We start from the raw sequence: 124,714 nt of genomic DNA, 5'->3' as shown, positions 1-124,714 counted from the left end.
TCAGATGTTTACAGATCAAAAGTAGACATTTAGCATTAGTCAGTGAAATAATGTTTGTGCTTATATAGTAGTATTAAGGCTTCTCCCTTTAGTGGGCTGCAGCCATTCAATGGCAATGTGATCCCACAGGAGTAGACCTGATATCGATCCAGTACTGAGCAGTTGTTATATACACACCTTTTGGGAAGGCATGTACACACATGTAATATACCATGCTGTAGATGACCCAATAAAGTATGAATCAGCACAGGGATGAGCAAGGCTTTTGGCTAGGAGACAGGTAGAGTACAGGGCAATCTGAACTCACAGCCAGCCTGCTATCTCCCTGGGGGGTGAGTCTGCCATCTGTGTGATTTGTTAGCCCTGTCTTACAGTAATACAGTTACAAAGGCCATTAAAGTAGGACTCAAATCCAGGTCTCTTACTGGCCAGATTACTCCATTATCAGGTACATTACTGGGACTGGATAATGTATTGGCTAATGTGTATGAGAGCACCACTGTGCCCTCAGATGACAGAATGTCAGACCTCATCTGATTTGTGGTATCATGGTGGCCCCCTGTATTGTCAGGCCCACCAAAGCTGACATGGCTACTGCTAGATGTAAGAGTTTCTTCAGGTAGACACTCTTCATAAATATTTTTTCCCAGCATAGTTCTGTATATAGCTCCTACCGGGAATATGTGTCTGAGCTTTATTACACAAGGATTGCTTGAGCAAATCTCTGGATGAGGGGCTCTCTAGGATATAAATCTGTGTTTAGCAGCACACAGTAACTTTCAATTTCCCTTGACCTTACAAGAGAGAATTTAAAAATTCATGCTTGTTTGTCCCCTGCCACTAGGTCTAACCTGCAATATACAGCATGATACCTGCTCCTTCTGCTGTGCCATTGCTACCTCATTACTACTCAACCTATACTTTACTCCCTTACCTTGCAGTACAGGAATACTACATACAGTCTGACTTCACGCCGTACAGTACATACCATCCCCATTTATCTCAACAGGAAATGAAGCTTTTATGCCTGTAGCATAAAGCAAACCAGGTATCTGGTGTATGACTGGGTAGAAGTAGGTAGTGAATTATTAACCTTTTAGAAATATGGCTCTATCAAAATTGTATATAAAAATACTCCTATGCAGTCATTTTATTTGGCATCTTCAGGACATTTCCAGTGCTCAAAAAGCTAGTCAATGTTCTGGCCCATGTCAGCTAAATCCATGGTTTTCCTTTAGCATTTCTGACATCTGTGATGGAAAAAGCTCTAACATACATTTCAAAGTGTTATGCCAGGGGGCTAAATGGCTCAGAAGGCTGATAATAGGATAAGGAGCCTTTCACTTTTAGGTCACCAGTTTAAATCCCACCCTAGCAGGCAGTCACCAGCAGTTGCTACCATCTGGTGGCTGTTTGGTGATCTGTGTGACATGAGTTGGTGAATCATAATTGTTGTGTGAGAGGCGTTGGTGGACAGCTGTCGTCACTAAAGTCACCACTAGAATTGGCACCCTTTTAGGCAGTCTTAACAGAGACGCCAAAGACTGAATGAGCAATGAGAAAAGAGACTCCTCTTTTCCTCCCAGAGGTGGTCCCTTCAGAAAAGGCTTAGATATATGCTGGTTAGTGTGGGACATTACCATGTTCTGTGCTGTATCTGATAGATAGAAGACTTCAGCTTCCGGGTCTGTGAAATCAGCAGTTTTACATTCACACTCTACAAAGATTCTTCCTGATATGAAGAGCCAATCATTAACCTTAAAAGGACACATGCATAAGGAACAACATCTGGAGAGACTGTACCTACCTGAGTCACCGTTTGCTCTTGGTGCAACACTGAATAGAGTCGTCCTCAGTGCTTTAGCATAAAAGTCATGCTCTCAGGGAATCTCCAGAGTTTTTCATTAAGAATCTGTACAGCTATCAAGCAGCCAAGGCACTACATTTAATAGCCATCTGGTGATGACTGACACTTTCTTAGGTAGAGTCTTTCCCTAATTAATCTCTCAGTGCCCTGCAGGGAGTGGATGTCAGAAGGATAGATACTGCACTTGGATTTTAAAAAGATGGGGCTAATTTTATGATCTCAGGTGAGGCTATGGAGGCTGCTGTAATAAGATGTCATCAGGTTGATTAAACTTCATGCTTTGTGATGTGCGCTGAGTTGCTGACCACCTGTGGGAAAGGGTCACCCCTGTTCCTACTTCAGCAGAAGCATACAATAAGTCAGGTACATTGTTTTCTATTTCCCCCTTTTCTGTGAAACAGGAGGTGGTGGATGAAGATGGGATACCAGTCTTTAGACACAGTCTTGTTCCTAAAATCTGACCTACTCTGGTAACTCCTGGATTCCTATCTTCTGTACTTAGAATCCAAAGATGGTATCTTAATTTTCCTGACAGTGCTTTTCCTTTCTACTTCCCACCATTGTCTAGATCTCCCTTTTAAAAAAAATATTTTTTTTATTAAAGTGATTCCTCCTCACCTCCCATTCAGCCCTGTCCCCTTTGCCATATAAATAACATGACTCCAGTGACTGATAGCATGGTCTGAGCTACCATCTTGTCCTGAATTCTAATTAGTTCTGGAGATCCTTCTTCCTCACACAGAATATTTTAATTTTTTGTAACAGAATACTGTGGTGCACTTTCTGGAGTAACAAATAAATTTCACAGCAGATTGCAGTGTCACCTACAGGCAAAGTGAAAACATGTCATCCAAGACTTTTTGTTTTCCATTTAACTTTACTAATCCCAAAAAGAAGACATACTTCTGCTATTTTAAAAACTATTCTTCAGGTTCCCTCAGGAGTTTTCAGATTCATTGTCTTTCCTGAATTAATATTTTGATATATTTGATTTAATTGCGCATAAAACAAAGTATTATAGCGCTTATTTTATATATCTATAAGAGTAATTGTTTTCACTGAAAAATGTCTATTATTTTCATGCTATCCATTTGATCCATTAAATAACTTGGGGAATTCTTTTGGTTGGGGAGTTCAGTGTCTTGAATCTCATCTATAAACTTACTGGCAATCAGTGCAGATCCCAGAGCACTGGTGTAATGAAACTCACTTTAATAAGAGTATTGCTGTGTTCTGTATTAGCTTCAGTTTCCAAGTGGTCTCAGTATGCAAAGCATTACAGTCCTCTAGTCTCAAGATGACAAAGGGCCGTATTGGCCAGCGCTGTATCAGCTAAATTAGGTATGTTGGATTAGTAGCTTCATTAACCAATTTTCTTACAAACTAGATTCACACGAGCTGTAGCTCACGAAAACTCATGCTCAAATAAATTGGTTAGTCTCTAAGGTGCCACAAGTACTCCTTTTCTTTTTGCGAATACAGACTAACACTGTTGTTACTCTGAAACTTTGAACTTGGACCTGCTTAAGTTCTGTCCTTGTTTATATCAATCTTACAGTAAATGATTCAAGTATTTTCTGATGAAAGACATCAGTTTGGCAAAGCTGGAAATGGTTGTTCTCTAACGACAGAACAGGTACAGCCAAGCCATGAGCCTGTAAATTTCCCCACATTGCTTTGCCAAAGGGTCTTCCCTCTGCTGGCAAGTTCATTCTCTGAAGCCCATTCAGTGCATCATCCCTCTGTTGACCCTGTGAATAAGGGGGCCAATTAATGATGGTGATTTTGGGGATGATTTTAGGTCCTGGACTAGATTATATCCAACCCATTTTACGTTAGACTGTGAACAGCCTTTATTTTATTATTATTATTATTATTATTACTATTATTTATTTTATTGTTGTTTATTATGCTACCAGGCCATCCTTCAAGAAAGCCAAGTCCAGCAATTCCTTTTCAGCAACAATTAATATGAACGTTACTAAGAAAGATCAGGCTGATTTTGGAGTGTGTGTATTTTGGAGGAGATATAAAGGGTTTAGGAACACAAGTGCCCTCCAAGATCAAGATTCCTGAACACCCAGTTCTGTTGTAGTACAGGGTTAATGTAGGAAACTGTCATTCTGCAAACACAGGGATGGCGGCTTCCTGTGTTGCTCTCTAATTTTGCACCTTTTTGAATTATTATTTTTAGGCAAACAAAGGACATGTCTGACTCCAAGGAGATGTTATTATTCCAGTGCACACTTCTAATCTCAGGACGAGTCATTTCAGAGAAAGGGAAAGGAAATCCACCATGAAGATGAAGAGCCTAAGGCACTGCTGCAGAACATTGTACTGGCTTTGGACTAGTGGAACTGTGCCTGTGATGAATCTTGTCAAGCCCAAACTAGAGTGGCTAATAAGAAATCACACCACTTTACTCTTCCCATCTACCTCTCCTATTCCACATAGCCCAGCTGTAAAAGCCAGACTGGGCAGGAGGGTTGGGAAAGGAGGAGGTCAGCCTGTACATCTGCTGGGCTGTACTAGATTTTTAAAATGTATCCTGAAACTAAAGACAGAGATTTGATAATCCTCGTCTAAGGGTGAATTTTCCTTGGCTGGCCTGGGATTTTTGTGGGGAAGTCATTCCTCCCTTCACTGAAACTGTTCACTGCAAAGGAGAGAGACAAAGATCCCTACACAGGGTAACTTCTACAACATTTGCTAGGGGGAGGATGCATTTGCTCCCTGCTAATCGTAAAAGGATTAATTTGCAGGCCTCAATCCCTGCACACCATGCCGAACATTGCCCACAGTAAGTCCTCCCACGACAGCCTTCTGTGACACTGCAGCCCATATTCTTCAGTCATATTATTATGATATGATTATGACATAGTTATGATGTATTTTATGCAAGATAAGTCATGTGACATGTCACTGAAAAGGTTATGATTTACTGAATATGATTATCCTACTTGCATGCATGTATCATTTTTTTTGTATCTGAAGTTATTAATATTGACTATGTCTCTGCATTTCAAATGTAGTTACACCTCTGGAATACCCACTAGGCAAGTTGCTTTCATTCCAGACAGTGAGTGGGGAACGGGCCCTTAGGAGAAGCTTATCTCCTACCTGGGGAGCCTTCCTGAGAACATTACAGACAGCCTCCAGTAATGGGTGCTATGACTCTGCAAGGACATGTGACGAGACCACATGTCTCTAGACTCCATCTTGGGATGTCACTGTTTTTCCACAGACTGGTCTGGGAACCAAGCTTGGAAACAAAGGGGTCCTGCCATATGCAAAAGCTATATAAGGCAGTGACATCATCAGGTGTTCTTTGCTCCCCACACAAGAAGACGCCTGGAAGCACCTGAGGAACAAAGCCTGAACTGGGAGAATGGCTGGACCCAGGCTAAAGGGATTTTTAGCCTGTGACTGGAACACGTGGGGATTCCAAGCTGTAAGCAAGAGCAGCTTGCCCCTTAAGAAGCTTACATACATTACAGTACATTACATATCCCACTGTTATTGTGGTTCAAGCAATTCGCCCTTCTTCCCCTATCCCCAAAACACATTCCCCACAGGAGGGATTCCTTAGGGTTTGGCACCCAGGTCAAGGGGGGGCGGGGGAGCTGCAGTCCTTTTCTTTTTTCCCACTTCCAAGATGGCTACCTCGATAGCTTCAGGTCTATTATCTCAGAGCTTGCCTCCTACTTCCAAAATGGCCTCCATCATAGCTTCAGCCCTCGAGGTGAACAGCTTTCTGCCCATTGCAAAGATGGCGGACTGACCCACAGTCACGTGACCACAGCCACGGGGAGACGCCCCGCCCCTCGTATCTATGATTTCCCCAGGGGAGGGGGGGCTGGGAGGCGAGATTGCCTTTGATGTTGATTGGCCCTTTGCGCTCCCCGTCTCGGCCGTTGCCAACCCTCTGAGCGATCATGGCAACCGGCGCCGCCCGGAGGGACGCGGCGATGACAGCGGCTGGAGGGGCCCCGGGGCGTGGTGCCGCCTGGTAATGGGGCCGCCCGGGATCGAGCCCGAGAGTTGCTCCCCGGCCCAGGAGCCGCCAGCGTCCCCGGCCCCCCCCGCCGAGGAGCCGGAGCCGAGCGAGGCCGCCCCGGCGCCCCAGCAGGAGGCCGAAGGGGTCCCCCCGGTTGCTCAGGGCAGCCGGCCCGGCGGCCCGGGCTCGAAGGGTCAGGCCAAGCGGTGCGGTGCCGGGAAGGGGAGCCGGGGCAAGCGGGGCTCGACCCGCCGTGCCGGGGAGGAGGGGGGCCGGCCCGCTCGGCGGGCCCATGTCACCGTGGACAGCTCCAAGGCCAAGACCTCGCTGGAGGCGCTGAAGATCAGCTTGCGGCAGCTCCGCTGGAAAGAGGTAAGGGACCCGCTCCCACTCCCCGGGCCTTCCCCAGCGCCTCCTCCCCGCAGACCTGCCTGGCTGGCCCTTGGCGGGGCACCGCACCCCAGGGCCCGGGCTCCCTAGCGGCTCTTTCTCCCCGCGCCCCCGATCTCCAGTCGTGCTCCTTCCCCGAGCTCTGTGCTCCCCCATAGCCCTGGTGGGCCCCTCCGAGCCCCCGGGACTCCTCTCTGCGCGGCACCCTTCGCCCGGCCTCTTTCCTTCTCTCAAAACTCCACCTGCCCGCTCCCGCATTCCTCGGTCAGCCCCCGGATCTCTGCTAGGCCCGCAGTGCTCCCTAAGCCCTGCTCCAGAGTCTCTTGCTGTGCTCCAGTAGCTGTCTCGACCACCCCATTTCCCCCCAGTCGTTCTGTAATCCAGTCCAGGGATGGCGCTTGTGCAGCAGCGGGCTCAGTAGCAAAGGTTACCTTCCATTTGGACTCTTCTGGCTGCTGCCTTGACGTTTCTTGTATTGTACAATTATATGTCAGATCACGTGGCTGGATTTTAAAAGGACTTGGTAATTTTGTGACCGTTAATACCGTCTGTAGTTATGCATGCTAAAATAGGGTAATTGGATTTCGTGCTTCATGAGTTAAATTGATCATGGTAAGGGGCAAGAAGGAAACAATTGCCTGGAGCATTTTGTTTTCCTCCCCAAAGAAATGTTAAATATAGGTCACCACCACTGATAGAAAATGGGGCCTTGATGGACCAGAAATCTCATCTGATATGGCAAATCCTCTGTTATGTTGTAAAAGTAAATTCAGATACAGGTGAGCTTGAAATCAGGATAAAGAACATTTTGTACTAATAGCAAAATGACAATGTTAAACAGTTTAGCAAAATAACTGTCTTTGGCTTTTTAAAATAACTAAACCTGAAAAGGATAGGAAATTCCTTGAAAGGTTTGTATAGGGGACAGAATAAAGATAATATTTAAAACTTCACATGAGAAACACTGAAATATTTCAGAAATATTCCCCAATTGCAAAATGTTAAACAGTTCTCAGACTCTAAAGACTTCTCACCTGCAGTGGCTTCAAGGCTCCATGGAGCTGTGCTGTTAGGTCTCTTGTAGCTGGCCACTTCCCCAAGGATCTCTATAGTGTGGTTGGGGGCACAGAGTTGTAATAAGGTCTGGGAATGCATTATCTTTTCATCTGGAGTCCTACAGAGTTTGAGGGGGGAGGGAATGTTACATGGCACATCTTCCCCGCTTCATTGCTGTCTTTGATATGCCAGCTTCTCCCTGATGCCCTCCTCCCCTTCATCCCACAGATGATCCCATAGCTCCATGAAGGTAGCTGCCGCCTCTTCCATGTGGGAGGGAGAGAACTTTGCGTGGAGGAGGCCCTCCCGGTATAGATCTGAGGGATACAATCCAGTCCACTACACCAAACAGAACTGGACATTTGTAACCCCAAAAACTATTTTCTGGAGAATTGGTCCAGAGTAAATCTGACTCTCCTGTTCATTTATAATATTCAGAATGCCCTACAACACAAAGACAGACACATTCCCTGCCATGAAGAACTTGGATATTACTTACTCTAATAATGTGTGTATATAATATTAGAATCAGTTGTTTTCTGCAGTCTAACTTTTTTGCCTTGTGCTTGTGTATTGTATTGTTAGACAGTTGTAGGTAGCATTAATTATCAAGTAATGACATTGCGTAGTGTCCTATTAGGTAGAATAGGACTGAACACTTCTGATAACTTTACTTTTCCTCAGTTTTTTGTGTGAGTTACTTATAAATTGAAAACTGAGAAGTATTTCTTCATTAACTCTTATTCTGTGCATTTCTTTAAGGTAACATTGCATTGCATAGATTGGTTATGACTGCCAACAGTTTCAGTGTCTGCTTTTATATTTAGCAACACTGTAATATAATCATGGCTGTAGTTGTATTCTAATTAGTATGTATGATAACACTAATTAGAAAAACTTTTCAGTATTTGCAGATTCAGAATCTGATTTTTTGCAATGGGAAGTAGATGATGCACTCATCTTAAAGTATGAACAAAATCCTGTCGTGTTCATGTTGAACCACATGGACTTTCTGGCACTGCAGTGATGGGGTCTGTAGGTGAAATTGTAGCACTGCTGAAATCAGTGGGAGTTTTGGATTGACTGTCTGCAGAGCCAGGATTTCAGCCCATATATTATACGTGCAGTGATAGATTACAAACACCAATTCACAGATCCATCATGTGAAGTTGATTGGGGGAAAAAGAAAACTGTCTCCTCAGTGGATGCTGGAAACTTCTTTCATCATCATTAGGTTTGACTCATGGCACTGGACAACAGAGTTTGTAAACCAAGATGAATTTCATACAGTATTTTTAAATACATCCCTGCTCCTGTTTCCTATTATTTGATATGTATATACTTAAAACATTATGGAAACAGAATATATTGTATTTTAGCCTTTTATTTTTTAAATCTTGTAGCAGAAAGTCAATCTTCCCTTACATAAAAGCTCAAATCATCTTCTTATGTGCACACTACAAAATAGGAACAAAACCAATGGTGTGAAATTATAACCTGATAGAATTGCTCCTAGTTACACTGATATGTAGATGTACCTGTTGAGTGTCCACCTGCAGCTTCTCTCCAGTCTTTTTGTAGGTAAAGTGCAGAACAGCAGTGTTCTACCATTTAATTTGTCAGCTGTAGAGTTAAAGTTTATACAAGACTTATCCACATATTATTGTAATGAGTGCTTCTGAAAGTCTGATAAATATTAAAATTAACTGATAAACTTAGCTGATTGTAAATGTAATCCACAGGACTAAATTTATTTCTCATATGTTTGTCCTGTTTTGAGCATCTGATTCCCCAGATTGCTCAGTATTATGTATTCTGTTCCAGAAACGGAACTATGCGCACTCTATTGTTCTCCTCTTGAACAAGTACATTGTATTTTCAGCATTCTTCTTCCAGCCCTTTATCCCACAGTCGCAATCACTTTGGCTTTGCTTAATCTTTATTGATGGAGACAATAAACAAATATCCTTTCTCCTCCAACCATTAATTCAGTCAGTATTTTTCATTTAGTCTGCCTTGCTTCTCCCTCTGACCTCTTTTCCATTTTTCTTAGTAATGGCTTTTCAACCAAAATAGTGACTCATAAGGCATTTGGCTATACCACTTACAGTCAGTCATAATTCATTCTGCCCAAACAAGTCCTCATAATAAATTTGTATAGGTTTGCAACCCACTATAGTAAAGAGGGTTAGATATATTCAAGTGAGACCATGTCTTTTCTCTAGTTCATCAAAGATGATCTGTGCCTGTTTTGAATGGTATACTTATAAAATTTTGCTTTCTCTCTCAGATTCTGTTACCTCTGCATGAGTGACTGAAATTTATGAGCCTAAAGCTCAGATAGAAAGACAAAGATGTTAAACATTTCGTAGATTAGCTGGAGGTGTTTGTGATCTTAAGTTTCTGCTGTAGGAACTTTATCACAATAAAAGGATTGGTCCTCCCTTAAAGTGATAGAAACACTTCATTTCTTACCATGTATGCCCCAGAAATGTGAACAAATTTTAATGTGTGACAAACACAACATTTCAGGTAGAAGAGGGGGTTGAATGAGGAATAGTGGTGACACTTTAGGCTATGTCGGTATAAATTATGTTACTCAGAGGTGGGAATAAGACACTCCCTGAGTGACCTAAGTTACACTAACCTAAGCACCGGTGTGGATAGCGCTGTGTAGGCAGGAGAGCTTCTCCCACTGACAGCGCGACCGCCACTTGCAGGGGCTGGAGTAAAGCTGAGCATCTGCCCTAACAGCGCTCCAGCGACGCAGTGTAGTGTAGCCATAGCCTTAGAATGCCAACTATTGTGTGACTGAAGGGAGTGGTCCTTATCTGAGAACGATCAGGGACAGCATTTCATTAAAATATGCGTAATCCCCAAGTTAAAGACTGGATTGGAATAGATTTTGATTAACACGCCCATCCCCACCATCAACCTTATCCAGGACATACATGCCAAGTGTGCTATTTTAAAACAAGCCCTTCTAGTTTTTTTTGTTTATCTGAATACCAAAAATATTCAGTCATCGGCAGGGATCCTAGAAATCCATTTGCCGCAGAAGAACGTGGAAAAATGCAGAATTTGTGTTTTTACAGAGAATCTTTAGTTTTTACATTTTGTGAAAAAATAAAAACATCTACAGTGGAACCCCAGTTATCTGATCTAATTGGGACCGGGGCCAGGTCAGATAATCAAAAATTCAGAGAATGGGTGGGGCTTAGGGTGTCATCTTGAAAATTGTAAATATATCAATAAAATATATATATACTGTGGATAGGGAAACTAAAGTTCAGCATTTCATTTTAATTGTGGAAAAACTTGGATTTTTATGTTTTTTATTGGAGAATTTTGTTTTTTTATCATGGAAAACTAGGAACTCTGGTTATCAGGTAGTTTAAATGACATGATATACCATAAAGAGAGAGACAAGGTAGTTGAGGTAATATCTTTTATTGGACCAACTCTTGTAGGTGGAAGGGATAAGCTTTTGAGCTTCACAGATCTCTTCAGGTCTGGTGAAGGTGAACAAGGTGTCTGAGCAGGATAGTTATTCAAAATAGGAGGCAGTTTCATCTTGCTGTGGCATCTGACCAGGGGGTTATTTTTTTAAGCCTTTTGCTTCCTCTTAGGTCCCAGATTAAAGCACCTTTTTCCCTTTGGGCAGCGGCTGAATTTTATGTGGTCATAGGGACCATATACTCAGGCTGCGCTCTGGTCACTCATACCATACTATCGTTATTCTACACTGTCACTGAATAGACAGAATAGATCAGATTCCCTTGCCTGCTTGCAGAGGGAACACACAAATTGCCTTTCCCAACACCTAGTGGAGATTTAAAATTATGAAAATGCACTTGTATAAGTACAGTGTCTTCACTTGTCAGATATGGGATGGCAAAGAAACTTCAGGAAAATGCTGAAATAAGAAAAAAATTAAACTTGTGAAATTCATGTCTTGATTTCCACCAAATTTTCTCCTCCCCAAAATCTAACAACAAGATGCTGCCTGTGAAATTGCATGGAAGTTTCTTTAGTTTTAGGGAAGCTGAAAATGAGGTTTATGACAAGAAACTGCCTGCTACCTGAACTGGAGCAACTGGTAAGCAGCTGCTATAATAACAACTGGCTTAGCAAACCAGTTTTTTTGGGGGGGAGAGGGGCTTTTAAATAGCATATGTAGATTAGGTCTAACTGTTACCTCATTAAGGGTCAGATTCTATCCTCTAAATATGCAATGATGTTCACTGAATGTCTTTGAGGACTTGTTCTTTTTCAGGCAGTTGCTGGGCAGTTTAAAATCTGGTCCATAGCATAGTGAAAATCGTTCATTAACTCCTGAGTTACTTTTACTATACTGACATGAATATTAGTTCACTGACTTTAGTATTGATTGCACTATATTTAATGGAACTTTATAAAGTATACAGAATTAAGGGACATCTGTTAATAGCAGTGTTTGCTTTTACCTTAAGCATGAACTGTCAGTTTCTGTAAGAAATGGGTGTAGCATATGTGTTTCTGATTTCTTGTGTAATCAGCCATGAAGAAACTTTCTAGTGCTCTGTTCTTGGTCCATCTTGATGGTGACATTTCTCCTTAAAAAGAAATGGAGTGTAATACAAAGTAGTGGTCTAATGTCTCTGGTGTAATAGCAAGTGCATGTTAAAGAGACAAAAGTGTTTACAACTGCAAGATAGGAAACCTTATTTTTGCAACACTTACTTTGCATTAGTAGTAATCTTTTACTATCCAAAAGATTTGCCATTTTTGCTAATTAGTGGCAAATACCATTCACTGTGACCCATATATACCTTCTGCAGTATGACACTCTCCACTTACACTCAATTCCTGGCAGTTTTTTCTTCATTTATAAGCAATTTTTAGGTCTGCCACATTATGTGATATAGAGGACAAATGCTTGAAGTAGCAGAGCTTTTTTGACAGTAGTAGACTGTCACCAATGGAGAGAGGGAAAATTGTCCTCCAAAGAGTTTTGGTTCAAGGATATGTTGTTCACTGAGTGTTGCTGTAAGAGTTACTTACCCAAGAGCATTTCAGCCAAGCATTTAGAAGCGTTCGGAGAGGCTATAGTGAAACTAGGTGAGTTATCTGTCCATTTAGCTAAGCGCTAGCACTGTCTGTATAAAGGCAGGAGTAATGATAAAATAAACATGAGGATAAACAGACAAATATGAGCAAAGAAAACTAAAGTAACTTTGATCGAAAGCAGTTTATTAAATAGGGATGGCAATGCTGATTCACTGACTTGCATGGGTTCTAGAAGGATTCATAGTGCTTGGGGCAAGATGGGATTAGAGCTCCTTTCTGACCTGACCCCTTGTAGCCCCACCACATGGTTCTGGCCCTTCTCCCTCCCTGATGCCTTTCTTTGACCACTGCTCTCCTGTTTTCTTGCAACCTCCCTCTCTATGTTCCCTGTTTTTGTTACCCTGAACATTCTTCTGATCTTTTGAAGTCCTCCAAATTCCTTAGCAAATCCAGGCTCCTCATATTGTCTCTGTGATCTATTCACTGAACATCTTCCCTGCAGTGGCTCCTGCATCCCTTCTCTATGGCTGTATCAGGCATCAGTCAGACATGCCTCTCTTGCTGCTTTTATCAAGAGTGACTTGCTGTTGAACAGTTCATTTTATGGGACAGCCCAGGACGGTTGCCTTCTGGCTCCTGGGTGGTGGCCCTGACAAAGACACCAAAGTATTCATTGGCCATTGTACTACCACACTTTCCATTGGGCACATAGTTCTGTTATGAGTCCTTGCTAGTCTTCTGCACTGGGCTGAAGCTCCAGCTAGTACACTTGCTGTACTAGTTACAGCATGGTAGTTGCTGCATCCTTACATGTAAGTGCTCTGGAGACTTGAAAACTTGCTTTCTTAAGAGCTTCACAGCTTTTGGGCTTCACAGCTTTGTAGTACAAATCTCCTGATTATCAAAGCCCCCAGTTTTTTATGAAGGGTTTGGATGTCTCTGAGAACTTTGTAAAATTAGGTTTACCTGTATTGAACAGCATATATTGTGCTGTGTTTTCAGTAATCACTTACATAAACCATTGCAGTGCTTTCAGAGTCTCCTGTATTGATTTCCAGAGGGGGAAGGCAAAGGTGGGGTGGGGATGAGGGGGAGAGGGGATGCCGAAGGAGCAGGCATGTAGCCTTCAGACCTCCAAAACTCCTCTTTAAATTCCACTTTGAGTACTTTTTTCTGGCTCCTGCAGTTGCTGTTGGTTGCAGCATTCGTCACTTCTGGTCCTAAACTTTTCTGTACTGTTGCTTGTATGTGCCAGTTACCATGTTTCATCCTAGAGGTGGCTATAACTCAGTGAGTGAAGTGATAGCTTTTAAAGTGCTTTAGAATCCTTTGGGATCAAAGGAGCTACTTCAATATAAGATCATTATATTGAAAATAGCTGACATGTCTAACCTAACTTAATGGGCAGCTTTATTGTTGATGTCTGAAACGTCGGTGGTAAACAATAGGCCCAATTCTCTGTTACCCTGCACCATTTACACCAGAGCAAATTGGGTAGCAATTTATATCCACTTTACACTGATGTAAATAACTACACAGAGTACAGGACCATGGAGAATCAAGCACAATATCTTTCTGAAATATAAATATTAAAGGCTTCTAATGAGAATAGGAATCTAAAAGCAATACTTTGTATTTATAACTGGAAACAACAAATGTCATACAAAAACACTGAAGCACTGCATTTTACATTAATAAAACACCTGTAGAAAAATAGACTCTTCACTTATTGAAGCTCTGTTAATTTATACTTCCATATATAAATAAATGTTTTATGCAGGATTGTTACCTTTACCATCACAGATTAATTTTGAAAATGTAAAAAGTTTGATTTTCTGGGAGACTTTTTATTTCTGAATCTGTTTAAAAAAGAATCCCCCCATCCAGTCCCAAACAAACCTCGTTTTCTCCCCCTTCTTCTTCCAGCGGATTCACTTCTTTAGGAGGTATTTTCACTTCCTTTAAATAATGCTGCTACTAACATCTAAAAGCAATACAGAGAAATGTAGCAAAATGTTTTTTGGCCTGTTTTGACATCTGATGTTTGTGTTGTCATCAGTGTTTACAAGGGAGTGTTTAGAAAGTGGATTAAAGATGAATTGATTTTAAAAAAAAGTTTGCTTATGGAATTTGCCAATAGGAGGAGCCATTGGGCTGCTCCAGATGACAATTCTTCTGTTATTTCTTTCTTATCTTTTTGTGTCATTTGGTATCTGTCTGATTTCTGCATTTCTTTTAATTGCTTGGGGCTGCCCATAAAGGTCCCCACAGCATTTTACCCCTTCTAACTGCCTCAGCAATCCTCCAACATGGCTTCATTTCTCTGTCCTCTGCCAGAGGCAGGAGGAGGATGACTCTTCCTTCACAAGCTGTCGGCATCACTGGCTGTGCGGGGATTAGTCATGTAAGACTTTTCACATATCTTAACTAACATTACACCATGTCTACACTACCACTTATGTCAGCAAAAGTTATGTTGCTCAGGGGAGTGAAAAACCACAGCCTTGTGTGATATACATTTTTCCAGCCTAAGTGGTAGTGTGCACAATTCTATGTCAGCGGGAAAGCTCCTGCTGCTCATTGGGGATGGTTTAATTATGTTGACAGGAGACATGTTAATTATGTTGTTCTTCTGTCGGCATAGAGTGGCTACACAAGAGATCTTACATCGGTACAGCTCTTTCACTATAAGGTCTCTAGGTAGACATGGCCTTCGTATGAAACTCCACAACACTGCTAGCCTTCGGGAGCCAAGTGCAAGGGTGCCAAGCCTAATAAACATTTAGAGAACCTAAAGCTAGAGACTTCCACAAATGATATCATATTATTTTCTTTGAGAGCCACTAATTTTAGTACAATATTAAGACTAGAGAGAGTGGTGAAAGTTTTAGAGGCCAGGACCTTACAGAAAGTGTGCATAATTATTAATATATACTACTAGGTATAAAATACAATGCTTTAACACATGTTGAGGGATCCTGTTCGATGTATTCTGCTTCTGCTCAGTCTTTTGAAGCTTCAGAGTCTGTTTTTATTTTCAGCAACATTCACCTAATTCAGAAAGAATTGCTGTTTGCTGAATGCTTTGTCTTCCTTTGCTGGATAATTAATTAATCTACAGAATTCTAGACTGACGTCTTTGATTCAGTTTTGTTTATTTGTTTGCTGTAGGGCTTTTCAGATGCTGATTAGACAGTGGGCGGCCACCAGAGAAATGCATGTATCCAGTATGTGGTGTAGTCTATACTGTGATTTCTGTATTCAGAAAGACTATTTGTTGTAAATTAGTCACTCATTTTCCATCTTTCTCTTATATGACAATTTATTTTTCTTTACAAAGTTCCAACAACTTTTAAATAGTGCTGTTCTTCATGAGTAAGAAATTTCAAACTAAAAATACCATGATATTTCCTACATGTTTTAAAGGCTTCATTTTATGGTAGGGCCAGTTGTGGCTATTTGATAAATCCCCAAACACATGCTGCTTTTGGCTAGTTTGGGAGAGAGTCTCTCTCTCTCTTTTAATGCTCTCATGTAGCTTTGAAGCTCACTTTAACATTAGTGGGAGTTCATCACACACTGTCTCTAAGGCCAGGAAAATAGACACTTTAAAGGAAAATAAAATGGTAGTACTGATTACAAAAAAAATCCCATTTTAAATTCCATTACAAAGCACTTGGAGGTGTTTAATCACTTTGAACTGGCTTACCATTTGTATCCTGACTGAGTATAGGACACAAAGGACTAGTTTCTCCATAAGGATGTTGGGAAGGGAGTTCTGTACTGTAAATGCATACTCCAGGGACACATTTTCCTCCAATTATAGTAGTATTTCAGTTGAAGTACATTGAATGTATGCTACCATTGTTACAATGGAATTCTGGAATGATTTTATTTCGTTAGAATTGTTGTATATTGAATACTAAATGCTGAACATATATTTTCACCTTCAAAGTCTGGTGTCATACCATCAGATTTGAATTTGATTCCTCTTATGAAATAATAAGTATATATTATATAAAGAAGGAACAAGAAAAATGTAAATTAAGATTTTATACTAGTAAGAGCTGAATATTCTGTTTTGGTACAATGGAGGAGAGTGAAGAAAGTGAAATCTATTGTTTAGCTGATACATGTGTATGGGTTAGAAAAGACAAGAAATATGGAACAGAAAATAAAATGAGCAACACTAAACTCTAATGATCCAAGAAACAAATTACTTTTAAGCAAGGCTACACTATGCATATGAGATATTGACAATAGTACCGCCACCTTCTTCCTAAACTTGTATCACTGACGCAGGTACAGCTCTGGGAATAGTGTTCAACTTCTATTACAGACCCAGCAGAGGGACCACAAACTGTTTCTTGTGGGAGCCCTGCAGCCACCCACACCATAATTTAAAAAAACAACAACAAACCACCAGGAAAAAAAACCCAAAGAAAAAAAATGCAACTTCTTAAAACTTCTGGGCAATAAGAGTAAAAATTATATATTTAAAGCTAATGATTTGGAGGTTTTCCCCTTCTCCTGCTCCAGATTAAATACCTTTTTAGGTTTGTCAGATTTTGAGCTTTAACTTCTTATGTCCCCTTCTCTCCTGTCCCTACCTTTTTACTCCCTCCTTTATACATATTTTTTAATTAGCCTATTCCATCCTTTTATTTTGCTCCTATTTATAATATTTGATTCAGGTTGACTTGTGTTTGCTTACATGACTGGCAGGAGGCACTGCTAGACTCTGTTCTCATAAAGTAGGCATCCACTTACTGGTAATTTCCATTCCTAATAGTAAGCAATATTACAGTGTGACATGCTACTTCTGGTTGGATTCTTACATTCTGAACACTGGTTGCCATAGTTACAGCGGCATTTCTGAATGGCTTTGTTTCAGCAATATTGCTGCACCATGATACAAACAGCTAAAGTGCATCAGCCCAATGCTATGAAGTTTTCTATGAATTTTATTAGGAAACCCACATTATCCTGGATTTAACATGAGAGAAGGAATAGAAGCCTAAACAATAAGGGGTGCTTTTAAAACAGTGAGAATTAGAAAAAACATAGACAGTGTGCCCATACTGACCCCTAAGTTCACATCTTTGTAAGAGATTTTTCATTTGGAATTTTAGAAATTAATTTTCCACTTCTGCAAGGATATTTCAAGAAAGATTATTATCTCCTCTGGCTGAAATTATAAGGATTTCTTTCACAGACATCTCTGTCAATCATTCTCAGTCTTCTCCTAATATATTTTCTGTTAGATGTTTGATGTAGATTTAAAGGTGAGTTGAAATGCTTTTCTTAAAGGGAAGATAAAACTAAGTTTAAGATCTCAATAGCTGTATGTGTTAGAACAAATGAATATATTCTAAAGCAAATATATTCTAAAGTCAAATAACTCCTTTCTTATATCTACCAAAGCTAAAGTTGTATTTCGTGTGTTGCAGATGGTATTCTCCCTTGTGGCCCAAAGAACAGAATTTTCTTGCACTCCCATTTCTGTTATAGGCTTCTTTGTCAGTTCTTGTAGGAGGAACACAGTCTGAGCAGTAAATTACCTTTCTGATTATTTTGTAATAATAGTTTCTGAGGCACCGATAATGTTGCACCAGTTTAGCTAACCCACTGTAACTTTGTGTGCGAATGTAGCTTGCCTTTGTTGTTTAAAGTGTGTTAAGAGCATCTGCATACAAGGTTGCAATGATAGCTAAATCGGTGCAACATCGCACCTCTAGTATAAACCAGTGCAAATTGTGTGTGTAGACAAGCCCAGGTGGATCTTCAGCTGTGTAAGGTTCTGCTGCCTTGGGAGAGATGTGGGTGGAGGCCGAGGAAGGACAAAGGAAGAATGACAGGCTGTGTATGCCTGACTTTGGTTGGGGGTTTTACTCTACCTGTTAAAAACTTCTGTGTCTGAATAAGGGTTTATCTTCTAATAAGAGGGTGTATGGGTACTCTTTCCCCCCCCCCCCCCGTCTATCCCATTTTTGTAGGGAATTAGGTAACCAGGCTGTTATGTAACTCCCACTTTTGTTAACTTGGCTTAGAGTATTGTTGTGGCTTTTATCAATGTGACCATACACAGATGGAGATATCTGATTTTTTTGATTGTCCAGCAGCCCCAAGGCCCTTTCTTGTCTTCATTACTGTGAGCTGGGAAGAACTAGGATCTATCTGGGATGTCTGCTGCCTGTTAGGTTACCAGATAGGCATCCTAGAACTGGGTTTTCAGGAATAAAATGAAGACAAAACTTTCCTCTCCCCTAAATAGTGCTTGGTAAGTCTGGCAAATTGGATTAAATGCCATTGTGAAACAAATAAGTTCTGAGGAACTTGGGAAAGAAAAATAAAGTTCAAAGTACCAAGTATTACAGCCTGCATTGGAGAGGTGCATCGCAACAGCTCTGGTAGCATAGCACCTACCTGCTTCTCTAGAATGTTGAGGGCCAGTTGCAGACAGATGTGAATGTTGGGAAGAGCTCCTATACCATAAAGCACATCTGGATCTAACAAGGACAGTAATGGTATAACTGCCAAGAATATAGAGCAGTGACTAATGTAAGAACATCTAGAACTAGTGTACCATGTCCGTGGGGGTTATATTCAAAATAAGCTTAACTTTGTTTTTATTGTCTAAAAAAAAATAAAAAAGACACTTTCTGAAACTCTTGCATCCTGTGTTATAGCTTCACTATCCCTGCCCCTTATATGTATCCTACATATCACAAAAGATGACTAGGCTGATATTGCTGTTGGGCTAAATTCACCCCTTGTATAACCCATGGAGGTCCTTACATTAGAGACTAGTTCGTCCCTTTGTGTGTTCTCTTGCTGCTACATGTTGGAAGGCTGCACTGACTTCTTCCTGTTCTTATTTTAGAAAGAATTGTTTTGTAGCAGGGATAACTTGACTTGTCATGCTGAATGTCAGTATAGTCCCTGCTTTTCATCTCATATCTCAAATGCGGATATAAGGAACTAGCCCATTCCTGTGCTGCTGCTCCATAGTTAAGGTTGAAGTAAGCTTTTCATTATAAGCCTGTCTTTTAAACTCTAATCCTAACTTCTCTCCAAATACATCACCATATAATCAATTGCATTTCATAACACCAGATTGATATTCCGATTCTATTAATGAAATGTAATTCTCTACTCCAACATACTACATGATGAGAATTATCGAATATTGCTATAGTGTCCCCTGGGACTATATTTCTTTCAAAGTCTTAACTATACATGTAATAAACAACATATAACAGTAATCCGTATGCATTCAACATCATATTTCTGTTACAGAACAAATATGGTGACTGTTTAATTTGGGTGGGTGTTGGAAATTGGTTGGGGGTATTAGTGAATGATTGTATGGCAGTGTGGAACTAACTGGATCCTTTAACTGTTAATATTTTGTCATTTAATTTTTTTCCTCAAAGCTGTGTCGAGTTTTTATAAAGAAAGTATAACTTTTCGGGTGCCTGTCACAAGGCATCTCTTCACCTGCTGTGTGAGTACTGCTGCCTAGCCTTTTCTTGTGGTCTCCTAGCTACAAATCTGTGCAAGATGTTTTCTTTCACCATGTGTGCATTTAATCTTCAGTTTTAAAACATAAAGAACCACAGGTATATAGCAGGAGGTGATTGCCCCACAGCTTTCTCTCCTCTCTTCTCCCATGCTCATCCTGTAAGTCCCTTTTACTTCCTTTTCCTCCCAAATATATATCCTCCCAATTACAGTACTGAGCCAATTGCCTCATTAGTCCAATAACTGCCACCCAAGTGTCAGTACCGAAATGGGTTAATTGACTTTAATTACATCTGCAGTCTTCCCAGTACTGTAGCAACCTCAGAGACCAGGATGCTACTGTGTCTCAGTGCGGTATAGCAGAGGAAGGTTAGCTGGACTTCACTGAAACACTATCAACCTTCACATTATAACTTTTTTTTTTTACATAAACATTTTGTTTGGGAATAACTTTTACTCTTCAGTGCTTTCCAGAAGATCATTATGTTGGACAGAAACAAGATAGGTGAGGTAAGCTCTGCATAAGCTTGAAAGTTTGTCTCTTTCAGCAGCAGAAGTTGGTTCAATAAAATATATTCTCTCACCCACCTTGTCTCTCTAATATCCTGGGACATTCTGGTATATGAAGTAATAAAAAAGGGCAGAGGAATTATTTGAAATTCTGTAGTTAGGAAGATGACTGAAAACCAAGGGTGAAGTGCTTTGCTTTAACTTGCAGTGATGGGCAACGTTCCCTCTAATTTTTGACTGGCCGTGTGTGCAAAAAATGTCTTCTGTGCAAATTTTTGTGCTTCTGTGCAAATTTTTGTGTGTGCAGTGTTTTGCAATGTGTGCGGGGTTTAGGATCTGTGTGTGTGGGCACAGCTTAGAGGGAACAGTGGTGATGGGCCATGCAAATATGATCTGTGAGAGATAATGTGATTGCCTTGTTAGCTAGTAATCAAAGAGGGCCCTGTCTACCATTTTCAGCTGTGATTGACAATCAGCTTGGTCAAAGTTGGTTGAGTAAATGAAGCTAAATTGTTTAAATATACCATAGAGAACAATAACATTAAAGCTGAGTAGAGAATGCATATATATGCTAACATTGGTATATCAAGAAGATGGGAAAGATTCCGAGGAGGGTAATTGACAGGTTCAAATTCTGCTATCAAAAGCAACAAATAGGAAAACAATATAACTTTCAGGTGTGAGAATTTTGAATAAAATTACAACAGCAAGAGCTGTGTCTTGGCTGATGCACAGGTGTGGAGCTCACAACATGCACTGCAGAATTGTAATGTGCATACCACTGAAGCAAGTATTAATGCCTCTAGAGTGGACTATCTGACTTAGTGTGTCAGATTCTTGAAATGGACATGATGTCCCAAATAAAATAATGGGCATAAATTAAGCTTGCACCTTGAATTTATTCATCAGTAGATTAACCTTTCACTAGACACAAACAGGAAAATGGAAGAAGTATGTGGCTGAGACCTCAAATGTCCTAGCATTAAATGCTCCATTTATCTATCTATTCAGTAGAGGCACAGCAGCAGAGAAACAGTTTGAAATTCTATGGTAGTAAAAGCTGACAAGAAGCCAAGAGTCACTTAGCTTGTCCGTAACATGATGGAACAGACTGATGTGACCCGCGGGACACAGTTTAAATTAATGGCTTCCTATCAAGAGCTAGAAAAGCCTTGTCAGAGCAGTTTGACTGTGATTGATTGATTATTAATTGGGTCAGAGTTGTGAAAACAAATCTGTTCATTTTATGTTCTCTCTTCTGGTTTTGTTCAGACGAAGATCTTTTTTGTTCAGACTTGGAGGGCATTAAATAAATGGCTTGAAGAGTTAAGATTAATTGTTTACAGGCACAGCCTCAAAGTTGTTTTGTACTGAAAGCTCCAGGGACCAGATTCTCTTGTCATCTCAGCACAAGACTGCGAAGAAAGGGAGAAAGGTGGCTTTAGCTATTTTTATGGTCCCCAAATCCTGTGGCTGTTGTGCATCTGCCCAGTGCCTGGCATAAATTAGAGACCTGAGGCTGCTTATACCAGCTAACCATAGGTCTGGGTATTATTAGGGTACAAGGGATGCCATAATAATGTCCCCTTTTCCCTCTGCATCAGGTGGGCATGAAAAAAGAGCCATTAAAACATAGAGAGACTCCTCAAAGGGATGATTTAAAATGGGTTTAGCTGCCAGAGTAGGCCCAAGGTGCTGACCTGTTTGTTTATAAACTATATTCTGAAGTTTAAATCATGGTTTGGAGCCAGGGGTCAGCAAGCTTTCAGAAGTGGTGTGCCGAGTCTTCATTCATTCACTCTAATTTAAGGTTTCGCGTGCCAGTAACACATTTTAACATTTTTAGAAGGTCTCTTTCTATAAGTCTATAATATATAACTAAACTATTGTTGAATGTAAAGTAAATAAGGTTTTTAAATGTTTAAGAAGCTTTATTTAAAATTAAATTAAAATGCAGAGGCCCCTGGACCGGTGGCCTGGACCCGGGCAGTGTGAGTGCCACTGACAATCAGCGTGCATGCCGCCTTCGGCACACGTGCCATAGGTTGCCTACCCCTGGTTTAGACACTGAAGAACCCGGGGCATTTCAGAAGAGTCAGGGTGTTAGACCTGCTTTTGGGTAAATCCATCATTTTATTTGTGTAAATACTCACTTGATTTGCTCAGAGTGGGGAAGTCCCTTTCACCTTCAAACTGTTGAGTAACATTCTGGTGCAAAATGCAGCCATGTTCCAGCCCTGAGGTGCTTACACTTCATCCATTGTGAAATGGTTTCTGTGCAGTGTTTGTAAAGTTCTTCGATATCCTCTGTAGATGAAAGGTGCTATATAAATGCAAATTTTTTTCACTTCATTTCAATTTCATTTAATAAATAAATAAATTGTTCAAGTTTTTAGTGGGAAGGGCAGTCTGAGAACCAGCAAAGAATTTCTATTCTGAATATACCTGTGGAGAGAAGGTTTAAGGCCACTAATTGTCTTTCAGAGCCTAACGGAATTAATTTTCACACATGCAAAAACACATTTTTTTTTCTCTTTGCAGTCTGAATAATAATGAAATGAGACCAGAGCTTTCTAGCTCTGTTATGTTGTGCATGTTACTCCTATGAATTAGGAAGTGGAGAAAGGAATTAGTGTTTTGATTATTTTTTCAAAGTTATTTACTAAATAAACTGAAATTTTAACTAAAGTTGCAAATAAAGGAACAGATTCATGAAAAGTTTCTAACTTTTTTTTAAAATTTTCTTTCTTTTGTCTAAAATAAGTCAGGGCTAATAAGGATTTCTTTCATGGAGGGAAATTGAACTTAACCATAAACAGCCAGAGAAATTGCTGTAGTGTATATTGAGTTTAGTAAGGGCTCAATGTGCTGCTAGAGTTTGTTTTTAATAGTTAAATTGCTTAATTGAGGATGCTAAAATTTCACAGGATAGGATCCTAAAAGTGTTATGACTGGAAGCGGAAGTATAACTTGTTTGTCTTGAAGTGATTTAATCTCCTAGTACAATATCTTCTTGCAAATAATTCTCTATATGACACATTTAATTAATGCACCTACACAGATTCACAGGAGGAAAAGATGTTGATTTTGGATAGGTAGCAATGACTGTGTAATCCATTTTTCAAGAGAATAGCCCTAGAGGAGTGATTTAGAGAAAATTAGTGTATACATTTTGACCAAACAACATTTTGATTTATGGGTTACATATTGTGTATTTGGGAAACTGACCTCATGAATATAGCCTTTCCTGCTAGGGTTGACTGGTTGAGGTTGAGAGGCTTTACACTGTTTTAATTCACTGCTTAATTTTTTGAATGACCTATCTTTTGATAATAGGAAGCAAAAGTGCGGTATATGTAATTATGGCAGAATTACCTTTTCACATGTGTGAGTGGCTAATGCTGTAGGGATAATTTCTCTGCTCCAGTTGATAAATTCAAATAAACATTTCACCTATGATTGGTCTGTTTGCAAGCTTGCTTGTTTGTTTAACTTCCGTTATTATTTTTAGTTTCTTTAAAAAATAATACTAATATCCAGAAGAAAATGACAAATATGGATTTCTCATTCATTCTTTATGTACCTCCTATCACAGAGCTAAAAAGCTGTCCATTTGCTGCTAATAAAATGAACAAAATATTATAAATACAGTTCTACCAAATTTAGGTCCATTTTGGTCAATTTCATGGCCACTGGATTTGAAAATTAGTCAATTTCACATTTTCAGAGGTTTGCATTTGAAATTTCATGGTGTTGTAATGGTGGGGTTCCCAACCCAAAAGAGGGATCTGGAGAGGGCACAAAGCTGGTGTGTGTGTGTGTGTGTGGGGGGGGGGGTTGCAGGATTGCCACCCTCACTTCTGTGCTGCCTTCAGAGCCCAACTGCTGCCACAGAGATTCCTGCGGTGGGGGGAAGGTACCCACAAGTGGGTCTGGTCTCCCACTGAGAGTGGCTGTTCAGGGGAAGAGTAAATCCCGTCCCTGTCCAGCCCGGGGACTAGCAGCTGGAGCCTGGGGAACCGTAGGAGCCCCCAGATGGGGTGACCTCAGCCCTGCCCCTTCTTCTCCTCTCCAATAGCGAGATTTCATGGTGGAGGGCTTATTTCATGGTCCATGACATGTTTTTCACAGCCATGAATTTGGTAGGCCCCTAAGTATAAATTATAGTTGGCACCTGGTTGATACTGAAAAGTATAGTACATCTTTCTCACTTTGTACTTTAGAAATGTGTTATTTATTTAAAATCTGGTAACAGGGACGGCCTTAGGGAAAATGGCACCCTGGGCGAACTTGTATTTTGGCATCCCTGACCCCTGTGGGTGTGGTGCCCCCCCATTGTCACTGGCCTCTGTGGGATCCATAGGCTCCCCATCCTCCCCTTTGCCCCTAACCCCTGCCCTGTGCCCCCTTTGCCCCAACCCATGCACCCCCTCCTACACCCCTAATTTCTGCACTGTGCCCCCTTCACCCCTAATCCCTGCACCTCCCTCCTGTGTCCCTAATCCCTGCACTTTGCTCCTGCACCCCTAACTCTTGCACTCCCCTCCTGCGTCCATGTGGGGAAACAGACCTGGATGCATGGAGCAGCTGGCATTGCTGCTCGCTGCCCCCCTTGAACATTGCTCCTCCATGCACCTCTAGAGGGCTGTGGGGGGGTGAGGAGGGATGTCAGGGCTCCCTGCGTAAGGGCAGGGTAGGAGAGCAGCAGTTTCTGATGCTCGCCTCAAAGCCCAGGTTGGAAAAGTGATGCTCCTTGCTCCCCCTTCACAGCCCCCAGGGGGCGTGGAGGAATGTTACAGGAGACAAGACCTATCTGTGCATCACTGCTCCCCCAACCCCATGCTCCTATGCAGTTTGATTTTTTTTCCTGGTTTCCAATGAGGAGTTTTAAAACCATGTAAAGCGACTGTGTTTAAATTTAAACATCCTGTTCTGAGCACTCAGTTTTAAGTTTTGAGCCTGAGCTCAAACATATGATTCAGTTTGGTTGAAAAGCTGCAGTCAAATTTTGGAAAAAGTAATACTTTAAATACTGCTAATTTAAATTATTATTAATTTGTGTGTGTCCAGAGTTAAGTTAGTAAATTAAATTTTAACAATAATTATTTACAAAAGAGTAGTGGCAAAGAAGCCCACATCTTTCTCTCATATTTAATGAGAGAAAGAAAGTTGAATAATTTTTTTTAAAAATAGCTTTTAATTCACACACTAGCAGAGGCCTCAACTTTGATATCTTACAATAAGCTCTTCCCATTAAAGTTGGGCACTAGATATAAAGCGTGGACTTTACTGATGTCCAGAATGCTGTTCTTTGAAGGGCTTATATTTTATTTGAACTTTTACAGAGGTAAGAAACTTGTACGTGTAGCCAATCTCTTTCAAAATCTGTATTGTATCTTTTTTCCAGTTTCCATTTGGTCGACGCTTGCCCTGTGATATCTATTGGCATGGGGTATCATTTCATGATAATGACATATTCTCAGGTCAAGTCAACAAGTTTCCAGGTAATTAATCTTGTGCTTGAAGTTAAAGAAATGTTTTTAAACTGTTTTTCATGCTGTTTCTGAATCATTCACCCACCTTATTGGTAATATGCTGGGCAGTTACCACTTGTAACGCTCTGCAAAATAGGAAAGGTTTCATCTTATTTTGATCAAAAGTCTGGTGTTCTCATCCTGATGCAAGTAAATGGCTGATTATCTGTTTCACCATCAAGGAGAGTGTTTGCTGCTTGCGTAGTGATGATTACAGTTGGAATAACAAAGCCTTAAACAAATGGTGCCATCTTTTGTTATCTTGAATCTTCCTTGGACCTTTTGTCTAGATTGTGTTCAGTCTTTTGCACTCTCCTGTTGATAGCTTTCTGCAGTTATCAAATATCTAAATTCTTAGATGCAATCATGATAAGGGGTAGAAGTCGCATAAAGTACACTGGATTTGGATCCTGAGGCTTTGATCAAGTAAAAGGGATGCTAAAATTAACCAGTAATTAAGTAAAGTGAAAGAGCGTTTTGGATGCTTCTGAAAGCCTTCATTAACCAGAAGATAAATATGAAATGAAACCGGGCTTCATGGCTTCTTATGTTGGGAGTGGACCCCAGAGCTCAACTATTGCCCAGATAAAAATCTATCAGATCAAATCATGGTCCAATTGAAATTAATGGCAAATTTCCTATTGTGTTCATCAGTAGATACTTTGATTCACAGTATACCATATTCTTCATTTGTGAGTAGTTTTATATTGAAAAAAGATGTTCAAACTGGATCACTCTGACTCATGTTATTGGGCATGTTTTATGAATCAATAATAATTAGAGATTTAGTTAAGACATGGTATGAATACCAGAATGGGTAACTCAAGCTCTTTATGGATTGAGAGTATAATGGGACACTAAGGAACAGTACATATATAGAACATTAATTCAGAGAAACTTGATCTTTAGGTTGTAATTAAATTAAAATAATTTAAACAATTCTTGTGTGTCTTGTAACACCAGTAAAAATGCTATTTCCTAGAGGATTTGTTTCTACTAAAAAAAAAATCTATTTTGTATTGAGCTCTGGCTTGTTTCTGGGAAAATCTCAAAGCACAGTTCCTTAAATGGATTTTTTAATATTGAAGAGTTCATGTCAACTCTCATCTTATTCGCAAAAAGAAAAGGAGTACTTGTGGCACCTTAGAGACTAACCAATTTATTTGAGCATGAGCTTTCGTGAGCTACAGCTCACTTCATCAGATGTTGATGCAAAGCTCATGCTCAAATAAATTGGTTAGTCTCTAAGGTGCCACAAGTACTCCTTTTCTTTTTGCGAATACAGACTAACACGGCTGTTCCTCTGAAACCTCTCATCTTATTATGACTATTCTACTTTTTTAAGATCCATTATTTCTCATTCAATTCCAGCATAGATCCCACTGAATAAGAATTAAGAGCTTAGGTATTGACTTATATAAGTCCTTCACTTCAGATATATTGCTACTGTTAGTATGCTGTGTAAGTAAGAAACCCCATATATAGAACTTTTTGCTCCACTTACTGAGTTTTGTCTGATTGTGAACAAAAATATAGACAAAAGTGGACAATACACCTACACTGGTATAGCTCTGTAGTTTTCTGGTTGTTTAAATCTCATGCCATGTGTATGATATTTACCCTAGCTGTACCCTGCCTCCCATGTGGTGAGCGAGAAGGATGCAGAATTGACAAAAACAGGTTAGCGAGATCCTGAAGTCCCTTCACAAGGCACTTTTAACTCCCAGGAATGTTAATGGAGCCTGATCCCATGATCTGCTAAGCACCTCCTGTGAGGTATTCAACATTTCCAACTCCCATTTACTTCCATGAGATTTGAATTTGGCAGAATTGGGCCATTGAAAGACTAGACCTCACAGTTGTTTTATGTGAAACTGTAATTGTTTAAATAAGGGTTAATAGTTTAGGAAGGAACAATTCTAATTGTCTGAAGCAATTGATGTCTCCTGTTCCTTCTCTGCAACACTGGCAAAATAAGTTAAAAATTCCAGACTGGAGCAAAGAGTCAGTTAATGTTTCGACAAAAATTCTCCTTCCTTTATTCCCATTTTATATTTGAGCAACTACCTTAAAGCTTTCCCAAACCATGTGATATGGTGGTAAGTGCAGTATAAATAAATACCCAAGTAAAAAGCTACAAATCACTCAGTATCACTTGTAGCTTCAAATATTTAGTTATCTATTGGAAACAATGGCCAGAGCACATAAACATATGGTAAGTAACAACACACAGGCTTACTTTACTTTGCTGCTCAGAGCAAAGCCTAAGTGAATAATCTTGAACACTTCCAAATACTTCTTTATTTTCTCCAGGCATGACAGAAATGGTGCGTAAAATTACCCTGAGTCGGGCAGTGCGAACAATGCAGGATCTATTTCCTGAAGAGTACAACTTCTATCCCCAGTCATGGATTCTGCCAGAAGAGTTTCCCCTCTTTGTTGCTGAGGTAGATCAATTTTCTCCATACTCTCTGAATAATGCTGCCAGTAAGATATTTGCAAAAAGAAAAGGAGTACTTGTGGCACCTTAGAGACTAGCAAATTTATTTGAGCATAAGCTTTCGTGAGCTACATCATGCATGCATCCAATGAAGTGAGCTGTAGCTCACGAAAGCTTATGCTCAAATAAATTTGTTAGTCTCTAAGGTGCCACAAGTACTCCTTTTCTTTTTGTGAATACAGACTAACACGGCTGCTACTCTGAAACGAGTAAGATATTTGTGACCATGTCATTCTTCACTTACTTTACTTCCATATTGGTTAGACTGTTTAAAACTACATTTGTATTCCACGGAATCTATCCACCCTTTTCAGTTTGCCTCAGATCAGACATAGTTTAATTGAGCTGCTCTTACTTGTTATGCTCTAGAATTGATATCAAAACAACATTGCTTCCTCCTCACCACCAAAAAGGGTATTTGAATGTTAAACACAGCAGAAATTTAAACTCCTTTCCCCAGCATATTTTACTGAGTTTAGAAAGAGTGAGTAGCAGAATGTTCTGAGACTGGACTCTGTGGAATGTGACATCCCACCAGTGTCATTGTCACTGAAGTCTTTTTAATATATCCTGTGTGTTTTATATGAGTCCTTCCAAGCAGTCTCTCTTAATGTGTTTTGGTGTTTGTATATACTTGCATATTCCTCTGTGTTTAACTGGTGTTTGAAGGATTTGTTTAAATGTTCAAAATGTAATAAAACTGTTTTGGTTTTCATGAAACCCAGAAATTTTTTTTTTGCTTTTGTGTAACGATTTATTGTTTTGTTATTGCTAGTATTTTAAAATATTGTATGTTTTTATTTTAACCTTGTCTGACTCACCCAGTGCATTCTTGCATTCTACAGTATCCTCTGCTTGGAAAAGTGAGCAGGAAAAGGTATAGATTTTATTAGACCTCTATACTCTGTCACTTTTTAATATGATACTTTTTATCAGCAGTCCAGTTAAATTCATGATCATCTTCTAACGTGTACTCTTCCAATGTGCTGGGTCATCTTTCTGACACTTTACTAATGACAGTAAAAATGAGCAAGATTCATATAGTATCCTCAGCTGTCGATGTAAAGCAGATTTGTAAAAGGAGGTGTAAATTACAATCAGATTAGGTATTGCAAGCACTTGAGTGAAGACCATTTGGGAGCAAACTTTCCAAGTAGTACACTGGGTTGTAACTGATTCCTGAGAGCCATGCTGACTCCTAGTTATTATGCACTGATTATTTGGGCAGCGGTGCAAATGCATCATACCGTAGAGCAATTTAGAAGGACAATACATTTATGCTGTCAGCAGGTGGCACTGCAGATAAACAAATATTGCTCTCTGTGTAAGTGCTCATCAATGTGAAGACTATTTTTGGTTTCCATTCCAAGAAGAGCAGATGTCCAATAAAACATTGCTTGGAGTTTCTGTTGCATGTGTTCTTCCATCTGTGTTTGAGAAAAGTATCATTTTTGTTATCAAACAATATAGTTTATGCTGTAAGAGTTTGTTCTACTTAACAAAATGTTTGCAATGTAAAAAATAAATAAAACTCTGTATCATAAACCATAAATGACTGGGTGGAGCTTGGAGAACATGTCACTTGTAGCTTGGTGAGGCCATTCCCAACAGGAACTCTCCATGCTTTGCTTTTTCAGTTGTTTTAATTGTTGTGGGAATTTAGCGCTGGTGAGGAGTTGTTGGCAGCCCTTGGAGATTGAAGTCTTCTGTTTATCCAGACAAGTACTATACAGAATGGGCAACATCTGCACAACCTTCCCCACATTGTTCTCCCACTGTGCCTTAGCACTGATATGGCAAGATGACCTCCGAGGGTGAGAGGATAATTCAGTGTCATCCATGTTTGTGGCCTTGTGATGTGAGATATTGTCTCTTGGAGCTAGACTCAGACACCAAACAGCTATAAGATTTGTCTGTATTTGAACAGGCCACCTAAAGTTGCTATATCATTACCAATTCCCTGAGCTCTCAGAGTTCCCTGCTTCTTTCTGCTGCGTCCCCACAACGTGCCAAAATAAAATCTTCTGTTACATATTTTAACATTCCTCAGATTCTATGGACAAGACTCTGTGGTCATATTGTGGATGTGTATAAATAACTGGACCAGCCAAGTGGTGTCCATTTTTTCCCATTTCTGTCCTCCCCCAACCCTACTCCCAGTCAGAGAATACTGCAACCACTTCAGTAACATTTTCCCTGATTTAAAAAATAATAATTGGCAAGAGAACTGCCATCTTGACAATTTGGTGCATTTGGGAAATACCAGGAAAATGGCAATTCTCTGAGCATCATTCATATGAAATTGAAATAGTGATAGGTATTTCTAACAATAGTTTTAAAAGTTAACTTTTCAGTCAGTGTATATATAATTGTATATTATATACAGTATATTTAACAGTAAAATATTACACCTACCCTTTGTAATTTGTCAGATGCCCAACCACTTCAAAGAAGGAGTGATATCCTGTTTATTCTGTTACCAAAAGCTCTGCAAAATTTGTCTTGATGCAATAAAGAGTTTCAGAACTTCATCTTCCCACTAGCTTTAAATGGTATTGCTTTTACATAGGCCTCTTACAGTTGCCTGTCTTGGGCATGATGAATAGGCATTTTTTTTTTAATTTTTAATAAGAATCTAATTTTAGACAGTGTAATTTTCAGGCAGAGCATAATATAGGTTGTGTTAATCTGGTTTTCAGATGTTGGAGACCTCATAAGTATGGGCATTCAAGTCTCTGTACAGTCAAATCCAACAGCGTGTTTATTTAATGTTCTTGCCAAATCATCAACTAAAATATTTCCATCAAAGGGAAACCTAAAGAGAAAATGCATAGTTGTCCCAGATTTTCAACCAGGTCTATATCTGGCTTCTCAATTTGTACTCCAATTAATTTTGCCCATAGTTTTTTGTGTGTGTGTTTAGAAAACGTAGACATCTAGCTACCTGACCTGAAGGAGAATATCAAATATGTAGCTCTTCTGTGATCACTTAAAATAACGGATGTGAACTTAATCCCTTTTAGTATTCTAGACTTCACATTTTAGGCAGTGGCATAGTAGTGTTCATTTTCCAAAAATTACCTAATTTCTTTATCTCCAAACTGCATTGATGCTTCCATGAAAGGAATTTTTATTTCACTGAGATTTTGGTTACAAGTGGGACCTTCACTTTGGAGGGGTTTGAAATCTGTAAAGATGATTTCATTTGCTAAGATCCTTGGGTATCTTTAGAGTGTTATCCAAAGAAGTTAAATCAAAACTTATCTGGATTAAGCCAGGGGAACACCGCACACCTCCCCACCCCTGAATAAAATCTGGAATGAGACTCGGGTTTCCTTTGTTCAAAAACAAAAAAATACATTACACTAATCAGTTCGGTTTCTCTGACTCTCAGGTTAATAAACAAAGGTTGAGGTCTGGATTTGCTACATGTTCTATCTGATTCTGGAAAACTCCATGGTCCACTTCTTACGCATTGTCATGAAGTGTGAAATCTCTTGCACTTTCACTTAAGGGAACATGTCTGGTATTAAACTAGAGTAAATTAGTTCTTAGGGAGCAATATTACAGGATGAAAACAGTCAACCCTGATTGTATCAGCTTGCTTTGTTTCATACTTTTAACATTGCCAACAATACAGTATTTTAAGTCTACCCATTATAGGTACTCATTACAGTTTCTTTATATGGACTAGCTTCAGCCCAAAGATATTAACTAGTCTATGGTGTTGAACGGTGCATTTCTTGAGTAAGCCATTTTTCCACCTGGCTTATAAAAAAAACATTTTTTCATCACATCAGACATAGCCGTGGAAGAAAATTTGAAATTCAGCTTGCTTAGCAGATCTGGAAATATCTCAAGGGTATTCACTCTTAGCAGTTTGTCCTGTTAAATAAAATGAAGGATTCTTAGACTTATCTTGGTGTTTCCTTGTTAAGAATCTGTGTCAAACAGAATTGGAAGCTAGTGGGCAGATATCATGGTGGTGGTTTATTGCCTGCCAAGAAGACCTATTTTGTGTTCTAGATCTCGTCCTTTTCTGTAAAAATGTATGAACTTTGCTTGAAGTCCAAATTGGATGTCGTCATCCAAGGTTTATTCCTTTACTATACTCTCCACTCCCCTTGGGTTTGTATAAATGGGGAAAATAAGGCATGTCTGAAGATATTAAAATTATGTTTGTTAAAAACACAACTTTGCCCAAGGTGTAGATGAGGTCAGTCATGCTGAAAATGTATTATATGGTCATGGTCAGTCTTAGGCCCCTTCTCTCCTCCCAGTGTTGACCATGACCAGCTAACATGTTTCCAAATACAACATGCCTTAAGTGCAAAGTTGTGTTTAAAATTGTTAGTTAACTCATTTTCCAACATGACTTATTTTCCCAGTCTACACAAACCATGACTGGTCAAAGAAAGTATTTGAAGGCTTCTGCTGGTTATAAAGAAGACCTTCAAGACCAAGAATTCTACTTCCTTGAGGACAGTCAATCTGCTGGAAGATAGATTGATCTATTCCCAGATCATCATCCTCTCTTTACGTCTTGTTCTTGTTGATTGGTGTATGTAAGATATGATGGACTGGAAGGCTTAAGGAGAGCAGTGAGTAGTTTCCAGGACAGGAACAGAGGTTTCACCTCACCTGGAAATATAGGGAAATGCCTTCCTGCTTTATTACTAGTCTTGAAATACAAATGACTAAGAAAAGTATATAGATAAAATCCAGACATCTGTCAGTTTCAATGGATTTACCCAAATGTCTGTGAAAGTTGAAAAATGATGCCCTTTCCGGTGAAAATGGATGAATTGTGGAAGGAGTTCAGTAAAGGGAGGTTGATCTTCATTAATAACACAAATAGGGGCTTTGAATTAGCAACGTTGCTGTAACTAATAATTTTAGCCTTGGGTTCTGAATTTCCTTTGATGGGCTACCCTGACTGTGTGTGTGGGATTCCTTTCTCATTCTTGCATTTTTCATTCTCTCCCTGATATTTTCTGTAACCAGCTTTGTCTTAAATGTAACAAATCTTCTAATAAACCAACTCTGCCATTTTTTTATGAGGCTGAGTGTGCTGCATCTCTCCTGAGCCAGCATGGATTGAAGTGTGATTCATCTGTGTTTTGTCCAGACAGACTTTAGTCTGAGACACTGCTCGCTTTTTCTTTGGTCAGAGAAATGAGTTACTGTCATGTCTGATGTTGGAGCATACAGGATGGAAGCTCTTTGCTTGAGCCCTTTGAAGATAACAGTTTTGGAGCACTTGGTTTATTAGTGCTGATACAAAATATTGGCCTCTGTCTGAAGGAAACAGGTGTTTTGTTCTGAACTTGAATAGCGGTTGAAATGATGTTTAAAATACAATATTGCACAAGCAGGTTGCCACCGTATCCTCAATATAGTGGTTCCCAAAAGCACTTTCCTCTTTAATAGAGAGCCTGTGCAGCAGAACAGAAAAAGCCTGAGGCAGGAGCAGCCCGAAATGGGGAATGGGAGACAGACAGATTGTCTCTGTCCTTCTAATGGCACAAAAGTGTGTGTGTGTGTGTGTGTGTGTGTGTGTGTGTGTAAAAAATTATAGCAGGGAGTTTAATGTATAAGCCTAACCAAATACCCCTTTTGTGACATTAACTTTCTAATAGTGAATAAAAAACTGGAATATTATTATGGAAAGATCTATTCTGTAGTTTAACATAATTGAGAAGACAGTTATTCCCTTGTGGATAAAAGCATTAGAGGCCAAATTCTGCTTTCCTTATTCTCCCATCCCAACTAGTCCCATTGATCTAATTGGACTTGGCCTTATGTAGAAAACATGGGAAAATATCTGCTGTCCATTGCCTCCCTATCCCTTGAAGTGACCACCTATTCTGATAAAGGACCTTTCATTCCATTAAGATTAATTGTCCCTGAGAAAATCCCTAGTTTAAATAATTAGATTTGAATTCACACAATAGTGAAGAGGAAGAGTGGTGTGGTTCCCAATAAAGTAAATGAGTCACATGGGAAAAACTTCTGCACTATCCCCTGAAAATCTGAGGGCTGGTATAAGAGAACTAAGTAGTGTGGATGGATTAGCTAATGAAGCCACTAGAAAAAGACAGTCACTCCTGAAATTCCATGACTTTCCTAGTGATAGCCAGCCTTCTGCTATGTCCCAATTTTTCTTTCCCTCTGCAGTACCAGGACTGCTTGTGGAAATCGATCGACTTTGCTGGTGTCTCAGGATACCAGCTAAGGAAGAAAAATAATCTCAGAGCAGTGCCAGAGAGAGGGCAGGCTACTGCTGTGAACACATGTAAAACAACAGCACCAGCCACTTCCTACGTATTGCTAGATTAGTTTAGTTTGGCAATTTAATTCTGCCTCTTTCATTTTCTTTTTCTTTTTTTGTTTTTGTTTTTATTTGGTGATGTATGAATTCAAGAAAAGAACAGAATGTACTAAGACTATTCCTGGTATTCAAGAAACTAGTGTAGCTTCCACCTGCTTTGGAGAGAGAAGATTGTTTGTTTTTAAAAAGTCTCTTGAAGACTTGAACCACTGGATCTCCTGTGTAGTAGACAGCGTAGCCCGCCGCAATACATCCTGTGCTTACCTTGGCTGCCCCTGGTTGTTTGGGGCTCCTTTGTCTGCATTGTTCTGAATTTCATGGTCTCCTGCCTATCGTTCTCTTTCCATGGGATCTTGGATTTTGTAAGGTGGTGGTGGTTGTTTTTTAACTGGAAAACACAGAATGTGCCTTAACACTTTTAAAATGTAAAATATTTGTGAATTAAGGCTCATGAAAGTGGCTGGAAAACCAGCCCTGTGGACTGTAGCACTATCGTAGATCATATGTGGCATTGACAGAAGCAGTGCAAGCTTTCTCACATTGGCTCTGTCACTGAACCTTAACCCTAAACTTCAGGAACCACCTTTTAAAGGGTGAGAGAATAGTTCAGTCTCACTCAATCCTTGGCCTTTCTGCTGAGACTGTCAACAAGGTTGCCAATTAGAGCCAGCTCCTGGTAGTTTTATACCATTCTTGAGATGTACAGTAAGGATTGACTTATGAGGAGAGGCTGAGGGAGCTGGGATTGTTTAGCCTGCAGAAGAGAAGAATGAGGGGGGATTTGATAGCTGCTTTCAACTACCTGAAAGGGGGTTCCAAAGAGGATGGCTCTAGACTGTTCTCAATGGTAGCAGATGACAGAACGAGGAGTAATGGTCTCAAGTTGCAGTGGGGGAGGTTTAGATTGGATATTAGGAAAAACTTTTTCACTAAGAGGGTGGTGAAACACTGGAATGTGTTACCTAGGGAGGTGGTAGAATCTCCTTCCTTAGAGGTTTTTAAGGTCAGGCTTGACAAAGCCCTGGCTGGGATGATTTAACTGGGAATTGGTCCTGCTTCGAGTAGGGGGTTGGACTAGATGACCTTCAGGGGTCCCTTCCAACCCTGATATTCTATGATTCTATGATCCAACCGTTAAGTACATTTACAATCCCAAACAACCATAATAGTAACAGCCATTGGGCATCACTGACATTGGCTGGATTTGAATTCCTTATGTACATGAGAGAGATTCCCGAGTCCTCCAGTTCCCAAGTAGTTTGATTTATCCTTGGCATGCCCATGAATTCTGTAGCATGTCAACTTCACTAACTTAAAAATATATCTGTGCTCTTTCCTTTCCTTGTAACATGTTGTAAAGCATGCTATATTTTTGAATGCTTTTTATTTTAGATTGCTCTGAAGCTTTCCTGCCCCTCTATCACAATTTCTGTTGTCCTTCTTGAGACCTGACAGTCTCTCTAGTTTGATTTTATTGCGCTGTACGGTGAAAATAAAACTTAGGTAGTAGGAGTTATTGATGCATCATGAGGGATCTGTATATCCAGCTGTATTGTCAGGTCCTCCCAGTGACCTAGTTACTACTTTTCTGGTTTGTCCTCTTAAATAAAAAGTTGAAGTTCATGAGGTTTTATTTTTTCTTAGGAATGTAATAATGTAGGCAATTGTTGATGTCATGATTGTTCGAAGGTAAAAATAATTTAATTATATTGTCTTTGAAAGAATTGACAGAAGAGGTGCAGTTTACAAATAGGCAGATCTTAAGCCCAGCGATTAGTTATCAGTATCCTGTTAAATTCTGATTCTTTGCATCCAATTAGGAATGTTGTTAGCCTCCAAACACTACTTACTAAATGAATGTATCAACTAACATGTGGTGTTCAAAGGCCAACTAGAATTAAAAATAATTATATTTTGTCCTGCCAAAATACCGCAATCTCTTCTAAGAGGGATGGTCTGATTTTCTTATGGATGAGATCACTGGTTCTTTAGGAAAGAAAAACTGGCCAGGATGTTTTTTCGCTCCTGGGTGGAACTCATGCTGACATGTAAAAAGACATTTATTGATGCTGGTCCAAGAAGTTATTACAGTAGTTACCATAGAAGTCTGTGTTTACCATCTTCTGTTATTACCGCCAGCACTGTTAATGCAACCAAAGTTAAAAGCCTGCTGATACTGATGTCTGGAAATTTCAGAGGACCAGGCAAAAACTCCAAATCTATATGCCTTCGAACTTTGGGGGCATTTGGGTCCAGATCTGAACTTTGTAACTCCCATTCACAGTCATTACTGCTGTTCTACACTTGTGTGTAAATGGAAGCTTTCTGCTGCATAACTGACCTGCTCTTTCTACCTGCTTCATTTATGCTTTTGAGCATTATAGGTCACCTCTGGAGTTTGGTAGGGGGTTTTGGGTTCTGACAAGACCACAGCTAATGGTAGCAGAGATAGGATATCACAGGGTGACTGGACTTTTTAAAGGGAAAAGGGGCCTCAGCCCACCTGTGACAAGATCAGCTCACCTCCTCAGGTGGTTAAAAATAAATGAAGAGGCCAGGGCCGAGAATATAAGGGAGGAAGGGACAGCCTTCCTGGAGCGGTCCCTAGAGAGAGGCTCCCACTCAAGCTCCTAATTCTCCAGTTAGGAGGGCTGGGAGTGGCAGTATGCCAGAAGCATGGGGAACTGCAGCTGACTGAAGAAAAGTAGCTGTAGGTGAGTGCTGCAAGGAATAAAGGGACAGTTTGAACGAACTGAATCCAGTACAGGGAAGCAGGACTGGGGGCTCCTGTATCAAGGAGAGAGAACTATTGGACCTGTGGAACCTTGGATGAAGCTGGCATGAAGTATTAATATGTGTCTGAGGTAATTACATTGATCCCTCTCCAGAAGGGGAATGTTTTAGAATGCTGTGGACTGGGTGAGTTATTGCGAAGCCCCATGAGAGAGGGAAACTGAGACAGGGTGCTGCAGAGCCACCCAGCCATGAGGGGGCTTTTGGGAAGTGGCTGACCATATTACATAGGGATTTGGGGTTACCAAGAGTCTAGGATACAGATTCTGTATTACAGAGTTAAACATTTCCCTGGCATGATGGCTTGCATTACGTATCATGGAGGCCTAAGTATCAGTCAAACAAGTGTCAGAAGTAATCAAGACTCATATGCCTACTCTGTACCATAAGCAGAAAGGACATTGCTACACTGGAAGGAATCTGAAAAGAGGCCTCCTGTCTACGAGCAATGCTCTTATGCCATGTCTACAAAGGGACCCTCTGGAAGTCAATGTGCATAAATTAAAGCATGTTAATCCCCATGTGGATGGTCTCAATCAAGAGCAAAGTGGCCTTCGTTTGCTGTAACTTAATCCTCCTTGGATGAGAGCATCCACATGGGGAGTGGGAGTGACAGGGCAGTTAATGCTCTTTATATGCATTCTCATGTCACACCTTGATTCAGCTTAATTTTCCTGAGTGTCCCCATGTAGACATGGCCTTAGTAAGCACTACAAAGTCAATTTTCTTTCATCAACAGAGACCTCTTTTGTAGGAAGGTGCTGTGAGCCATGGTACCAAAATGAACGGAAAGTATGTGCTTTATAAGGTCCATCTTAGTCCTATTTTCCTACCCTTCGCTCTCTGCCTCAGTGACTAGCTGCTTTCCATTTGTGTGCACATTAGGGGATGAAATATGGTAGAATGGAGTATTTCTTACCCAGTAATTTCTCTTCTAGTAATGGCATCTCCCTCTACCCACCCCAGTCCAACCCACACTGGTTATCAAGTCAATAGCCAATATGCATTTCTGCAAAGAAAACGTTTTGGAATATACATTATCGCCCAGTAACAATAAAAAACACTTGACTCAATTCTTGAGAAATCCACAGTATGAAAATGCAAATTAAGAGGATTTATCTAGGCACATAAAGTTATCTGTAAAACAACTAACAATTATTTTGTGTGATGGTTTCCCTGAACAGATTTTTCACATTTATATCTGTTTGTTTAATGCATCCGATGAAGTGAGCTGTAGCTCACAAAAGCTTATGCTCTAATATATTGGTTAGTCTCTAAGGTGCCACAAGTACTCCTTTTCCTTTTACGGATACACGGCTGCTACTCTGAAACCTGTCTTTAATGTTTTCGTTTCAAATAACTAATTGTTGTTTACTCAGTTGTCCACTAGGGGGCAATACATGTCATGCAAAACTAATACAATAGAGGAGAACTAACACAGGCAAATTGAAAATCTCAGAAGTGTGCTAAATTGGAAAGGATACAAGACTAGGCGTGTCATGCATTTCAGATTCAACCAAAGGTTTAGCTACAATATTAAATACCATCAAACTCTCTTGGCTAACTTTTCTCACTTGCTTATTTCACACTGTGTGTGTAGACAAATTGTAATCCACTAGGAACAGATTTCTCTAATGTGACGTAAAACCACTTCTAGAAGTTGCTGTGATCATGGTGGACAGAAATTTTTGCTCCTTTTGATCAGAAAATTAGTAGTTGAGCTCCAGGCCTGAATATGGCATTGGTGTAATTTACAGGAAATATTCAGTTACAAACTGAAGAGCAGTGGCCACTAGAGGCATATGTAGAATATGCTATTCAATGGGGAAAAATATTTTTGTTGTGATACATTGTATTGTTAGTATGCCCTAGCTTCACTAACGCAACCTATCTCTTTGATGAAAACTACACATTGATGGAAAATGAACATTTCTCATTTCTTGACAGATCTGGTTCCATCAGAGTTGTGCTTGCCACACATCTAACGGGGTGTGTATGTCTGGAGGGGGTGCTGATTTCAAGGCCCAAGAGTTTGTGTGCAGTAATCCCATGGATTTGCCATAAACTGCATGTCAAACAACAGAAGAGATTTAGTCCTGCAGGACTAGAGGAGGAAGGGAGGATAGGGAAATAGGACCTGACCTGATGTATATTTGGGTTGCTTGGGTAGGGGTCCTGTAATTCATGAAGAAGAAAGAGAGAGATAGGGAGAGGCCTCCTGATGTAGATGTGTGTATTCCACTCTGCATGACCCTGGAGCATCCACAATAAACCTCACACTAACACAGTGATCTGTGTCTAGTGAGATGGGTCCCTCCTGAGCCAGTTTACATCCTTGCCAGCCAGTCTGAACTATCCCTGTTTCTTGATCTATATCCATTTCAGTTTAAAACTGAGTATAATTTTCAATATTTACCTCTTAAAGTTGAATTTCCCACACTTGAGGAATTTGCGTTTCAGGAAAACAAAACCAATTGCACATGCCTGCAACCCTGCCATGTTATTAAAGACCTGAACTAAGGTATGAGTTAGTGTCTCTGGAAATGAATGGGGCAATTTACACCTCAGAACTTTTGTTTCACTCTCTCTGCAAAATCAGGCTACTGTTTCTGCATCTCTTCCACTTGTTTCATGTTTTGAAGGTTTTCTTTGCACCCATGACAACTAGATACTTTTGACTGGAAGTTGAAATTGGAGAAAAATTCAGAGATCTGTTTGTCCCCCCAGTTAGCCTGGAAATGTTGCTTTAAGAAAACGTCTTAGACTGGTGGAAATGAGTGGACTTCCTTGTAATGCTTACAAGGGAAGATAATTGGAGTTAGCCTTTCTTACGGCACTGAATGTTCTTTCATTGTTCATTCCCTTTTTACGTGCTCACAAAGGTGCATCTACACTTACGGTGCTGTGTAGAGTACAGACCCAGCATGCCCAGCTAGTGTGGGGTTAAATAACGGTGCAGACAGTAAGGCCAGCTTAGGCAAATAGAGTCGAGTTCCTACATGCCTGAACCCCCAAGATACATACTCTACACAGTTCTCTGCATGGCCAAGCTATGCCTCCCACATCTACACAGCTGTTTTAACATTGTAGTGTCCTGCTGCCAGAGCCTTTCCTCGCTGCAGTTAAAGGCTCTGGGAGCTCCTTGATGATGGTCCTTTCCCCACTGCCTTCTCCCTGCTGGAACCTTTCCTCACCCCCCAGTGAAAGGCTCCGGCAGCTGGAGCCTGTCCCTGTGGCAGTAGCTACATGTGTAGTGGCTGTACTCTACACACCACCATAAGTGTAGACATAGCCTTACCGGGAGGGTGCAAGTACGTGGCAGAAACTTCAAGTGCATGTCTCTTGAATAAAACCTTAGTTTGCAAAAGCTTCATTAAGTAAAAGGCACCACAAACATTTGTGCTATTCATGTTGAAGTTAAGGTCTGGATTTGGTTAACTGGTGTAAAGAGCATCTTCTAAGGGCTTGTCTACATGTGGAGTAAGCTAGGATGTGAATTTCAAGTGCATTAGCTATTCCCTTTGTGCAGTTTAAGCTAGGCTGCACAAAGGCAGTCTTGATGCAGAGTAAGAGTGTTCACATCAGGAGTTAGTGCAGGGAAGCTAGTATGCACCAGCTACTTCAAGCTCTTTCCCCATATAGACAAGCCCTTAGTTTATTCCATACCGTTGTGACTGGGACATAGTGAAAAGTGAACTTCAGATTGGAAGATTTACTGTTGGGAAGATGCAGGCAGCTATTTTGTCATAGCTGGATAGTGGTAGATGCAGTGTCTTCAGGACAGGGCCGCCATCCTTTAAGGTTTAGGCTATTATTTCAAACCATTTTAGAGAGCATTAATCACAAATGAATAACAGGGTCATGTCAAGTTACTGCTCTATCTTCCCCCTCCTCGGTGGTGTTTGCCTAAATTTAAACTTGAAAAAATAAGGCTGCTTTTTTCCAGGTTTCATGATTTTTGTTAAGAAAGTGTTCAGAAGGCTTAGTCTCACAACTCCATTTACGTTAGTGAGTCGTTCTGCATCCTCACTGGCTGAGGACATCAAGAACAAGAAATGTTTCAGGCTGTATATTGTCACACTACATTAAAAGGAGGTTCCTGGGACCATTTACAGGTTGGGATGCTATATAAACTGCAACTCCTTCTCATTGGTAACTCCTCTCCCACTTTTTTTGAACTGATTTTTGTGTTCTTGTCAACACCACTGTGTATTTTCCACTCTTACTTGGATGATGTTTACTTCTGTAATGCTGTGTATTTTACCTATACATGGAATTTCCTTTCACCTGTTGTTGTAGCATTAAAGCTTTTCCTTCAGAAATAAGCAAGGTGTTTTCCTTGTATTCATGTCCTTCTTTGATCTAATCATCCTTCTTTCCTTCTAGGTTCGCATGATGAAAGAGAGCGATCCACCCTGGAAGCCCACTTTCATTGTGAAACCTGATGGCGGGTGTCAAGGGGATGGAATCTACCTCATTAAAGACCCCAGCGACATTAGACTGGCAGGAAACCTACAGAGCCGGCCAGTTGTAGTCCAGGAATATATCAGCAAACCGCTGCTGATTGACAAACTGAAATTTGATATTCGTCTATATGTCTTACTGAAATCTTTAGAACCATTAGAGATTTATATAGCTAAAGATGGACTCTCTAGATTTTGTACAGAGCCCTATCGAGAACCCACCCTGAAAAACTTGCACCAGGTATTTATGCACTTAACCAACTATTCACTGAATATTCACAGCGGGAACTTCATCCATTCGGACAATGTAAACACCGGCAGCAAAAGGACTTTTTCAAGCGTCCTCTACAGACTGTCTTCCAAAGGGGTTGACATCAAGAAACTGTGGTCGGATATAATTTCATTGGTGATTAAGACTGTTCTTGCACTGACTCCAGAGCTGAAAGTTTATTACCAATCTGATATACCAGCTGGAAAGCCTGGGCCAACTTGCTTCCAGGTAGGTGAGGAATTTTTATGTAAGGGGTGCACTCCCATGTAATATAACCTCATCATTGCTATAGCCATTCCTGTAACAATATTGGAGGGATGGTATTTTTTTATGCATAGATTAAGCTTGTATGTTTAATTCTTTTTCTACAAGTTTTCTCTCGAATTCTGTTTGTTGATCACTAGTGGGGATAGTAGTTGAAAATTGGGCAATGTCCTGTGCAAGTTCACAATTTATATTCTCTTCACCACATTTTTTGGCTTGCAGACCCTCATCAGTGTCCCTGAAGCCACCTTCCCACCGCCCTTAAAAACACCCTCATCGTTTCTGTGGGGTTTCAGTCACATTCAAACACTCCTCTTTGAAGCTTCCAGATGGCAATGTTGAAAACTCCAAATCATAATAATCATAGATGCTCAGATAGTGATGAATGTAGTATGAACAGCATGAGGAAGGTCACCACTGGCAGTACATAAGGGAAATGCTGAGCACTTAGCACATTTCCAAATCCCCTACCCTCCCTCTCATTCCCTTTTACCTCTGCCTTCCAAATGTTGACATCTGGATGGCCATCTGTATTCTCCACATAAAAGACCAGTTCAGATTATTGCCACTTTGATAAGTTAGGTGGTCTGTCACATTGTGATTTCTAACTGGCCCAGTCAGTTTAAATGGTTTATGTGTTCTATGAACCAACTCGCTAAACCAGGAAAAATTTCCTCCATCCATGTAGGATTTTTGCTGGCTTCTTTTTGTAAGAGAGGACTGGAAGAAAGATGAGTCTTGAAATGTCCAGCATCACAAATGACCTTTGCAGAACTGTAATTTGGGCAGGTCTCACCAGAAAACCATGACAGGCTATGATTATATTAACAAACTCTATCATTAAAGTGGAGATGACCTCTGAAGCAGCAATTTACCAATTAGTGTCTAATTCCACAATAAAATGCTCTACTGATAACTACACTTCAGACATTTTTTATTTCCCTCCCCACAACAAAGAGCCTGTAGGTATTGGCAAATCTGTATTCTGGTCACACAGAACAACTAGATGAGTCCACAGTAAATTTGTTTCCTCTGCAGGAGAGTGGCAGGTTTTCACCTACCTTAATGGTCTCTATAGTGTGCTAGCAGCCTCAGGAAGGGAGAAGTCCATGTTGCGGTGTGCTGTACAAACCACCAGATTATCTGAGGAAAAAACTGTCACAGTAAAAGAGCTTTTGTGAAATCAGACTTTGGTTTTTTGTCTAAGGAATGGCAGGTTGAGTGTAGAGCTAAGATACTGGAATGAATTGGAGAAATTGGAGGCAAGGATGGTCACTTTTCTTTAAACAAGATCGGAACAAATCTCACAATTGCATTAACAGGCTGAAGGCAAGCAGGTAGTGTCTTCAGCAGGACTTTTGCAAAGGCTGAGCAGACACTGTGTTTTGGTGTGCTACAGAGAAGACTCAGAGGGCTCAGCAAGGAAAGATGACCACACCAAGGAAATCCTGGTACAACTTAAGTCCCCATTGCACTAAATGCCATACAAACACATAGGAAGAGACAGTCCCTGTCCCAAAGAGTTTACAGTCTAAACAGACAAGACAGATAAAGTGCAGGAGAAGGGAAATATTAGCTTTGTTGTATAGGTGGGGAAGTGAGACATGAAGAACTTAAGTGATTTGCCTAAAGCCATGCAGGATGGCTGTGGCAGAACTAAGAACTTAACCCAGATCTCCTGAATCCCACTCAAATTCCTTAGCCAGTCCCATCATTCCACTTCTTATTACAGCATGATGTCATAACAGCCTGTTCATGAAGGAAGGGGTTTAAAAAGATCATTAATAAAATGTTCTGTGGGAATGGGATTCTGCGTGTCCCTACTCTGGGTAAGTGCTTCCCCAATGATGGGGGGAAAACAAAGAATTTAGATAATCATGTTGAGCTCTCCAGCTCCATGGATGGGAGAGAAGTTTCTTTAGTTAGATGGATAACTTGACTACATAATGTTATGTGCAATTCTCTAAAAGAAATCACAGCGAGTAAAAGTAATGTTGTGTTGCGTTATGCACAGATTTTAGGATTTGACATTCTCCTAATGAAAAATTTGAAGCCTGTGTTACTTGAAGTAAATGCAAACCCCAGCATGAGAATAGAACATGAGCAAGAGGTAAGACCTTCCAGCCTGACATGATATTAGAATGTAATTGTTTGGGGGTTGGTTTTTTTGGTCTTTTTGTGTTTTTGAAAGATGGAAGCTGTTGGCTAATATGAAACCTGTAAGGCTTTTTGTAATATTTGGCTTTGCAATCATTGCTAATCTGATACTCTTGAAACATGACTTATTGGAATTTTGAAAGCTCTCCATCATCTTTGTCAGAAATGTACTTATTCCACATCCTGGCAGTTGAGTTAATTATATTTGGGTGAATATTAACCATTTTTCATGTTTGTGTATATAAATGGTAACATTGACGGCAATGATCTTTTTTTCAATGTATTTAGGTGACTTGACTAAAATTTCCATAGTGTCATTTTGTATATGTTAACAGATAATTTTTATTCTTTACTGAAGACTTCTATGCTCTGTCATTGTATATTTATGATCTAAGGGATATGAATAAGACTTGAGCAGCTACGTAATAAATAGCAGCAGTTCTACACTGAACAATTGTATCCTTTGCAAATTAAAGCTTTCTCCAGGAGTGTTTGAAAATGTCCCGAGCCCCGTTGATGAAGAAATAAAAGTAGCTGTCATCAGAGATACCCTTCGCCTAATGGACCCGCACAAAAAGAAGAGAAAAGATAATCAGTAAGTTTACTGACTTGACTTCTGTTTGTCAGTAGTGCCTACCAATAATCCTAAAAGTAATGCTCAAAAGCTTTTGGGTTTTAAAACCTTGCTTTCAGAGTTGTTCATGCTTTTCTAAAGAACTATAGTGTGATCTAGTGAGATCAGATCTAACTACCTGTGCATAGCTCCTTATTGCATACTCATCCTAGTAGTTTTTGAGCACTTTTATTCTAATAAATTGATCCATCATTAGTGCCAGTGATCTACTAATCCATAAATTTTGGTTCCCAAGCATCATTTTTGACTCACAAAGTCAGGAAATGCAGATTTGTATATACATTTGCTTTGAAAGTCACACAATGCTCTGTTGAGGAATGACTTTTCCCCATCTGAGCTGAAATAGGTAGAAATTGCATGTAAAAATTGTTTCCTTATTCTGTGACAATAAACATAATCATTCTAAAGCACAATAGTCAGTCAGTAACTAGTAATACTTACTACTGTATTTTAAAGTTGGAGCTGATCTGGGAATGAGACTTACATTGGAGGAACAGTAAAACAGCCTGCACAGAAGTGGCAGTGGTGGGACAAGATTAAGAAGAGAAAGCAGAAATGCTTTCTGTTTTAATGAAACACCTTGTTTTTAAGCAATCTCTTGGAGCCAAGAAAGGGGAAAATGGTGTTTCACTAAGGAACCTTTGCCTATTGGTCTGTCTCTACTCTAAAATGTCTACCTTTCTCCTCTTGTCACTTAGCAGAAAGCTTAAATTGGTTATTCATATTCTATGATGAGTTCAAGGACAATTTTGCTATCCTTGTGCTGAAAGAAAGAGCAGGAAAAGTAGAATTGTGTATATGTGTGGGGGGAGGGGTTCATATACAGTTGGAAAGTTTTATCTTCTGCTTGCTAAGGAGCATGCAATCAAGGCATGATTTTTGACAAAATCAGCTATTTTTTTTCAAATGTAGTGTTTTTTACATTTATTTGTTGTAGCAGCCAGTATATATGCTGACTGATTACCTAGCAATCTTTCTCTGATCTTAACTATATTTAATTTTAACCCTTAGTAAGAGTACTTCAACACTGAGATCTGCAAAGTGGATCTTATTTTCTATTCCTGTAATTAAGCTATGCCTCCTTTATATTTATTCAGCCATTATCCCATGCATTCATTAACTATATTTAAGTATGGGATGCAAGGTGTAGCATATGGTTACAAATAAGGAAGTTAGTGAAGCACTCCAGTATGTGCTTGGAATACTCACCCATTGAGCATCTTTTATGGCACATTTTCACTGCAAAATAATTTATAATAGGATTATCCTGTGATGAGATAAACCACTGTCTCATCACAGCGTGAATTCATCAGTGACATAGCTTTTCTCAAGATAATCTGGTTACAGATGATCTTGTTACTGGGTATCTTGGTATCATCAGCACAAGACAGTCTTGTTCAGTGCTTCTCAGGGAGGTCTTTGCCATGTCTGAGCTGAGTTCTTAGTATGTGTTATATTTTTGTCTGAATGGATAGCAATTCAGGTGCAACAGCTCTCCTTGCATCAAGATACGATTTATCCCTCCTCTTTGTAAATACCGTCTCTTGTACTGACGATGGCATGCTCCTGCCAGAGTGCCTCTTCCAGGAGGATTCACTCAAGGGTTGACTGTCACTGAAAATGTGCAACAAGGGTTAATTTTGTTTAAAGTCTACAAAAGCTTTTGGAGTCATGTGCTAGTATGTCCGGAAAATAGTCAGTTGTCTAGTGGGGAATGGGTAGTCAATCAAAGGTGGAGCAGAATTGTACTCAAAACATTCAGGGGACTTTAAGGTGGTTGACTGGATGTAGATTCTGGTGGGGGCTGTGGGCCATAGTGCAAACTTCACTATATACAAAGGTCAAGGGCTTGATTCTGATACCCTTTACCAATTTTATACTAGTGTAACAATATTATATGATTCTGATACCCTTTACCAACAATTATACTAGTGTAACAATAAAGTGCAGAACTTTAGCGTGATAGGACTCAAGCACCAAATACCTCTGGGTTGTTTTCTTAGAAAATGTTTTATAGCGTTTTCATTTTGTGACTCTCCTCTCTCACCCATTTCAGCTGGATTTCAGTGAGTGCTAAAATGTGCCTGTTTCCCCTTTCCACACAAATTCCTTCTTTGTAAGGGTCCAGCTTAAAGATTATAGCTAAATAACCAGCTAAAGACACAGAGGACTAAGCAAAATATTATATGTATCGATTGCAATATTATTGTTATTCCAGTTCTTATTGGTTGCATGGTTAGAACTGAATCAGGCCCATTAAGACCAGTAAAATAACATAAAGAAGTCATGTTTTGAAAACCAACCATGCATCAAACATCCTCCAGTTTATTTTTAGTGATAAGTTGTTAATGGACATTGATTTAAATAAAATTTGGCAGTGTATGTAACACTCAGTTTGAACACATGGGAAAAAATTTAGAAAAAAATCGCAAGCTGCAAATGAATGTCATCTTAGACAGGTGACTATTCTGCTTTGGGGATGGATTTGATTTCCCTCTAATTATCTCCTAGATTAAAATAAATGAAGCATCAAAATGAAAGTGAGTTTTAGAAATCATCCAAAAATACTTCATTATCAGGCAAAATTAATAGGTCATATATATTCTGTAGTTTAATTTTTTCTTTAGTTTTTACTCTTTATGGAGCTTTGATTTTTTTTCCCCTGTGAAGTGATATATTACATTGAAAGTGCGAGTTAAGCAAAATCAAAGCAGTGCATTTATTATGCTGTACATCTGATTATCTCCAGCAACAGTCAGAGCCTTCAGGTCCACTAAGAGCCAATAATTATTTTGGCAATGCCAATAAGAAGTCATTGAAAATTTACAGTGATACAGATCAGCTCAATGAGGACCACTAAATGCATCTGTGGACTATATTTGCTATGTGTACTGAATTTGGCATTTGATTAGCATTATAGCCCTTTACAGTGTTTGCCCTGACCCTGCAAATACTTGTACATCTGCATAATTTTTATGTCTCAAAGTAGCCCAATTGATTTCAATGGGACCACTCGTACTTACAATTAAGTGTATGCATAAGTGTTTGTTTGCATGATCGGGAGCTCTGTAGCACACTGAATAATAGAGAAATAGAGTTCTTTTAGTGTAGTATTGAGAGTGGTCCTGTGCTGCCCAATGATGTGAGGTACACAGACGCAAAACAGAGTGGAAGGGAAGAGCAGAACCAACATGGCATTCTCCCTTTCTTCCCCCAAGCCCATGGAAGCCCTTCTTTCTTATCAAAACAATGTTGATGGGCTGAGTATTTTTGAAGTATGTCCTGAGCTGGAAAGGAGGCATGAGATTCCCACTGTCTGCAGTATGTTCCTGTCTAGCACTGGCAGATAACCTTGTACAAGTTAATGCTCTTTTTTGCTGCATTAACTTCCTCCTTGTGTCTGTATTCTTTGTTAAGGGCCAGTTGCCTGCAGAGGAACCAATCATAGCAAAATTTCCTGAGAGAGATCTATTTGGGCAAGAGAGGTACACTATTCTGAGGGTGCAGAATCTACAAGATTGGAACTTCCTATCTCCTTTGAATCCCCAATCTCTTCCGGTTTGGGACTCTATGCCTCTTGCCTGGAGACAAAATCCCTCCGTATCCCGCAGCGGAGAATTCAGAGCCAACTCCATGAGGTTCATCTGGGAAGTTTCCTTCAACATACCCTATAACTCTAGCCAGCATATGCAGTTTTTTGCTCAGTAGTTTACCTACAAGAGCCTAGGATAGCTCTTATGAGAACTAAAGCAAAAAGGCAGCTAACTAAATACATGTTTTCATTGCTCGTTTCCTTTTTGCTCTCCTCATTTTAAAAAATGGGTCCAACTGAAAAAAATGCATTGTTAAAGACTACAGAAAAATCCTCTTTTTTAGACATTATCAAATAAATTCCCATGAGCCAAAATTTAGGTTTTCTTCTTGCCGTAGCTTTCATCTCCAGCCCTAATTCTCCTTTCGTTAGGCATTCTTAATTCAGAACTGGAGGTTCACTCACAATCAGTAAAAGGAAGTAAATAAAACATTAATGAATCCACTATTCAGTGAGTTTCATTTTGTGCTGTAGTATTGTTTTAATAGATATTAAGGCTTGAATGGACCATTATGATCATCTAGTCTGATCTGCTGCAGAACATCAGCCACAGAATCTTACCCAGTAATTTTGGCATTAAACCCAATAACTTGGGGGCAAAGTTTGTTCCTTGGAGAGCCTGTATTTGGAACTCTCGACAAATCTGTTGAATAACATCATTGAAAACTTGTCTGTTTTCTTGCAGTATGAATATTTACTGAATGAATGGCCAATAAATGCACTGTCCTCCTAATTTCTGATTTGAACCTCTATGCACTTCTGATTTCAGAACTACGCTATAAAGTAATGTGTTTTCCAGGTTTCATTTATTAATCAGCAACTGTAGTTATTTTGTTCCCAAACTTAAGATCTGCTGAAAATCTTCATCTCAGCACCGTTAATAGCCAGTATTCTACTATCAGATCATGAGCGTATTTTCTTGTCAAGATTAATGCGGAATTGAATGTAAAATAAAAAGACGTATGTCCTTCTTGGTGGTCATGGTTAGCATACAGAGGTATTCAATGAGACTCCAACGAGAAACTGCTGAGTTTGAATTAATATGCAAACTAGATACCATTAACTTGGGTTTGAATAGAGACTGGGAGTGGCTGGGTCATTACACGTATTGAATCTATTTCCCTAAGTTAAGTATCCTCACACCTTCTTGTCAACTGTCTAATGAACCATCTTAATTATCACTATAAAAGTTTTTTTCTCCTGCTGATAATAGATCATCTTAACTAATTAGCCTCTCTTACAGTTTGTATGGAAACTTCCAACTTCTCTGTATGTGTATATATATATATATATCTTTTTACTATATGTTCCATTCTATGCATCTGATGAAGTGGGCTGTAGCCCATGAAAGCTTATGCTCTAATAAATTTGTTAGTCTCTAAGGAGCCACAAGTCCTCCTGTTCTTTTTGCGGATACAGACTAACACGGCTGCTACTCTGAAATCATCTAGATCAGCGTTTCCCAAACTTTTTTGGCCACGGAACACCTGGTATATATTTACAGAACACTTATAATATTATTTTGTAGTCGTTTGGTTTTTCAAATAGAAAATTGTTACTTATGCTCAAATATGTTTTATAAAATAAAATATAAAGCAAAAATACAAATTTAAAATAACTTGAACTAACAATTTCTAACTGGAAAGTGTGTATAAAGTAGTACAAAAATCAAGTTCAAGACCCTTTTTTTAAATTACGATTCTTTCACGGAACACCTATTCACATTGTGCGGAATACCAGTGTTCCGCAGAACACAGTTTGGGAAATGCTGGTCTAGACCGATAGTCTTGTGATGTAGTATTAGTCTTTTATATCTTGTGATGTAAAACACATCCTACTATATTACAATGTTTCCTACAGTTACATTTGCTCCAAGTTTGCTCTTTGTGGTTCACATGCATTTCATAACTTTTTGAGGTGGAGTGGGTGATTTGATCTAAAGGAAATTTGCACAATTAAATGGATGGTGTAATGATGCTAAGCAATACTGAAATAAATCAACTTTGCTCATGTAAACAGCAGTTTAATTAAGATAATCACTGAAGCAAATCATTGTTCAGATTGTGTCTCCAATTGAAAATCTGTTTCAGAAGGTTTCACAAAACTTTTTCTTTTTTGGTACCTAATTTTAAGTGTTTGTAGTAGCAATAATAAAGGATTTAAATTAAAATGGTTAATAGCCATTTCTTACCTGTAAGCAATTTATTCCTCTTCAGAAAGCTCTGGATTTAAGGAGGAGAGTGTATTCCTTTAGCAGACTTAAACTTAAGTGTGGATAGCACACTCTACATATTCGCAATTGGATGTTAGATGCAGATAGTTTGACTGGTGTTTAATTGGTAGTCATGTATATCATTTAGAGTGTGTATGCTCTAAATATCTTTTGAAAATCATTCATATTATCTTAGCTTCTTCCTTCCGGCACTGATGATTTGCTTCCCTGTTGTGCCGAAAGGAAATGTTGGAGTCTTGGCTTTTTAATGCTAATTAGCCTGGAGAAAATAGGAGAATTGTTTTTCAGAAAAGAGTTGCAGTTATAGTAACCCATTGTTATAGTTATTGTTTAAATCTCCGTGCTTATTATGGGTCCCATTATGATCATTTGGATTTACATGTTTATCTTAGAATAAGCTGAATATTTCCTACATGGCTCAAGAGAGATACTAAGCATTCTGTACTTCTGACATAGAAAACATGCAAAATGTAACAGGGCATGGGTTTTTAGCAGTGCATTTTCACAATTATTTCATATTTATTATTATTAAAGATATCAGTTGGTCATGGAATAATACCTGCTTCTCACCTAATAAAAAAGATGGAGGTGCAAATCCACAAGTAATATACGCCTTTTATTCTGGACTGAAGTCCTTAATGATGATAACAGAAAAGAAACATTTTAATCTATGGCTTTTACAAAAATAATCAGTTCATCATGTTTGCAAAAACAGTTGTTCATTATCTGGTGTGATCTTGCTGTTGTACTGTCCATCTGTATTGCTTCTTAAGTGCTCATTGTCAGAACAGACAACTCCCGGGTTATTCAGTTTTGAGTTCAGTCTTGTAATTTATTTGTGTTATTGTGGTTGATTTACTTTCTTGGAAGATACTTGGTGCTATATGCTCAGTTCCCACTCTTTCGCTACGTGGCTCTCGCAAGTGACAGATGAGATTAACTATTCTTCTGCTCAGGAAAGTCCATAAATTTTTACAAGATCAGTGTGCAAGTATTAGTTGATACCACACTGTTGTGAGAGACCAACTATAATTCTAATTTGTATCAGGGTTTATTTTAACTGCGTGTAGCTAGGAAGGAAACTTCAGTTAAGGACTTGCAGAGACTCCTGCACAGAAGAATAAGAAAACAAGTAATTGTTTGTTTTTTTTCCAGTGGAAAGGTCACACATCTGCCTCACTCTGGCAACTTCTGCTGATATGGGGCAAAAATAGTGGGCTCTGGGTTGGGGAACACATGATATTCTGCAGTAATGATATGAAAGAATGAAATATTCTTTATATTCTTGGTCTAGAAAATCATGACTGGTGTGGAGAAAGTAAATAAGGAAGTGTTATTTACTCCCTCTCATAACACAAGAACTAGGGGTCATCAAATGAAATTAATAGGCAGCAGGTTTAAAATAAACAAAAGGAAATATTTTTTTCACACAACGCACAGTCAACCTGTGGAACTCCTTGCCAGAGGATTTTGTGAAGGCCAAGACTATAACAGGGTTCAAAAAAGAACTAGATAAGTTCATGGAGGAATGGCTATTAGCCAGGATGGGCAGGGATGGTGTCCCTAGCGTCTGTTTGCTAGAAGCTGGGAATGGGCGACAGAGGATGGATTACTTGATGATTACTTTTTCTGTTCATTCCCTCTGGGGGCCAGGCATTGGCCACTGTTGGAAGACAGGATACTGGGCTAGACGGACCTTTGGTCTGACCCAGTATGGCGTTCTTATGTTCTTGCTCCCACTCTCTGCCAGTGATTGGCAGGTCTAATTCTGCCAGCTGAGCTGTAAACCATTATAAGACGGCTGTGAACCTTCCTACTACTTGGTCCCATTTCTTACTATTACTGCTAATACCTAGATCTGAGAATTAAATAGGCCTCTGGTATTTGCATTTACATTTTAAAAAAGGAGTGGATCACCTAGACTGCTGCGTTTAGTTTATTTTCCAGGTGCTTTTTAGTCAGTTTCCCAATCTTCCCTTCCCCAATGCTCCCAAGTTCTGTTTAAAGAGAATACAGAAATATGGAATATGTAATGGTGTATTTTATATTTATGAAAATAAAATCAATCATTTGCGCCATTGACTACTGATTTATCTCATTGTACATATTTCTGAGATTATGATTATAAAAGGGTGGCTACCACCCGATGCCCCCTCCTGGTCAGGGATACCTTGCTTCTTTTTTCCCCTTCTTCCAGGATCCTTAAACAAAACTCCACACAGTTTTGATTATTCAATCACAACCATTCTTGAGGTCTGGTTTCTTTATTAACACAAATTTCCAAAAAGCAACCACAAAGCAACCTTCCGCTCAGCCTTAAGGCAGGCACAGCCTCTCCTCCCTGAGGTACTGTCCCTTCCGGCTGCCTGAGCAGCTGGAGAAGATGCTAGGTTGGGCCCGCCTTCTTTGCCTTCTTCAAGGAGTATTGCAGGAGGCCCTCTCTCTCTGCAGCTTCACTCTGCAGTTCCCCTTCTAGCCTTGCTGTCACTGAACTCCCTCTCCTCTGACCCTTTATAGCCCAGGTGCAGGTCCACCCCTTTAATAGGCTCTGCTGGGAGCACCAGCTCTGGCACAATCATGTTTCAATCATGGGGCCTGTGACAAGGGTATTGTGACCCTGGCAGGTTTAAGAGTCTCAATGCAAAATGTGTCGAGAAGGTGGATGATAGAATACTGGTTTTACACCTCTCACTGATGAGAAACTCTGTGACCTTATTTGTTCTGCAATTCAGTTGTAAATTTGTTTATTTTAGTATCCTCTAGAACCATTAGTGTCTGCTTATGCAGGTAACTGTATGATTGTCTGCAGTGATTTTATCTTTACGATTGCCAGTGCCTTCCTTTCCATATATTTTATTTTGGAGTCTGGTGCTCACAACAATAAAGGAGTAACACTGCCTGGAGGGGGGGCGTGTGTGTGTGTGTGTGTGTGTGTGTGGGGAAGGCGGGGGTAGGATCTTAAACTTTCCCAATCAACACCACTACTAGTGCAGCTGAATCTGAGCTGGCAGTTTTCCCTCTCCTGTAGTTCCAGTGCACACAAAGCCTGACCTACTGCAGTTCCTGTGATTCCAGTCAGAGTTTTCCCCCAACTCTCAGAGTGCCTTGAACCCTGACACGCAGCACTTCCTCTTCTAGTCCTAGGTTTCTCCTGTGCAGAGGAAGTTGGATTATGCAGTGATTTTGTGATGTTCATAAAAGGGGACTAAGCAGAGACCCACAGCCCATTCTCATTTATTCCTAATTTAAGCTACAGCCTTCAGAGGTGAAATGCTTGTACACTTACTCCTCTCACTGCTGAACTCACCTCATTTTTCATTTTTAAAGATTCATTTAAACATGTTGGCTTTTGTCACCAAAGGATGCGTTTTGTCCATTCCAATGAATACTGCTCCATTTCTGTAGTCACCCATCGGACTGCTAGCATCTTCTGTAGTCGCCCATCGGACTGCTAGCATCAGAGGACAATCTACCAGTCAGGAAGGAAAGTGGAAACTGAATTAATGTAAACCCTGTGCTGTTATCACAGCAGCCAACTTTCTGAAATGTAACTGTTTTTACATCTACACAACTGGAAGCTGTCACAAATCTCTGTACAGACATCACAAGATGCACACTCAATAAATTAATTTATGGGGAGAGGTCATTAGTGGGAATACAACACAGGCCTCCAGCATGCACAAACAAATGCGCTGCTGTCAAGCTATAAGAACAGCTGTACTTGTTTAAGACAGTATAACTTTAGACAAGTGCACATTGCTTAATTTTCGTTTTCATTTGAATCCTAAGTTATTTTTCCACAGAGAGGCCATGGACCAAGTGCACCAGTCTGATGTTCAGAGCATGGTTCTCTCAGGCCACATCTGGCTTTAACTTTACATGGGTGCTCTAGAACCCCAATCTGCTCCTTTTATCTTCAACCTCCAATTTTTCATTTGTGCTCTTGACATGTTCCTCTGTCATCACCCTCTAGTAGACCACATCTTCTAGAACAGTGATTCCCAAACTTGTTCCACCGCTTGTGCAGGGAAAGCCCGTGGCGGGCTGGGCTGGTTTGTTTACCTGCCACATCCGCAGGTTCGGCCCATCGCGGCTCCCAGTGGCTGTGGTTCGCTGCTCTGGGCCAATGGGAGCCGCTGGAAGCGGCGGCCAGTATGTCCCTCAGCCTGTGCTGCTTCCAGCAGCTCCCATTGGCCTGGAGCAGCGAACTGCGGCCACTGGGAGCCACGATCAGCTGAACCTGCGGACGCGGCAGGTAAACAAAGCGGCCCGGCCCGCCAGGGGCTTTCCCTGCACAAACGGCGGAACTAGTTTGGGAACCACTGTTCTAGAACCATTACAATAGTAGCTAGTGAATCAGTCTACAACGGGGCTGGTGTAGCAAAATCTTATCTAAACCAAAATTTGTGGCACAGATCTGGTTTGTGGTTTTGTATACTTGGCTTGCAGGGTCACTCAGTCAAACCCACTATTTAAAGGCATTCTCTCTATTGCTACTTACAGCACTGTTTGTTGAAGACTGAATTCATCTACTACAGGTTCCATAAAGCCAACGAGCTACTCTTTACTGCTGCCTAAGCTGTTTTTTTTAACCCCTGTTAATAATTAGTTTTTTTCCCTTCAAGGAATACTCTACCTCATCTCCAAAGAAAATAACCCTGCCAGTATAAATGGATTTTACAGTTAGGGAGCTGGCCAGGATATGAAAACCATGCTGTGAACACAATGGAATGAAATAAGAGAGAGAAAATTAGCAGTCACTGTATACAGCTGAGATCATTTAAAACGAAAATCCCCTTGAGCGTGTAGTGTGAAACCATGGTGTGCTAGTACCTCCTGTTAGACCCTAGTGTTATGCTGGAATTAAAAATAGAGGTAATACAAATTTAATGTTTTGGATCATTGTTAAATAGGGAAGTAAAGGCATACATTAAAAAATAACGGGCCTGACTCACCACTGTGTTGTTTCATTTCTGGGCTGGTGTGATTCCATTAGAACTGGAGCAACACAGTGGTGAATTAACCTAGTGTTCAAAAAGTAGAAGTCCTGATGTTAGGATCCATCTTATGGGAGCTTATTATGCTAATTGGCAAATATTTAAAGATTCAGTATAATTTAAGGGGAAAGTTTAAGACTTCCTGATATGTTTATAAGAGTTCTCAAAATTAAACTCTAGGTTAGCTTACATCTATACCATAGTTTGATTTATCTTTAATTATAATATTTGAACATCAGTTTTTGACAGATAAAGTAATGGCATTAATTCTGGTGTGTTGCTGAGTTAAAGAAATGAAAATTGTAAAAGGTGTATTATTATTTTGCTACTATTAATTGGCCTATTTACAGTGTAGCATGATACAAAATTAAACCAATGTTGGCACATTTCTGTTCAATTTTTTTGCTTCTTCATTAACTGGAAAAAGGGCTGAGTTTGCATGCCCTACACAAAAAAGCTTTTCTGGCATAAATTGTACATTTTTTGGGCCCATTATCAGAGACAAATAGTTTCAAGCAAGTTACCGGCATGCACCCAGCTTAATAAAGGAAGAGCTATACAGTAGTTGCATTGATCTATCAAGAGATTTGGATTGATTGTCTGAAGCTACATTCTGAGCAGCTGTGCCTTTTGATGTCATAGATTTGCACTAGCTCCTAATAGTTAAGTGGATGAGACTTCATCACTGAAGGTCACAGAAATGATCCCTACACCCATTATGTTATATCCTGTCCTGGCTTGTTGCTGCATTAGACAAGCACTGCTGCAGTAGAACTATGTTATAGATCAAAAAAGACCTTACTTCCATATGCTGCATTCTGATGCCCTCCACCCTAAGATTCAGTCCATCTCAGTTTGGTTTTCCATGTTGCTCTTTCTCAAACAGGACTCATCTCTTCACCTAATACTTAGTGTAAGTGCCCTGTTACAAAATTCTGTACTACTCTGAGTTTGATGGCCATTGAATACTGGGCTGCTCGATACCCAGTCTGCTTCACTACAACAGACCGCTGAATTTTCATCCTTTGTTTCTTCTGCGTCCATGAAGGCCAGGAGTTATAGAACTACACAGGAGCATGCTCTTTCACATTCCACTACATGTAAGTTTCCTCAAGGGTGGTTTTGTAGCTCATCAAGACAATTCCTGATAGATAAGTGCATTGCTTCATGTCCTTGTGCAATCAGTGCTTTGCACTGTGCTCACTCTGCAGCCATACATACTTAGCTGCTACTTCCTTTTTCTTATTGTTACTATCCATTTACCACATTATCATGCATTCTTCCGTTCTTCTTTTACCACTCGTATAATCTTGGCATTTTTGTTGCTGATGTTAGAGTCCCCTTTTCTACTTTCAGAATTCATATTCTTAGCTATGGTACTGGAAGCAATTAAAGAGTCATCATGTCTATATTCTGTTTAGAACCTTTAGCACAGTGGTTCTCAACCAGGGGTCTGGGGCCCCCTGAGGGGGACGCAAGCAGGTTTCAGGGGGTCCACCAAGCAGGACCAGTGATAGACTTGTTGGGGCCCAGGGCAGAAAGCTGAAATCCCACTGCAAGAGGCTGCAGCATGGGGCCCTGAGCCCCCCCGACCTGGGGCTGAAGCAGTTTAGCTTCATGCAGTTTAGCAACTTAGCTTCATGATGCCCCCTGTGACATGGGGCCACTGTTCCCTCTAAGCTGTGTGCACACACAGATCCTAAACCCCACGCACACGGCGAAACACCGTGCACATAAAAATTTGCACAGAAGCACAAAAATTTGCACAGAAGAAATTTTTTGCGCACACAGCCTGTCAAAAATTAGAGGGAACATTGCATGGGGCCCTGGGCAATTGCCCTGCTTGCTACCTCTTAACGCTGGCCCTGGCTTTTATATACATCACTCCATGCATCTGAAGAAGTGGGTTTTTTACCCACGGACGCTTATGCCCAAATAAATTTGCTAGTCTTTAAGGTACCACCGGACTTCTCGTTGTTTTTTACAGAAATCTTTGTTCTCTTGTTCTTCTTTAGAAATCTGGTCAAGTTTCTAGCTACTCAAGTGCTTCTCAAGGAATTTTCTACCCTCCAGTTCTCCATTCCAAGTCATATTTCTGCTTTAAAGTGGACAAAGCGCATCCACATTGCTCTTTTGACATTGGACTCTCTAAGCCCTTTAATGTTAACATCTTACTGTTTTTCTAAATGTGACCCAGTTTTCTGTTCAGGAGCTCTCTGGCATACAGTTTCTTGAGTACACTGAGCAGACCCTTTTTCCTCCCTACATGGTTTGTGTTTTTCCTTCATCAGTCAATCTGCCAAATTCAGTATCATTCCTTCTCTGTTTCCTTTACTCATTCAGTCAGCTTCTGAGTTAGCCATATGGAGAGGAACATTCACAAGTGACCCTTTGTCTCAAGTGTCTTGAAGCAAATCGGTGAAATCTGTTAACCTTGTCTTTCTGTACTGTACAGAGACTAGGGTGATGGGTAACTTAAAACTTATATCAATTAATGCTTGAGCAGTACTAGCCTGAATTACTGTGTTTAAAAGTGTGCGAAGCAAATCTAGTAGATGCCTAGGTACCATCTTTCTCCAGAATTGCTTCTCCATTCTTATTCGTCCTTCAGTCTCAAGAGTTTTTTGTCTGGGCTTCCATTGATTAATTACAGACTTAAAATAGTTCCCTTATAACGATCATCTCCAAGTTTAAGAATTTGTGAAATGGAGGAGGAGCAGATGATGCTGGTGGTGGGCATGGTGGCAGCGGTATATTAATGCCTAGGCCGGCAAATTTGCAGGGGCAGCAAATTTATAATAGCAGCCAGAGGCTGCTTCCCCCATTGCCGGTTTGTGCCCTATGCCCCCACCCCAACTCCACCCATTCCCTGCCCCTTCCCTGCCTCTATTGGTCCCCTTCCCCAAATCCCCACCCAGGCCCTGCCTCCTCTCTTGAGCGCGCCAAGTTCCCCCCTCTTTCCCATCCTTCGCAAAGCTGTTTCGCACACAAGCACTGGCAGGGAGCGGGGAGAAGCAGGACCCGGCGGTGTGCTCAGGGGAGGAGGAGGAGTGGAGCTGAGCTGGGGGGTGGCAATTATTTCAGGGCTTAGGGGTGGCAAAATCTTGAATCCGCCACTGCATGGTGGTAGGGGGTTGTTTGACAATGGCTTGGAAAGCCACTTGATGGGAGAAGGTTACTACAACAAGCACTGCAATCTTCAATTAAAAAGTACAGCAAATAATTTGTACATGCCCTGGAACTAAATGTAATGTGGAGAAGAAGAGATCTGCTAATAGAGAGATGGATTTAACTCACATTTAATCTGTCATGTTTTAATGGACAAAATTTGCAGTTCAGTTAGCTACATCTGGACAGTAATAGATTTAAGTCTTCAGAAATAAATAAAATTATATCCCTAGCATTGATATATTCAATAATCCACATAAATACTTTCCTCTATCAAACCATCATAGGTATTTTTAAAAGAGGAAGATTGCTTTTGTGATTAAGACATTGGACTGAACTCAGGAGATGCAAATTAAATTTCCATCTCTCTCACAGGCTTCTTGTGTGATGTTGGCCAAATCATTTAATTTCTCTGTGCCTCAGTTCTACATTGAAGTGGTGGGGATAATAGTGCTTTCCACTCTTTCTCTTGTCTGGTTAGAGTGTAAGTTTTTCAGGGTAGGGATTGCCTCTCACTCGCTGTATACTGTGCCTAGCAGAATGGGGCCCAGTCTCAGTTTAGGTGCTACTGTAATGTAGATAGGAATTAATAATTATTAATAACTTTGCACTGTTAGTAATTTTGCAGTAAAACTTACAAATTTTCAAAAAGGAAAGTGTAAGGTGAGACTGTGCACTCTTCTCTTGTCCTCAACGATATCTACTAACCCTTCCCAGGCATACTTTCATTTTGCCATCTTAGAATCATAGACTCCTAGACTTTAAGGTCAGAAGGGACCATGATGATCGTCTAGTCCGACATCCTGCACAATGCAGGCCATGGAATCTCACCCACCCACTCCTGTAACAAACCTCTCACCTATGTCTGTGCTACTGAAGTCCTCAAATCGTGGTTTAAAGACTTCAAAGTGCAGAGAATCCTCCAGCAAGTGACCCATGCCCCACGCTACAGAGGAAGGCAAAAAACCCCCAGGGTTTCTGCCAATCTGCCCTGGAGGAAAATTCCTTCCCGACCCCAAATATGGCAATCAGCTAAACCCTGAGCATGTGGGCAAGACTTCCCAGCCACCCAGGAAAGAATTCTTCGTAGTAACTCAGATCAGTAGTTACTGATTATTTGCACCTTATATCCACTCCATTTGTGCTCTCTAGTTACTGCCCACAGTTCCTGTAATCTTTACATTTTTTTTTAACAACACCTTAAATCGGTACCTTAAGCACCATTTTGAGCACATTTTCATCTTGACATTACAATAAAACAGAGGGTGTCTCCTCAGAGTTATCCACACAAAGTGCAATGAGGTTGTTTTCACAATTTCATTCTCATTTTGACTGTTCTTTCTTTAGGAAGTCAGAGGTCTAATGAATTGTCACTCAGACTCACATAAATATTGCACTAAATTGCTGCAAGCTCGACAACAGATTCATTTAGGATTAAGAAAAGGAGTACTTGTGGCACCTTAGAGACTAACCAATTTATTTGAGCATAAGCTTTTGTGAGCTACAGTTCACTTCATCGGATGTAGCTCACGAAAGCTTATGCTCAAATAAATTGGTTAGTCTCTAAGGTGCCACAAGTCCTCCTTTTCTTTTTTTGCGAATACAGACCAACACGGCTGCTACTCTGAAACCTGTCATTTAGGATTGTGACTGTCTTAATTCTCACCACTGCATAAGACTTCTGCTATCAACAATCCACTTTTCTTCAAGGTTTTCTGGGTATTCATATGCAATGTTCTGAACATTTATTTATGATTTTTAAAGTCACTACATTAACTCCTGTATATAGACAGAGAGTGAATTCAGTTTTATTTTGAATCTCTGAAATGACCCCATGTTGAGGGACAGCTGGAAGCGCTTAGAACATACCAAGCAAGCAAGACAAATGACAGGCCCAGTTCATTTAAAAATGTTAATAGACAAGAATTGATGAGAGTTGCAGAATTTTAAAAGGTTTCGTTTTCAGCACAGTGCAATTAATTGGCCCAAAAATGTACCATACGTTTGCAGTAATTGGTATGCTGCAGTGCCCTTAGTTCTAGTGTTAACCTCAGTCTGTTTTTATGTTATCAGATTGGGAAAGGAGACCTGCTTGTCCAATTAGAGTTGAATCATAATGTCTTGAGAAACAGCTAATTTAATTAAATTTTTATTGGCATCTGTTTTCCTTTCTTTTTACTTTTCATTCTCATATTAAAAGTTTCTGCTTTTGAAAATGAACTAGAGAACGTAACCTGTTCAAAATTAAACATGTTTCCATACAGTGTAAACTGGTCAGTCATCCTGCTTTATCACAAAAATAGAATTAAATCATAGCTATTTTCATATTATTAGATTTTAAGTTGATCATTATTAAGCTTTTTGGCTTCCCCTTCCCTCCCTGTGATTCTCCAATGGGAACAATACTATGGGATATAATGTATAGGCAGGAAAGGTGCTCACATTCCTCCCTTCCATCCCTTCAGTCTCTTGTAGTCCAGCCACAAAAATTCTCTGTAACCTATGGGTCTGTGCAGCAAATGGTGGTTTGGCAAAGAAGAAGCTGGGAGAAAATGGAGAACAGCCATCCTAAGCAGCATAAAAAGCCAGTGGGGCTGCAGGGATATATAAATGAGGGCAGAGCATGGCTCTTTGTGTACATACAGTGAACTGAGATATAAACAAGTCAAATATTGTGCCCTGCTTTATGATACTATCTTGCAAACACTTACAACTAGTGTAGCACTCAGTAGCATAAGCAATCTTTTTGATTTCAGTGTGCTCATGATAAACAGTACGGGTTTGTAGTATTGGACGCTGTTTAGCATCTGAGGCCATAAGTAAAGTGTTGATACCAGTTTTCCACGAACTCTTGCTCCAACTTCTGTTGAACCAGACCAAGATGAGCTGCTCGTTTTGATCTGCCAAACATGCATCGGAAAGCAAGGACATGGTGTGAGTTGAATATTAAATACCAACGTATTTAAGAGCATAAATGCCAAAGTTGCAGATTGGCTGTGTCTCCTTTTACACAGACAGTAATTATATGGTAGCCTATTACAGAGTATTTATAATTAAGCTACCAGTATTTTTCATTTAAAGCTGGTTTTCATTTTAGAATTCATTAACCGATGCAAAGGATTTCTTTCACAGTCCTGTGATTGCATATGGATTTTTCTCAAAATGTTAATAATCATTTTGAGTTCAATATCAATAAATATTGACTTTGCCCAGCTTTGCAGCATTATGGACTCAATCCTGCCATCTTTACAGAGGCCTCAATACAACAAAGCACTTCAGCACATGCTGAAATGTTTTGCTGAATAGGGATTGTTTGCTGAATAAGGGCCTCAGCCCTTGCTGATTGCAAACTTCCACTGAAAGAAATGGGAATTTAAACTAAGTACAATCACGAATTTGAACTTGTGATATTTGCTTTCTTACCCTGGAAGTGATGAAAGAAAATTAACCATTTAGGCCAGGATTTGTCAATGCAGTACCACATGTGCATAAGTGCTTTACTGAACTGAGACAGAAAAATTGGTGTAGCTCGTAAGACTCGTGGATCTTCCTTTCACACTAAGGAAGGCCTGCTGATTTAACACAATGGAGAAATATCTAACTCCAGCATTCCGGACTCTTGGTATACTACCTCAAAGCTGCACCTTTTCAAGCTGAGAGGGGTTAATGTCACTGGATTTAGCAAGGGCTTAATGTCTAATTTATTTTCAGTGTGGCTCTGCTTCTTCCTTGTCTCTTGGCTTCAGGGTATGTCTGTACTGCAGCTGGGAGATGTGATTCCCAGTGTGGGTAGACAGACTCATGCTAGCTCAGCTTGAGCTAGTGTGCTGAAAATAGCAGCATGAACATTGCTGCACAGCTGGCGGCTCTGGCTGGCCACGCAGGCTTGGACCTTGGGGGTTGGTCGGGCTTCGGCTCAGGGGACTTTGGGGAAGGGGTTGGAATGGGGGCGGGGAAGGGGTGGAGTTGGGACAGGGGGCGGGGGCGAGCAAATTCCCTGCCCCCGGAGTGTCCTCTTTTTTGAATGTTCAAATATGGTAACCCTAGCCCAGGAATCTGAAGTGTCACTGAGGAGCCAGTTAGGAAAGTAACTTTCTGCCTATGAAATTGATTTGATTAAAATGTACTTTGTCCCTTCTGTGGGGGAAAAAAAATCATGCCTTGGCTCACATTCTGCAAATGCCATCTCATCTCTTTCTCAGCCATAATGTATTAATCACAGCCTGTCTGGCGCCCGAAAGGAGAAGAAAAATGAACAGATGTTTTCGGTGTTGGGGAGCTGCTCAGCCTTTTTAAAAAATTCATACATTTTTACGAGATATGCGGTGTCTTTCTTTCCAGGTCTGGCATAATTTACTCCTTCGTTTTCAGCATAGAAAAGGCTGCAGCATTTGCAATTAATGATACATATTTTCTTAAGTCTTGGGACATCCAGTATTGGAGTATGGACCAAAGCCTGCTTGCTTTACTCACACAAGTTGGCATGCTGCCATCCTTTAGCGCAGCATTACTCAAGTGAGTAAGGTGAGCAAGATTTAAGCCAGTGTGTCAATAAATTTAATCTCACCATCTCTCTCATGTTGGTAGTTCTTTGCTTCTCCTTTCCATTTCCTCCCAAAGGTACCTGCACTAACATGAATCTGAGATTCTGCAGTCACTCTAGGCTGATTATTCATTTCTTTGGGCCAGATTTCAGCTGGTGTAAATGGACTTGGCTTCCTTGACTCTTACTCCCTTGGTTTACACTGATTTACACTAGAGGAGAATCTGGACGTTCCATTATACTCCTTGGAAGGTAGCTCTATTATTGCTTAAGGGTCTGCCACAATTCCCATTATAAACTTACACCATAAAATGTGTTCTTGGTTGAAAGTTGGTTTACAGACTCTCAGCCTAGGAACATTATATAATGTTATAGGCAGGGCTGGTAGCTCCACCTAGTATGAAGGTTGCCCAATACTTCCCATCATAAGATGCTGTTTTCAGTTGTTTATAACTTTTTGCCAAACTTTAATCAGGCTGAAATTTTCCATGCCAGGAGTGCACCTCAGGTTTCATTTCTTTTTGAAAATTTCAGCCAAAACGATTCAGCTGTTTCTAAGAATGAGACTAGGAAAAGATAAATTGTTTTGCTCATGTTAAAAAATTCGGACATCTTTTTCTTTAGGAAATTCAAGTGCCTCCATGCTTTGGTGCAGGGACTTGAAATTTGGCAAGGAGGTGGCCTTTGTGCCAGGAATATGCCTTTTGGCATCCTCATGAAAATCTGCCCAAATTTGGGCAAGTTCTAAGCCTATGAAAAATTGCAGTTCACAAATGCTCAGTAGAGACTTGCTTTGAGCTCTGCAGGTAAATTCCCTGAAGCTGTCATCTACACTGGGCATGCTCTAGCCTGGGGCTGAGCGGGACTTTCCCTGGAAATGATAATGTAATTAAAGACTGTATCATAATGAATGGTCACAAGGAGGATGAATGAAGTTTGCACAGGCAACCTGGCATTTCCTAACTACCGAGTTCTTGACTTAACAACCTTAATGTTCTTTTAGTGTAGTTTGTGTGTGTGCAGTATGTGGAGGTGTATATGTTTAATTTTGGGGCTTTATTACAAGTATTATTCCTGGATATCAGGTTTTACCAGTTTGTATTACTTAAAAACAGCTCTATCTTTAAATTAGATTTTGCAGACAATTAATCCATAATGTAGATCAGCCAGTAATTGCTTTCATTTTCAGTAACCTCCCCTGTAGGTAAATATTTCCTTCTTTTTACACATTTGTAAATTATGCATATCCATTTAAGTTTGTAATGCCTGTGTGAAATGTTCCACAATAAGAGATGTTGTGAGTGTGATTTTATTCTTGGAAAAAACAGGGAGTGCTTTATGATAGAAACCTTGAAATCCTTAGTTTTCTGCACAGCTTTTGTCTCCAAATATATGTGACACCTAAAATTCTCTTGCACTGGAAAAGGTGTTAATCTGATGGCCGATCACATAGTTGGGAGTCAGAAGTAAAATATAATGGTGGTGAAAGGTGTCCTTAGTGTAAACGTGAATCCGGCTCAATGAGTCTTAATGGTAAAAAGTACAGAAAACATTTCCAGGGGAGAGAAACCAAACAGACGACTTCCTGTTTTTTTTTCTTACGGTAGAAACTTTAAATTAATTTAAAGTAATTTTATTATTTTTAAAAGGAACGCAATGGAAGAGACAAATAAAACCTTTTTGTTACGACTAGACAGATGATATGTTAACTGTGCATATTAAATGAAGTACAGTGTTGCAATACAGTAATATTAATGAAGAAAAGCAGATTTACTTTAAAAAGGTTAAAAATTTAAGAGATGCTCACTATCACTAAGTATTATCTTATCAGCCCGTCTTTGTTACCTTTGATTCCTGATGGCAATTATATCTGTGAAAACTAAATTTAATGCCTTTAATGATGATTGTATTTTGTGATCTCTGTATGTGAAGAGAGTTTCAAAACAAAGGACTTTAGCCACTGTTTCTGTCATAAATAAGAATCGTTCATATTTTATATTGCCTTTGTATGAAAACTATATACTGTCTAGGAACAAAATGACACGGATCAGATTTCTGTTGACTAAAACATTAGTTAGGTTGGTGTCTCCATTCTGGTTCTGGTTGTGGAGAGAATGACGATGTATATGGTTAGTCAATGTAACTTCTGTGCCAGTGAAAGAAAATTTGCATTCATACTTTGAATATATTAATGCAAATAGTGTAAATGATTTATTGTGGTTTGTTAGGGCCATTACCACAGTGTCCCTTGAAATATTGGCTTTGTTATAGTCACAGCACTAAATAAAAACAAATTAGGGCTGTCAAGCAATTAAAAAAAATTAATCTTGATTAATAGCGTGATTAAAAAAAATAATAGAATACCATGTATTTAAATATTTTTGGATGTTTTCTACATTTTCAAATGTATTGATTTCAATTACAACACAGAATACAAAGTTTACAGTGTTCACTTTATATTTATTTTTTATTACAAATATTTGCACTGAACGAAAGAAACAAAAGAAATAGTATTTTTCAGTTCATCTAATACAAGTACTGTAGTGCAATCTCTTTATTGTGAAGGTTGAACTTACAAATGTAGTTTTATGTACAAAAAAAACTGCACTCAAAAATAAAACAATGTAAAACTTTAGAGCCTACAAGTTCACCCAGTCCTACTTCTTGTTCAGCCAATTGCTCAGACAAACAAGTTTGTTTACATTTGCAGGAGATAATGCTGCCTCTTCTTGTTTACAATGTTGCCTGAAAGTGAGAACAGGCGTTTGCATGGCATTTTTGTAGCCAGTGTCACAAGACATTTACATGCCAGATGCACTAGATTCATATGTCCCTTCATGCTTCTCCCACCATTCCAGAGGACATGCTTCCATGCTGATGACGGGTTCTGCTCGATAATGATCCAAGCAATGCAGAGTGACCCACGTTCATTTTCATCATCTGAGTCAGATGTCACCAAGAAGGTTGATTTTCTTTTTTGATGGTTTGGGTTCTGTAGTTTCCACATTGGATTGTTGGTCTTTTAAGACTTCTGAAACCATGCTCTACACCTCGTCCCTCTCAGATTTTGAAAGGCACTTCAGATTCTTAAGCCTTTGGGTCAAGTGCTGTAGCTACTTTTAGAAATCTCACATTGGTACCTTCTTTGCGTTTTGTCAAATCTACAGTGAAAGTGTTCTTAAAATGAACAACATGTGCTGGGTCGTCATCCGTGATGGCCAGAACACGAAATATATGGCAGAACGCAGGTACAACAGAGCAGGAGACATACAATTCTCCCCCAAGGAGTTCAGTTACAAATTCAGTTAATGCATTATTTTTTTAATGAGCATCATCAGCATGAAAGCATGTCCTCTGGAATGGTTGTCAAAGCATGAAGGGGCATATAAATGTTTAGCGTACCTGACACGTAAATACCTAGCCATGCAAACACCTGTTCTCATTTTCAGGTGACATTGTAAATAAGAAGCGGGCAGCATTATCTCCCATAAATGTAAACAAACTTGTTTGTCTTAGTGAGTGGCTGAACAAGAAGTAGGACTGAGTGGACTTTTAGGCTCTGAAGTTTTACATTTGGTTTTTGTGTGCGATTACGTAACAAAAAATATACATTTGTAAGTTGCACTTTCATGATAAGCAGATTGCACTACAGTACTTGTATGAAGTAAATTGAAAAATATCATTTATTTTATCATTTTTACAGTGCAAATATTTGTAATAAAAATAATATAAAGTGAGCACTATACACTTTGTATTCTGTGTTGTAAATTGAAATAAAATATTTGAAAAATGTAGAAAAACATCCAAAATATTTAATAAATTTCAATTGGTATTCTATTGTTTAACAATGCTGTTAAAACTGCGATTAATTGCGATTAATTTTTTCCCCTTTGATAGTAATGCTGAGGTTTGCCCAAAATAATTATTTGAAAGCATATTGCCTTTGACCAAAAGAAGAAGGATTCTGTGTTGTAAAAGGGTGCCATGCTTTACCCCTTGGCCCCAACCCTACCAGGTCTTAGAGCTTGCCCCTGCATTTCTTGTTCACCTAAAATTCACACTGACTTCAATGGAGGTGCAGGGTCAGACAGTCTGTATGGCCTTTGACCTAGCTTGTTGGTATGCAAATAGCTTTGAAAACTCTTAATGTGGCTATGGAATTGCAGCTTGTACTTTCTGTCCCCTCAAGAATGACACAGTCCAGAAACATACTTATTTTAAAAATATGACTGCTGCAATCTGGACAATGTTATGATGAATAGATCAGCCAGGTGCTGGCTCAGATACATCACCTTCCATGTTAATAAAGGCTACAAATCATTTCTGTGAAATAGGGCTATGTGATATTACCTTATTAATGTTAGAATAAGATGGAATAAATTAATGGATAGATATAGATTATGTGCGTGATTCCCACAGCAATTTTTTTCTATATACAAATGTGTTCTAAGAATTAGTTATTTGTAATGTAATAAAATATCAGGTCTAAGAATGTGAATTGTGGTAGCAAGTAATTTTTCACTCTTGGTGGAGTTGTGAATTATGGAGTGAGATTAATGATTTTATAATTGCCCCATGTAGTTATAAGAAAAACACTGTTCATTTATGTGTTTTCATTTCATTTGATGCAAGCCATTAATTACTGCTCTGAAACATATAAACACCAGTTCTTTGATATTGTTAGTTCTCAGCAAAGAGCACTCCATCTTTTTCATGACGTATTGGAAATAACTGATCGTTCCTCTCTTCAGTTCCAGCACGTAGTAAGTTCGCTCAGATGCATGTCTCAGGAAAGGCTCTAGACATCTTAAAAGTCAGGTCAGCTCTGGTGTTGAGAATTTCAATAGAAATAGAGGCATTTTTTCATAATGATTTTAAGATATTTTTGAATAATCTCAAAACAGGCTGATTTGTCACGCTACAGAGCTTCTGAGATGAGCAACAATCTGGAAAAAGGGGTAAACAGTGAGGGGGCAAAATTTGCAGATGAGACAAAATTACTAAAGATAGTTAAGACCCAGGGAGACTACAAAGATCTACAAAAGGATCTCTCAAAACTGGGTGACTGGGCAACAAAATGGCAGACGAAATTTAATGTTGATAAATGCAAAGAAATGCACATTGGAAAGCATAATCCCAACTAGGCATATAATATGATGGGGTCTAAATTAGGTGTTACCACTCAAAAAAGAGATCTTGGAGTCATTGTGGAGAGTTCTCTGAAAACATCCACTCAATGTGCAGTGGCAGTCAAAAAAGCGAACAGAATGCTGGGAATCATTAGGAAAGGGATAGAGAATAGGACAGAAAATATCATGTTGCCTCTATATAAATCCATGATACGCCCACATCTTGAATACTGTGTGCAGATGTGGTCACCCCATCTCAAAAAAGATATATTGGAAAAGGTTCAGAAAAGGGCAACAAAAATTATTAGGGGTATTGAATGGCTTTTGTATGAGCAGCGATTGATAGGACTGGGACTTTTCAACTTGGAAAAGAGACAGCTAAGGGGAGATATGGTTGAGATCTATAAAATCATGACTGGTGTAGATAAAGTAGATAAGGAAGTGTTGTTTGCTACTTCTCATAACACAAGAACTGGAGGTCACCAAATGAAATTAAAAGGCAGCAGGTTTAAAACAAATAAAAGGAAGTATTTCTTCACACAATGCACAGTCAACCTGTGGAACTCCTTGCCCGAGGATGTTGTGAAGGCCAAGACCATAACAGGGTTCAAAAAAGAACTAGATAAATTCATGGAGGATAGGTCCATCAATGGCTATTAGCCAGGATGGGCACGACTGGTGTCCCTAGCCTAGGTTTGCCAGAAGCTGGGAAGGAGTGACAGGGGATGGATCACTTGATGATTACCTGTTCTGCTCATTCTCTCTGAGGCACTGGCACTGGCCACTGTTGGAGGACAGGATACTGGGCTAGATGGACCTTTGGTCTGACCCAGTAGGTCATTCTTATGTTCTTAATCGTAAGGATCTTGTAGCGATCCATAGACAATTGCATAACCTTAATTCTGCTGACCTCCACTTGCAACCATGAATTCTTTCACCATCTTTTGAGAAACTGAGAAATCATTTAGTGACTTTTGAGACTCAAAGCTTTGTTCACACTGACATTTCACCTGTAATCTAATTGGTTGTTATAACATTTTAACATTTTGAGTTCTTTGTGAATGAAGAGTGTTCAAAATCAGGCTAAAGATTGTTTGGGACCACTGGAAAAATTCCATTTGACACTTAGAAGATCTGAATGTAAGTGTAGAGGACTACACCAGGGAACTGCTGAGATATTTAGTCTCTTACCCAATGATTTTTCGTACTTAAATTATGTATTTTCAACCAGGAACCTCTGAAATCAGACATCAAAAGTTGATATAAGACCCTTTTCCAACTCAAGAAAATACTGATAGAGAGATGAGAAACTCAACACCCTCTAAACCATCACCTACCCTAAGCTATAAAGTGATGTCTTTAAGAGAAGAATGTGGAAGAGGAAGGTGAAACAAATTTAAGGGCCCACAGAAATGGAACGGGAATTAGGAAACAGAATTACGGCTGGATAAAGTTTATTTAAGAAGATGAATTAGGGAGTATCTTAATTTGCCTTTGGGAATGCAAATTAATTTTACAGTTGGGCACCTCCAGTGGAAGTTGTTATTCCTACTAATACAAGGGTTAGAGGAGGACAATTTTTAAATTCAAGTCCCTGACCTGTGAAAACTATACAACAGATACTTTTGATACATTTATGTGCAGTGCTTCTTGTTTTATAGACTTGTTAGTGGGATGTTGGAATTGCATGTATGGTTTTGGGTCTGGATCTGGAAGAATCACTTTAAATGAAAACATTTATTCTAGGATTGCCATCCTTTCCTCTCAGTCAAGGTAATCATCTTTGCCACAGTGCGTTCAATCGATAGTTATTGTAACAAACTTGTCTGCCAGGAGAGAGAACTGGCCTGACTCTCAGTGTACAAGTACTGCTACTTGAAAAGAAAAAAATGAATGGCCCTCAATTTGTTTGATTGCCTCGAACAAGCTACTGCTTAGACTCCCAATTTAATATCAAGGTCCTTCTCGCAGGTCACTGTTTTCTGGTGTACGTTGAAGGTAATAAGATGTTTATAGGCTTGAGGAAATGATAGCTACGAACTGTAGACATTGACCCAAGACACTTTATTTGGACAGTAAATGTTCCTGCCCTCCTTTGACACATGCACATTGTGTGCAGTCAAGAAAATGCTTGTCATTCTAACAGAGATTTCTTTGGGCAGTATTTTGGACATTGTCCTCCTCTTGCTAGAAATACATCCCACTTGAGTCTTTGAACTCTCCATTCTGAAAGCAGGATGCAGTGTTTTTTGCTACTTGAGTTCCATTGGATCTGTATGTCTCTTTGCCAAAACTCCTGTGTTGCTTTGAACATTTGGAATTCTCTTTCTGGTATACGGGGATACTGAATAACTACTTCAGTAAGGCTCTCTGATGGTTTTTTCCACTCTGAAGAAGGGATTCACTTTAAATCATTAAGCATGTCCATGATAGTTGGAAAGGACACTTTTCTCAACATAATTTTCTGGTTTCCTTTAGTTACAGAAATATTATGTGAATTCTTGGGATAAAATTTGAAAGCCATATATAGTACTGTTGTTCTAGCAAGAGACATAACTCTCTGTCATAATTGAGTGGTAAATGCAAGTGTTTATTTTTTTAGCATTTGGCCTTTAATGCATGTGGAATGAGAAATGAATTGGAGATGGAATTAAGAGATCATTTCTCCAACTTTGCAAAACTTTATCACTCTCATCGGCTCCAGGCCATTGAAAAGCTAGTCCTTCTTAGATACCACACATAATGAATATGAATATTAGGTCATCACCATATCTGGGGAACTGTTTACTTTCCTTTTTCCATTCATATTCACATAATAATGTAAAAGGACTGCAAAGCAGGATTTTAAGGGACAGCAAAATTAAGTGCTTAGGGTTTTGGCTTGACTTAAGCACAAGCACTGAGCAGAAAAATAATATTTTCCCTCTTTCAAATATCCTTCAGGTGTCAGTTCTGCAGTATCCTGGTTTTATTACATCCATCACAAGCAGCTTAAGGCTTCCAAAAACATAGTCACAGACAGATGTTGAGCCTGTTTGGGGATTAGAAATATCCTCTTCCATTAAGTATAAATTAACTTAATCACCAGGTATGAAAGATAAGCAGCATAAACAGCATTCCCTGAAGCTTTCATTAAAATTAAAATTCTATTTAAAACTAGGCTTGTATTTTCTACAGTTTGATCCCCCTTCAAAGATATTATATCTGCTGTAAATTTTTACAGTGACAGTGACAGAAATTAATGTATTGGGGGCAGCCATGTACTATATTATTTAACTTCTACTGCTAGTGTTACTTTACAAAGGGGACTGATTGGCTTATTTTTCAGTAATAATTGGTCTCTACTCCCTGAAAAAATTGGGAAGCAATGAAACTGTTTCCTAACCTCCACAGAAAGAAAGTATAAAGCCACATGACTTGCAGCAGTGTGATCACTGGCAGCATTTTTGGTGTCTATAGAGTGCATCCTCTTCAGGGACAGGGTTACTACTGATCAAATGCAGTTTCAGTATTGTTCCCACTCCATTGAAGAGCATTATAAAGCTTCTTTTCTGTTGTAACATGGAAATGATTGCTCTCCAAAAATAATCCTCATACGGAAGAAATACTGTGTTCTCTATTGTGCTGTAAACCATGTGATGGGCTAATTTAAGATCTTGGTAATTGTAAAACTTGATGAGACAATTGATTTCCTTCTGAGGCATCTTGTGTTTTTGATTTTAAAGTACATATTAATACAGAAACAAAACATATTGTGAAGAAACAATAGGTTGCATGAGTAGATAAAGATGGAAAGCGTAGAAGTGCATATAATTAAGATCTCAGTGAAGTACTATTAGAAACAGTATTAACTGAGCAGGTCTAAATCTACTATGAATAATATCTACCTCTAGGGAAAATATGCAAGGATTGGGGACCAAATTTCATCATCTTTGTTCCACATTGAATGCTTATTAGAGTACAATAGACTCTTTCAGTGCATGTTACATTCAGATTCCATTATGTTAGTATTTGATTGTGTTTTACAGCACTCAAAAATATTCTAGGCAGTATTGTCAGCAGAATCAGTTACATCTAAAGTAATAAGCTTTTAGCTAATATTAATTTTGTTATAATTATTCTTTAAATAATTTGAAGAATACATTTAAATAATTAGATAATTTAAATATATCTTTAGAATAAGAAAATTAAAACATTTTTAATCTCATTTAGTAACAACAATAGTATCTTGTATTTCTTTAGCACATAGCATCTCAAAATGCTTTTCATAGATTAATGGATTAAGACTCTCAGAAATCATGTGGGGTTGATGAGTGATACAGCTGGGGAAACCTGAGGTCAGGCAAGTCACTCTGTGGCTGAGTTGGAAATAGAACCCTGGTCCCTGTGCTTTTAACCTTTCTGTCTTTCATCACTGTGGTGTGCTGTCGTACTCATTTCTGCCAAATCACACTTGTTCCCTTGTGACTTCTTAAATAATCAGAACCATTCAGAGTGTTTGGATATACTCTAATCTAATCAGGCTCGTCCCCTGTGCCACTGGGGAAGTCTTAATGCTCTAAGCATTGGGTTTGAAATGCTTTAACTGTCTGAAACTTCCGGTTTAAATCTCAGGAGAGCCAACTGAGCCTTTCATGCATCCAAAATAGAAAGATTAGAATCAAAAGATTTTTCTATATGTGAGTCTTTGAGACCTTGAAAAAAATTAGGTCCTGTCTGCGCAGTAAGATATTAGCGATACCAAGCAACCTACCTGCTAAGGAGAGTAGGGATTTACTCCATTGTCCCTGGCCAAAACTTTATCTTTACAATGTGCAAGAGTAAGGAGTCTGTGGGTGGCTGCATTTCACTGGTGCCTGTGGGTCAGATTGCTCTTTTATGGAATGTACATGATTAGTATTCATTTATTGTGGAATATTGGAAATGATTACATAAGAATGGCCATACGGGGTCAGACCAATGGTCCATCTAGCCCACTATCCTGTCTTCCGACAGTGGCCAATGCTAGATTCTTCAAAGGGAATGAACAGAATAGGGCAGTCCTCAGGTGATCCATCCCCCATAGTCCAGTCCCAGCATCTGGCAGTCAGAGTTTTCTTCACATCAGAAGACATTCTATCCAGCATCTGAATGGTAATATATACTGTAGAGTAGAAGCTTGGGGTCAAATCCTGCCTTCACTAGGGTGACCTGGTGTCTGGTTTTCGACTGGAACACCCGGTCGAAAAGGGACCCTGACGGCTCCGATCAGCACCACTGGCCGGGCCATTAAAAGTCTGGTCGGCAGTGCTGCAGGGCTAAGGCAGGCTAGCCCCTACCTGTCCTGACACCGTGCTGTGCCCCGGAAGTGGCCAGCAGGTCCGGCTCCTAGGTGGGGGGCCCACGGGGTTCTGCACACTACCCCTGCCCCAAGCACTGGCTCCACACTCCCATTGGCCTCTGTTGATGCAATCTAAAATTGCCTTTTTTGCAATAGCATTGCATTGTTGACTCATGTTGAGAGGTTGTGATCCACCACAACTCCCAGATCCTTCTCGGCAGTTCTGCTGCCAAGCCAGTTACCCTCCATTCTATATTTTTGCTTTTTGTTTTTTCTTCCCTACCTGTGGCACCTTACATTTTGTTTTTGACGAATTTCATTTTATTATCTGTACCCCAGTTCTCCAATTTATCAAGATCCTTTTGAATTTTAGCTCTATCCTCCACACCCAGCTTTGTGTCATCTGAAAATTTGATCAGTATGCTCTCTAATCCTACATCCAGGTCATTAATAAAGATATAAAATAACACCAGATCCAAAACAGATCCCTGTGGAACCCCACTTGAGACCTCCATAGTCATACATTCCAAGGCCAGAAGAGACTATTGTGATCATCTGTATGACACAGGCCCATAGAACTTCCCCAAAATAATTCCTAGAGCAGATCTTTTAGAAAAACAGTCAGTCTTCTTTCAGAGTAGCAGCCGAGTTGGTCTGTATTCGCAAAAAGAAAAGGAGTACTTGTGGCACCTTTGAGACTAACAAATTTATTTGAGCATAAGCTTTCGTGAGCTACAGCTCACTTCATCGGATGCATTCCGTGGAAAATACAGTGGGGAGATTTATATACATAGAGAACATGAAACAATGGGTGTTGCCATACGCACTGTAACGAGAGTGATCACTTAAGGTGAGCTATTACCGGGGGGTGGGGGGGAACCTTTTGTAGTGATAATCAAGGTAGGCCATTTCCAGCAGTTGACAAGAACTTCTGAGGAACAGTGCGGGGTGGGGAAAGTCAGTCTTCTGACTTTTCTGTATTATTATTGATAATTCTATCATTTCCATCTGGTAATGGACCAATACCATTCTCAGAATTCTTTTTGTTCCTAATATATTTAAAAACTTTTCTTGTGCTTTATTCTGATAGCCATAGATTTCTCCTTGTCCCATTGCTTCCCTTCTCAATTTTCTACAGTTCCTTGCTTCTTATACATATTCATTGCTTCTCCTTTGTTCCATTTTATATATTATGTTATTAATTTTTAATGGCTGCTTTCACTTCCCTTCTAAAGTAGTCAGTTTTTTAACCAGTACAGTCTTCTTTCTTGATTGTGGGCTAGTGGCTTTTGGGGTCTCTGTTCTTAAATGATTCCCAATTATCATTCACATTTTTCTGTGTAAATTCTTCTTCCCAGCTGATTTGGCTCAAAATTGTTTTCAGTTTTGTTAAATTTACCCTATTCTGCTTAATTCATGAGAGTGGAACTTGGCTCCCACACAGTGTCCCACTGAAGTCCTAGGTTTGTATTTGGCTCTTTAATTTGGAAAGCTAAATACCTTATTAAGAGTGATTTTTGTACCCACTTCGAAGTAGAAAAAATAATTGGTAAACACTCTGGAAAGTTGTCCGCATTCCTAGTTTCAATAGTTGGAACGTCGTACAATTAGGACTCTGATGTGCATTGAAGTTAATGGTAATGGAAAAAATGGAACTCTATTTAAAAATATGACGGCTGGGTTCCATTCACAGGTCTGCCACTGACTCACTCTGTGACCTAAGGCAAGTTACTGAGGGCCTGATCTTCAAAGGGGCAGAGTTACCGTATAACTTTTCCTGCTTTCAATGGAAGCTGAAGCTCTTCAGCAGCTCTGAAAATCAAACTGTTAGCCTCCCTAGGACTCCATAAAGGTGATAATAATTACTTGCTTCAAAAGGGTGGTGTTAGGCTTAGTTAATATTTATAAAGTGCTCTCAGATCCTCAGATGAAAGGTGCTATATAAATGTGAATTACATTTAAACCAACCCTATGTCTTATAAATAGATGCAACTAATTCCGAGATGTCTATTTGTCTGCCTATTTGTAAAAGATGCATTGGCTAGCAGTGGAAGATTGCACAAGCTGAAGCTTAGTAATCATTCTGCTTGGTGAACCACGAATCTGTGCATTACAGTTATATAATCTAGAGGCACTAAAGGCATGAGTAAGCTTCATAATATCTCCTATGCAGGATTCACCATTAACATATGCGGTGGCCTGCTGCATTGTCCTTCAACACTAGCACAGACATAAAATATGCATGCAGGATGTATAGCAAAATCTCTCAAGTGGAACAGGCTTTTCCTGTCTATTCCTTCCACCTCCAAGTTTGTTTCCATGTCCTAATTGCCTTTATTGCATGTCCAGAAGTGAGCGCTCCTCTGTCATGCCTCTGTCTCTCATCACATAGTCTAGGTGATTTTTCCCCAAGGAAGTTCCATGGGTTTAAAGCAACTGCTACAGGCATAAGGAAGGAAAACAATTCCCCTTAATTTTTTCACCCAAATGTGGCTACCCCGGAGTGGGTTACTGCCATCCTCAGGGTTCAGGGGTATAGCACATGTATGTTTCTGGTGCAGAGTGTTGGCCTGGGGTCACATTTGGCAAAGATTTCCAGGTTGAGATTGTTTGACCCTGAACCATAACCCTGTGTATCTTTGAGGTCTGCCCCATGGTACTTAACGTAAGGTACCCAGATGCTACAGTGGTGGGTGCTGTATATAAATAAATAAATGACCATCTTCTGTGTAAGCTGTAAATAGCCTGAAGAATTTCTAATTCCAAACAAATAAGCCATTTTCCCAAATTTACAGAAATGTAAATATACCAGAAAATCCTGAATAAATTAAATTTTGACAGATAATCTGGATTTCAAAACAAACTGACAGATTGTTCATTTATAAAATGTTACCAGTGAAATTGTTTTCTCATTGAACAAATACTCTGTACCTTACGTCTGTCCTCTGTGGCGTACAATGGTTTAATTATTTTAACTAGATGCTCCAATCAGTAAACATGGCAGGGAACTTCTCATTTTAATGAGACAGTAATGTTCTGTTCTTAGACCTTTGCTATTTATTTTTATCAATTACTAGCAGTAGATGCATTTACTAATAGACTGAATACAGCTGAAATACTTTGTGGACATGCCAGTGCATAGACCATGTGAAATATCACAGAGAAAAAAATTAAGATTTTCGGTTGATGTAAAATGTCTTAAATGCAGAAGATAAATGTTATATGAAAATGTATGTAATGACTTGGATATAAATTAATAATGGAGAGCCAATTAATAACATTCTGTTATCTCTGAAAATGCTCTATTATTATAAAATTGCTTCAGAGTGCTGGGTGTAATTTGGAACTAGTTGGCTGTCAACAATCCCACGATTGTAATGTATGATTTAACTCGGCTTCTAGAGATAGGGACCATGTCATCTTCTGTGTCTTGTACAGCACAGAGTATGCTCTCTTAGGTGCTTAACAAATAATACATACTAACAGTAGTATCCTCTTCCATTAACATCAAATGTCACTCCCAACATGATAACATTGGTTATTTGCAGTGTTTTTGTAGCCATGTTAGTCCCAAGATATTAGAGAGACAAGATGGGTGAGGTACTATTTTTTTATTGGACCGAATTTGTTGGTTAGAGAGACAAGCTTCCAAGCTTACACAGATCTCTTCTTCAGGTCTGGGAAAGGTACTCAGAATGTCACAACTAAATATAAGGTGGAATAGATTGGTAAGCTTAAGGAGTTAACACATGTTGTAAGAGACCATTAAATGTGAAGTGGGCAGGTAATACCTCTGAAGTCATAGGACAAAAGAGGGTTAGTGGGTTATGGATTGTTCTATTGAGCCATAAATCCAGTGTTTTCATTGAGTCCAGGATTTTTAGTGTCTAGCAAAGTTATGAATTTAAGCTCCCAAACTCTTCTTTTCAAGGTGTTATGCAGGTCTCCCTTGAGAATGAGGACTGAGAGGTGCGGTATGGAGTGATTGTTTAGTGGAAAGTGTTTACCCACAGGTGATATGGTGTTTTTATCTTTATCATTTTCCTGTGTGAATTCATATGAGAGCGTTCTGATTGTCTTGCTTCACCCACATAGTTGTGATTGGGGCATTTAGCACATTGGATGAGGTACGCCACGTGTTGTGATAGGCATGTATAGGAGCCATGCATCCTGAAAGGTGTGTTGTGGGGCATATCATCGTAGCAGTGGAGATATGTCTGCAGGTTTTGTATCTGTTGTTCTGGCATGGTATGGTGCTACTTTGAGTTGATATGTCCTGGTCTGGGGGGAGCTTTCTTATGCTGATGAGCTTGGTGAGTTTGGAGACCAGAAGAGAGGGTTTGGGAAAGATTTATTTCAGGGTGTGGTCCCCATCGAGTATGGGTTGTAATTGTCTAATGGTACCCTGTATGAGTTCCAGTTTGGGGTGGATACTGGATCTATGAAAATAAGTATGGTGATCCTTAGGTTTCTTGTGTAGAGTTGTCTGGGGGGGGTCTTTTGTTGAAGTTGATTGTATTGTCCCGGAAGTTGATGCTGGTGTGGGAGTGTTCTAGAGAGAATTTAATGGATGGGTGGTGGTGGTGGTTAGAGTTGTGATGGAAATCTATGAGGCAGTTTAGGTCGTCTGTCCAGAGGATGAAAACACCATCATTGTATTTCAGTTATAGCATTTGGTTTTGTGCTGCATTTGTCTAGCAATGTTTCCTCAAGATGGCCCATGAAGAGGCTGACATATTGGGGAGCCATCCTAGAACCCATGGCAGTTCCTGTGGTTTGATCAAAGTGTTTGTTGTTGAATGTAAAGTTGTTATGGGTGAGGATGAAATGGATGAGCTTGGTGATGTGTTTTGGGTGGAGGTTGTTAACGTTACAATATTGTCCATTGTCTTGGAGATATTTGAGACAGGCAGCATTGCCATCATTGTGAGGGATGTTGATGTCTAGGAAGGTGACATCCAGGGTGGCAGATGTGGTGTTTTGAGGGAGGTTGTTAATGTGCAGATTTTTTGGAGAAAGTCGATTGTGTCCTGGAGGAAACTGGCCCTTAGTGTGGTGAGTGGTTTGAGGATGGTTTCTGTGAGCCCGATATTCCTTCAGTAAGAGTGGCCCCTGTGGCCATGTTCTCCTTCAAGAGCTGCTTCTGCTGGTACCATGAAATGTGGACAAATGGGGGCAGAGTCTTGAGAAAAGGAGACAAAATTTTCAGATGAGCTGAACCTAAACTATGGGACTTACTCCCTCAAAAGATGAGAATGACCACAGATCTTACTGCATCTAGGACTAAATGCAAAACCACACTCTCTCTCTCTCTCTCTGGTAACAGATTCCTAGCTACTGATATGGGAGACAAGATACTATGCATCTGAAGAAGTGAGGTTTTTACCCATGAAAGCTGATGCTCAAATAAATCTGTTAGTTTTTAAGGTGCTCCTTGTTGTTTTTATAGATACTATTGTTTGTTTTCAGTTCTTGGGAGGTGCTCAAATACTACAACAATATGTTAGAATGTACATACATTTGTCATGCAAAATCTCCAGCATTTTTGAGCTATATTAGTATATCCATTGCATTGAGAATAGAGACTCAACTGAGGGAATAATTAAAGCTTAAGAATCCAGAACACTGCATTTCCTTTTATTAGGTAAGTAACAGTCAGCTGATGCAAAAATTGCTTAATCTTAACTTCTAGCAATGCCCCAAATGGGAAATACACCAAGTGAGCATTCTTGGATATATTAATATAGCAACTCGTTCCCAATTTTACTCTGAACTTGACAGCTAAATTTTAGATACTGGTATACACAATGTTGTGAATCTTGAAACCTTTAATTAGTAGTTGCAAATTTGTTTGTCCCTCAGCAACTTGTATTTGCATAAAGATTAAGGCCAGTAAGAATGAAGGGGATATAACACAGACAGGGAAAAAACATTAATAAATTAGTAATCATGTATAAAAGATAAGTAGTCTTAGATGTCATTTCCATAAGCTTTATTTAAAATTGAAATTCTTTTTTTAAGATGTAGTTAATATTTTCTCCACTGTTGATCCTTTCTAAAGAGAGATCTGTCATGAGCTACAGAATTACAGAAATTTAATGTATTGAGGTCAGGCATTAATATGTAAATTAAACTTTGTTTTTATTCCGTATGCCACTATGAGCATTACCTGATATTTGACCTTTTGTTCATTTAGCCCAACTCGACTATGTCAGTCAAAACAATTAATTCTAAATAATATCTTCAAAATATATGGTTCAGTTGCCGTGCCCTGCCCCAGTTCTCCTTGGCCAGAAACCCAGGAGGAGGGGACTAAAGGAGAGGAAATCTCTGCAAGATTCTCGTCCTGGGGATTTGCCCCAGATTGTTCCATTGGGGTGGATTCCTCACCAGCACCATCATCCTGTAGAGCACTCCCTAAAAAGTATATTCTGATCTCTGTTGTTCACAAAATGTTCTTTATGAAACTTCACTGTAATGGCATCTGAACACATCTTACTGCTTCTGTGTTCAAAGAATATGTTATTAATCACCAGTACCAAGAGAAGAATGATCTGAAAGCTCTAGATATATGTATCAACCCATTAGATAAAATAAGCTGTTTCCATGACGCACCCAGGGCTAAGAACCACAGCAAGAGGAAATCTAATTTCCTTCTTTCCTTTTTTTTAATTATCAAGGTTCAAAGTGGGGTAGTGAGAATTTGAATTGCAATACACAGTGTTCTAGCAAGTATGTTAAATGTGTAATTAACAAGTCTAGTAGGCATGTTTGCATGTGTAGCTACCAGTGCACTTCCAGAAGCAATTCAGAAAGTCGGTTTTGGTCTAAAAAGGCAGGTATGGTTTGAGTCTTCACCACATTAAAACTAGCCTCTTTCCATATGCACCATCTTGGCAGTTGAGTTCAACTGGGACATTCTATCTATCTGAGGGGGGTTGGTAAGAATTTTAGGGGACTGAAGTCCTAGAGTTTGTTCCAACTTTTGGTCCAGCAGAGACAGTTTGAAGTTTAGGGTATGCTTGCAAGGCTCAATTGTTGCTTGGAGTTTAGACTGAGGGAGAGTGCCAGCATAGTGCGGGATGTTGTATGGCAGGAGGAGTTCCTTCTTTGGTTGATTAGTCAGCTTTGTGGCTTGGTAGTTTGAATTATTGTAAAGTTGTTCATGCTCTCAGAGCAATGTAATTTTACATAAAAATGAATCTCAAGGCTTGACCCTGCACAGCACTGGTGTGCAACACGCTGCATCCAGGCACAAGGTGATGAGCAGAACAAAGAATATAGGGGAACCCACCCCTGCATTAATGAGAACAACCCCCAGGTTACTTCTACCTATCAGTAAGAGTATGTATGTGAGCCAAGATAAAGGACAGTGCTTAACAGCGTGGATGAAATCTTGGTCCCATTGAGATCAATGACCTAACTCCTGTTGATTTCACTTCATGTCCCTTCAGACACGACCATTCTCTATCCCTGTACCCCACTGCTTTGTTATCCTGCATATTTGAGTGGCTGTGGAGCAAGCCTGAAACGTATCTAACTATGGTTTGTGTTTAGCCTTATGCCCATGCATAGCATCCAGTCACACTTAACACTGCAGCGTAACAACCTTGTGCATTAATGCAGGGACTTCCAGAATCAAGGACTGAATGAGGCATTGCTTGGAAGTTGCTTTTTGGAGCAGGTGAGAAATGGATGGAAAATGTTGCATAGGAGTCTTGTTGAACATCAGGTTTTGAGTTTGTGTTTCCTCTTTAATTTATTGTACCGTACTTCACAGGCAACATTAGAAAAATGGGATATGTCTTGTGCTCATGTGTATTTTGCAATTAGTTGTTGAAATAATGGTGGAAATGGAAAAGGAAATTCTGCCATAAATTGTCTGTGTGATTGCTCTCTCCTTGGCCTTTGTTTCTGGAAATTTTTTTATACTTTCTCCTCTTCATTAATGCACATATGACAGTGCTCACACTGTTCCTTGATTGAATGACCCTTTGGGAGTTATGTCATCCAGTTTACCCTTGTGTTGCATAAATGGCAGATGGCAGCTGAAAAATGTAATGATGCATTTGCAAACAAGGAAAATTTATCTAGCAGTAGGGTAGGAAAATATGTTGTGCATTGTTTCCTTGGCCAAAAAAATGCAGATCAAACTTAAGCTGACTGTGTGTCTGGCTCTGGTACACTTAGCTAGGTAGCTTTATTTAATTAGCCACATTAAGACCACATATTTAAGTCAACCAGTGAACAGAAATTGGTTGTGTAAAACTTGAAGGGATTAAATCTCCAGAAAGTAAAACTACCAATTTTGGTATCTAGGGTAATAACTGAAAATTGAGCTTTGAATATGTTTTTTGAACATGTTTGTGGTTAATATGAGCATGTAGAATAGGCCACTTTATGCTGATTAAATTTCACAGATGTGGGTGAGAACTCTCATGCTTGTAGGTTGCTCATACAAGCCTTTGACTTTAGTATGGTTTATTCTTAGCATGTGTATAATTGTTTAAAATGCAAAATTCTCAGACCTCATCATTACCACTTTGAATTACTTTTCCTCACAGTTTGAATATATAATATTATTAATATAATTAAGCTCTACAGCATATCAAAATAGAAATATTGTAACAATCCGAGAGAAAAAGTAAATGCTAATACAAAACAAATTAAAACTAAATTTTATTGTGCTATAAAAAAACAACGAAAGGTCTTTGAAAGAACTAAATTGTCTTTTTACTTAATGCAACTTCAAGATTTAACAATGGAGGTTTGAATTAAGTATAGTTGTTCTGATCACTGCATTAGGAAAATCTATTAAGAATTAAAATCCTTCATTCTAAGGTGTATGAGACATCCAATAGTGCTTGGAAAAAGAAATATGTTTTTGATAAACTTTTTAAGTTCTAACTGTGTTTAAGAGCTATTCTAATACAAGTTTCAAATAGTAAATTGGTTTTCAGACATTTTTACCCAGGTTCCCAAAGGAGCTTGGTGGTTTACAGCCATGTTGACTAGAGAAAGAAAGAAAGGAAATTCTAAGTGAGAACTACATTGAAGAACCCGACAGCAATGCCTCTATTTTGACATTATTTAATAATAATAATAATTTTCTGTAACCCATATTTTGGCCTCTTGGCTAAGATCAAATGTTGTCTTCAAATGTTGGATGTAGAAGCCCTCTACACCAACATTCCACACAAAGATGGACTACAAACCGTCAAGAACACTATTCCCGATAATGTCACGGCTAACCTGGTGGCTGAACTTTGTGACTTTGTCCTTACCCATAACTATTTTACATTTGGGGACAATGTATACCTTCAGATCAGCGGCACTGCTATGGGTACCCGCATGGCCCCACAGTATGCCAACATTTTTATGGCTGACTTAGAACAACGCTTCCTCAGCTCTCGTCCCCTAACGCCCCTACTCTACTTGCGCTATATTGATGACATCTTAATCATCTGGACCCATGGAAAAGAAGCCCTTGAGGAATTCCACCGTGATTTCAACAATTTCCATCCCACCATCAACCTCAGCCTGGTCCAGTCCACACAAGAGATCCACTTCCTGGACACTACAGTGCTAATAAACGATGGTCACATAAACACCACCCTATACCGGAAACCTACTGACCGCTATTCCTACCTACATGCCTCCAGCTTTCACCCTGACCACACCACATGATCCATCGTCTACAGCCAAGCTCTGCGATACAACCGCATTTGCTCCAACCCCTCAGACAGAGACAAACACCTACAAGATCTCTATCAAGCATTCTTACAACTACAATACCCACCTGCGGAAGTGAAGAAACAGATTGATAGAGCCAGAAGAGTTCCCAGAAGTCACCTACTACAGGACAGGCCTAACAAAGAAAATAACTGAACGCCACTAGCCGTCACCTTCAGCCCCCAACTAAAACCCTTCCAACACATTATTAAGGATCTACAACCTATCCTGAAGGATGACCCAACACTCTCACAAATCGTGGGAGACAGGCCAGTCCTTGCCTACAGACGGCCCCCCAACCTGAAGCAATACTCACCAGCAACCACATACCACACAACAGAACCACTAACCCAGGAACCTATCCTTGCAACAAAGCCCGTTGCCAACTGTGCCCACATATCTATTCAGGGGACACCATCACAGGGCCTAATCACATCAGCCACACTATCAGAGGCTCGTTCACCTGCACATCCACCAATGTGATATATGCCATCATGTGCCAGCAATGCCCCTCTGCCATGTACATTGGTCAAACTGGACAGTCTCTACGTAAAAGAATAAATGGACACAAATCAGATGTCAAGAATTATAACATTCATAAACCAGTCGGAGAACACTTCAATCTCTCTGGTCACGCGATTACAGACATGAAAGTTGCGATATTGCAACAAAAAAACTTCAAATCCAGACTCCAGCGAGAGACTGTTGAATTGGAATTCATTTGCAAATTGGATACAATTAACTTAGAGAGTGGGAGTGGCTAAGTCATTATGCAAGGTAACCTGTTTCCCCTTGTTTTTTCCTATCACCCCCTCCCCCCCGACATTCTTGTTAAACCCTGGATCTGTGCTGGAAATGGCCCACCATGATTATCATAAACACTGTAAGGAGAGTGGTCACTTTAGATAAGCTATTACCAACAGGAGAGTGGGTTTGTGTGAGGGGGAGTGGGGGGAGAAGAAAACCTGGATTTGTGCTGGAAATGGCCCAACTTGATTAACATACACATTGTAAGGAGAGTGATCACTTTAGATAAGCTATTACCAGCAGGAGAGTGGGGTGGGGGGAGGTATTTTTTCATGCTTTGTGTGTATAAAAAAATCTTCTACACTTTCCACAGTATGCATCCGATGAAGTGAGCTGTAGCTCATGAAAGCTTATGCTCAAATAAATTGGTTAGTCTCTAAGGTGCCACAAGTACTCCTTTTCTTGTTGTCTTCTTAGTTTACGATCTAAAATGTCCCCTTTCTGGAGACTAATAGCTTCCACTTTCAGGGAGATTTTGTTATTAGTAATAATCATGTTTGTTAGGTCAGTGCCTAAGAGCCAACCAATGCTGGGGCCCTGTTGTGCTAGGCACTGTACAAACCCGGAGTACTAGACAGTCCTTGTCTCAAAGAGCTTACACTCTAAATAGGTCTTTTCCATCTTTAACCCCTTAATCCTATCTGTAAGAACAAGCAGCCCTTTGTTCTTCTTCAAGTGCTTGCTCATGTCGATTCCATTCTTGGTGTGCGCCCACCCACGTGTGCGGTAGTTGGACTAAGCAGGCCCCACTGCAGAAGATCCTGGATTATCTGCTGCACCTCAAACTCCCAAGTTTTGTCCCTGTCATCGATCAAGGTCCACCTCGCTGCTGTCTTGGCTTTCCATCCTCCATTCCAAGGCAGGTCGATCTTTGCTCATGACATGATTGGACTTTTTTTTTGAAAGATCTGTAGCATCTCTGCCCACAAGTCTGGGATCCCATCCCCCCCCAGGACCTGAATCTTGTGCTGTCGAGGCTCATGGGGCCTACCTTTAAGCCTCTGGCTTCCTGCTGTCTCCTGCTTCTCTCCTGGAAGGCTTTGTTCCTGGTCTTGATAACGTTGGTCTGCAGGTGCTTACTTCGGAGCCACCCTATACGGTCTTCTACAAGGATAAGGTACAGCTGTGACCGCACCCATAGTTTCTGCCCAAGGTTGTTTCCCAGTTTCATACTGGCCAGGACACATACTTACTCATCTTCTTTCCAAAGCCTCATGCGTCAGATGAGGAGTGCAGGCTACACACCCTGGACGTCAGAAGGGCGCTGGCCTTCTACGTAGATTAAACAAAGCTGTTCCGTAAGTCAATACAGTTCTTCATTGCGGTGGCAGACAGCATGAAAGGTCATCCAGTGGCTGCTCAGAGGATTTTGTCCTGCATCCGCTACTGCTATGAGCTGGCAAAGGTGCCTCTGCCGGCGATCATGATGGCACACTCTGCTAGGGCACAAGTGTTGTCAGCAGCCTTCCTGGCACAGGTACCAATCCAAAGACCTGTAGGGCTGCTACCTGGTCATCTGTCCCCTTATGCACTGACTCAGCAAGCTCGATGATGTTGGCTTTGGCAAAGCAGTGCTGCAAGCTGCAAGACTGTGAACTCTGAGTCCACCTCCATTGATACTGCTTGTGAATCACCTAGAATAGAATTGACATGAGCAAGCACTCGAAGAAGAAAAAACAGTTACCTATCTCTTGTAACCGTTGTTCTTTGAGATGTGTTACTCATGTCCATTCCATTACCTGCCCTCCTGCCCTTCTGTCAGAGTTGCCAGCAAGAAACGCAGGGACAGTGCCTGACATACCAATGCATGAGCATGGCACTCAAGGGGGCGCCACAGCCGGCCCTACAAATAGCGCTAAGGCAAAACTCTCCGACCACCGCGCACATGGGCGCACACACACCTAGAATGCAATGGACATCTTGAAGAATAACAGTTATGAAAGGTAGGTAACCGTTTTTTTTCCTCTGAATTAGGGGCCAAATGGGAACCACTACCTTCTCAATCACTTTTGATATGAATATTAAATTGCTTGTCAAAGGTGAAATCCTTGAAATTGTTTGAAAAGAACCCATGATCAGTGCATGCTTGCTTGAAGATAGGTGTTCCCATAGCTATCTTGGATTCTTCTGGAGCCACACGGACATGTATTCATTTTCAGTATCCCACTGGCAACTGGTTAAGGAGCAAGCAGATAGTTTGATTACGCTGGATAAAGATTAGCTCTAGCTTCATACTAGAGATTCCATAAAACTTAGACAAATGTCCTGGATCAAAATCTTGAAAATGAGAATTGAAAAGGTTAATTTCAAAACTGTAATATTTATGTAGGAAAAAACAAACCCCCAAAGTAGATTATATGAATTGTCCATCCTCTCCTGTAGCTACAAGCTGAAGTCAAAGCTGCAGACTTTTGGTGTAAAGAATGCAAACAACATAGGGGCAAATAATTTCTTAAGGAAGATAAAAATATAAGCAAAATACTGTGGTTGTGTGTAATATTTATGATTTTAAAATTGTCTGTATTCATATATATTAGGCACAAGCCTCAGGCTGCTGGCAAACTGCCAATGTGCCCTCAGTGTACAAAGGTTGGACACCTGGGCTTCATTAGCTCTGAAAAATGACTGTTTGCATTTGATACATTAATAGCCTCTGTATACTTTTTAATTTCAACCTTCCAGATACCTGTATGGACTCAAAGCAAAGATTTCCTCCAGTCTCAAGCAGATTGCCACAATCAAATCTTCAGTTTTCAAAGTTTGCAATAGTCAGGTATTCTAGTGATGAGGAGATGTGGTCACACTTAAAGGGCTAAGAGTATGTGCGATAACCTGCAACTTTTTTCTTTTACCAGTAGATACGATCAGTTAGTACGCATCTAAAGTTTCTGTCCCTATGCTACAGGAAACAGGACAAAGATGATCCATAATGTGGCCATCATCGGTTATAATGGCAATAGCACTAAGCTTACTTGACTGAGTCCCTGGGGTGGGAAAAATGTGAGCAGTGAGAGGCAGTAACAGACCGGAGAGGAGAATATCGGAAGCACAAAGGACAGCTAGGTGTTCACTGGAAGTTGATTGCCTTATTCCCAGTTGTGCCTTTGTAACTCTCCTCCCTGCAAGTGTCCAGAATGCCGTGTACAGCATGGATGTCTTCAGCTAATACAGAAGAGAGGGAAGCACTCTGGTGATTAAATTTCCCAGTTAACAGATACCTTAACTTACTAATGGCACAAAATGAAATTACTCCACCGGTGTTCATAAACAGCATAGTTAGTAAACAGCATGTGACTTTATGTAATTGTCGACTTCTTGGATAGCCAGTAAATTTTTTAGCTAAACTGTACATCTTTTTTAACCCAGAGAGAGACAGAGTATATGTTATGTATGCAAGTGATAAACTCAACAGGATGTTATTACAATAGTAACTGAAGTGGTACTCAGAGTAACAGCCGTGTTAGTCTGTATTCGCAAAAAGAAAAGGAGTACTTGTGGCACCTTAGAGACTAACCAATTTATTTGAGCATAAGCTTTCGTGAGCTACAGCTCACTTATGCTCAAATAAAGCTTATGCTCAAATAAATTGGTTAGTCTCTAAGGTGCCACAAGTACTCCTTTTCTTTTTTTGAAGTGGTATTAGAGATCAGCTGGGGACTCAGCTTTCCCAAAACCACATTCTGATTGGCTAATTGGGTTTTTGTGATGTCATCATCATGCACCAATTGGCAATGTTGAAATGCACACAATATTCTGGGCCTGTGCCGCTTATGGTTTTCATGTTCTCGCCCATTAACTTTTAAGATAACCTTTGGAAATGGGCTTGCAGAGTGAAGCGCTGAAAAATGCCAGTTTTAAACTGTCACCTTTCCATGGAATTCCCAGGGACTCCCATTTCAGTGCAGTTTGTGGTCCTTTCAGCCACTTTTAATTCACTTTCTACTCCAAAAGTTAAATTTGGAGCTGTTTGATCGTCCAGATTTATTGTTTTGTAAAAGAAAATAAGTTGAAATTGACGTATTAGTCACAAAATTCTCAGGATGGACTTTGCGCCTGACAGGATCAGGCCTTTGATTATAAAACTGAGGGCCACACCCGAGTTTCCATAAAATGGGGCATACGGTTGCCATAATTTTTAATAAGGAGGTATGGGCTTTCAGCTCAAGATTGTACGATGGGAGCTGTGGTCTCAGCAGGCCGTACCTCTTTTTCTTAACCATGGAGATATGATGAGCAATGCTTCAGCTACACCGCATATGAAGTCAGCCACCCACACAAACCAATAAGCATTGGCATAGTTGATTTCTCCCACAGTTGATCAGTCTAACAACTGGCTCCTGAGGATTCCCTCTGAAAATTAAATGTAAAGAGCTAGCAGCTAGCACAGCCACTGAAATGGCAACAAAACCAAACTTTAATACTGCTAAACTGAAAATATAATTGGCCACACTAACAGATTAATGTACAGTTCGAGATAATCTTGAATTTGCCGTTAAAAAGTATGCAGTGTTTTCAGAACAGCAAAAGTTCACTGGAAGCCATAAAGACTGGGCTAAAATGAAAGCAAAATTATGACTGTTGTAAGCCAAGTACAGCCGTTTGTTTTGGTTTTGGAGTAGCAAAAGTTTAGTTTGAGGCCCAGTTGCAATAAAATCAAAATTTGGGATTATTAAATTCCTGAAGAAATATTTTAACAGAAAATAGTAAACCTGTATAGAATATATCTCTTCTGTTTCTTGCGTACATTTATGTATGCTCTTTGGCAACTGCAGAGTATGCCGTGTTCTGTGCAACCACCACCAGATCTTCCATGTAAGAGAAGAGAGCTAGTGATAATTTTTGCTTTACTTAATTGAAAACAAATATAACATTATCCTTATCTGCTGTGCCGCTTGCTGGACAGACAATAGCAATCTCCTGCCAGCTATTCCTCCAGCACCAGCCAGAAAAAAAGCTTTGTTTTCACTATTTTTTTATTATTATTTAAATTTTATTCACTTAATTTTACAGTTTTGGATATTGCTGTGGAGAACAACTCTTCTAAGTTGTGCCAGCAATTAGAATCCCAATGTGGTGGGAATTCTGGAAATAACTGTAGCTTTTCTTTTGTGATGGAACTCTTCTGGCTCGTTCAGGGAATCTTGAGTCTTTTTGCTTGGTCCCTTGTCTACAATGAGTACACCAGAGAGTGTTATAACATTTCTCGTTATATTTGGGACTGTCAGTGGGATCACCTAGTTGACAAGCTTACATTTTTGGAATTCTTATTTGATGGAGCTCACTATTCTTTCTTCATTATATCTGCTTATTGATATTCACAAGACTATGTACAAAGCCTGTTTATTAACCATATTGGTACATTGTCCCTATTTATTTGATGATGGGAATCTTATCCTTGTCTTTTATATCACAACTTCTCTCAGATTTAATAGAATCCACAGCATCTGTGCTACATAGGAAGGAGGATTGTTGGTATGTGTGTCAGCACACCTATTCCAGTCAATTTTACAGTAGCCAACAGGAGATGAATAACTTGCTGATGAGAAATTGCAGGTTACCATCTAGCAGATGGGAAGATCCATATGTATGAAATTTTGAAAAGAACCGCCTTGCAGGATTAAGCACAATCTCTACAGGCACTAAGTTCAAGGAACAATTTAACTGCTGTAGATTCTGGTATTACAGAGAGAATATGAGGAACATATAGGAGTGCACTTCATTATAGTGTACTTCGTTAGAATTTTTGAGTCCTGTGTCTCTTAAGAAATTGGTCACATATAGAAATATTCAGCTTCAGTGAACACGTTGTGGTTGCATATATACAAAAAACAGACCATTATCTCTAGAGTTTTCACAAAACAGTCTTGTTCCAAAAACAGATGCTTTGTGTAACCTAGCATGATAGTCTCATGAGAGCAGGCAATGGCCTGGCATTTACAATTACTAGGCACTAGGAGAGGCTAGACACAAATGTTTGATATGAAGAACTACTGTGAACTCATTGAAAGTACAAAGTATACTCTATAGTTTCTTCTAACAAGATGTTTACATTTACAAAGTGAAAGAAAAGTACCACGAGCCAGTGATTGGCAACTAAGTGTTGTTTCTGGAAACCATTAGGGACAAATTTTCACTTTGTGATTGCAATTGACTGCACTGTCTAATGTGGATGCTCAGCTATTTAGCTTTTGCAGTTGGATGCTGTCTTTCGCAGCTCAGACATTTGCAAGTGTAAAATGTGTGCATAAATTCAGAGGCCAACTTGAAGCTGGTTTGAAAATTTGTCCCTAAAAATGTTTAGAAAATAGACGTGATCTTAGTAATTATATTTTTTCATTTTTGGTTATATATAAAGTAGATTAGTGCAACCGGTTTTCCTGCAAGGAAAGTTGCCATAAATGTGCACATACATCACTAGGAGCAAAAAGTGTTGTACCGTATTACTAGTTAGTTGCGCAGTTTTAGTTCTGGTAGCACTTTTGGGCCCATTGTTACGTCTAACACTGGTTATCTAACCCCCATCTTTATATTTGTTATTATGTATGTGGCACATGCACTTTAATAGGGATGAGAGCTAAAATTACTTAACTCTTCTCTAGATATGTATTATACTTTAGGGACCCGATCATGTCATTCAATGACACACAAAGATGGGCTCTGTTTTGATGGTGGTAGTTCATCCTCATTCATACATGTAATATACTGGGAGTTGCCTCATTTTTTACAACAGATTTAAAATGCATACACTATATAAATACAATAGGCATATCATCCTGTCATATGACATTAGTGCAATCCTTAGAGAGAAAATATTCAGACTGGTGCATTGAAATAATTTTTAAGTATGCCCTGGTGAGCAGGTTAGATAGTAGTATTGTCTAGTGGACTAAGGAGGAGTCTGGAAGATGGGAACTCCCTAGTTTTAACCTGCATCTCTGCCACTGGCTCACCTTGTTGACTTGGTTAAGGCACTTAAGGTGGGCTTTTCCAAAATGCTCAGTGTTGGCCTAACTCTGCTTCCATTGAAATCTCTGTGAGTTTTACTATGGACTTCAGTGGGAGGACAGTTACGCCAACGCTAAGTATTTTTGAAAATTCCACCCTTAATCTCTGTGTCTCAGTCCCCATTAGTAAAATTGGGATGAGTTTTACATAACTCACTGTGGTGGTATGAGGATTAATTAGATAATTGGCAACATTTCCAAAAAAGCCATGATGACTTAGGAGCCTAAGTCCTATTTTCCAAAGGGAAGGTAAATGGAACGTAGGCTCCTAAGTCATGTAGGCACTTTTGAAAATTTCACCCAATATTTTTTATAGCAGTTTGAATACATGCAGTGAGTGGTGGTGCTTTTGGTTTACGTTCTTACTTTGGAAAGAGCTGTTTCCACTTTGAGCATGACTTCTGATGATGCAGTTTGTGTGACACAGAAGCCACTGAGACTTTACTAGGAACTTTTTAAAAAGCTCTAGAACAGAAAGGAGTTCAACGAAAGAGGGCAAAATGTGATTTGCCAATTGAGTCACATCTTTCGGGAAAAGTTAGCAGAAAAGAAGAGGAAGGGAAATAATTACATAGGGACAGGTGTGTTAAGGTTGACTGTGAGCACATAATGGCTGCAACAGGGCTAAGGAAATCTGCTCCATTTCTGAAACCATTTGAATATGTTGCGGTACAGATTTACTGTATGTCTGACTTGATCATTTTTGTGGTGCTGTAGGTGGCTAATGGCTGTGTTGATTGTTATTCGGTACTTGAACTGAACTTTTGAGGTGCACTAAATCTAGTCAGGAACACAAAAGATCAGTGTACTAAAAGCAGTAATTTCTTAGAACCCTAGTGTGAATTTAACTTATTCTTGATACTGGGCACTTAAAAAAAACTATTGGAAAGAAGATGAAAACTTGAGTATGCTTAGTAGGTGCCAAGTAATTACCATCAGTTTTTAGACTTTCTGAACTTATAATGATAGCAACCTTCAGTTATATCCAAAAACGCCAAAAGGAGGAAAAAACGTAAAAATTGATCATGCTGAATAAACACGTAACATTTATTTGAGAACATCATTATCTGTCTCAGCTTTTGTTTAGGAAACTGGGCAATAACAAGAAAGATACAATCATAGAATATCAGGGTTGGAAGGGACCTCAGGAGGTCATCTAGTCCAACCCCCTGCTCAAAGCAGGACCAATCCCCAACTAAATCATCACAGGCAGGGCTTTGACAAGCCTGACCTTAAAAACTTCTAAGGAAGGAGATTCCACCACCTCCCTAAGTAACCCGTTCCAGTGTTTCACCACCCTCCTAGTGAAAAAGTTTTTCCTGATATCCAACCTAAACCTCCCCCACTGCAACTTGAGACCATTACTCCTCGTTCTGTCATCTGCTACCACTGAGAACAGTCTAGATCCATCCTCTTTGGAACCCCCTTTCAGGTAGTTGAAAGCAGCTATCAAATCCCCCTCTTTCTTCTCTTCCGCAGACTAAACAATCCCAGTTTCCTCAGCCTCTCCTCATAAGTCATGTGTTCCAGTCCCCTAATCATTTTTGTTGCCCTCCGCTGGACATTTTCCAATTTTTCCACATCCTTCTTGTAGTGTGGGGCCCAAAACTGGACACAGTACTCCAGATGAGGCCTCACCAGTGTCGAATAGAGGGGAACGATCATGTCCCTTGATCTGCACAATAATATATTGTGACAGTGTATGCAAGAGATTTTGAGGAAAAAATAACAGCACTGCCCACACATTGTCTTTTTTAATATGGTGTTGAAGCTGATACATGTACTGTACTGTATGTGAATATTTTTCTTAGATAGTATGCTCCTTGGAAGAGGGACCATATGTTCATATGTATTGCTGTCTCACTTAGCACATGACCTGACTGAAGCTTCTGAGCACTATCATTAATAAGAATCTAATAGGAATCCTAAAGTTAAACTTCCTAAACTTTTTCTAGTATGACTCTTGTTTTCACAATAATGTCATTTGGATTACACCAGTGATAATTTAGCCCATGCACAATTCACTGGTTGGCAGGGTAGAAGCCCAGGTTTGAAGGTGGTGCAGATTTTGACTTCTGGATATTTTTCTTTGTTTTTGGTGAATTATCAGTGAAAACACAAGGTGTTTTAAGGGAAGATTTGAATGCATTTGCCCCTTGTAAGAAGAAAAATTGTTTAAGGAGGACTTAAACAAAAAGCAGCTGAAGCTTGAAATATGTCATGGGCATGATATAATTAATACCTAGCTCCTATATACCTGTAGCTATAATGACGAGTAATAATGAGATTATAATTCTTATATAAATATGAGGATTTCTGTGCTAGTTTGCCTTTATTTTTGACTCTGCATGTAAAATGACCCCAGATGCCCCGTGCTAAAACAGACGGAGGCCTCAGACAGACCTGTGGCAAACTTCAGGCAGAATAGTCATCTGTGTAGCACATTTTGTGGGGGAGGATTTGACACCTGGAGATAGAGTTTTCTTCTGCTCACGCAAATGATCAGGCTTCTGTTGCTTATACTCATAGGTTTACTCCTCTGCTTTTCTCCTGCTGGCTTTAAGTCTAGGGCAGAAGCTGGGTGAATTGCATGCCCTTAATGCAAATATGCAGGGTTTCAATTGGCTGCATTCTCCAGACATGCCATGGTCAGGCTGGCCACGAGGAGGCTAAGATGTACAGTACAGTATGTAGTTCAGCTGTGCTGACAGGATACCCATAGTTAGGGCAGAGATGAGATTTTCATTTAAGTGCCTGCTTAAAGGTTCTTACCACTTTTTGGGAAAAGTATTTGATGGGCAGGAATTTCTTGTGTGTTTTCTTTGCACAAAGGTGAGGGGTTTTTTAATGGTTCATAAAATACCTCTTCTCTTTGACTTAAATATGTGAGAAAGTGTTGCTTTTAAGAAACATTTTTAACACCTTAATTTGCCCTCTGATACAAACATTTTGCTCTTGGAACTGGAGCCTGAGCTTGTAGGTTGTCTGCAAGGGTCTTGTCTACACTGAGAATTTTGAGGCGTTCTTCCTGCATTGGTCTCGCGAGTGCTACTATAGACTGATTACCAGCATTATTAGCACCGTCGCGTCCTGCTTTGAGCGAGGCAGTAAAAGGACTGTGCCAGTGCGAGATCGGGGGAGGGAATTCCCTGAGGTATTCATCAGACAGGCAGCCAAGGAGGAATTGTTCTTTCCTATGTTAGGACAAAATGGGTGAGAAATTAAATATAAGCAAGTGGGAAAAATAGCGTATTGTGGAGATGGGAGCTCTCTGCTATCACTGTGCTGGCAGTGGTATGAGTAGCTGGCTAGCACTTAGCATTTAGGTAGAGCTTTGTGTTTTCAAAGTGTTCAAACGTTCATTAATTAATTAATTAATCCTCACAAACACTCCATTGAGGGAGGTAATTAAATATTGTCACCCCAACCTACCTTTTCCCCCCCTCACCAGATAAGGAAACTGGGACTTTTAGAGGTTAACCAATTTGTTGAATGCCACATAACATTGTCGTTGGCAGAGACACAATTAGAACTCAGTAGCTGGGTGCACCCAGCACCGTTCTTTTAGTTCATTAGAGCTCTCTGCCTCGTAATTTACTGAAGTGACGTTAAGTGCATGCAGAGATATAAGAAAATTTAAACATATCTGTATTTTGTGTGTGTGATTATTTAAATAAAGTCACAGGCATAAGTTGGCCAAATTCCATGTAATCTCTCCCTGTGTACCTTAATATATAGGGATCTTGCTTGTAAATGAAACAACTCCTCTAGATTCTGGAGGGCATCCAGATACGAAGATGTTTCTGTTTTCTATAAACTTGGAAAGGGCCTAGATTGGCAGTTACTGACTGAGCATCTTGTAATTTGAAGTAGTGAAGCGCTAAAGCGGGTCTAAAATATTGTTATCTTCACACTGTATAATTTTGAAAGTTTGTAACAATAATAGATGAATCACTGGCTGACATTAAAATAACTGAGCCAATCTATTTATAGAGACCTGATCTTTTTAAAGAACATAAACTGGATTCATCTTGTAAATCAATGCATATTACTGTATGCAAACATACTATGTAAATGGAACTAAAGAAGACCTCATTTAAATGTTAAGGTATTATAGGAAAAGTGTTGCCTAAAGATTGAATAATCTTCTGCTTGTGAAAACTGGGGAAGGATGTAATTGTTCGCTCTTCTTATCTCAGTTTGATGCCATGTACTTTGGGATATCAGATATTGCAATAATAAAATGATTTGTAGCACAAGAGTGTTCAGATGGATTATATAATAATGTTTCTGCATTAAGAAAAAGATATAATTTATGTTATAAATCACATTTTCATTCTGTTTGTGACCATGGAAAACTGAAGTAGAGAATACATTATGATAATAGGTGGATTGAACTGTTTTAGTCCAAGAAAGTTAATTAATTTAGAACTCATGAATTTTTTTTCTGTGTGGGGTTTCATTTCCTTTGGTGATTTGTGACATTAGTCCTGCATTGTCTACCCAATTAAGTACTTTTCACAAATAATTAGAAATATTTCTGAGCTGTTAGGATAAACATAGGCAGGTAACAAGGAATACAAAAATGAGACTCAGAAAGGTTGAGGTATTGGATGGAAGCCTACCACAGTGAGCTGGGGGAAATGAGATTGCTGTGAAGGACACCTGGTATATGTACACCCAGAAGTGGGAAAGTTTGCACTGACATGATAGCGGTGGGACTTACAATGCCGTAGAATGGAATCCTTTGTTGGATCATTCACATAGTGACAATGAAGTGAAACTGAGGCAGACAAAAGAGACCAGAGCTCTGTTCTTCTTCCCAGACCTTAATCATCTCTGCCTCCAAATAACAACTTTGGGTGCCAGAGGTAACTGGTATTAAAGTTGTGTTCCTGGCTGTTTTGTAGATTCCCTGGTAACCATATTGACAATAGAGGATCATTCTTATCTAGCCCCTTTCACCCTTCAAATGCTTTGCATAACTATCCATGGGAATCAATTCACCTAACTCTAGGGTGAAAGGTAGCAGATGTTAACAGCTCACAGCACCATCACATCATAGTTTAGGAATAGAAGTGAAGAAGAATATTGTATTTTCATTTTCAATAGGCGGGATCTTCTTAACCAAAACAGACTGTGCCCAGAAAACCTAGGCTAATAACATCACTCTTTCAAAAAGTGTCATAGGATCTCAATAACCAGAAATTGTCTAAAGGAAAGGAGTACTTGTGGCACCTTAGCGACTAACCAATTTATTTGAGCATGAGCTTTCGTGAGCTACAGCTCACTTCATCGGATGCATACAATATGCATCCGATGAAGTGAGCTATAGCTCACGAAAGCTCATGCTCAAATAAATTGGTTAGTCGCTAGGGTGCCACAAGTACTCCTTTTCTTTTTGCGAATACAGACTAACACGGCTGTTACTCTGAAACCAGAAATTGTCTGGACTTCAGCTTCAGCTCATCCTCCATCCACATCATGACCCATCATGTCATGCTGGGTACTGGTTCAGCATTTTATTATTATGATTTATTATATGTATTTCTGTAGTACCTTGGAGGCCTAGTCATGGGCCAGGACCCTATTTTGATAGGCGCTATACAAACCTAAAACACAAAGACAGACCCTGCCCCAGGAGCTTACATTTAAATAGACAAGACCAATGCAGGGTAGGGGAAAGGGATAACACACGAGTGGAGTGAATAATTTGATGGCAGCAAACGTCATGTTAGTTCCATGATTTTTTGGGGATGTGTGGGGAGTTAGTTCAGAGGGGATCAGCTGAAGGGAAGGGGATTAGGGGGGCTAAGAAGTGGAGAAGAGGATAAAAAGAGTGCTGCTGAGGCAATGAGACTGAGGGAGGGAGAGGGTTGGAGCAAACAGCTAAACAGCACATGCCAGAGAGAGTCCACCCAAAACTGTAGAGAGTTTCCTGAAAGTCCAGCAGTCCCTGCTTTGGCTTTTCTGCCTTGGCCAGGGTCCATGTCACAAAAACCACCATCTCCATTGGCATTGTTGATGGCAGATTGTGCAGAAATGACAGACTGAACTGGCATTGAGAGTGAAAAAGCAGTTCACCCTAGAAGTGAGTCCTCCATGTCCAGGTGGAAGCACATCAGTGGAGCGTGTTGGGAAGCTTGCTCTGCCACTGCTCATGCTGTCCCTGGTCTTTGGATGAATGCAGGGCTGACATTCTCAGAGCTGTTAATCCAGCATTTTGACAAATGTGGAAATTCACTTTAAAATTAAAAAAGGAAATGAAATACAGCCTTGAATGTTCAAACCTACATAAAAGTTGTCTGATTGTCAGAGGTGCTGAGAACCCCAAACTCCCTTTCATTTACATGGGACTTATGGACACTCTGTAGCTCTCAGAATCAGGACATTTAGTTTTGTGCTTAAATATGAATTTAGGTGCCTAACTTTAGGCAGCAGATTTTGAAAACTGGCCCATCTCTCTTTACCCACTCATCTAGTAATATGAGTATAAAGGTCTCCGAAACCAGAAATCCTTTTTTCCTTCTTGAAACTTAGACAGCTCAGCTGAGTGTTTTTTAATCTTCTAATTTTGAACAAAGTTGCTTGTATGGTTTTTTCCAGCCCAGAATGAATTTTAAATCCCTGGAAATAGGTTTTAATGATAAAGATGCTGACAGAATCATAGTGGATTGATACAGTGTCTCACAAGGTACAGTTACTGTTTGTGCTACAGATCTCAACTGTCTGAGAATTCATCAGACACAAAAGACGACCTATTGGAACCAGGATCAACAGACCAATTGGAACATGATATCAGCAAAAATCCTGAAGCCAGCTTACCCTCCCTTTGTCTCAAGCAAGTGTTTCCAAAGTATGCCAAACAGTTCAACTATCTGCGACTGGTGGACAGAATGGCTGCATTGTTTATCCGATTCCTTGGAGTAAAAGGGACAATGAAGTTGGGACCAACAGGTTTCAGAACATTTATAAGGTTAGTAGTAAAGGATTTAAGATCTCCCAGACCTATCCAATAGCACTGCTAGTCTTGTGTTTATGTGATAGAATAGTTAAGACCAGAGAAAACATTTTCCCCCAAATCCTGCTGAACAGCTGCACACCCTTCTGTATTTTCCTTCTTGTCATTGCTGATTACTGAAATAAATACATGTGCATAATACAAAAGCTTTCTTCTTTTATAATCAGTCTATTGCTCTGATTCCTTTAGTGATCGCTTCATCCAGTATTAGAGAACACACTTGTTTGCATGGTAGTGAACTGTGGTGTCACAAGCGTAGGACTGGGGGACACCCTACCTGAATTCTTGTTAATAGGAACAAGAAGAGAGTTCCCATTTTTTGCAGTTTGTCTTGGTATTTAACAAGAAAAGAAAAGGAAATGGCTAATAGGTGACATTGCCATTGGCAGCTGTAGAAATTGTCATTCCTTAAATTGGGGATTGTCTCTTTAAAGGAACAAGCAGCTTGAGCAGAAGGGCTCAAAAATAAAATCTTGGGTATTTTTTTCATACCAGTATCCTTTGATGTAAATGAGGGAAGAAGAAATTGCTCAAATATTATGAACAGAATTGTTACTGAGTGGAATGTTTTTCAAAATTTAGCATTCAGTATCAAAAGCTCTTCAAAATGAAAGGACACTCTGGTAATCTGTCTGTGTTTATCTTCCTTTGGCATTGGATACAGCTGAGTTTCCGAAGCTATTTGGCTGGTGGATTTAGTGTTTTGTAGTTACTAACAAGCCTCTCTCTGTAGGCACTTTTTGTTTTAAATTCTGCCTCATTATAAATGAATTTTTTGATCATATTTCCTTCTCTGAAAATACAGTAGATATAATCTGCAGGAGCCATATAGTTGCACTATATTCTGGCAACACGGATACTCTAACTTGTACCTCCCAAAACAGAACAGAGTGGGGAAATAAACATAATATACTCTGTCTTAATTCGTTTTCACAGTGTCCATCTCTTGAAATGTGCTACATGAGTCAGCAGTTTGAGTGAATTATGCTAATATCTGGCAAGCCCCATATTTTTTTTTCTTCTGGTAAAATGGGGAATATCTAAGTGTATTTATCTCACCTAAATCACTGTCTCACTATGCACATAAGAACAGTGTACGTCAGCATTTATTAAGTACCCTTTTTATGCAACTGGATGATGGTGTACTTGCTTTCTGTGACAGTGGCATTAGCTGTCGTGAAAACTGTTGTGATGCCACAAATAGAGGATTATCCGTTTGGCTGGGGAACAAACTGGAAGAGCAGAAGGACTCTAGTTTCGTATGACTGGCTTCCTAAAATAGTTAAACAGGAATCTAGAATTTATTCGTAGAGCTTAGTTTAGTTTATTTTTTTAAAGCCTCCATTTTGCTTTAACTTGTTCCCTCTTGCTCCATTTTCCAGCTCTTCAGTATGCATGTTTGAGCAACTGAGACTCCCTTATACTTGGATGGAGCAGGTGTGAGAAGGTTGGAGGGAATCTAGAGTACAAGTGGGTGTTCAGAGTAAGGGAGTCTATTACACCTCCTGGTGCTGACGTTGACCTGTCCTCTCACCCTTTTGGGAAACTCCTGCCTGCTGTTTTGAAGAATTAAGCTCCAGATAAAATGATTGTGTACCTGCCTGTGCTGCTTTGAAAACATCCAGCTAAATGTCAATCTGGATCTTTGCTTATACAAACGGCAGTTCTGAAGTGGTTAGGCTTGTCACTCAGTTCAGCTGGCATTGTGGATTGAATCTGTTGGGGACAGACATTATTGAAGAGTTATTTTTTCCTCCCATATTTGTATGTGGAAAAGTAAGTTCTGGGACATTGTAGCAAACATAATTCAGATATCACAAATGAGGAAAGTAATAGCATTGGAGACAAAGGTAATTTCCTTTTACAATACTTGTTATTTAGATACGTGTTTAGCTTTTTTAGAAGGGTAAGATCCTTAAAAGAAGATGGGCATAGACTGACCTGTGGTCCAAAGCTTTATTCAGTCGGAACACTTGGGCCTTTATTCCACTGCCAGTTGATGGTCTCTAACAAATGTTAGTATTTTTCATAGTCCAGATCTACTTGTTTAATTTCTAGTAAACCAGAGGAATGTGAGTGTGTTTGGATTGAGACATTGTGAAGAGGAGATATTGAAGAAGGGTGATGTCCCTAGCTTTGGGTGTATACCCTGCTGTTCCCAGCCAGGAGGGAGGCTTTCCAAATGCTGCTCACTGTTACACTGTGCACTAATGATTTGCATCAGGAAATTGCAACTTGCAGTGGCAAGGAATTCAATTTATTTTTTCATATACTTTTATTTTGTCATTTTCATTGTTTTTTAATGGCTGTACATGTTCCAGTTATGGTACACATATCCCATTTTCTGTCTTTCATTGACTATGACAAAATAAATAAGCAGCAGGAGCAAATGCACTCTTGAAATACAGAGATCCTCTTTCCATGCAGATGCCCTTAGCAGTCAAGAATGAATAAAAACAAATAGAGTTATATAGATAGAAAAGACTGTGGGGCATCTGCTCCATCCACAGGCCAGTGCAGGATTGTTCACTACAGTGTGTTTTTTACTGTTGAATAAAGCCTCGATTTAGATACCTTGGTGACGAGCATAGTATAAACGTTTCACTATAAATGACAGACAGATATTCTTCTGAAAGATTATTCCATAATTATTATTCTTCTTCTCCTTGTCCTTGAATGTTGAACTTGCAAAGCCATTTTGCAGCAGCCTCACTGGCGAAGTACAGAGCCCTCAGACCACCATCAAATCTTGTCAGGGCATTCGTCAGTGATGTGTGATGTTGTCTGCCTTTGGCATGTGGGATCGTCTCATTGGCCATAGGCGTGAAGGCTAGTTGCACGCTGACCTGGCTCATTCAGAATCCGTTCAGAAAGACCGAGGAGTGATGTGGCAAATCAAAGCCAGGTACAAACATGGTTGGGGTCAGTTATTAAGAGAATGGTTTCTGACTTTAGCTGCAGACCATTCTTCATGCCACATAGACATTGCAGAGAAATCTGGGCAGGGCAAGTGGGCCCACAATGGGTGCCTAACATACCTCATTGCAAGAATGTCTTCCTTCATGTTCTCTGGTGTCTCTTCAATTCAGCTCTAATATCAGTAAAATCTAGATTTTTCTCCAAGTTCTCCAGTCTCTGTGCCCTTCTTCCAACAATCCTCTAGTAAATTTATAAAAGATTCTGTTCTTGTTGCCCATGTCAGAGCATTTGCTAGATTCCTTTCCTCAAGAATGAAATGGAAGGTATATCAATGTGTGTGTGTAATGAGCAGGTGGTTACAAACTGTCCTCACGAGTTGTAGCCAATCAAAGCTTTACTTTCTTTCGGTGGGTTCAGTTTGTTCACAAAAGGAACTCAAAATGAAATACTATGAAATACAGCCTAAGCCCATGCTTGGCTGCACCTAGGGTACCTAGAACAGCTCAACCCACACTCTAGATCTCCTTTACCTCTAAAGAACCATTACCATCTCTCTTATAGCTAAGTGGGTTAAAAAGCTACTTGGAAGTGCGAAACAGCAAAACACGTAATATTTTCCAGCAGAAACATCTTGCAGGATCAATCTCTTAGATACTCCGTGTAGCTTTATACAGGCATTTCAAATGGATCAGTGAGTATCATTCAGTGGTAGACTCATAATAATAACAACTCCAGGAGGGTAGAACATAAGAGTCGCCATACTGGGTCAAATCAAAGGTCCATCTAGCCAAGTATCCAGTCTTCCGACAGTGGCCAATGCCAGGTGCCCCAGAGGGAACGAACAGAACAGGGAATCATCAAGTGATCCATCCCTGTCGCCCATTCCCAGCTTCTGGCAAACAGAGGCTAGGGACACCATCCCTGCCCATCCTGGCTAATAGCCATTGATGGACCTATCCTCCATGAACTCATCTAGTTCTTTTTTGAACCCTGTTATAGTCTTGGCCTTCACAACATCCTCTGGCAAGGAGTTCCACAGTTGACTGTGCATTGTGAGAAACAAAACTTCCTTTTGTTTGTTTTAAAGCAGGGGTGGGCAAACTTTTTGGCCTCAGGGCCACTGAGTATGGAAATTGTATGGCGGGCCATGAATGCTCCCGAAATTGGGGTAGGGGGTGAGGGCTCCAGCTGGGGGTGCAGGCTCTGGCGTGAGGCCAGAAATGAGGAGTTCAGGATGTGGGAGGGGGCTCCAGGCTGGGACATGGGGTTGGAGTGCAGGAGGGGGTGAGGGTTCTGGCTGGGGATGTGGGCTCTGGGGTAGGCTGGGGATGAGTGGTTTGGGCTGTGGGAGGGTGTTCCAGGCTGGGACCGAGGGATTCAGAGGCTGGGAGGGGGATCAGGGCTGGGGCAGGGGGTTGGGGTGTGTGTGTGGAGGGGGACCAGGGGTGCAGGCTCCAGGTGGCGCTTACCTCAAGCTGCTCCCGGACACAGTGCCATGTCCTACACGGAGGCACGGCCAGGCGTCTCTGTATGCCGCCCAGTCTTCAGGCGCTGCCCCTGCAGCTCTCATTGGCCACAGTTCCCGGCCAACGGGAACTATGGGAGGGGAGGGAGGGCAGCTTGGGGCGGGAGCAGTGTGCGGAGCCCCCTGGCTGCCCCTACACATAGGAACCAGAGTGGAGACATGCTGCTGCTTCCTGGAGCTGCGCGGAAAGCCCCTGATCCCGCTCCCTGACTGGAGCGCCGGAGCGGGGCAAGGCCCTGACCCTGCTCCCCGCCGGGAACTTGAGGGCCAGATTAAAAGGCCATAGTTTGCCCACCCCTCTTTTAAAGGGTAGCAGGTTGTAACAATTGGTCAAGCCATATTTTTGATGAGAAATAGTAAGTGGATTTTTTGGTTATCTCTTGCAAAACCCAGCTGATTGAAAAACGTATATAGCAGCTTGTTCATCCCGTTGTTTTCAGGATATTGAAATGAAGTTGAACACATTGAACATTCACAACTTACTTAGAGGTGTGGCAGTATCCACAACACTGGATCTGCTGATAGCTAGTCCCTATCAGAGCTGGTGTCCGAGTGCTCTGAGCAAATGGGAAGGCTGGTTGTATACATCATGTTGTAAGTGAGACCATACAGGACTTTCTCCGTTATAGCCCATGTACATTTAACGAGTGCTAATTTGATTGATATCTGCAGCAAGCTAGGTGACCATGGCTTTCAGTTGAGCTCTGTGTGCCTTCATAGTTGCCCATCTGGCCTGGATAAACCGTTTATCCCAGTTCCCTTCCCACAATTTAGCTAACTTTGGAAGTAATCAGACTTTTTCTTTCTTTATTTGGTTTATATTTAACAGGAACTGCAAGCTGAGTAACAGCAGTTTTTCAATGGCTTCCGTGGATATTCTGTACATTGATATCACAAGAAGGTGGAATAGTATGGGACTAGACCAAAGAGAATCAGGTAATTCCATTCCATACTGGGAGAGTGTGTAAGTTCCTGTTTCTAGATAGATTTTGCCCTTATAAATGTACATCCAGCTTCCACTAAAATTTGTGGGAACAGTGCCTCTGCATCTGACTGCAGAATTTGGCCCATTAGTTCTATACTAGCTTCCCTTCATGTGTGTAGGATAGGTCACCCTTGTTTTCAGGTCCTCATTGGACCTGGGTTTCACAAAGCCTCTTCTTTGTGCTTGCAGTTTTGCAAGTGTAATTTTGGTTTTTGGAGGTGCATTTACTGTCATCTGCACCTGCAAACTCATCTGGTGTTTGACGGCACTTTGTCTTCAGCCTTGCACTGAATTCAAGGCACTTGCCAATCACCTGTTAATGCACATGCTGAAGTGCCTTACATTTATGTTCACATAGGTAGATGCTGTGATGCCTCATCCAGGTCCACCAAATCCATAGTATCCTTAATAACACTCCCAGTGAGGTCTCCATTCCAGCATAACTTGGTGCACCGTGCATTCAGACAGTAATTTACACAGCTAATAAAACAGACATCAATTCAAGAGCTCCAAACAGATATGTCTAGCTGCTTTGTTGGTGAATTCTGCTCCCCAACTGGGTTATTTTTGGTAAAATCCAAGTACTGCATTCATTTACTTTTCAGATAGCCCGTTCCACCCTACAGCTCTTCATTCTCTGTCCTTGGCTTTGTGATGAGCAAGGGATGTATGATGGGTTGTAGCAGGAACTTACACTACAACTCAGCTATTAAATTGGCTCCAAATTTAAATGATATCAAAAAGCTTGTTTTTTTTTTTTCAAAAGAGAAATTCATTAAATAACAAAATTCACTGGAGCAGCAAGGGTAGGTGTTCCTATCAAGGTACTGCAGATGGCAGCTAAGTTACTACAGCTTTGTTGGCAATAGAGAGCGAGGCTTAAATCTGAACCTTTGAGGGTAAGTATTCATCTTAATTATCATTTTAAGGGCTAAGAGTTCTCATGTTTTAAATGAGTTCTGAAATTTTGCTGCTGGATTAAGCAAAGAAGAAGAGAACGGAAAAAGAAACCCCATCTCTAATGCTGAATATGTGTGGTAGCAGAAACATGCCTTTTTTGATTGCATTATTAAATAGGGAAATTGATTAGTAGTAGCAGAAGGAAGCTGTTTTTCATGTTTATTGCTTCAAACTAGCATTACCATCTGGCCCATTGTTAATTCTGGATTAGTTTTTCATGTTTTGTTTGCATCGTAAATTACTGTGTATAAGCAAAATCTGTCCAGTCTACTCGTGTAGTTGTGTTAGCACAGATTGTTGGTTTGTTTCTCAGTGTTTCTCTGTGTTTTGCTGACCAGAACAAGGAGATGGGGGAGAGATTTATTTTTCTGTACACTCCAGCTAGCAACATCCTCCTCCTCTCTGGCTTCCCTCACGCCTCCATTTCCCTCCTTGGCCCACACAAAATGCAGATCAGCTTTTGACACCCCCTTTACCACTTACCCAGGTTCAAGCTTCTTGTCTTAATTCTGTCTCTTCCTACTTAACCAATCTGTTCTCTTCTTGTGTTGCTGCCTCATCCTCTGGGCTCTGTTGGTTATGCCAGCCTCAGTTGCCACTTGTCTGCTCTGCTCACCACTGCCTTCACACTTCCCCAGGTGACACCCTTTATGCATGACAATGATCAGTTACACTACTACCCTCTCCTGTGTCCTATCCCTTCTCAAGACCCACTTCTGCCATGATGTCTTCAAGAAATCAGCAAATGTTTAGTGGCTAGGCTGAGGGCAGCTGGGGAAAGTCCTGATTTATCTATATAGTTAGAAAACTAGCACCTCCCCAACAAGTGTCCCTAAAAAGACATCCATTTAATTGGCTCCCTCACTCCCCTTCCTGTGTTTCTTGTCTGCTTAGATGTCAGCTGCTTGGGGAAAGGGGAGTTACTGTCTGTGAGCATGTCCAGTGTCCAGTACCGTGAGCCCTCCCAGTCCTGACTGGAAGCTTGGGGAGCCGCCATTTTATTAAATAATAAGAATATTTGTTTAGTCTCTTCACATTGTTCTGGCTGGGCCTTAAGGGCTAGTTCAGTTCTCATGGAAGCAGATGCTACTTACTGAAGACTGTGGAGATGCAATTGCTTATAATGGTTCCGAGTTTAGTCCTAAAGCCGTGAGGGCTTGATAATGCAGGAGAATGATAATGGGATATGGAACCTTTCACTTCTAAGGTACTAATGGGGTTTAGCCCTTCAAAGTAGGGGATTTCGTGGTACATTATTGTAATTAAAATGGACCATTCAGTCTTTCCCAGTCTACTCTATCTTGACAAGCTTGCATTGGACTGTGTGTGGATAAATAGGACTAGAGGTCAAACTATTCCAAAGTGACTAGTGATTTTGGGCGCCCAATTTGAGACTTAGAGTAGATTCTTAGGACACTGGGGAAATCTGGCCCCTCTTGGGTGTCTCAGGTTGGACGCCCAAAAATCATTAGTCACTCTTGACCGTCTTGGCCAGTCTGGTACTTTTCCCAACTAATGCCCTGTCATCTTCTTTTCTTTACTTGTGCTTTAGCAGTGAGGATTTTGTTCCTTGCTCTGCAGAATTCCCTTATCTAAAGCAGAGTATTATTACTATGTATTACTCTTATTAAACATTTATACTGTGATAGTGCCTAGAAGCTCCCAACAGAATTGGAGCCTGATAGTGTTATGTGCTGTATAATCTCCTATAAAGTCACAATCCCTGTCCCAAAAAGCTTGTGATCTAAGAATACAGTTCCCCTCAGCTTTGCAGGGGCAGAAAAGTTGGACCTAAAATATTTATACTAGATTGCTACCTTTGTTCCCACTAGTATCAGCTTTATACTTTGTCTTACTCTACATACCAACCACATACAGTAGACTAGTTTTTGGTATATCTCACAAGTCTCTTTTGAAGCTCTAAAGGGGCCTCTTTATGCATTCATAGAATTTCCAATAAGCTTAATGAAACTTATGTGCACACAACAAGGGAAGAATAAACTCCTTATGTCTGATACTTGTCTGAATGAAGATAAACCTGCATGGAGGGGAGCCAGAGCTAAACAGACTCCCACCTAGGACCCATAAAGGAAGCAAGAGTGTTAAAAGGCAAATTAAAACCCGCACATTTAGAAAACAATGACATTTATTTTAAAAATGACTTTTTTCTCTATTAGAGTTTTAATATGTACTCGGGACCCTGATGAAACTGAACAATAGGTAGCTCTAAATAGCTTCTCTGCTGCTTGTGAGCCAATCTAATTGTCATTTTTATTAAAAATGTGAAAGGCTTGGGTTTATAATATCCTCATGTAACTTTTGTATTAGGAAGTGGAAATGTGAATGACAGTATTGTCAACCAAAGGGGTTTGGGACCCCTAACTGCACATAGGCAAATAAAGCAAACAAATTTTGTGAAACTAGCCATGCCAAGGCAGTTATTAGATGTAAGCTCTCCTCATCAGTCATGTTCCAGGGTTTGTGGTATATCTGCAGTGTCTGCTGAGAAACAAAAGTGCAGAGCACCTGGGGGACGTCTGCCCATTTGGTTTTGTACCTCAGGGAGCTCGCAGAGAAGGCAGCCACGAAGGGCAGTGGGCCAAAGTCAGTTAGGATGTAAGCCACAGCATAAATTCCGCATCAGGTACAAACTAATCCTAAAATGGATGTAAATGGCAAAGCAGAACAACTTGTACCAGCCTAGTGAGTGTGAATGCATCCGATGAAGTGAGCTGTAGCTCACAAAAGCTTATGCTCAAATAAATTTGTTAGTCTCTAAGGTGCCACAAGTACTCCTTTTCTTTTTGTAGAATTACTGAGACTCTCATTCAAAGTGGTGGGAGGGTGTTGATACTCTACACTCTACATAATTTCCTTCTCCCCCTTTGCCTTCATGCCTTCTACTATTCTGCCCTAGTGCATGGAAAGCCCTTCCTCATTTTGATCTCTTCTACAGACCCACTTCTTCCATGAGGTCCATATGGCACACACAGAAAAGGACTGGATCAAGAGATAAACCGTACACTCCTTCCTCTGGCTCTCCCAGGGCCTCTTATCTTTCTGTGTCTTGTCTTGTAGTCTGTAGGGCCTTGGTTACAGCAACAGTCTTGATGCTTGTGTTTTGTAGAATGCTAACCTCAGTGTCAAATAACAGCAATAATATGGAGCAGGAAGCCAATTTTATCGTATTCTCTCCCCTGAGTTGGTTGTTTTGCTACTACCACCCCCCTACCTGGAATTCTGACTATTTGTGCATACCCACCAAATACCATCAGTCAGAGTTAGGCTGCTTTGTCATTAAAACCCACTTTAGAACTTCTTTACATCCAACTTGTGATTTTAAACCACATTTTAAATAAGTTCCCAATTTGGCTGAGAAACTTCGTGAGAATTGCATCTGTTTCCATGGCCCAATGACTTTCCAGACACAATCCACGAGAGTCGGCTTTAGAGAAGGGGAATTAGTAGGGCTACTCTAGGCTGAAGAAATGGAAGAGCTTGTAATAACGAAATATTTACAGGTTCCCACTTCTCAGTGAGAGATGAGAAAGCACTAATCCAAGAGAGTGAGTGCGATGAGAGGAGAGCTCAAGTGTGGAGTGGAGTTTGCCAGGGCATTCTGCCACTTAGACTTCACCTTCTGTTGAACAGTCTCTGTCAGGCAAATTAGAAATTGCTCACCTGGAATTTTTGTTTAAATAAAAAATATGGCAGCTGAAAGGGAGTCAGAACAACCCCAGGGCAAAGACTGCAAACAGGATGTTTCCGAAAGAACAACGCTGAACCCCTTGAATCCAAAAGCCAAATGAAAAATGTTTGTTAGGGTACGAGGGTTTATTCCTGGCTTCATCACTGATTTGCTGTGTGACCTTTGGCAAGTCACTTAGCCTCTCCGTACCACAGTCTAGTGGTCTGTAAAATGAGAGTATTAATATTTACCTTCCACACAGTGGGCATGTGAAGTTTAATCCTTTGCTTAACTCATTAAAAGAAATCTACCAGAGTTTAATGTCCAAATTTCACCTGCCCTTTGTATGTTGCTATATATTCTGTTTTCTTAGTTTGCAAGCTTTTTGGGACAGGCACTGTGTCTTCTCTGTGTTTGTAAAGCACCCAATACAATAGGGCCCTCGTCCTGATGAGGGCAGTATAAATAATGAACAACAATGATAGGTTTGAGGGTCTCCAATGAAAGGTACAGAGTCTGATGCCAGCTGGGCAGGAGTCAATACAAACTCCATTTCTCAAGCTCAAGGACTTTCTGTATAAGCTGTCCCATAGAATTCTTTTCAGAGTGGTAGCCAGTGTTAGTCTGTATCAGCAAAAAGAACGAGGAGTACTTGTGGCACCTTAAAGACTAACAAATTTATTTGGGCATAAGCTTTCATGAGCTAAAACCCACTTCATCAGATGCATGGAGTGGAAAATACAGTAGGAAGGTGTGTGTGTGTGTGTGTGTGTGTATATATATATATATATATATATATATACACACACACACAGAGAACATGGAAAGATGGGAGTTGCCTTACCAACTCTAACGAGACAAATCAATTGTCACTTTAATTAAATCAATTAAAGTGACAGTTGATTTCTTGTTAGAGTTGGTAAGGCAACCCCCATCTTTTCATGTTCTCAGTGTGTATATATCTATATCTATATATATATATATCTTCCTACTGTATTTTCCAGTCTATGCATCTGATGAAGTAGGTTTTAGCCCAGGAAAGCTTATGCCCAAATAAATTTGTTAGTCTCTAAGGTGCCACAAGTCCTCCTCGTTCTTTTTATAGAATTCTTTGAAAGACATATATTCTAAATAGTGGTATATTAACATGCTCAGTATACTATTCACCTGATGCTTTTTGTGGCTTTATACATAGATCTTAAAAGTGGTTTCATCTCCCCTAAACAAAAGTCTCCAATACACCACACAGATGTCTGCAGTATAAATCCTATTGTTCAGTCTTAAAAATGGGCCATTGTATTTAGCTGACTTGTGCCTATTCTAAGGGTTGCTATGTGTTTACTCCCTCTGCTTATATAATGGTGTTTTTGTTACTTCCTTTCAAAGGAAAACAAGCTAACTGAAATCTCAGCATTTTCCTCTTTCCAGAGTATGGCACTTATCTTTTGCTCCCACTAAAGGGTAGACTTTCTTTTATGTAATTACTTTTTTCCCCACGGTGAGCAATGGTAATAATAGATTTGAGTACACATTGATAACCCATGGGACTAGAGATGAGTGCACACACATAAATCATTGGGTTGACTTTGGTTTTAACATTTTCTATTTTTAAGCATAAAGGAGGGTTTTTTCCTCAAAAAATCTTTGCAAAATTAGTTTTCCAAATTAATTAATTTACAATTTTGTACTTAATGCTCAGCAAATTACTGCTGCACCATTAAATGACTTTGCAATATCGGACAGTGGAGATGCTATTACGATGGCTGCATTTTCTGCTATTTAACGCAAATTGCATTACATATTTTCCTGAGGTCACCAAAGAAAATGATTTGTTTATGAGAAGGTTTGGCTACTAGAGATAGACAGTAGTTTTCTTCCATTAATTCTTGTCTGGATTAAGCTCTGTAAAATAGGAAACAAAGCTGCTTGCTCTTATGTACCTTCAAAGTATTATTATTATTATCATGAGCATTTATATGGCACCCATCACCTTGGCATCTGAGCATGAGGCTCAAATGGAGAAAATCAAGGGATCCCCTGCTGTCTACTGTCTTCCTCTTATGCTGGTATTAAAATAGCCAGCCCAACACTTTGCACTACAGCCAATTGTAATACTCAGCCATAACTGAAAGCCACATGATGCCATTTTGGGACTTTACAGTACAGTTCTGTTGCCTGCCTCAAATCCCTGTGCATGGGTGGAGGAGGGCAATGTATAAAGAGCTGCTGCATATAGATAGTGTGGGAGGGGAGTGTATGCAGAATTGCTGCTCATTGGATTTGCCATCTTGTGCTATATGAAGAAAGGAATGGCATATTTAATTAGTCACAGAGTAGATTCTAAATCATCAAAAGCTTTGGTATATCATGGAGGCCAACCTCATGTAAATGATTACGCTATAGAGTCTTATTTTCTGCAACTATTGCTTTGTTGCACTAAGGTGGGTGTTATATTGATACCTCTCTGGGAAAACACATCTGTGATTACTTTACTTGTATAATCAGCAGATTAATAAGTATATAATATGCTGTAATTTGCTGGTAGTATTCACAGTGCGGGACACAAACTTGCACAGATAAGAGCATCTTACAACATGGAATTAATATATTAATCAGTCAGGCCCCAGTTCAGGAAAGTATCCATATTCAGAAATGTTACTTAAACACTTGCTTGACTTAAGCACGGACTGAGTTAAGCACATGTTTAAGTGCTTTCTTGAAATGAGACTTTGCTTTGTGTGCTGTACAATATGGCAGGACAATATTAAGGTAATGAATCATTTAATTTACCTAGCCTTTAAATATATGGTTTAGTGTTACAAACTCATTATTTGAAGGTATTGTAGTCTAGTATATATGTAATGTGCCTGAGGTATGTTTACTAATCATTCTTTTAAATATGTCCCATAGGTACCTTATAATTGGATTAAAGCCATGCTATGAAATCTTAGGTTAAGATCAGGACACTATTGTAACTTTTTAAGGCAGACTTTGATTCATTGGATTTTTTTTTTTTTTTTACTATTACATTTCGTTGAGATTGTGTTAAGAACCTGTTAGCAAATCTTGATTCATTCACGGGGTAGAAGTCGATGTTTATGTAAAAGCCTTTGGGACCTATTTTACATCTCTGCAAAATCCACTGATTTCAGTAAACACTTAACATTCAGTCTATTACTGTCTGATAAAATAGTTACAGTACTTTTACATTTGCAGTTAACACTCTTTAAATAGAAATATCTAAGATCACTTTATCTGTTAACGGTCTTGCCACCCTTTTTTATTAGTGGGAGACAAGGTTTGCCTTCCTCAATAAATAAAGAATGCCACAAAATATGTTTCCATAACTAACAAACCACTTCTGCGTAATACATTTTAAAAACGTTTCATGAGCAGTCAATCGTATTCTACACAGCCAAAGTTCCATGAGACAATCACAACGAACGATGAGTTGATGCTGTGACATCTTCAGGTAAATTAGCAATACTCTAGGCAATGTGTGTCTGTATTCTGGTGAAATATAAATTACATTGTTTAATGGGAGTCTAGGCTGACCTTTCGGTCTGGACCAGCCTCAGTTTGCTAATCACCATTCTTAGTGAGTTGGCTTGTCTGTCATTTAATGAAATGAAGAAAGCATACTGCTGTCTGATAGTTAGTTTCACTAGCCTGCTTTAGTGGATAATGATCTCCATACTTGCTCCGTTCACATGCGTAAACCTGAGACACACTAATTTGTCAAGATAGAGTTCAGAGGTGATTTTCTTGTTGCAGTAATGGCTTAAATATATCAAGTGTTATAACTTAAACTCTAAAATTGCTATCACATTCCAATGAGAAAATAAGGCTATATGTTTCTGACAGCTGCTTAGTTGCTTTTGTGAAATAAGTCTGGTGTTTTTTACTGGACAGATGTCCCCATCTCAAAAAATACCATTGCCATTGTTGGCAGCTATAGCTGTAAAACTAGGGATGGAATCAGGTTTCAGAGAGGTAGCCATGTTAGTCTGTATCAGCAAAAATAACGTGGAGTCCTTGGGGCACCGCTAAGGACTTCTCGCTATTTTTATGGATGGAATGACCATAGAGACCTAATGCCTTCACAGTGACAAAGGTGGTGTTTCAAGGTGAGAATTAAGTCACAGTGGGGTGTTTGAGGGAAGCTTGCATTGCCACTGCCTGTTGTACAGCACTTGCCCTATGAATCAGAAAGGAAGGATCCGTGGTTTGGAACTAGCCTAGGTCCTGGGAGACCCAGATTCAGTCCCGACTCTGCCACGGACTCCATTTGTGACTTGGGTAAGTCACTAAGCTTGTAAGTCACTTGTGCCTTAGTTCCCATCCGAACCAGGGAGATAATAGCACTGCCGTGTCTCACAGGGGGGTTGTGATGAGGATAAATACACTAAGGATGTGAGGCACTTTGAACTCTACTGATGAAAAGCACTATATCAGTTAGGTGGTGTTAGTTTAGACTCAAATGCTCACTTTATAATAAACTAAAGAGCTGTCAGGCTAGTATCTTTCAACTAAGACCTAAACCCAGTGTACTTAGAACAACAAAACCAACACCTCCAATCGAAAACAAACAACCCCTCTCCACACGCACACATATAGAGTCATTCTAATTATACACATATACATGTGCATGTACTTTTTTCTTTTTTTAAGGAACAAAGCGGTAGAATAATAAAAAATCACTCCAGCTGAGAATTCCCTTCCATAATTTATCAGTGTTTTATTTCTACAAAATGGCTCTTATCTCTCTCCTACATAAACACCAAGTGTCTCAATGATACACAATGGTAATTTGCTAGAATGTGGCCAGATATCACACCTGTAAAAATACTTAGATCCTGCTGAAGATCTAAAAATGCTTCACAGATGGTAATGAAACCTGCACCCTTAGACAAGTATTATTTTACCTAGTTTATCAGAAGATAAACTATACTATATATTAGCCTTATATATAACAGATGACATACACATCAGGCACATGGGGGAATATATAAAATATATTGCTCAAAGGAGTGATAGAGGGAACAAATGTAGTCTTAATATCAGAGGGGAAAATTGAATGCATGTTGAAAATAAGATAGTAGTCATCAGATGTTTAATAATGTCTGAATCGCTGCACTGTACTTGGTATAGCTACGTTAGGAACCCCCTTATTTTTACAATGACAAAACAGTAATGAGGTTTCCAGGTGCTCAAAGTACTGTCTCTGCAGAGGGAGGGTGGTGGTGTTTCTACAGAGAGGAATCATACAGAAAATGTGCAGACTTCCCCTTAGAATTTCACTGTGGGACCGAGTCTTTTATTTGAGATGAGTTGACTGAACTGTATTAGCAACAGAATCACAGGCAGGTGAACCGTCAAGCCCAGCATTTCAGCATTCGAGACTTACCAGATTTGTTTAGGGTTACAGTGAACCAGAAATTTTCTGGGAAAAATAAAAATGGAATGTGATATATCTGTACATAATAATCTTCCTGAGCGATCTGTGGCAATTTGGCTTTGAATTTGGCCCACTTCCAACTGTAAATCACGCCATAGCTGTTTCTGTTATTGTAAAACAGCAGCTTTTACCTTTTCCCATTAAATACTCTGCATGAGTGTCACTTATGGGGGGAAATGTGTGTGCTAGCGAATTGGCCCTTTCCCCACATGATAGCTCCCCATGACTGATAAAATAATGTACTGAGCTGGCAGCTGCTGCGTTCAGATAACCCAACAATTTCTTTCCAAGCTGTTTTACCACGGAGCTTGTAAGTGACCCCAATTGCCGTCTTAGTTAAGAGAAATTATACTTCAGACTGTAACGGTAATTTTTAAAAAGATGTTTTTTCTTGCAGCATCAATTAAACCTAAATTGAGTTTTAAAAAAACCCCTCAGCATCTTATCTTAAAATAATCCCCTTAAGTGTGTGCTCTAACTGGGTGAGCCAGTTAAGATGCAAACCAGATATGACAGCTCCTTGTTGCTGACATTCTACAAAGGTACAGTGATGCATAGGTCCTTAATTAAGAATTAAATAGGGTATTACGGCAAGGTTCCAAAATGCAGGAATTAGCATTATGTGCTGCTACCCTTTCCCCTGGCCATTGTAACATGCTGTTAATGTGATACAATCAGAGGACACCTTAGAAGTCCGGTTCTGCAGTGTCTGGCTTCTCTACGGGTTGTTTGCGGGGAATCAGGGAAGCTGAACTTTGCAGAGGAATCTTTGCCATTGCTCTGCTTTCCCTTATTGCACACTCCAAGAGCTTGGGTTTCCTACAATTGAAACAGATCATCTGTGCTAGAGGGCTCTGTTCAGGTTAAGCAGATTCTCTTTCCTGATGTCAGTAAAATTACACACTCACCTGGGACATATGTAGAAAAAGGAGTGGAACTCATCCTCCCACAAGTAATTTTAGCAGACTCTTTTCTTGGAGCCGACTAGGGGAGCCAGTCCTTTAGAATAACTGAGGTGCCTATGATCAATCTGCTGTGTGCCTTCGTCTGTCCCACCTTGGGATATGAATTTACCATCGTACAAATGTAAGAAGGGGTGGGAGTTAGTACTTGGATAGGAGACCTAAAGGAGAACCCAGCTTTTTGGAGGCAGTGGTGATGGTGACCCAGTAAGGGGTTCTGTGTGCATTCTATGCTGTGTGTGTGGCTGGAGGTGCCATCTCCTGGAGGAGGGAGAAACCTGAGCTCCTAACCCCTTCTGTTTGTTAAAGATCTCAGGGCACCTCTCATCAAAGCAGGGGAGTTAGCGCTGGTGTTTCAGCTGAATGTTTAGTCTTACCAAGGCAGGGTGAAGAAGGCAGCAGGAGCTAAGGGCTGCTGTTGGGAAGGAGAGAGAATCTGAGTATTCATCTGCAATCCCTTAATGAAGAACATTCAAGTCAAAGTACCAGTCCTTAGTGCAGTAAGGACTGACAGCAAGCATCTAAAAAATGCAAAACCATAGCAGGAGCAGCTTTCCCTGGAGAAAGAGACTTTAGAAAAGCCAAAGTAGGCCAAAAAGCTGCTGCAGAGAACTCATCCGAGCACTTAGGTGCCATGAGCTGAATATCCCATCTGTGCCCACAGTGCAGGTTCCAGTCTTTGCACTTGGCCTGTGAAGTACTGTGTGGCCAGCCAGGCCCCAACCTCCCATTTGTGGCCTCCTTTAGTTGGAAAGGAAAAGCAGCTGCAAAGAATTGTGGACTGGAAAGTTCTGCTTTTGCATGTGCAACAACAGAGTGTAAATTTCAAAAAAAATGGAGGGACTGAGTTGCTGAGAGGAGTGATGATGGAACATTGAGCCTTTCACTTCCAGGTGCCAGTTCGAATCCAACCTAGGTCAGTAGAGACCAAGTTGTTACCATCTGATGGCTGTTTGGTGACCTATGTGAAACGAGTTGGTGAGTCACAGTCCAGTTCCTAGTGGAAAAGTGTCCACATTGCCAACACCACTACCAGGACTGTCACTAATTGGTAGCCTTAGCGGGCATCTCAGCAGAAAGGCCAGATATGGCTAGCTGGAAAGGGCAGTGTCAGCAAAGAGGATAGGAAGTTTAGGATAACTCACTTGTACATTTCTGAGGGCACCCATTAATGGGACCAGGTTTACAGAGCCATAAACAGAAACACCCAGAAATCTGGATTATATTCAGATCTGAGATTTTTGGTTTAGTCCAATTGCTAAGAAGGCAAAGTTTAAAATGACACACTTCAGTTGCAAATATGACTTGTTTTTTCCTTGGGCAGATTATATTCTCTGGAGCTCAGCATGTATGTGTCAGACTCAATTTCAATGTAATGTCTGAAGCGACAAGAATCGGGGCTGATCTTGTGTCAATTCAATTTCACAACCTCTTAGAATCAGTAGTTCCTGTAGCCATTTACCTCCAGATGCCAGAATATCAGGTCAGACTGATGCTTGTAGAGATCACAGCATATCCCTATGAATAGGTTCTACTTTCAGGAATGTCACCCATCTATAACCCAATTTGGGCATGTTTGCTATTCTGGGACTGTCATAAATATAAAGGGAAGGGTAAACCCCTTTGAAATCCCTCCTGGCCAGGGGAAAGCTCCTCTCACCTGTAAAGGGTTAAGAAGCTAAAGGTAACCTCGCTGGCACCTGACCAAAATGACCAATGAGGAGACAAGATACTTTCAAAAGCTGGGAGGAGGGAGAGAAACAAAGGGTCTGTGTCTGTCTGTAGTCGTCTTGGCCGGGGACAGAACAGGAATGGAGTCTTAGAACTTTTAGTAAGTAATCTAGCTAGGTATGTGTTAGATTATGATTTCTTTAAATGGCTGAGAAAAGAATTGTGCTGAATAGAATAACTATTTCTGTCTGTGTATCTTTTTTGTAACTTAAGGTTTTGCCTAGAGGGGTTCTCTATGTTTTTGAATCTAATTACCCTGTAAGATATATACCATCCTGATTTTACAGGGGGGATTTCTTTATTTCTATTTACTTCTATTTTTTATTAAAAGTCTTCTTGTAAAACACTGAATGCTTTTTCATTGTTCTCAGATCCAAGGGTTTGGGTTTGTGGTCACCTATGCAAATTGGTGAGGCTTTTTATCCAACATTTCCCAGGAAAGGGGGGGTGCAAGTGTTGGGAGGATTGTTCATTGTTCTTAAGATCCAAGGGTCTGGGTCTGTAGTCACCTAGGCAAATTGGTGAGGCTTTTTACCAAACCTTGTCCAGGAAGTGGGGTGCAAGGTTTTGGGAAGTATTTTGGGGGGAAGGACGCGTCCAAACAGCTCTTCCCCAGTAACCAGTATTAGTTTGGTGGTGGTAGCGGCCTGTCCAAGGGGTAATATTTTGTACCTTGGGGAAGTTTTGACCTAAGCTGGTAAAGATAAGCTTAGGAGGTTTTTCATGCAGGTCCCCACATCTGTACCCTAGAGTTCAGAGTGGGGGAGGAACCGTGACAGGGACACTTCTTTTAAATCTTTGAGCTGTTTGATTAATGTGTCAAATACAAGGAAAATGTCTCATTTTGGTCTTTGAAGGGCAAAGGATGGGTATTTTGCTTGTGACCATTCTAGGCAGTTGCTTCTTGAATTAAAAAGGAGTTAACTAATAGCGAGAGAGAGAGAGTGTGTGTGTGTGTACATTCACTTCCAGTCTTTGGGATGAACAGGGGTATAGAAATGAGACATATTAGATTACAAGACTACAGCATGTGAGAGAAGTCTGTGCCACGATTCTAATATAAACTCTCTTCTTATTTGAAGGGATGTGCTTGCAAGCCTTCGTAGAAGCTTTCTTTTGCCTGGCTCAAAGAAGATACAAGTCACTCCCACTTCATGAGCAAGTGGCATCATTGATTGATTTCTGTGAATACCATCTAGCCATCCTTGATGAGAAGCGCCTGGTTTGCAGCCGAGGAATAACGGAACGCCGAGCAGCACTGGTTACCTGTCAGCCAGATGGACTCCACCTCACCCCAGCTACTCATGCGCCTCTTCTGAACCGCATGACTGCTGCCAATAAACTTACAGATTATAGAAATTATCGGTCTTGATGGGCGCTATCAAGGAAAAAAGACAATGACAGGGCTGGAAACTGATCCCTGAATACATGCTCTTGAGTTCTTCCATCTGACAGTCACCGTTATTTATTACAGCTTTCCCTCATTTATGCTCTTCAGAAATGACTGTGTTGCAAACTTCCCCTTCCACGTAATGACTCTCAGTGGAAATGGCTGTTTATTATTTCCCCAGTGGACATACAAGATAGCTGAAATGACAAACTGCACCTTTTATTCAGAGTTTATAGAAAATCATTTATGAAGACAAAGGGGCAAAAATGCAATGTTACGATATCATCATGGCATCATGGGGTTGGTAGCACTGACTGAGAGGAGCAACCTCACGGAAGGAATTTCAGCCTCAGTAATGTCTTAGGAGAAGCCAATTTCTGCAACATGAGCAACATAGTTTTTGAGCTGCACTGTGTGTTCTGGACATTGTTTTGAAATCAAGTAAGGAGATGCAAACTGGCATTTATAAATTTTGTGCTTTTTTAAAAACTAAAAGTGAAAATTATGCATTTGATCACATTTTAGGCTTTGTCTCTCTTTTATGAGTGTTTAACTGTATTTTGTTTTGTGTGTATTAATACAGATTTTGTCTGTTGGGTGCCAGCAGCTACATATTGGATTTTTTAAAAAGTCAATCCTAAAGCGCTGAAATCATAACTGCTTTTGGGACCCAGCTCTTTGTACACAGCCTTTGTTACTCCAACTGCTGTTATATGTCAAAAGAAAAGGTTAAAATGGCTACCAATCCTGCTCACCCATATATCCAAAACCAGCTCCATTAAGTTCACTAAACTGATAGGTGGTACTTCAGCAGGACTGCATACATATGGAGTGATGAGCACTGATCCTGCAAGAGAACTGCAAAGGCTCACCCCAACATTGTTCTCTTTTCAGGGTCAGGGCCTAGGAGCCAGACCTAAAGCCCCAGGAAGTCAGTGGGGCTTAAGTGGCCTTTGGGTCAGGCCTCGGTGAGTCACAGTTGGCAGGATCAGATCCCAAGTTGCTGGTTATGATCTTCATGGCCTTGAATGGTTGAGGACCCCGCCATTGAGATCTCCAATTTCCCATGGTCCAACACAATTAATAAAGAAATTTGGATTGATCCAAGCATTTCATCTTCTGGGACAAGTATGAGGGCATTCTTGCCTGAAAGCCTCTGTGAGAGTCTGAGTTTGAATTCAGGGCACAGCACTCTTCACTCCCATTGGGTTGGGAGTTGAGGGCACTTAGCATCATGTAGAGTCAGGCCCATAGGGCCTGAAAGCAAAGTCTGTTGAAGTCAATGGAAGACTTCCATTAGTTTGGATTAGGCCCTTAGTTACGCCTTTATTGTAGTATTATGGCAGACCTCTGAATTCATTAAGATCTAGGTCAGGTCCTAGTGGGTGTAGATCGGTGTAGCTCCATCTGATTGAGAGGCTTTCAAGGCATCTGGGCACCGTTACAGCAATAAAAAAGAGCAATGCTCTGGGGCCAGACTGCAAATTAAAATGAAGGTAATTCTCTTGTTTGGTCCTTTGGAGAGGAAAACAACTAGAATTGTTCATTACAGTTTAGTGCTTTATTTACTGCATGAGCACTAGCTCTCTCTGCCACTGCGTGTTACCCTGTAACTGTGCTCTGCAGATAGGAGCAATTCCATACTTTGTTTTTTATTTTAATAATTATTTGAACAGCTACTGTACATATTTTCTCTGTATTTGTAGAATGTTTTGGCCAGCATTCAATGCCGTCATTAATATTCTGTCACAGTACAGCACCAAACTGTGCTGAGCTAGTTTTTCAAGTGTCTGTTACTGTAACTAATGGATTTAACAGTAAAAAGCTAGACAAATTGCATATTGGATATTTTTGCTATCATTTTTGGACCGGGAATGGTCCCTAGAGCCGTACCTTTGCATATGTCCTCAAATTTCTCTTTAAAAAATATGTATTAGAACAAAGATGTACAAGAGAACACAGTAATCCTTGCTGGATTATGTTACTAGATTTCTTTTTAAACACAATTATATAGTTTACTCCTATTTCATAGGACAGAAGTTGTGGGACCCACTCGTCTGCACTCCCATTGACCTTATTGGGGGGCTAGCCTCAGCAAGACTTTAACACTTAGAACTTCGGTACGGTTGACAAGGAAGCTTCCATTATATAATTGCAGCTAATGGTAATGCACTTACCCAAATGGCTGCAGGAAAAAATCCTTTCTTTTATTCCTTAGAATTCAAGAACCAGGGCTAATTTGAAAGCTGTCCATGCTGTCACCGAGCTAGCATAGTTACAGGACATGAAGAGGAGGAAGTATGGCTTAGTGTTTAAGGCATTCTGGGACTTGAGTGGCCTGGGTTCAATTCCGTACTCTGCCACTGACTTTCTCAGAGATCCTGGGCAAGTCACTTTGTCTGTGCCTCATTTTCCCATCTGTAATACAGCAATAATAGCACTGTCCTACCTTACAGGGATAATGTGCGGATAAATACAGTAAAGATGGTGAGGTGCTCCGATACTGTGGTGGCAGGTGTTGTACAAGGATCTAAGATAGGATGGGCCAAATTTTGCACGGTTACTGCAAAATTCTGCAAGCAGGTCTGTTATAAAATTACCTATTTTTCAGTAAATTTCAGAAAAATGTTAGTAATTATCTACTGGATTTTATTACAAAAATTGTTGCTATTTGCAAAAAAGATTTTGAATGGTATGTTTTGAAATTAAAATTTCAGCAGTTTTTGCTGTGAAACTTGATCTTTGATTAAATTTCAGAATTTTGAAATTTGATGTTTCCTCTTTATTATAGGATTGAGGTAACTCAATAATCAAGCAAAAAAAGAGGAATTTTAAGAGGTGTTTTCATTAAAAAATGGTTATGGTTTAGTAAAGAAAGAAAACGGAAAATCTTAGAATTTCCAAAATGGTGGTGTAGCTGTGTGGGTCCCGGGTGCTGAGAGAGACATGGTAGTTGAGGTAATAGCTTTTATTGGAAATTGCTCCAGTAAAAGATATTAACTCACCTATCTCATCTCTCTCAATTGTCAGAGGTAATCAGGTGAATTCATTCCTTCACGTGCAGCATGCTAGCAAAAAGCTTGGACATCAGTTAAGTCCCACTTAAGCCTACATGGGGTTGCAGTGAGTGTTGCTAAAGACAGGATTTGACCCACTGTCTTTATTGTGATATTTAATGAAATTGTATGTAGTCTGCATAGCGGATCGTCTCCCAGGCAACACAGCGAGAACCCTGGGACCCATGCGCTTGTCCCCTAAACAGAGGGGTGAGAACGATAATACTTCAGTGTCAGACTGATAGTGGTGATCTTTACACTGGTATTCGACTACCGCTTGATGTTTCAGAGTTCTGTTAAACATCACTAAGGTCACCATCATTAGGGTGTTCTCCCAAATGGAGTTCTGTGGTGCTGAAGTTCTACACAAGATGTTACACAATGAAATACCGTACATGATCCTGTACTCCATGGATATTCCTCAGGGCACCACAGAGGAAGCCTACTGTAGGGCAACACAAATGGAGAGGGGAGATCGGCTTTTGCATTGACTGCAGTAGAGGAGATGTTAGTTCTAGAATAAGAGAAAGAGGCAGGAAAATCTGCACACCCTATTTTAAAGACAAGCGGAATGTCTTGGGAAAATTGTATAACAATCTTTGGTTTTGGACCAGATGATTTGGGACAGTTTCTCTCTCTCTAGGTTTTATATCCCACCCTTCATCGTGGTACCTGAGGGCTTTCCAAAATAATATATCCCCTTTTCCTAAATATTTCAGATTTTGCCTTCATGCAATGGGCTGTAACGACATCAGTGGTGTCAGACTGTTTTTTCTGTCTCCCTTCGGACCTACACATCCTATCCTCTAACCTGCTGTCCTTTAGGACAATGAAAAGCCCAAAAGAGTACAGTATATTTTGATTTCACATGCATTTTAACAGAAAAGTTACTGCTTCCAGTTTTAAGGCATGCAGAAAATCAGATACTGCAGTGATGGGCATATTAGAAATACCCGAGATTACACAAGATTTTATGTTTCCTCTGAACATGACCTTTGGGGATACATTTCCGCTGCAGTGGAGGATTTAGCAGCTTGACACCTGTTTAATATAATGGGCTATATGAATTTACACAAGCAAAATTTAGAGTTTATGCTCTTGATTGGAGAAAAGCTGCATGCAGCCTATAACTTCCTACTAATGGTAGTCAGTAGTGGTACTGCAGAGTGCAGTGAGAAGACAAACTAGGCCAATTAGAAACAATATGAACTGGACCATGTTAATGTCAGATGGCGCAGTACTTTTATCTTCTCAGACTTGTCCTCTCCTTTTTTAAAGGCAGATCTTTTCTCCTGCAATGGCCAGACTGCTTGAAATGTTTTGTGTATTGTGCAGTGAAGAGTGTAATTTTAGGCTGAAGCCACCATCCTCAGCCTTGTTTAAGTTTCATAAAGATTATTGCAGTATGAAGATAAAATGCCATGCTCCAAGTTTTGGCGTCTGTCAAAACAGATGAAGCTGAAAGGATCTTTTTTCACACTTTTATTGTAATATATTTGAAGACATTCACTAGTTGAAAAATGGTTGCTTCTCATTCTGTGGCATCTGGCATTTGTCTTGCGATTGGCAGTGTGTTACTAGAAAATAGCATACAGTTTCTCTCATCTTGTGATTGATGTCCTATAAAGATAGTCTTGTATAAGAGTTGGATTTGAAATGTTATGAATGTGAGTGCCTTTTCTTTGATCTTTCAAGTGGTACAATCCATGCCCTGAAATATCCATTTGTCTCATCTCATAACAGTTCTCTATCTAGGTGAGATAGAAGACTGCAGTTTGTAATAAACTCAGACGAGGGGGTCTCTATATATTGCCACTCTTTATTTGCTCTGATGGATGTAATATAGATTTTTCATAGCTTGTATCTATTTCTTGCTTATGTGATATAGCTGATTTGCCTCCAATTTTCAAAGACAAAAAATGCGTTGTAGAATAGTCAACACATTTGTAACCCAAAGTCCATGTATTTATACAACTGAGAAACTGCATGACATATTATTCCCTGTAGAGAATATATAGAACAGGGCTGTTCTTTGGGGACTTAATGGCAAAGTCACATTCCCTCTCTGCCCCATCCTCCATTTCTGGCAATTTCTTCTGAAACTTATTTAGAGTCCAAAGCAAAATGAATTTTACATAATCCTTGGGCTAGTGCAGTCTGCAAAAAAAAAAAAAAAAAAAAAATGACCAGAGAGGTTTAATTCAGGATATGAATACTAATGTCCTGATGTTAATCAGTAAATCCTGATGACTCATCCTAGGGAGAGACTGGTACTTGGATGTATTTTATTAGACTGGTTACCACGGAAATCTTTCCACTCATTCATGAAAACACCATATGGAAAAATCAAGCCTGTGTTCATCACTGTCTGACCTTGTTCCAGTTTCCTCACTAGCAATTGTTATGTCTGTTGGACAGTGACTGTTCAGCTTCCAGATATTACCCTGCTTAGCTTCCCTCACAGCCCTCCTTCAGATTGCCAGCTCTCCCATAACCCTGCAGTTCTGAGCCCCACAAGCTCTCTCTCAGCCCACCTCCAGCCTTCATCAGTCCAGCCCCCAACTCCCTCAGCCCCAATCCAATCAGTCCTCTTACCTTCTGCTTCCCTGAGCTACCTCTCACTCTCATTTCAGGCCCCCAAAGTCTTCCCCCAGTTACCCCCTTTGTTTGCTCCAGCTCCACTCCAGCCCCCTACTCCACCCATGCCCCCAGCTCTGATCCAGAAACCCCCAAACGCCACTCCAACTCCCTTCCCCCATCCTCCACAGCTCTAGTCCAGCCTCCTAGCTCAGCCAGTTCTGCCTCAAAATGGTCAATGCTTTTACCTGGGGCTCCATGTCTAGAAGTGGGGGGCACATCTCCCATATCCGCCCCTTCCCCCCCTCACATCCCTCGTCGCTGTGACACCCCCCCACACACACACCTTCTCTGTGCATCTTTGCCGACTGGTCATGCTTGAAGTTGCCCTAGCTGGAGGGGCCCCCAATCCCAGCTGTCCCCCTGTCCCTGACCTGCTCTCCTCCAGCAGCCCTTTTCCACTGTGGTGGGTCACAGCTGAACTTCTGCCAGTGACATGAATAGGGGTACATGTATACAGCTAGATCTGAGTGCTCCCCCGGACCCTTGTGGGCCCTGGTGCAACTGAACCATTTGT

At 40.1% G+C, this 124,714-nt stretch overlaps 1 protein-coding gene across 4 annotated transcripts; it reads left to right on the top strand.

Annotated features, from left to right (window-relative positions):
- The first annotated feature begins 5,722 nt into the window (after positions 1–5,722).
- Positions 5,723–123,719, top strand: TTLL11 (tubulin tyrosine ligase like 11). Of its 4 annotated transcripts, none has more exons than XM_073314937.1 (10): positions 5,723–6,236; positions 25,801–25,897; positions 28,241–28,374; positions 41,938–42,513; positions 44,564–44,659; positions 45,183–45,301; positions 87,512–87,634; positions 98,584–98,841; positions 104,160–104,266; positions 118,197–123,719. In XM_073314937.1, exons 1-10 carry the CDS (start codon positions 5,880–5,882, stop codon positions 118,484–118,486), a joined length of 2,157 nt encoding a protein of 718 aa, XP_073171038.1. In that variant the 5' UTR covers positions 5,723–5,879; the 3' UTR covers positions 118,487–123,719. The 4 variants fall into 4 exon arrangements, with proteins under 4 accessions (XP_073171038.1, XP_073171035.1, XP_073171037.1 ...); XM_073314934.1 differs by lacking the exon at positions 87,512–87,634 and adding an exon at positions 43,872–44,000; XM_073314936.1 differs by lacking the exon at positions 87,512–87,634 and having other exon boundaries at positions 118,197–123,718.
- Positions 123,720–124,714: the final 995 nt, after the last annotated feature.

This window comes from Lepidochelys kempii, chromosome 16 (genome assembly GCF_965140265.1).
Source record: "Lepidochelys kempii isolate rLepKem1 chromosome 16, rLepKem1.hap2, whole genome shotgun sequence".
In the NCBI taxonomy this organism is placed as follows: Eukaryota; Metazoa; Chordata; order Testudines; family Cheloniidae; genus Lepidochelys; species Lepidochelys kempii.
This window is presented reverse-complemented; position numbering and strand designations above follow the sequence as displayed.

What these genes read in the sequence shown, in the direction of transcription:
- TTLL11 (XM_073314934.1), top strand. Translation starts at nt 5,880, where the DNA reads ATGGGGCCGCCCGGGATCGAGCCCGAGAGTTGCTCCCCGGCCCAGGAG. An exon ending in TTCCCCTCTTTGTTGCTGAG is followed by an intron (nt 28,375 to 41,937) that starts GTAGATCAATTT and finishes CTTTCCTTCTAG; the next exon opens with GTTCGCATGATGAAAGAGAG. An exon ending in ACCACACCAAGGAAATCCTG is followed by an intron (nt 44,001 to 44,563) that starts GTACAACTTAAG and finishes CGTTATGCACAG; the next exon opens with ATTTTAGGATTTGACATTCT.